Source organism: Helianthus annuus, chromosome 3 (assembly GCF_002127325.2).
Source record: "Helianthus annuus cultivar XRQ/B chromosome 3, HanXRQr2.0-SUNRISE, whole genome shotgun sequence".
In the NCBI taxonomy this organism is placed as follows: Eukaryota; Viridiplantae; Streptophyta; class Magnoliopsida; order Asterales; family Asteraceae; genus Helianthus; species Helianthus annuus.
The window spans coordinates 160,967,959-161,112,137 of NC_035435.2; the positions used below are offsets into that span (position 1 = coordinate 160,967,959).

Consider the following 144,179-nt stretch of genomic DNA (forward strand, 5'->3'; position numbering starts at 1 on the left):
AGTGAAGGTTTCTATCCTCTCACATTTTCAAAAATATCGTTTTAAGGTCAAAGGGGCATAACGGTCAACAATTCGGCATATAACGGAAACTTGCAAATGAATAGGATAACTAAGGATTCAGGTTGTATAACCTCAGAGGGTTACACTAACCCATAACATGATCCTAAAGGAATCCTAAGGCATATCTAAATAAGTCTAATTCGGGTCAGAACTGAAAGTCAAAGCAAAAGTCAACTTTCGTGACTTTCGGCTCCGAACCGGGCCTATACTTAGAATTGTCGGGTTGAATCATGCTTAGACATGTTCAACTAATATTTACCAAGTTATTAATGTGGCAAAACTGATTTTATGACTTCTAATTTAATAGTTATGCATTTTATTTAAAACTAACCCGTTTGACTTTAATTTGACCCGACAATTAAACTAAGTAAACGTGGTAATTAGGAGGCGCCCTTTTGAGGGTTAATCACCTACCTAATTACGGTCACGTTCGTTCCGAACCATGGCTCAACCGATTAAAAGTCAAAGCGTTTATCGAAACGTTTGACCTTTCGGCTATAACCGCTAGAAATTTAAACTAGGCACGAAAGGGTACTTACAAGAGGTCCTATGAACTGAAGGAGGTTCTCAAAAAGAGTTCAAGACCCTCACAAATTAGAGATCATAGCAGATTTGAAGGAAATGGCGCAAATGAGAGCCAAATTCAATGGGTATATATAGGTTTTTGAGGACCGTTAGGATCGTTTCTAGATAAACGTGATCACATCTGGACCGTATACCTTTACCCCTTGTTTTAGCAATCTATGGGCTGCCCAAGGACTGAAGAAAACCATTTGCAATTGATTAAAACAGCTGTAACAGCTGGAAATCAAGTTTCTAAAATGGCAGTTTTGGTCCCTGCATGCTTCTAGCCCCTTTCTGGTGCGTTTGAGGCCCGTTAAACCATTTTTAAGGCTATAAAATGATGCCTAAGCATAGGGAATATGAAACATGCTCAAAAATATGCCGGATGTCGGTTCGTTTGGTCGTACGGTCACGTTGTTCGGCTAATTACGACGGAACACGGACGGACGCGAAAAACGATTCAAACGACGCGACGAATGGAATTTTATCATGGCGATCACTAAAATAAAATATTTTAGTGCTTACATAAATTTTTGGGTGTCCGGGGATATTCAGAATGCGAGATATGCGCAAAAGTGCAAACTTGTGCACTTTTTGACACTTTTAGTCCCTGCATGACATAAAAGTTTATTTTTGCGCACCAAACACCTCTAATCCTATACCTAAGCTATATAAAGGATAAATAGGGTATGTTTAACTTATGAACATATTCCGGAAGGTCTGTTACCATACGATTCGACCTCCTTTTGCAGTTTGACGCAATTAGTCCCTTAATTGCGCAAAGTAGCGCGAAATGCCGTTTAATGACATCTAAGCCTTCCATGGCCCATATTAATCATTCCCAAGCATATACTTAAATATTAATATGCTCTCGTTCGCTTAAATGGTCACCGAATGGCGTAGATTCAAAAGTTGACGCTTTAGGCCCCTCTATTGCGCAACTTGCGCATTTCATCATTTATTAGCATTGAAGCCTCATTTAATCCATATTAGACATCCTTGATAGTATTATTAAACATCACGATGCTTCGGGTTCGCTAAAAGGCCATTCAGAGGTATAATTAAACGTATTGACGCTTTTAGTCCCTCTAACTTGCAAAGTTGCGCGTAACTTTACTTATAGGCATAAAAACCCTTGTTGGCCATTACTTGGCATTCCCGAGAGTATAATTAAATATCATGAAGCTCCCGGTTTGTTAAAAGGTCACTCAGAGGTAAGAATTAACATGTTGACTCTTTTAACCCTTCATTGCGCAAACTTTCAATTAATTACGCAAACGGCCACACTTTATCATCAAGTGGCACATTTGTGAACATCCCCATCGTGAAAGGTTATTTAGAAACTTATTTTAGGTATGCTAACACTTCCAGTCCTTTCAAATCAAAGTTTTCGATTTTTCGAAAAATTAGTCCCTAAATTTCACTATTCGCCTTTATTAGGGTTTATTACACGTGTCAATACATCATTGGACGTGATTTTTACGAGGTGTTACAGCTGCGGCATTTCCGAAGTTCTGTTACAGCGTCTTCGTGCCTCCCATGTGACTACTCGAATTTCCAAGATTTCTATTACGCATTTATTGCACGTTTATTGATTGTTTAATTGTTTGCTTGCACAATTGGTTTGCTATGAAACTGTATACGTTTTGATATTATATAGTGTTTTGTGGTTGTGCATGGTTATGTGTTACTTGTGAAAGATTTGACAAATAATGGAGTGTGGTGTTGAAACTGTAATAAATAATACTTAAGGGTGCTTAGGGATGATAGTGAAACTTTAACAACTCATAACCCTAATCCCCTTCCCTAATCATTCACTAATCATTCACAAAGAATCAAAACACGTACTTTCACCTCCTCTAATCCTCTCTACAACCATCTCCTCATCCTTCTTGGTTTCACAAGTCTTTTGCATCAAGTTTGATTGCCAATCCATCTAGAATCGAATCAAGGTAATTGCTTAATCGTTGTTTATTGATTGTTTGATTGTCATCTATTTTTGATTCTTGTAGTATGTGTAAACCCTAGTTCATCATATGATAGTTCTGTGTTTCCAATAGATGTTGATTATTGTGTAATCACTGTTTGATGATTTATATGATTGTATTGTCAAAAATATTCATGATTGACTTGATTCGATGTTGTGAAAGTATGGATTAGGGTTTAGATCGTATGAACTAGAGTACGTAACCGATGAATGTGTAAAGTGTAACTGATACAATTCTGTCGAACTTGAACATTCGTATGTTGTTTAGTCGTCTGAGTTTTGTGAATGAACTTGTAATTGTCTGAGTTTTAAAGATAGACATCTAGTCTGAGCTTTATACATAAAACATATAATCCGAGCTTTTAATGAACCAAGCATGTCCGACTTATATGCATACGACACTATGTCCGAGTTTCCTTTACATATGGCTGGTCCGAACTCTTTAATAAACACATAGAGTCCGAATTCTTGTTAATAGATGATATATATCCGAGTTTGATTGATAAAGTGCTGCCCGAGTTTCATTCATAAAGCATGGTCCGAGTTTGTTGAAGGACATAATGTCCGAGTTTCAAACAAAGCTAAAAGGGGGTCCGAGTTCTTTACCACAAGGGGATGTCCGACCTTTCAAGCACATGAGGTCCGAGTTTCTTGAAGCTATTATGTCCGAGTTTCATGACACCCTTGCATGATCCGAGTTTTGATCCCCACACCCCTAGTCCGAGTTTTGTTAACCTTGCCACATAGTCCGACCTTTAAACCCCCAATACATTGGTCCGAGTTTCTTATACACAAGCATAAGTCTGAGTTTCTTAGGGGATTGAACTGGTCCGAGTTTTAATGGGCTTGCTTGGTCCGACTTTTATACATAATGTGCATGATCCGACCTTGGTAGATTAAGTGATGTCTGATATGATAAGTCACATGCTTGTTAACCTAAGCCGAGTTTTGTTATCTGTTTGTATGTTAATACTGGCGATGTGATAACACTGTTACTTATGTAAACTCTCTTATGCTTGCTAGTTCTGTAATTCTGAGCAACGATATAACACGATTAAAATTACTAAGACTGTTGATGAATAACTGAGTAAAACGACTGAGAACAACCCTGATTGTAAAGCTTAAGCTGCATAAATGTGATTAGCTGTTTATGTGATACTTGATGACAACTGTCAAACGCCTTGCGACATAGATTACCTGCACATCGTTACGAACATGAACTGATTTAATATACATGCATACTATAGGACTCGATTGATTAATTGCAAGCACATAGTTAAGCATACCGAGCAAACCAAGGTGAGTTCACACAGCCAAGGCATGGGGTTCCTGGGTGGGAATGGGATTTGATGAGCTATTGTATATACTTCGCTGATAGAACTACGACTAGACTAGTAACACTTATTAAACTGATCTTCGCACACCTGCCAAGGGTTGGCCGCGATATTATGACTGACTTCGCACACCTGCCTTTGGAAGGCCGCGAACTGAATTTACTAATCTTCGCACACCTGCCTGGTAGGCCGCGATACAGATAAACCTAGTCTAGAATACTCGGGATGAACATCCCCTAATATCTTCGCATACCTGCCTGGGAGGCCGCGATGGAAACTAATACGATACATGACATAACGAACGAACATACTACTACTCACACTACACTATTAGTGAACTGTTAACTGTGAACTCGCTCAACTAGTTGTTGATCCTCTGTTACATGCCTTGCAGGTCGTTAGATACATGGAGCTTGCACATGGAGGAGCAGGTCGTTGTGGAGCATGGATCGTGGATGCCATGTTAAGACATTTAAACATTTGAACTTATGTTACACCTTGGGCTTTCATACTTATGCTTCCGCTATATTTTGAAACTATGATTATGTTTTGAACACCTATCGTATTGAATGATTGGTTTACATTTATTATACTTGATATTAATTACATGTTCGATATGATTGGTGGCTTGATCCTGGTCAGTCACGCTCCCAAGCGGTGATACTCCGCAGGTGGATTTTGGGGGTGTGACAGATTGGTATCAGAGCCATTGGTTATAGAGAACTTGGTTTTAATATGGGAAAACGTTTTTATTAAAACCAGACTATAACCAGAACAGTGCTCTCAACGATCCACAACGACGTTTCGCTCCACGTGCAAGACTCAACATCCTAGGTAATAAGGTTTATGTTTATTGCCTACATGCTAGAATTGCATAGAACTTTGCTCGTAGTATGCTTACATTACTTTGCTCACTACTTGTTATTGCTTAAGAACACCTATGTGCTTACACTCTTCTGTCATCGCACTATTCGCGAACCTCTCTCACCTATGTTGCTTTTGATGTGAAGATCAATGGCCGGACGAATTAACATGACTCAAGCCCAGCTAGAGGCTCTCGTTCAAGCTCAAGTTGCTGCGGCACTTGCAGCTGCTCAAGCAGGTAGTATACCCTGCAGTTTAGACTCACACTAGGATCTTTAGATCCTACATTAACTCTCGTATTTAACCTTGTCCTATTCGTACACAATAGGTCAACACGCGCAGCAGCCCGTCTGCACTTTCAAGAACTTCATGGACTGTCGTCCAAGTACTTTCAATGGCACCGAGGGGGCAGTGGGACTCCTCCATTGGTTCGAGAATCTAGAATCTGTGTTCGAAATGTGTGAATGCCCTGAGGCTCGCAGGGTCAAGTACGCCACTGGCACTTTGGAAGGAATCACGTTGACTTGGTGGAACGCGCAAGTACAGATCCTAGGGTTGGCAGCTGCTAACGCCACCCCTTGGAATGATTTCAAGGAATTGATCAAAAGGGAATACTGCACTCGTGAAGACATTCACAAGTTGGAAGATGAACTGTATCACTTGAAAATGGTTGGGTCAGAGATCGAAGCCTATACCAAACGGTCGAATGAACTGGCCGTGCTATGCCCAACTATGGTGGACCCTCCAGTGAAACATATTGAGTTATATCTCAAGGGTTTGGTGCCAGAGATCCAGAGCCATGTGACATCGGCTAATCTTGATAATATCCAGGCTATTCAGCGCCTTGCTCATCGTATTACAGATCAGGCAGTGGATCAGAACAGGCTGCCAAAACGTGTCAAGGCTACCACTGCTGCTGTCACTACTTCTGCTACTCCCAGTGACAACAAGAGAAAATGGGAGGGGGATTCCAGCAAGGGATCAGTTTCTGTTCAGTCTCAGCAGCGCAAGACAAATGACTACCAGAATTCGAGTCAGCAATCATCTGGCAGTCAGGGGCAGGGTGGATATCGGGGAATTCACCCACTGTGTAATAAGTGCAACAGACACCACAGCGGAAGATGTCGCAGGGAACGTTGTCAAAGATGCCTTAAGATGGGTCATGAGGCTAAGGATTGTAGAAGCTCTCGGCCAGCAAATCAGAACCAGCAACTCCCACCGCTAGCTCCACAGAACCAGCACCAGCAGCCACAGCGTGGAAACCGGGGATGTTTCCAGTGTGGGGCTGAAGGCCACTACAAACGTGATTGCCCTCAACTGAACCAGAATCAGAATCGCAACAACAACAACCAGGGCAACGGGAACAACAACAACAACAACGGGGGAAACAACAACAATGGCAACGATGCTCGGGGTCGTGTTTTTGTGCTGGGTCGGGGTGACGCCATGAATGATCCCAACGTGGTTATGGGTAAGTTCCTTCTCGACGATATCTATGTTACTGTCTTATTTGATTCGGGTGCTGATACAAGTTATATGTCCTTAAAAATGAGTAAATTGTTAAAACGAACACCAACACCCCTAAACACCAAACATGTCGTAGAACTAGCAAATGGTAAGAGTGTAGAAGCCGCGCACGTAATCAAGGGTTGTAGCATTGTTTAGCTGGTCAGACCTTCTCGATTGATCTTATACCCATAGTTTTGGGTAGTTTCGATGTCGTCATCGGTATGGATTGGTTATCCCAACATCACGCAGAGATTTTGTGCAAGGAAAAGATCATTCGTATTCCTCGCTCTAGTCAGGAACCGCTCGAAGTTCAAGGCGACAAGAGTGGTGCTGTGGTTGGCATCATCTCTTTCTTAAAGGCGCAGAAATGTTTACGAAAGGGGCACACTGCAATTCTGGCACTTGTCACTGACGCATCAGCAAAGGAAAAGAAGCTGGAGGATATTCCAGTTGTACGTGACTTCCCTCAGGTGTTTCCTGAAGATTTACCCGGTTTACCGCCTCACCGCCAAGTCGAATTCCAGATTGAGTTAGCTCCTGGAGCAGCACCTATAGCCCGCGCACCGTATCGTTTAGCTCCAACCGAACTGGAAGAACTGTCTAAGCAGCTACAAGAGCTCTTGGAAAAGGGCTTTATTCGTCCAAGCTCTTCGCCTTGGGGAGCTCCAGTGTTATTTGTGAAGAAGAAAGACGGTACGTTCAGAATGTGCATCGACTACCGTGAACTGAACAAGGTCACAGTGAAGAACCGCTATCCTCTTCCTCGTATTGACGACTTATTCGATCAGTTGCAAGGGTCGAGCTACTACTCCAAGATTGATCTAAGGTCTGGTTATCATCAATTGAGAGTCCGGGATGAGGACGTCTCCAAGACAGCATTCAGAACTCGCTACGGCCATTACGAGTTTCTAGTCATGCCTTTCGGGCTTACGAACGCGCCTGCAGTCTTCATGGATCTTATGAACAGGGTGTGCAAACCCTACCTTGACAAGTTCGTCATTGTCTTCATCGACGACATTCTGATCTACTCCAAGAGTCAGGAGGAGCACGAGCAGCACTTACGTCTTATCTTGGAACTGCTACGAAAGGAACAACTGTACGCAAAGTTTTCTAAATGCGACTTCTGGCTTCGTGAAGTCCACTTTCTAGGCCATGTGGTGAACAGGGATGGGATCCATGTCGATCCATCCAAGGTAGATTCGATCAGGAACTGGCCTGCACCGCGTACACCGACAGAAATACGCCAATTCTTGGGTTTGGCGGGTTACTACAGACGATTCATTAAAGACTTTTCGAAGATCGCGCAACCGCTTACTATGCTGACACAGAAAGGTGTCACCTACCGTTGGGGAGATTCACAAGAGACCGCTTTTCAGTACCTAAAGGATAGGCTTTGCAGTGCACCTATTCTCTCATTGCCGGAGGGCACCGATGACTTCGTGGTTTATTGTGACGCATTGATACAGGGTCTTGGTTGCGTATTAATGCAACGGGATAAGGTTATTGCTTACGCTTCGCGACAACTCAAGATTCATGAACGGAACTACACGACGCACGATTTAGAGCTGGGAGCTGTTGTTTTCGCGCTTAAGATATGGCGGCACTGCCTGTACGGTACCAGGTGCACGATTTACACCGATCACAGGAGTCTCGAGCATATTCTTAAGCAAAAGGATCTGAACATGCGTCAACGGAGATGGGTTGAACTACTGAACGACTACGAATGCGCCATCAAGTATCATCCAGGCAAGGCCAATGTTGTGGCTGACGCCCTCAGTCGGAAAGACACTCTACCTAGGCGCGTACGAGCTTTGCAACTCACTATCCAGTCCAGTCTTCCTGCACAGATACGAACTGCTCAGATAGAAGCATTGAAACCCGAAAACGTCAAGGCTGAAGCCTTACGCGGCTCAAGGCAACGAATGGAACAAAAGGAAGACGGTGCATACTATGTAACGGGGCGTATTTGGGTCCCACTTTATGGCGGCTTACGAGAGCTTGTAATGGACGAAGCTCACAAGTCACGCTACTCGGTACATCCAGGGTCGGATAAAATGTACCACGACCTCAAAACGACATATTGGTGGCCTAGTATGAAGGCCCACATCGCTACTTACGTTGGCAAGTGTTTGACATGTGCAAAAGTCAAAGTGGAGTATCAGAAACCAGCGGGCCTACTTCAGCAACCCAGGATACCGCAGTGGAAATGGGAAGAGATTTCTATGGATTTTGTTACAGGCCTACCCAGATCCCAGCGTGGGAATGATACCATATGGGTGATCGTGGACCGACTCACCAAGTCTGCACACTTTCTGGCTATAAAGGAAACGGATAAGTTCTCCACTCTTGCAGACATCTATCTTAAGGAAGTTGTTTCGAGGCACGGGGTGCCCACCTCCATCATTTCGGATCGGGATGCACGATTCACGTCAGAGCTATGGCAAGCGATGCATAAATCTTTCGGCTCACGGTTAGACATGAGCACAGCGTATCACCCTCAGACGGATGGGCAGTCCGAGCGAACGATTCAAACTCTTGAAGACATGCTTCAGGCATGTGTTATCGATTTCGGCAACGGCTTGGAAAAGCATCTCCCTTTGGTGGAGTTCTCTTACAATAACAGTTATCATACCAGCATACAAGCCGCTCCATTCGAGGCATTGTACGGGCGTAAATGCCGGTCACCTCTCTGTTGGGCAGAGGTGGGGGATAGTCAGATTACGGGTCCAGAGATTGTTGTGGACGCCACAGAAAAGATTGCTCAGATACGACAACGCATGGCGGCAGCACGCGACCGTCAGAAAGCCTACGCGGATAAGCGTAAGAGGCCATTGGAATTTCAGGTCGGGGACCGGGTTTTACTTAAAGTCTCACCCTGGAAGGGTGTGGTCCGATTTGGTAAACGAGGCAAACTCAATCCACGGTATGTTGGACCGTTCGAAATCACTGAAAGAATAGGCCCAGTAGCCTACAGACTGAACCTACCAGCTGAACTCGGTGCAGTTCACAATGTATTTCATGTGTCGAATCTGAAGAAGTGCCTGTCAGATGAGACCCTCATAGTTCCTTTTAAGGAACTCACTATCGATGAGCGGTTGCAGTTCGTCGAGGAACCAGTTGAAATCACGGACCGGGATGTTAAGGTCCTCAAACACAAGAGAATCCCTCTTGTTCGAGTTCGTTGGAACTCCCGACGTGGCCCAGAGTACACCTGGGAACGCGAAGACCAAATGAAAGAAAAGTACCCCCAGTTATTCGGAACCAATGCAACCACTACTGAGGCTGAAGCTACTACTACTGAATTTCGGGACGAAATTCCAAATCAACGGGGGGATAATGTGACACCCCAGGAAAACCAGTGAACGATACAGCTTACCTAGCTTCCTCAGTGAGTGCGTACCAAATTTCGGGACGAAATTTCTTTTAAGTTGGGGATAATGTGACAACTCGAATTTCCAAGATTTCTATTACGCATTTATTGCACGTTTATTGATTGTTTAATTGTTTACTTGCACAATTGGTTTGCTATGAAACTGTATACGTTTTGATATAATATAGTGTTTTGTGGTTGTGCATGGTTATGTGTTACTTGTGAAAGATTTGACAAATAATGGAGTGTGGTGTTGAAACTGTAATAAATAATACTTAAGGGTGCTTAGGGATGATAGTGAAACTTTAACAACTCATAACCCTAATCCCCTTCCCTAATCATTCACTAATCATTCACAAAGAATCAAAACACGTACTTTCACCTCCTCTAATCCTCTCTACAACCATCTCCTCATCCTTCTTGGTTTCACAAGTCTTTTGCATCAAGTTTGATTGCCAATCCATCTAGAATCGAATCAAGGTAATTGCTTAATCATTGTTTATTGATTGTTTGATTGTCATCTATTTTTGATTCTTGTAGTATGTGTAAACCCTAGTTCATCATATGATAGTTCTGTGTTTCCAATAGATGTTGATTATTGTGTAATCACTGTTTGATGATTTATATGATTGTATTGTCAAAAATATTCATGATTGACTTGATTCGATGTTGTGAAAGTATGGATTAGGGTTTAGATCGTATGAACTAGAGTACGTAACCGATGAATGTGTAAAGTGTAACTGATACAATTCTGTCGAACTTGAACATTCGTATGTTGTTTAGTCGTCTGAGTTTTGTGAATGAACTTGTAATTGTCTGAGTTTTAAAGATAGACATCTAGTCCGAGCTTTATACATAAAACATATAATCCGAGCTTTTAATGAACCAAGCATGTCCGACTTATATGCATACAACACTATGTCCGAGTTTCCTTTACATATGGCTGGTCCGAACTCTTTAATAAACACATAGAGTCCGAATTCTTGTTAATAGATGATATATATCCGAGTTTGATTGATAAAGTGCTGCCTGAGTTTCATTCATAAAGCATGGTCCGAGTTTGTTGAAGGACATAATGTCCGAGTTTCAAACAAAGCTAAAAGGGGGTCCGAGTTCTTTACCACAAGGGGATGTCCGACCTTTCAAGCACATGAGGTCCGAGTTTCTTGAAGCTATTATGTCCGAGTTTCATGACACCCTTGCATGATCCGAGTTTTGATCCCCACACCCCTAGTCCGAGTTTTGTTAACCTTGCCACATAGTCCGACCTTTAAACCCCCAATACATTGGTCCGAGTTTCTTATACACAAGCATAAGTCTGAGTTTCTTAGGGGATTGAACTGGTCCGAGTTTTAATGGGCTTGCTTGGTCCGACTTTTATACATAATGTGCATGATCCGACCTTGGTAGATTAAGTGATGTCTGATATGATAAGTCACATGCTTGTTAACCTAAGCCGAGTTTTGTTATCTGTTTGTATGTTAATACTGGCGATGTGATAACACTGTTACTTATGTAAACTCTCTTATGCTTGCTAGTTCTGTAATTCTGAGCAACGATATAACACGATTAAAATTACTAAGACTGTTGATGAATAACTGAGTAAAACGACTGAGAACAACCCTGATTGTAAAGCTTAAGCTGCATAAATGTGATTAGCTGTTTATGTGATACTTGATGACAACTGTCAAACGCCTTGCGACATAGATTACCTGCACATCGTTACGAACATGAACTGACTTAATATACATGCATACTATAGGACTCGATTGATTAATTGCAAGCACATAGTTAAGCATACCGAGCAAACCAAGGTGAGTTCACACAGCCAAGGCATGGGGTTCCCAGGTGGGAATGGGATTTGATGAGCTATTGTATATACTTCGCTGATAGAACTACGACTAGACTAGTAACACTTATTAAACTGATCTTCGCACACCTGCCAAGGGTTGGCCGCGATATTATGACTGACTTCGCACACCTGCCTTTGGAAGGCCGCGAACTGAATTTACTAATCTTCGCACACCTGCCTGGTAGGCCGCGATACAGATAAACCTAGTCTAGAATACTCGGGATGAACATCCCCTAATATCTTCGCATACCTGCCTGGGAGGCCGCGATGGAAACTAATACGATACATGACATAACGAACGAACATACTACTACTCACACTACACTATTAGTGAACTGTTAACTGTGAACTCGCTCAACTAGTTGTTGATCCTCTGTTACATGCCTTGCAGGTCGTTAGATACATAGAGCTTGCACATGGAGGAGCAGGTCGTTGTGGAGCATGGATCGTGGATGCCATGTTAAGACATTTAAACATTTGAACTTATGTTACACCTTGGGCTTTCATACTTATGCTTCCGCTATATTTTGAAACTATGATTATGTTTTGAACACCTATCGTATTGAATGATTGGTTTACATTTATTATACTTGATATTAATTACATGTTCGATATGATTGGTGGCTTGATCCTGGTCAGTCACGCTCCCAAGCGGTGATACTCCGCAGGTGGATTTTGGGGGTGTGACATCCCAGGCCAATAATATCCCGCGCTATGGATTTTGGCTACCACCGCCTGGGGTCCCGCGTGTATGCCGCATAGACCCGCATGGATTTCGCTGATGAGATACTTTGCCTCTGTTGGGGAGACACATCGCAGCAGTGGGCCCAGGTAAGACTTTCTGTATAAGACACCATTATTGATCTCATATTGCAGCGCTTTCGTTTGTATCTTCTGTGCTTCGCCCTTGGCGGGAGGTAGCTCCCCTGTTTCCAGGAAACGTAGAACCGGAGTGTACCAGCAAGGATCTTCCGCTGTAACGGCGGAAACATTCCGCGGTTCGATTGACGGGGTCTGCAGCGTTTCGAATTTGACTTCCTTTTCCATATCTGAGGTGGCGAGTTTGCTGAGAGCATCTGCTATCTGATTCTTGCCTCTATGCACGTGATTGAGCGTGACATTGTCAAAAGAATCCATGAGTTCCTTTGTTTTCGCCAGGTATTTTGCCATTGATTCATCTTTGGCTTCGTACGTTTCGTTTACCTGATTGTTGACTAGCAGCGAATCAACATACGCGTCTACCCTTGCCGCCCCCGTAGATTTCGCCATTCTCAGACCTGCTAGTAGTGTCTCATACTCCGCTTCATTGTTAGAACATTCGAAATCGAAGCGTAAGGCGTACATCAGCCTGATCTCATCTGGGCTTATCAGCATTAGGCCGGCTCCAGATCCCTTTCCACTAGATGACCCATCGGTGTATAGTTTCCAGGTTTGCCGGGCAGTTCTGGATTCCGGGATGTCCTGGACGACTGGGTCCACGATAGCTTCTCCTTCAGGTATTTCGGCTAGAAAATCAGCAATTACTTGCCCCTTAACTGCTGTTCGTTTCTGATATTCGATGTCCAAAGCGCCAAGTTTAATTGCCCACTTGGCCAGTCTGCCAGAAATCTCCGGCTTGTGCAGGACTTGTTGCAGTGGGTAATTGGTTAGGACCTGCAAGCGGTGCGCCTGAAAATATCTTCTCAGTCGCCGCGTGGCGTGTACCAATGCTAAGACCAGCTTTTCTAGCGTGGGATACCGCGTTTCGGGCCCCGCTAATACCCAGCTTATGTAATATATCGGTGTTTGCCTTCCATCTCGTTCAACCATGAGCACAGCGCTTACCGCGGTATGAGCTGCCGCTAAATATATCTTTAATACTTCATTAGGCCTTGGTGCTGTCAGCATGGGTAATCCTTCTATGAAGCGTTTCATGTCTTGCAAAGCTTGTTCCGCTTCGTTGGTCCATTTGAAGTTTTTCTTGTTGAGGCAATCTTTTAACGTGTTTATGAAAGGCAGGGATTTCTCGGCGTGTCTTGCCAAGAACCTGTTGATTGCCACTAACCGCCCATTCAGGGCTTGAGCTTCCTTCAATGTTCGTGGGGAAGGCATCCGCGTTATGGCGGCCACCTTTTCTGGGTTGGCTTTGAAGCCATCTCGGGTGACTACTACCCCCAGGAACTTCCCTTCTTCCACCCCAAAAGAGCATTTCTTTGGGTTTAATTTAATGTTATACTCTCTAAGCCGCTGAAAAGTTTCTTCGATGTCTGCTAACATTTGCTTTTCTTCCCTGCTTTTGATTACAAGGTCATCGACATAGACCTCCAAATTTCGTCCAATTTGTGTCTCGAACACCTTGTCCATGAGTCTCTGATAGGTAGCTCCGGCGTTCCGTAGACCAAAAGGCATTTTTGTGTAACAAGAAATGCCCACATCTGTGTGAAACGCTGTTTTTCTTCATCTTCTTTGGACATCTTGATCTGGTGGTACCCTTTGTACGCGTCCAGGAAACATTTGAATCGGTAGTGTACCAAGGAATCGACCTTTAAATCAATCTCAGGCAGCGGGTATGCGTCTTTGGGGCACGCCTTATTTAGATCTTTGAAATCAATGCACATTCGCCATGTGCCATCTGGCTTTTTTACCATAACCGGGTTGGATACCCATGTATGGTATTGCGTTTCCCTGAGGATTCCAGCTTCCACTAATTTTCGTACTTCTTTGACAACTGTTGCCCGTCGGTCCGGGGCCATGCTACGTTTACCCTGTGCGACCGGCTTAACGACCGGCTTTATCACGGGGGACTCCTGTCATGTCAGAATGCTCAAAAGCGAAGATGTCAACATTTCTTTTTAACAGTTGCTTCAGGTCGTTTCTAACTTCTGGAGACAAGGTGTCCCCGATTGTGACCATCTGGTCCGGATGGCGTGTGCTTAGTACCCATCTTTCTGGGCCCGTGGCTCCGGTGGGCCCTTGGCGGCATCTTTTGGTACTCAGTACTTCTCCAATCTTGTCACGAAACACAGTAGCAATACCTCGCGGTGTAGGAAACTTCATGAATCCTCTTGCCGTGGAGACTATGGCATCTAATTTTCTCAGGGTGAATCTTCCGATTATCACGTTGTGGTATGACTCAGCGCGGACCACAAGGAAGGTCAGGAGTATGGTTCTTTCTTTAGGTGACTGCCCAAAAGTTACCGGGAAAGTGATCTGACCGATAGGGTCGAGCTTTTCCCCTGTGAACCCTTTGATGGGGGCGTGTACTGCTTCAAGCAACTTTCTATCTTCTGGTTGCATTCTGTTGAAGCAATGCTCATAGATAATGTCTTCCGAGCTCCCGGTGTCAAACAGGATTCGCCTCATGCGGTAGTCTCCTACTGCCGCGGATATGATCAGGGCATCTGTAGTAAGGTGCAAGTCCTCCATACGAGGTTCTATGGTCATTGTTGCCAACATCCAGGATTCGAGCGTGGAGAAACTCCGTTTTGCCCCCCTTCCCATATCCGCGTGCACCATGTTCAATTCACGCAGCCTCTTGCCTGCCGCCTTGTCACTTTCTTCCTTGACGACAGGTGGACCTTGCTTGATATCTCTTACTAGGTGTGCCAAGTTGCCCGCCTTTACAAAATATTCGATCTGTTTCTTAAGCTGAAAACAATCGTTAGTGTCATGCCCGCTCCCTTTGTGGTACTCACAGTACTTACTCGTATCTTTGTTAGGGTTATCTTTCAGTGGTTTTGGTGGGTTAAACCTGAGGTTTTCTGAGGCTAAAATTTCAGCCGGTGTCTTGCTTAAGTTGGGGTATTCGGATCGAGGTTTCGACGGCTCATTCCTTGAATAGGAGTTTCGGTGTCTATCGTACCGTGCGTCTTTGTCGTTTCTCTGGTATCGGTCTCCCCTACTTTTGCTTTTAGATCCCCGGTGATCCTTTTCCTCCTGGTTCTTTAGGGCTTCTTTTTTCCTATTGGCTGCATGGCTTGCTGCCACTGCCTTCTCTTGTATGACGTATACTTTGGCTATTCGGAGTATTTCATCGATTGTTGGGGGTACACCATCCCTTCCATGTAGCGTTCTTAGTAACTCGTCATCATTGACCCCGTGAAGGAAACCTCCACATGTCAGATCATTTGTTACGCCCGGGATCGCCAGGCTTTCCTTGTTAAACCTGACGATAAAGTTTTCTACCGTCTCATTATCTCGCCGACGGATGTGGAGGAGCTCGTTTCTATCTTTCGTGTGTCTGCGCTGCTGGCTAAACTGTAGGATAAATTTCGATTCTAAATCTTCAAAGCTGTCTATTTCACCTGTAGGCAGGCTATCCCACCAAACTCGGGCCACGCCCACTAGCGTTTGTACGAACATTTTGCACCACAAGGGCACGGACCAACAGGCTACTTCGCCGGCGCTCTTGAATAAGTTGAGATGATCATCCGGGTCGGCGAGGCCATCATACTTGCCAACCGTTTGGGGCATCTTGGGTTTTTCCTTGATAGGAGCCTCGGCGATTCTTCGAGTGAATTTAGACCGGAACGTCGCGTCTATCGGCTTGTATGGTCTGGTAAGCTCGTCTTCTTCCACATTTATAGACTGTGCTGGTGGGGCGTCCATACCCGGGGCAGTTCCCACTATAGGGTTGGAATTTCCTATTGGAGACACCCGAGGCCTAACCGTTTCCCCTGTCGTACACAGGCTCAGCCGTAGGCGGAGTCTGGGTGTAAACCGGTTGTGGCGTTGGGACACTCCACCAAGGCGGTATGTAAGCCGCGTACGGCGATTGAGTGCTACCTTGCGTCATTCCCTGGAGCGGATACGCCGAACCCCCGTACGAGGGTAAATATCCGTAAGGGGGTGCATAACAATACCCAGGGAAGTATACTTGGTTTCCTGGTGTGACGGGGGCGTTCATAATTCCGGCCGGCATGACAACCGGCTGATGAGGCGGCGTCGATAATGTCGCCGTAAGCGCCGCTGAGTATAGCGGTGGCATCGAGTTGGAAGTCAGAGGTTGATAGTATTGAGGCATGCTAGTTTGTGGTGCGATGGTGCTGGGGCTTGCTGATGTGATAACAGGGACGGAGGAGAGGCGTGAAGCCTGTGCATTAGTAGTTGTCGCTGGGGTGAACATATTACCGTTAGTTCCCCCTAACTCCCTTAATTGAAGTTGTGAGGGCATGTAAAGAAACGGACTCATCACCACAGTCTGGGGAGAAACGGTGGTGATGTTGTCAAAACCTGGCAGTGGTCCTTCTGCCTCGAACTCTGGGTCCAGCGACCTTGTAACGGCTGGGGAGGACTGTGTGGTGGCAGCGAGGCTCGTTCTCAACGTTAGGTTATTGTTTGTCATCGTTTGATTTGCTACGTTCTGATCACTTGCCATGAGGTTCTGTCACTGAATAGGTCCCACGGATGGCGCCAATGAAGAAACACTGACCTATGCGGTGATTATGGGTTAGGACTTCGATGATTAGTGATCCGAACGCTTGGCTGCAAAACAGAAACACCGTTAGGACTCGTTACAGGAATGGGGTTATTCCTGTAACCACCCTCCGGCGTGAGAATAAGTCTCGGTTTGTGGGAGTAAAAGGAAATTGAGAAGAGAAAGTTATATGAGAGCAAGATGATTATACCTTATGCATTTACCTTTATTTATAGGTTTTCCATTAGGGTTTCCTCTAACCTAGGATATATTCCGATAAGTTAGGGATTTGCATGATCTTCCCGAAAAGTTGGAGATTTGGTTGTGTAACTTCCATACGGATATGGAAAGTTCTAAAATAATCATTTATATTTATATTAAAATAATAGGTTGTAACCGGGTCGGGTTGACCGATGCGGGTCATACCTCGTCAGGTTAAATATCAGTTCGGTTTAGCTCTATCATTATGTTTTCTTAATTGTTAAAGAAATCGAAACTTGTCGAATGAAGAATTGGTATATGTGACAGCAATTAGAATTTATGAGGTGTTTGCTTTATATAAATGGGCATCTTCAAGAATACTATTCGTAGTGTTTTGGCACCCACATATACCTTAGCATGATGAGGCGCCACCCATAGGGGGCGTCATGGTGGTAAAGGGCTTTAAGCGGAAAAGAGGGTCAAAACTCTTTTTTAGTCGGTCACATTAAGCCACATTATTCAACTTTTAGTTAAATCATTACACGTTTTTAAGAGAAAGTTAGTTAGAACACCATCCATACATGAGCATCACATTTTCACTTTTTAGTTAAAGCACTATACATAACATACAAGAATACACCAAAATAAGTGCTACCACCACATTTAAAAAACACATCCTTCAAAAACACCAAAAGCTTTTTTTCAATTAGGGATGATAATGGGTCGGGTATGACAAATCTCAGTTTCATACCTGATTGTAAATCTTATCCCATACCCGATGAAGAAGAATAGACCTGTGTGGGCCGGTACTTCTACGGTGATGGATACGAACATGGCCACATCTCGTGTTCTCCGCCTCATCCAAGACCTGCAAACAAGAAGAAGAGAGAAAACGAGGATGTAGAGACGGCCGGTAGAGGAAGAATCCCCTATTTCCAACTACAAAAGTGTTTGCCTCATATCTCATGCCCTAATATGGAGGTGGAGACCTGCGCTAGGCTTCGCGGGTTAGTACACAGTAATAATAATATTAATATACAAGGCGATAAATAATACATAACGGTTTAAGTCGGGTCAAGTACCTTATCTCTACACTGACTCATTATCCGTTAGGTATCGAGTATACCCATTAGTGTTTTTATATATTTTTTATTTTCCTTTATAATTTTATACTTTTAAAATCTATACAATATATTAAATTATAATAAATAACATACACATCATCACCCTAAAATAATTTTAAAAAAATAAAATGTAAATATATTATAGTATTAATCTCAAAAAATAGTTTGTATTTAGTAGAATGTACATATAAATAATTTCATTAAATATATATTCCAAAAGAAAAGTTTATTTTTAAAGTAATTGAGCTACTAAAATGAAAAATTACTAAACGATGGTTAAGAGAATATAAAAACAAAAGTTAAAAGTTTTCGGATACCCGGGTTGGGTATCACCTAATCCATACCCATGAAATATTTTGTTTTTCCAATTCCATACCCGTCGAGTATCGGGTACATCCGTCTCGCATAGTTTGAAATTCGGATAAACCCGTCAGTCTTGGGTTTTTTCTTCCCGTCCCGGTTTTCAATCAAGAGACCCAAACACCAAATATATTGTAACATCATCAACATTTTTTACATTTAATTTTAATCACCAAACTTTTAATAAAAATATATTTAAATATTTTTCACTGATTGGAAAATCTAATATTTGAAAATTTAAATTCAATGTTCAAAGTTTGAATACATAGCCATGGGAATTTTCAAATTTCAAAACTTCCAAAATTTAAAACTTAAAAATTTATAGTAAATAATAGACTGTTAAATTTATAAATAATATTATTACTATATTGTATACAACATATATATTTATTATAATGAAAATAAACTAATACCCAATCCTCCCGGAACCACCCTAACGTTTGATGTTGTTCTTCCACAAAAACGAGAGCCTAATATTCTTTTGGAATATATATTTAATGTTACAGTTGAAGCGGATAATAGATGAGTATTTTGAACAAAATTAAATTGATCAGCTAGGGAAGATGTATATCATAATATCTTCAACAAATCCACTTTTGACATAGGTGGCCTGGGATACATGAAAGGCCTACATGTAATGCTCACAAAATTAGAAAAAAAAAACGGTTTAACTTTGTTTTACTATCAACAAGTATCAATAGAAAGTTAAAAACTACACATGATTATATTTGTTTATTTTTTTTAATGACAAATTTGGATCACTGACGGATGACGGATCACTGGAGTATCATCGTGCCACCAGTGGAACCACCCGATAATATCCATCTCCACTAGGCAATAATGTCTACACACCAATTCAGGAGAAAACCCATTAAATATGAGAAAAACCCCTTGTGAAAATCGAACCCGGATCCTCATGGTCCCTAAGCTTTATCCCACCCCTAATATACCACTAGGCTATAATGTCATAGAAAATTATACGTGTTTAATTAGGAATGAACATATGTAACCAAAACTTGTGGGTTGTTTTCATGTAATTACCCTTCTGTTTGGCATAAATGTTTCTTTCAAATATTTGGAAGATCTTACCATATTGGTCTTTATTTTCAAGGATATCCATGGAAGCACCATATGCACCACACAGGACAATATTGTCATCAATGCGCTATTTATCAAGCTTCATATATTTTCAAGTGATGGACTGGTGATTCAGGAGCTTGATAAAGAACTCAATGATGCCAATATTATCCGTTATGTGTGACCGAAGGTTATGTGCTCACCGTTACAGGCGTTACCCTAAACAAAACAAGAATTAAAAATTATGTATTATGAAGCATGATCGGTAATATCAGGAAAATGTGACAATGAGTATCTCAAACTAAATTTCATGCAATCTAAGGAAATGTATATACAATAAATGCTAAGAAACTGAACACAAATAATGGCCAAACTGGATTTTGCAACTGCATAAAAATATGGTACCCACCTTTAATTACAGAATAACTCAGAGAACTTTTATAGGCAATTAGGCATATCAATAACCTTGAGAGTGAAGGATTTCAAGGTTTATTTTGTATTCAATCACCTAGTTATATATGGATGTGTAACAATATTATTTTATTTCATTAATAAAATTTTAAACTAGCGATAACAAAGGAATAACTAACAAATAACAAATATTATAAAATTTTAATAATTCAAACTCGCGATAACAATGGAATAAAATAACTAACAAATAACAAATCTAAAGATAACAGTGGAATAATTAGAGTTTTCCTATAGGATTGGTAACCGGTTTTTAAAAATCCAATTAAAATTTACGCAATAGATTCGGATGTAAATTTGAGATTAAAAAGTTTTGTTGTTTGAAATAAAACTAAATATACATGTAACATTTTTGGAACGGTTTTACACTGTAGGGATTGTGAAATTATTTTTGTTTTTGTAATTTATTTTTGGTGTTGTGTGTATCTCAACCATTCAACCTTTAGTATTGTCACTTTCTTAGCTATACAAATTTTTTATAACATATCATTTTGACTCCTTCGAGTTTTACCTGCTTAGTTTTATGTATGTTTTCGATTGTTCTACGTTTTGTCATACATTTTGTTTGAAAACGAGTCGAGTCAGATATAATACGTTTTGACTAGTAGGTATAAGTTTGAGTTACTTTACGTTTCAATGTCGCCACAACGCGCAATACCATTCTTCGACTAAAAAACTATTTTCTTACGTGTTTTTTATAAGTACATTTCAGTATAAATCCAAGTTAATTTATGTTTTGACATAAAATTTTCTCGATAGTGAGTGATGTCAAATATAATACGTTTCCATGCTTATATTTATGTTCTTTTTTAGTTGGTCTACATTTTGACGTAAGCTTTATTCGAAAACAAGTTGAGACAAATATTTAACAATACAAATTCGAGTTACTTTAACGCAAGACACGTCAAAATAGTACTTGTTAATATATTTCAAAAGGTGTACCCATCTTGAGATTCCAGCACATAGAGATGCATGCAACAATTGTATGTATCACCATATCTTCAACAAATCCACTTTGATAACTTAAATTAGGAGAATAGTTAACTTTGTTTCAATTTCATCAAGTATTCATCGGAACACATAATTAAATTTGTTTGATTCGAGTGTTATCTGTAAGCCAAAATTTTTGGGTTGTTATATTTAATTAATAATGTTTCAAACTACTAAATGTTTGAGTTACCTTAAATTAGTAAATTATTTAAAGGATTCAAATGAGCAACTATTATAAAACTTGTTAATTTAAAATTTATTCCACACTGATAGGTAGCACCCACTACTGACACCATCACCACCTTCCTCTACGTCTCCATCGCCGTCACCAGTCATCATTAAAAATTTAGCGGGAGGACCTATTTTGGTAAAAAAGAATTAAACGATTCATTTCAACCTAACTCCATTTTGCCCAGAACACTTTTTGACAAGAATCCAACTGATATTTTTTTAAAAACGGTTATTGTTGACACGAACTTATTTTGCTTAGAACTTGTATTTGCCCAAACTTGTTTGACCCGGTACCTGAGCCCGTATGAGCCGACGCTCGAACCCGCTTGACCCGACAAATAATTTGCCAGACTTGCAGAAAACATAGAGTTGTCAATTGGGGTCCGAGCCACCTATGCTTCGACGTGGCTCACGCCATCCTTAGCGACTCCCACAATATGCAGTCTAAACGGGCATCCCATTAAAGCTTGAAGATCGAGGAGATAAATGGATGTGGATTGGCATGGAGGAATTCTTAGTTGGGGCGGTCAGAAGGGCTTTAAAAGGATGTTTGGATCACAGTGGAAACTATGTTATGGAGTGGTGTAAATGGATTCCTATAAAATGCAATGTCCACATTTGGAGAGCAGAGATGGAGAAAATCCCCACTGGCATGACGCTCAGAGGCAGGAATATCGAGATTGAAGACGTGTCTTGTCCATTGTGAGGATCTAGAGATGAGACGTGCAACCATCTGTTTACTTCTTGTATGGTGGCGAGCAGGATATGGCATCAAATTTCGAGATGGTATAAAGTTGCTCCTTTTATGGTATACATCGTTAGGTAGGGATGTTCAAAAACGGATATCCGAATTTCGGATATCCGAAATTTTCGGATGCCAAATTTCACTATCCGAATCCGTATCCGAAATGAATTTCGGATACGGATTCGGATAGTGAATTTCGGATACGGATTCGGATAGTGAATCAGATATCCAAAAATCAAACTTTTTATTTAATTTTTATTTTTTTATTATTTTTTTCATATTTGGAAACAGATATTTTGGATAGTTTCGGAAATCCGAATATAAGTTTTCGGATATTTTTCGGATACTTCGGATATTTTCGGATATTCGGATATCCGAAAAAATGAAAATTAAATTTTCGGATATTTCGGATATCCGAAATATCAGAAAATTTTGAAAATCACTATCCGAATCCGAAAAATTCGGATATCCGAATTTCGGATATCCGATTTTTCAGATATTTCGGATTCGGATATCGGATATTTCGGATACGGATAGTTTTGAACACCCCTACGGTTAGGGAGCTTTTGGATCTTCATAATCACATAGGTTTAAAGGGGATGGCTAAAGAGTTTTTTTATGGGATCGTTATGATTTGCTGCTGGAGTATTTGGCGTGCCAGGAATGTAGTGAAGTTCAACCGTTTGTAAATACGTTGTAAATTGTAAACGAAAAAGCTTAAACAAGTGTCGACCACTCGTTGTAAATACCGTCAACCAGGTAGTATCCGTACCTGAAATGTTCCCCGTTTGCATAAAACGATTGTGTTGGCTCAACCCCGTCGATAATGTCATCGAATATTGGGGATTGATCGATAACATTTAGGTCTTTGTTTGACCCAGCAACTCCAAAAAACGTACGCCAAATCCAAAGATCATGCGAGGCCACCGCTTCAAGTATAATTGTCGGGCCGTTGTGATCACCTCAGTGGAACTGACTTCACCAAGCCGTAGGACACATAGCCCATCCAACATGCATACAGTCGAGTCTACCGAGCATTCCGGGCAAACCATGTTTTTCACCGTGAACCTCGTATATGTGTTCGATATCAAACAATGTTGGTTTTCGCAAATATCGTCGTGCGTAAATTGTCACACCCCAACCAATGGTGGAAACATCGGAGTGAGACGAAAACGAGATTGTAAGAGACATCGCACCCACTAATTGTGACAAGTATTTAAAAAGTAAAATTTCATTTCATTGCTAACGGTTCAAGTACATGATTTGGAAACAAAAGTACAACAAGGTAATATAACGACTAAACTGCTAAACATGAATTAAAGTTTGGTGCATTTCTAGTCCTTCCTACTAGATTCTTTTCAACGCTTTGTGATCACAATCCTGCAATATATATTAAAGTAACATGTCAACTAAGGCATAACATATACTAAGGCATAACATGAATTAAAGTTTGGTGAGCATACAAGTTTGGCTACTAGCATAGGTATAAAATTTTTTGACGAAATCCACATGGCAATAACATATACTAAGGCATAACATAACATAGCTAGCATGCACCGCATACAAGTCAAACCAAAGTTTCCACTAGTATAGTCTTGTCGCCGCAACGACAAGATCATTTGTATTGTATGTATAAACTTAACATGACCACAAGAATATGGGCGGTGTGCTACTCCTATAGCTTTATATATGTTAAGGGAGGCTTGTACGAATTTAATGATAAGTATCGTGCAAGAAAGACTTCTAGCATGTATGTATTTCTAAGCATAAATGTATAAAGCATGTATATTGGATTCGTTTGATTGAATATTGTATTTGTATGTGTGCGTTTGTATAAGTATATATATTGCACCAAAAAAGACTGAAAAAGGGTCATGTATACTCACGGTTTTCGCAAGCTTTCAATAACGCGAGTAAGAGTCTTGAGAGTGGATATGACAAGTTACATTCCAAGAGGATAAATGAGGGCATATGAGTTTTGTGGATTATGGGTTCGGAAATATGTATACGGAATGATAAAGAGTATAAAAATAAGCATTTTGTAGGAAAAGTGTATCTTATCTAAGCACTCGTATGGACACTATTTTGATTAGTTTTTTTCATGGACACCAATTCGTCTATTAGAATCCATACTTGCAGAACTTAGACTAAGATAGATCATTACCATAATACATCACTTTTAACCATGGATGTGGTTAAGGTGATGATTTGGTTTGGGTATGTAGTTACGTTAGCAATATTCTGGAGCCATAAAAATGGTATGGATACTCGTATGGACACTATTTTGATTAGGTTTTTTCATGGACACCAATTCGCCTATTAGAATCCGTACTTACGGAACTTAGACTAAGATAGACCATTACCATAATACATCACTTTTAACCATGATGTGGTTAAGGTGATGATTTGGTTTGGGTATGTAGTTACGTTAGCAATATTATGGAGCCATAAAAATGGTAATGGAAGGAGGTAGGATGATGAACATCCATTGAACCTCATTGTATGATTCACCAAAGCACAAGTTCCTCAACATAGTTGATGAACATGAGCTAGGGTGCCTAAGTGTGGTGGTAGAACTAGTTTGGATGGCCAAGGCCTCCATTGTTCATACCTAGCTTAAAATAAGTCTTTCAACATTGAAAGTTGAAAGCTTGTTTGAGCATCAACACTTTGGAAGTCTCTTGGGACTTTAGGGCAGTAGGTTTATAGAGGTTTTAGGCCTCTAATCTTGTAGAAACAGTCAATGCACAAGCTGCACAACTATGGGTTTAGTTGCAAGAAGGGAGGGTGTAAGTTTTCATCAAGAGTGAACAAGAATCGTAAAGTTTGTAAAATTTTTTATCAAAATAGAAAGTTTGGGCTTCAAAATGGTGATGTACAACTTGGTTACACCTTGGTGAACCTTGAGTAACATCCCTAGAGGTTGTCCAAAGAGTTTAGAAGCAAGAACAAGAAGAAAACATTGAGAAAATATGAAGGAAGTGTGTGTATAACACACTTATACACTTGAAAGTAATCTGTTATTAACTTGATATTCCACTGAGTTTGGAGAGTTTAAAGGTTTTTGGAAAGTGAAAACAAGTGAATGGAGGCTTGGTTATATAGTAGAGGTTTAGGGTTAGTGTTTAATGGAGTTTGGATGTTGATTGGTGAGGAAAAGAGGTGAGAAAATGGACCAACCCGTATAAAGAAAACAAGTTTCTGCGGATTAGGGCTCCTCGCGTCCCACGGGGAGGATACCCTGAGCTCCCCGCGGGGCATTGGGTGCTCATTTTCCACGAAAGTTTGTTTTCTTTCATTTTGCCCCTAAACTTTGGTTTGTTTGATATCTGAGTTATAAACTTGTGCTTTTTTCTACTTTTCAAGCTTCATAAGGGTATCAAAGTATGATGCAAGTGTGATGTTCGTATAATTGGCGTTCCAAAAGTATAATAAGTGTCGGTTTCGCTTATAAACGTGTAATGGATGATTGTTTGGATAACGAACAAGTGTGGATATTAACATGATAGGTATAAAACATGAATTCCATTAAGATTAACGCCTCAGATTGTGAGATTGAAATTGAAATACGAATGTAAGGTTTCTAAAAATAGAATGCGAATACGAGCCCTCTGAAAATAGGAATGCAGAAATACGAGGCGTTACATAAATAAATATGATCCCTACGTAAAGATATATATAATTTAAACATGAGTTGTCGAATTTAAACTTAAAGTTTTAAAAACTATAATTCAAGTAAAGATGTATATACCTTGACAAAAAAATCAAGTGAATCGTTTCGGACATTTATAGAAATTCGTACGTTGCGTCTGATGAAATCCCATATGCTAGTTGCCATAGAGTGGCACCGATAAATCATTCGCTAAACGCATAAATAATTTTATACTCATTCGAAAACGTCGCCTAAAATGTTCTCCATCGTAAACGAGATTGGGGCTAAAATAGTGACGTATCAATGTTTGGTTAGCTCCCTCTCGATCACGATTTAGTGGTGGTTGTCTCGTTAGCTTTCGTCGTCTTTGAGACCGCTCAACCAAGTAGTTAACCGTTATCCTACCCGCTTCAATAATAAGATCGTCTTCCTTGGAAGAATTGGATGAAGAAAATGCATTCCATTCCATTATTTTGTGAGAGTAAGAGAGTTTTTTTTTTTTTTTTTTTAATGAGAGAAATGTGGAAGTAAGAGAGGTTTACTTAAAAGACTTATGGTGAAACGTGGGTGTTATGGGGTTATTTACAGAATTTTTGAATTTTTTTATTTTTTTAAGTTATAAAATGTGGCTCGGAATTCCAACCCCCCAACGGTTAAAAAAGAGTTGCTACCATGCTCACCCGTCGCTCCCAAGCCACCTAGGCTCCGACGTGCCTCACGTCATTCCTAGCGACTCCCACAACATGCAGTCTAAACGGACATCCCATTAAAGCTTAAAAGATGATCTAAGGTGTCTCACTTTAATACATCCAACATAACTTTTAAAAGACACTTGACAAGTGCAATGCACATAAAGCATTCATGAATTCTTTTTATTAAATCCAAAGGGTACCATAAAAAGGCACAAAATTAAAAAAAGCAAGAAGCTCCAAAGGGCCGTTGATACACATCATTCATTGTTGATGTTCAGGGTCAAGACAAAAGCCACACTCAACGGCTACATTTCCGCTCTCTCACTCATCCAACTTAACATACAATCCCAACAATGATTTGAGCCCTAAACACAAATCACATGCATTTCCCCTTTTGCTGTTCGTTTCATCAACAAATGCCCTCTTAATCCATTCAAAATCGATCAATATAACCTCATTAATCTCATCCAATCAGGTAAGAATCTACCCATTTCAAAAAGTTAAGATTTTTCCCACTTTCTGTACCAAATCTTGTTGCTTATTAACAATCAAGATTGTTAATTGTGCTTAAAGATCCAAGATTTAGAGATGGATTGTGTTTTGGAGCTAATTGACGAAAATGCCCTTTGATTTGAGTCTATTGGGCATTAGGGTTTTGTTCATTTTAGTGTGTTTTGTAAGTAATTTGAAGATTTGTTGATTGTAACTTGTAAGTAATATGTTCAATTTGATTGAGATGTGTGAGATATTGTTGTAAGTAAAGAAGACAGTGAAGAGGAAGGATAGAGTACTGGTGTTTGAAAGTTTGACTTTTTGTGGGTCAATTTGAAACAAATCAACAATGTCAGCTGTTGATGTTGGTTTGAGTCCGATTCACATAGAGTCCGCTTTCGTTCGTAATGTGAACGAATCGATTGTTATATATCTCACCGGTGCCGGTTCAGTGATTCCCATGTGTATTTTGGAGTCCGAATCGGTTGCATCGGTGAAGCTAAGGATTCAAACATGTAAAGGGTTTTTAGTGAAGAAACAAAAGCTGGTTTTCGAAGGAAAAGAGTTGTCAAGAAATAACAGTCTTGTTAAAGACTATGGTGTTTTGAGTGGAGATATTCTTCATTTGATTCTTAGGGTTTCGAACCTGCTTATGATCACGGTTGAAACCGCGTTTAAGGAAGAGTTTAAGTTCCAAGTTGACCGGTTTAGAAACGTGCGGTATTTGAAGCAAAAGATAGCACAGGAAGCGAAAGCGGATGCTTTCGTCAATGTTGAGGATCAAGAAATCTTGTGTAATGGTGAGAAGCTTGATGATCAAAGACTCATTGATGATATATGTAAGAACGGTGATGTCATTGTTCATTTAACTGTTCGAAAACCGGCACGAATCGAGAACGAAAAGAATCGTAAGAAGTTACCGAATCTCGGTTACTCATTGCAACCGGTTATCATCAACCCTAATTTGAAAATTCCTTTAACCATATGGGGTATGCTAAATTCGGCTTCCGAAGGATTGAAAACGGGAAAAAAACCGTTTAGAGCGTCTGAAGGCACTGGGGGAGCGTACTTTATGCAACACGCGTTAGGTAACAAGATTGTTGCGGTTTTCAAACCCGTAGATGAAGAACCGTTGGCGGTTAATAATCCTCAAGGGCTACCACCGTCAACAAACGGTGAAGGACTCAAGAGAGGAACTAAAGTAGGTGAAGGTGCGTTGCGGGAGGTTGCGGCCTACATCTTAGACCACCCGTTAACTGGACCGCGGTCATCAAAGAGTGAAACCGAGAAAGGTTTTGCGGGTGTACCACCGACCATCATGGTCAAGTGTTTGAGCCCGGAGTTTAATCACCCACTCGGGTATGCTGGTGGGCCCGAGAATGTTAAAGTCGGATCGTTACAAATGTTTGTGAATAACAGTGGAAGTTGCGAAGATATGGGTCCGAGAGACTTTCCGGTTGAAGAGGTTCATAAGATCACGGTTTTCGATATACGAACCGCCAATGCTGATAGGCATGCGGGGAATATCTTGATGAACCGTGAAGGCGGTCGTATTGTGCTAACCCCTATTGATCATGGATACTGCTTGCCCGAGAATGTAAGAACTCGCAACTCTTCTATTTTCGTTATTTAGCTACGATAACAATATAACCGACATTTCTTGATTTCTTTATAGTTTAAAGATTGTACATTCGACTGGTTGTATTGGCCACAAGCGCGCGAACCATACTCGAAACAAGTTCACGACTACATAAACTCATTGGACGCAGAGCAAGACATAGCGCTCTTGAGCTCGTACGGGTGGGACCTTTCAGTAGAGTGTGCACGCACGTTGCGCATTTCCACGATGCTTTTGAAAAAAGGCGCGGCAAAAGGGCTCTCACCGTTCTCCATAGGTCAAATCATGTGCAGAGTGAAGGTGAACCAAGAATCCATGATCGAGACCATGGTTCAGAAAGCCCGTGATTCCATGCTCACAGGAATGAGCGAGGGTGCGTTTCTTGAAATTGTGTCGGAAATCATGGATTTTGAACTCGACAATATACGTGTTTAAGGCTCGTTCGTATAGGTATACGCGTATCGTGTATGTATGTAATTGATCCGGTTTGGATAAAAAAAAGTTTGTTAATTTGTGGCTTCTAGTTTTAATAAAACTATGATCAGCAATGGTGTTATTAATTGTAAACATATAATATCCAATAAATGTATTATGCAAACACAATATAAGAAACATTAAACTGCTTGTTAATTGACTTCAAATTACATAATCACAAACATGTTTCAAAACCATCAATGATCATATATCATAGGGTTGTTTTCCGGTGAACTTAACTTCGATCGGACTAACATTCTTTCCGATCGACCTCATGTTCTGACCGACCCCTTGTCGGCCAGCGTTAACCTTTTCGGGGTACACCCCGTCTTTCGGGTGCAAATACTGCACTTCCCCATTCGGAAACACGCGGTAAAACTGGTACTTAATCTTGTATTTCGACCTCAACCGTGTCCCCAAAGCCAAACACTGCTCTTTTCTAGCTAACTTCAACAAATTCGGGCCTTCTCGCATAATCGCAGCACCGCCGGTGGGCATTTCAAAGATTTGTTCTTTGGGTGATTCCCATGTGATGACATAGAATTCCTCCACTTGGGCTTTTCTTAGCAGGCCACCGGTGCTTCCGGCGAAGATAGGGGAGGGGGTGTTGGGGTCTAGTTCGGGTGGGGTGAAGCCGACTGGAGCGGCGGGGGCTTCTTTGGTGGGGGCTTCTTCGGCGGCTGCGGCTTTGATGGCGGTGAAGCGTGGGGGGGATACGGGTTTGAGGGGTTTGATGGTGGTGAAGGAGGAGGATGAGGATTGTTTCCATTGGTTGGTGATTGTTGGTGGTGTGAAGAGGGAAGGTTGTGTAGCCATTGCCATTGAAGATTCAAGAGGGTGAAGAAAATTGTGTGGGGTGTGGTGGTTATTAGATGGAGGGTTTGAAGTTTGTTGGGATAAGGTGGGGTTAGTTAGTCTTGTTAGATAAGAAGATTTTGTTGTAGCCAATAAGAATGTGGTATTTGATCCACCCTCATCTAGTGCCAGGTGGTGTATGGAATATAGAGAATAGGTTTGAGGGTAACCTACAGATCTAGTTGTTTTAACATGGTGTTATAGTAAGGTCGTGGGGTATGGTGGGGTGGGGGTTGGGCTTGGGTTAGGGCATTAGTTGACACGTGGCTTAGAGGGGCAGACATGGGCTAACCTACATTTAACACGGTATGGTGGGGCGGAGGTTTGGGGCGTGGGTTTGGCGGGCTTCGCTGGGCTGACCCGCTGGGCTATTTGAATATTATTTAAAACAAAATTTTAATTTTTTAATATTTTTAAATAAAGAAAATTACAAAAAAAAAATTTCTAACTTTTATATTTGTTTTTTATCTCTTCTCTCATCGCCAATATTAGTTGTAACTCTTCACCCTCTAGGTGATCAATGGGCTGGGGTAGAAATTTCAAATCATTCCGTTTTTTTTTTTTTTCTGGGTATCTCTAGCGGCATCTCTAGCTTCTTTGCTCCTTCGTATTTCGGCCCTTTGTTGTTGGATTGAATGTATCCAACTTGCATGAAATGTCATCCAACTGCTCGCTGTATATTCACCTACGCGAGCCCGAACTCCCAGCTGAAGGCGATGCCGTACATCTTGATTTTTGAGCACGCCTTCTTGAGGCATTTCTTCCATACTCAGGCCGGTTTGGGCTTGGCGAATCATCCAAAAGGTCCTCAAACTCTTGATCTCGTGCATCAGATTGGGCTTGGGACGAGGCCCTTGACCTTTTGGAAGACGAGTTAGTTTCGCTACCAATGGGGATATTCGCCCACTTTGGATGGAACTTACAAATCTCCCAACAATGCATGAAACGGAAGTTGGTCCCCACATTTGATTTGAATGTGACCACTGCATTTGTCAAAATGTCGGCTTCGGTTTCACCACTTTTTGAGTTTTGCTTTGCTTTATTTAAAAAACCACTATATTTTGTAAGTTGGGTGCTTATCTCGCTCCACTTTGAGGATAAGCTATCGTTTTCACGATAAGTCTCCCTTCCCATTTCTTCATGGAATACTCTACTAACCGCTTCCCACAGGGCGGTTCGATGTTGCGAATTTCCTATTTTAATAAAAACAAAATTTAATATATTACAAAGTTATATAAAAAATAACCATTAATAAAAACAAAGGTTAAGAATACCTAAAGTTGAATGTTGAGATTGTTGACACCAAGCCCCCGCCAATGCAACTTCTTCAGCAACGACCCATTTTTGTGGTTTTCGTTTGACAGTTTCAACTACTTTATCCGCCTCGGTTTTTTTTCTTATGACTTCTCTTTTTAATGGGTTTCGATGCGGAAGGACCATCATTTGGTGGTTGAGTTTCGGGAACGGTTTCGTTTTGTGAAAGGTCGATGGAGGTTGGTGAAAGGTTGATGGGCGATTGTGTAAACGGGGTAGGTATCGAATCATCGGAGTGTGGGAAGTTAGTAAACAAACGATTCCCAAGAAGCGATGCGTAACTCGCTTCATGGGGCATAGAAGAGTGTATGAAAAATGGACGAGGCATTGGAGGATTGGATGGTGGGCTAGGATTATTTTCTTGGAATGCATACGGGTTGTTCGGGTCAAAAGGACGGTTATAAGGATGCATTTTTTTTGTTTTGTAGAAGGAGAATTGAAGATGATTATAGAAGATGTGGTTGAATGTGGTAAAAAATGGAAGAAAAATGTGAGTTTTATAGTGAAAAATTAATTTTTTTTTTTAACATAGCCGTTGGCCAACGGCTAGCCCAACGGCTATTTTGTTTTGGCCATACACAGCCCGCCATGTCAGCTCGCTTCTCCCGCCCCACGCCCGGCTTGAAACCCAAGCCCCAAGGGTCACGCCCCAACCAAAGCCCACCCTGGGTGGTGCCCCCAACCTACGCCCCAACCCAAGCCCCATACCCCATAGCCTAATAGATGTAAAAAATTAATAAAATAACCATTAAACTTTTACTATTTACTTTTTTCCTCAGTTGAGATTCTTGAATATACAATAATACAAATAAAAGTTTACCCATTTTTAAGAGCGATTTGAATGTTATTTTGCCTTGACCAACAATGCAATTGCGAAAAAATGCAGGTTGGAAAAAAAAAGAGATTAAACTTGTAACAAGATAGTATATATACTCATGTAATATAGTATTTAAAAACGGTAGATTTATGATTTTATTAAAGTTAAATACTTGGTTAAAAAGATTTTAAAGGGTTCTAAATGCTTTAGATAAAACTTTCTGAAATTTTAGTATAAAACAAAAAATTATATATTTTTGGCTTTTCGCAATTCTCTTGGTTGATCTTCTCGCTCAACGACCAAACCTAATCCAGATAAAACATGGATCTCACAAAAGAAAACCAAAACCGACACGTAAAATGTCAATGAAACATTAACATTTTTATGTACCACAGACTTAACATTTCAGAAAACATAACCAGTAAGACAAGGGCAAAAAGGTAAAAAGTCTCAAATACAGAATCTTGTAAATAATAAATAATGTAACATGCCTCTTCAATAGCTACAAAACACCAGATGTCAAATGTCATATACAAGAAGAATAAATTGCACTATATGTAAAAAGTAAAAGGGTGGTACCCCTGGACACTTAAATAAATATTGAAAAAGAATATGACTATCTATCAAATGTTTATTGTTTAACTTATGATAATTACCCTATCTAACCTTCTCTTCACTACTTAAATAATTTGACTTTGACTTTGACTTTGTAAAATTCCACAACAGCCCTTTGGTGCACCGGTTTATTTGCTGAGATAACCGTATGGGTTCTTGCTCGCCCAATTCCACTGGTCTCTGCACATCTCCTCTATCCCGTTCTCCGCCCTGCACCCATTATCATATCGCATATAAGCTAATGAAACAAGTAAACTTTATTATATTTTGGAAATAAATAACTCTGGTAAATACTTATAAAGAAAACTTACTTCCAGTTTAACTCACGCTCTGCTTTGGCGGTTGAAGCATATACGACCTCAGCATCGCCGGGACGTCTTCCAGCTATTACAAGAGGAATTTCCTAAAACAAAATTCAATGTGTGTAAAAGTTGTATAACCCAGAAATTATGGTCAATAAAAAAAGTGGTTAATTTAGGAAAAAGAGTAAAATGCCATTTTCGTCATGAGGTTTGGCCAGTTTTGCGACTTTCGTCCAAAGGTTTGTTTTTTATAGCATCTGAATCCAAAAGGTTCGAAAATCATGTTATTTTCATCCGGCCTGTTAACTCCATCCATTTTTCTCCGTTAAGTCAGAAGTATTTCCATCTTTTTTGCTAGCTTAAAAGGCAATTCGGTCTTTTTCCATTTTATGTAAAAAGACCGAATACCCCTGAAAAAAACCGAATTGACCTTTAACTTAACAAAAAAGACGGAAATGCCCCTCATTTAACGGAGAAAAATAGATGGAGGTAACGAGTTGGATGAAAATAGCAAGATTTCAAACCTTTTGGATCCAGATGCAGAAAAACAAACCTTTGGACGAAAGTCACAAAACAGGCCAAACCTCAGGGACGACAATGGCATTTTACTCTAGGAACATGGTTGTAAAACAAGGTTTCCAAGGCCGACTGGCCGAGTACTCCCCGAGTAGTCGCTACAAGGTAGGCTGCCGATGCAACTTTCTTTGACTCCGCCTAATTACTCGGAGTCGGTCAAACGCAGTCAACCTTGGCCAGAATTGGATCTAGTAGGTCAACTCGGGCCTAGTTTGACTTAAATAATAATAAAACATAATTTCTATGTCTATCATATTAAGGAATTAAGGAATGAATATTATTTTCACATATTTTGTTATAAATATTAGTAAATTTATGTTATTTGTCGGATATTTAATCCCCAAAAAGTAATTTCTTTATAATTTAACATGTCCGAGTACTCCCCGAGTACTCTCCGCCTAGACCGAGTACTCTCAACTCCCCGGTCGACCGACTAGGGAGCGCCTAGCGACTTTTGCAACCATGTCTAGGAAAAATTAATAGTCTTTTAACTGAAAAATGGCAATACCTTTCCGGAGATCTTTTCAAACGCTGCCACCATTTCCAAAACCGATGTTCCTTTACCAGTTCCCAAGTTGTAAGCCTCACAACCTAAAAATATCACATTTGCGTTATAAAATACAAACCAGCAAAATAAAACATAATTGTGTTCAACTAGTAAGTGCATAAATAAGAAATATAGAGTAATTAAACATGAAAAAGAAGACGCAAACCTATTTCAGGATCCGAGAGTTTTCTCAAAGCAGCAAGATGCCCAGTAGCTAAATCCGAAACATGGATGTAATCACGCACCTGAAAATTACAAAACAAACCCTATTTAACAACAATAAAAATGGGCATATTAACTTATTACATTTATTTCCACATTGAGTGATAATTAAAATAAGAGTTAATTGCCCGGATGGTCCCTGTGGTTTCACGTTTTTTCACGTTTAGTCCCCACCTTTTGGAAATAGCAGGTATGCTCCCTATGGTTTGTCATTTTGTTAGTCGGATAGTCCCCTGACATTTACTCAGGGGACTATCCGAGTAACAAAATGACAAACCATAGGGAGCATACCTGCTATATCCAAACTAACTGACATCTACTCAGGGGACTATCCGAGTAACAAAATAACAAACCATAGGGAGCATACCTGCTATTTTCAAAAGGTGGGGACTAAACGTGAAAAAACGTGAAACCACAGGGACCATCCGGGCAATTAACTCTTAAAATAAAGTACTGAAAGTAAAACATACCCCGGTTCCATCTTTGGTCGAGTAATCGGTTCCAAACACTTTCAGCGCAGGCAGCCTGCCAACCGCTACTTGCTGAATATACGGCATAAGATTGTTCGGGCACCCCAAAGGATCTTCACCGATACATCCACTTGGATGGGCCCCCACGGGGTTGAAATACCGTAACATTATCATTTTCCATCCGGAATCCGAAGCGTAAATATCACGGAAAATGTCCTCAGCCATGAGCTGGATATTTAAAATGATTAGGTACGTACTTATTAAAATTATGCAAGTGATTATATAGATACATGTAGGGCTGCAAACGGACCAAATGTCCGGCGAACAGTTCGTGAACTGTTCGGCGGGAAGTTCGTTTGTGATTCGTGAACTATTCGGCGGTAAGTTCGTTTGTGATCGTTCGTTTATTAAACAAACAAAGATGAACAAGAAATTTCGTTCGTTTAGTTAAATGAACGAACATGAACAAAGTCTGCGTTCGTTCATTTATGTTCGTGAAACGCTCGGTAACGTGTTCGTTTATTTTCATTAGTGTTCATGAACATTAGTTTGTGTTCATCAACATTCGTTGCCTAAAATTAACAAACAAACACACACGAACACGTTCATTCCATAACAAACGAAGAACTTCCATAAAATCTCGTTCGGCTAGTGTTCATGAACCGTTCGTGAACACATATATTTTTTAAATTTTAACAAACAAACACGAACAAGGTCTTGTTCGTGTTCGTTCGGTTCGTTTGCAGACCTAGTAGATACATGTACAGAATAATAGAAAATTTGAAATGTTTGGTACCTTGGTTCGTCCATATGGGCTGGCTGCAGATAAGGGGAAATCTTCCGTGCATGGTAACACCTTTGGCCAACCGTAAACAGTAGCTGACGACGAAAACACGATCTGAAGCGTTTGCAAACCCAAGAAAAAACACGTCACGTACTCACGTTAACAAGTCATATGTTAATAATATGTAGAAAATCAAACAAATGTTATGCCTTTTTGCATCCATGAGCTTCCATGACTTCCAACAAAGTTAGAGTGCCAACAACATTGTTGTCGTAATACTTCAATGGCTTCTGCACACTTTCGCCAACAGCCTTCAATCCAGCAAAATGTATAACAGCATCAAACCTGCGTACCAATAATCAAAATTAATACGGATTCCCACTTGTTTATAAGCGTTTTAATTACCCTATTGCCAAAAGATACACCAAGAATATTAGCAATGAGTAAGTTTACTTTGTGGAGGCGAAAAGCTTCTTTAATTCAGGCTTGTCCCTGATGTCGATCTGCAGTGAATCAAAACAAAATATAAACACAAGTGTTAACTCGTAAAATTATAGATTAATTCAATATATTAACTCGCTAAATAACAATTAAACGTTGTTCTTGTGGGAATGCAGAAAAGAACACTAGCAATTCCACATTTCATTTTGCATTTGTATCTAAATTTCCACAATTTATCAAAAATCATTCATTTTTGCACTTTTGATAAACAGATCAATGATAATACTAGAAACTATATATATATATATATATATATATATATATATAAAGCATTTTAATTTTTTCATATTTTTGTATAAACATGCCTCCAACAAAACTGGAACTCCTACCAACCAAAAAGCATAACACCAATCAACTTTCCAAATTCAAGCAACAGGTCCACATCAATTTACATGATAATTAAGGCATAATTCAGCTAAATTTCTAGAAACCCAATTTACAAAACCCCCAATTTCCCAAATCAAACAAATTATAAGTGAAGAAGACTAACCTTATGGAAAATTAGGTTAAGAGCATGATGACCAGCGAGTTGTTTAACTCGATTGATAGCAACTTGAGAAGAATTATCAAGATTATCGATGACCACCGTCTTGTAACCGCTTAAGAGCAGTTGCAAGACGGTGTGACTGCCAATATAACCGGCACCACCGGTGACCAAAACGCAATGCGGTGGCGCCATTGGAATAATCAACAAATGGGTATATCAAATCGGAATCCGATTGAAGCAAATGAATGAATTGGGGGATTGGGTTTTGGGAATGTACAGAGAGAGTTTATATGAGGGATCTGTGAAAGGAATAATGATATTTGTGACAGATGGGATGGGAGAATTGAATGGGACAATGTTGTTTGTTCCATATATACCTACATGTGGTGACAGATTGGAAGAACGGAGGTGGTGAAAAAAGTAGGTTTTTTTTAGTGTAGTTTTGGCAACCCCAAATTGGGGGAAAAGTATTGGGTGGGGGGTTTCAACTCCAAGGAATATGTGTGTTGGGTTGGTTGGTTGGTTATTCAAAGTTGAATTTTTTTTAGCGGTATTGGTGATAGGGAAAAGTAAAGTGGAAAATATGGGTTTGTTTGTGGAAATAAATGATTTTTTTTTTGTTTAGGATTAAAATTAAAATGATACTATTTGTTTTAACGGCCAACAGAATTAATCCTGAGCATTCTTAAGGTATTCACTGGACTAAACAGAGTACTCTGAGAGTAACCCGATTCCACCATCAATTTCGGGGAAAACCCGGTAACCCGCCCGTAGACACGACATTGAAATTACCGGTAAAACTCGTTTGGCTCAAGGATCGAAGCCAAGTTTCCCTGGATCTCCTATCATTACCCACCAATGCCCCACTCTGCACCAAGTGAAAGTTGAACCTGCATCTCCCAAAAGAAATGCAAGCCTTCCACCACTTGATCTAGAGATCATTGGCAAAATGATCATGTTTTGATTAAATGTTTTGGCATATAATAAGTTTTTAAATATAAAAGTTAAAATGTGGGACTAACTCATTTAATAAAGGCAAATTACTCTTAGAGGATAGGTATAGGTTCAAATCAATACAAAATAAGTATTTGTATTATTTGGTGTGGAGTAACATTTGTTATTCAAAAAAATATAAAAGTTAAAGGAAGTAATTTGGTAAGATAATAATATGATTCTAGTTTTTAAGCTTCGGTAAATTATGGGGCTGATTGTTTACCTCTTAATGAGGCTCTTAATGGTTCAGACCTCTTAGTGGTTGAACACTTAATGATTCAGACTGTTTGTTTCGCAAGCAGATGTCTGAATGGTTCAGACATTTACCTCTGAATGGTTAAGCATTATACAAAGTCTGAATGATTAAGACCTCTAATCTGAAGTGGTCAAACATTTGCCTCTGAATGGTTAAGCATTATACCGGCTTTTAATGGTTCAGACCTCTTACTGGTTCAGCACTTAATGGTTCAGACATCTTATTGGTTCAACACTTAACCATTCAGAAGTTGTCAAACAACCCCTATATCACGGATTTTAATGTTTACTCAATTGTAATACTTTATGGTATTTGTATTAACTAATGTTAAAATTTTTGATAAGTTTTAATGAAATCTCTCTTTTCTTTTTCTACTATTACTACAAAAGAATTTTTAAATAAAATAAAACACCCCCTCCTCGCTTGCACCCCACTTAACGTCACGCTTCTTTGTCGGTAACATGTTGTGACAATGCCACTGAATAGCCACTTCTTTATTTCTTCCCCGTCACATAATACCACCCGCTTATTTGCTTGTCCGATTGCGAAAATATTCTAACTTATATAATTTTAAACATCGGCACCTATTCTTCATAAAATACGAGAGTAGGAAAAACTTCTATTACATCGGCCCCTTATAGACGAAAGCCACCTCCTTCACAAATTACAAATTACGGAGCTAACATAACTTCTATTAATGTTAAGTACTAGAAACACCATTTTCCTGACTTGGCTGGATGATTACTATGTAAGAGTTGGTGAACATTGTTCTGACTCATAATTCTAAGATGACAATGACTCCCAGTCGCTGGTCAATCTATGCATCCTATCCTCTACCAAAGCATAATTCTTTTGTGGGGTGTGGCAATCTAAGGTGCTATTTGTTTTTGCAGACATAAACTGTCTGCAAGCTGATTTCATATGTTCATGTCTGCAACTGAAGATGTGGTCTAAAGCTCTGCAAGTTGAAAATATAAGACTGTTTTTATAAGTTGATACTGTCTGTATAAACTGAAAATATGTAACTGTCAAACTTATCTCACTATGAGGAGCAATAACTTTTGATTATAATCCATGATAAACCTGTCGAAAACAAGCAAAATATCTGTCGAAAAACTACACAAAAACAGCTTCTATTTGTGTCAAAAATTGCAGCAAAACTGCTTCTATTTGTGTCAAAAAATTGCACAAAAACAACTTCAATTTGCTGTCAAAAAACTGCCAAAATTTGTGTTAAAAAACTGCCAAAAATTGTAGCAAAACAGCTTCAATTTGCTGTCAAAAAACTGCCAAAACTGCCAAAAATTGCAGCAAAAAAGTACGTGGTCGGAGGAGAAGAGGGAGGTCATCGGACGGCGAGGAGAAGAGGGAGGTCGTCGAAAAACTGGTCGGAGGAGGGGCGATGTGGGAGGGGCTGATGTTTTAAGCGTATATGAGGGAGGAGTATATTAGAGTTTTTGTGAAGATGTTTTAAGAAAGGGGTCCATAACTTATTTTTTAAGATGAAAAAAAATGAGTTCAGATCCGTTTAAAAAAACAGTCTTTAAGGGTAACGTCTGCGCGCCTGCAGGCATCAGCTCTCTTGAAGATGTTTGAAGAAAAAGCAAATAACTGGTGGGGGTTAGGTATGACGGTCGGAGCTTTATGGTGGAGTTAGTTGTTTATACAAATAGAAGCATAATGATAATTTAAAAAAATGTCAAGTGTTTATGTATTAGTAAAGTATCTATATCTATATAACATATATATAAAAATTGGCCTTTACATTTTCAATCCTTAGACTTGCCATAACCGATGCATTCGTGTCCGCAGGACGGGCACACACGAGTGCAACCAAATTCTAGTTCCAAAACTCAATTTTTGCAACCCCCCATGCGCATGCAGGTAGGACTTGTGATAAAACCTGTCATAAATTACAATGGTTTGGTAAAAATGTTACCTTATAAATAACCATTTACTTTGTTCCCTCACCAATGTGGAACAAATTGTTTTACCACTTTAAGACTTTCATTCACACACACCCCAAAACTTCCAAAAGTTTATTTGTTGGTTTACCTAGTATTTTTTTTTTTTTTTTTAATTTCATACGTTTCTTACTACCTATTTATTTTACAATATAAAGTTAAATATAAGATTGTGTGTTAATGAGTTTAGGCTTTATTTGCTTCACCCTTTAAGTATTAACACATTACTTAAACACTAAAACCTGCCTATGGTATTTAAATATCAAGTAAATCAGACATTTTTTAACAAAAGTTGGAAATTAAAGTTGCAAGTGAGCTTTTTGATTCATTATGTGTGGGGCAAGTTTGCATACCGCCATGTGAAGTCCAGCTGATCATACATATATACTTATTTGTGTGTGTATATATATACACACACATAAGTTACATTTAAACAAAAAACATGAATTATAAAATATAGTAGTAATAGTAATGATTGTGTACCTAACAAAAAAAAAAAACATGTATGTGTGGTGGACCGGGTAACGGTTGTCGGTTAACATGGTTCAGTTTGGTTTAGTTACACATAAAAGTTGAAATAATAAAGGAATTTTTTTTTTTTTTTTAAATTGGCTGTCTTATGATTTGGTGTTGATCGATTATTGGACAAAAAATTAGGCTTGGGTCCAATAAACAACAATTCTTCACTTTGTGTCCATACATTTTAGTCTGGAAAACAACCATGATTTTGTTTTGTTTATCTATCTGTAAAACAGTTGGTTGAAACACCGACAATCGTTATTTACCAAATAAATGATGAATATAACAACACATACTCTTCTTAAATCATATATACCAATCATAAATTTTATACATGTCATATACATTTGTTTGACTGTTTGAGTCGTTGATTACTTGAATTATTCATACTGAAAACTTTGCACTCTTGTTGATGATCATTTAATGTATTATTGATCATCACACTCTTATTCTTCTTCAATCTTATAAAAGACTTAGGTGGTGTTTGTTTTTCTAAAAAAAAATATGCACATGCTCTTCTGTCTGCACTGCGCAGACGCTGCAGACTGTTTGTTTTTCCAAATACGTTTCATTAAAAAAAGTCTGCGCGAGCTCTTCCTGGTGCAGACTTGACTCAACCACTTCTAAGATCTGCAGATGGTTAAACGCCACCACCCACCAGCACCGTCCACCACCATCATCCATCACCACCACCACTTGTGTCACAAGAAACACCAAGTATTTCCCCAACCACACCACCACTACCTCATTGGCGCTTCTTACTCCTATTAAATACCACCATCATCCATCACCACCACCACCTGTGTCACAAGGAACACCAAGTCTTTCCTCAACCACACTACCACTACCTAATTGGCGCTTCTTTCTCCTATTAAATAATCATATTAAATCATTATTTTTCTGTTTCTCTTTTATTTATTTAGTACTTCTTTCTCTGCTATTTTCTTTATTTTAAAATTTAATAATAAGCATTTCATATTTCGTTGATCCAAACCGAATAATACACGGGTTTCTAACCTAGCGCGGTTATATAAATAGTTATCACGATAAATAGTTAGTTTATTTTTCCATCAAACGAAAAATTATATAATGAAAACAATACCTTTAACGTGTGGGTTGTGGCCTAATTTCGTGATATTTAACAAACTTGAGATATATGCTTTATACGACGTGTGATTCAAGTATTTGACTAATTGTAAGTCAATTCTATACAACAATACAAAGTCTTTGGTGATGTATAATGGTTTCTTGGTTTAAACGTTGTATATTTGGTGGTAGCTCCTTGCTACAATGAATAAAAAACTTTTGTCGGCCGTTCAAAAAAAAAACAACAATACAAAGTCAACGCATTGTTTACCTTTTTCCCTTTTCAAAGAAATTGACCATCCAATCCAACTTATAATAAAGAGTAAACTGCAAAAATAGTTCATAAGGTTTGGTCACCTTTGCCACTTTAATCCAAACTCAAACCTTTTGAATTTGGGTCCATATGGTTTCAATTTTGTTGACATTTTCATCCAAAAGCAAAATATGGTCAGATTTTTCAGTTAACATCCAGTTTTTTTTTTTTTTTTTTTTTTTTTTTTTTATATATACATTTTCCTCCCTTTTAATGAAGGGCAAAATGGTCAGATCTTTTTAATTTGTTATAATAAAACATTAAAAGACCATTTTGCTCTCCATTAAAAGGGATGAAAAGACAGAAAAGCTAGATGTTAACTGAAAAATCTGACCAGATTTTGATTTTGGATGAAAATGGCAACAAAATTGAAACCACAGGGACCCAGATTCAAAAGGTTTGAGTTTTAGACTAAAGTGACAAAAGTGACCAAACATCAACGACCATTTTGGCAGTTTACACTATAATAAAAGAAACCTGAAGGTTTGTTCGAACTGAAAAGTGAAAACTAATGAACCGTACCGCTTTTCTTCGACACTGAGAGAAATTTTGGTTTTCTTTTATTCGGTTATAGTTACCAGTTTGATATAGTTAGGGGTGTTCATGGGTTCTAAACCTGACCGACCCGTAAGTGATTAACCAAACGAAACCACAAATGTGAAAAATTAGACCCGGACCGGACTGGATACACCTCGTTGCGTTTTGGTTGGTCCCGGTTCTGGTTGGTCGGTTAGATCGAAATCAAAAGCAGTTCTGGTTGGTGGGTCGGAGCGAAATCAAAATCATGGGCTGCAAGTCATGGGCTTTTGGATTACTAGTAGTCATGGGCTTTGGGACTGCTAGCAGTCATGGGCTGATGAGCTGCAAATCTGCTATAATATTAAAATCTTATATAACTCTAATTATAACGTCATCCGGTTTTTAAGTTCGTTGGTCCAACCAATATAGTAGTAGTGTGACCGATTCGATAACCTGTCCGTTTCTCAAAACATGCATTATCGACGGCTAAACATCTTACCAGTAGTCGTTACAGGAACACACACCATGTTTAAAACAATGAAACCGATTTCTATCTCTCACGATTATTTCCCGATCAAAAAACTTCGAAATAAGTTTACTCGCCTCATGACAATCTTTACACACTCTCAAGTTTTTCGTAATCCTCAAAGTTTCCCCTGCTTTCGTTTTCAACAAACCGAACGCAATCGCTAGTTTCTCACTATGGTAAAACAATGCTTTCTCTATCTCCTCTTCTTCAGTTATATCATGCACAACACTCTCGGCTTTAGGCACGTATCCAATAGATCGAATGCACGCCAACATTTCTTTTACTTTCGCATATATCTCTTCAGAATCCAGATGACTTCTCCCCCCTGCGATAAACTCACTAACCGTACCGTCAGTTTCAATTAGCGAAAACCCCCGCGATTTCTTCACTCCTCTGTTGTTCATTAACTTCCTGATGTTCGCAACGTCTTCCCATTTATTGGCAGTCGCGTATATGTTAGCTAATAATACATATCGCCCGCTATTATGAGGGTCCAATTCTATAACCTTTTTTCCGATTTTCTCTCCCAACTCGATGTTTCCATGTATCTTACACGCTCCGGCAAGTGCACCCATTACACCGACGTCCGGATCCATCGGCATCTCGTTTACGAGCTTCATTGCTTCGTTTAACAGTCCGGCCCGCCCAAATAGGTCCACCATGCATCCGTAATGCTCCATTCCCGGTGAAATGTTATGAACTTCGACCATGTGTCGGAAATAGCGACGACCTTCTTGAACCAACCCTGAATGAGCACACGCGGTAAGTAAGTTCACAAACGTAACGTAATCTGGAGGTATCATCGACTCGTTTTCCATCTTCTCAAAAAGCTTAACGGCCTCCTCGCCCTTACCGTGCATTGCGAATCCACCGATCATGCAATTCCACGTGGAGATCCCTTTAGTCGGTAACTCGTTAAACGTTTTAACCGCCATTTCAAGGGACCCGCATTTGCAGTACATATCAATGATGGTTGTCGCGAGTTTTGAATCCACTTCTATCCCGCTTTTCTTGACGTTATCGTGTATCCACTCCCCTTGTTTTAACGCTCCGAGCCTCGTACAAGCCGACAACATGCTAGCCGCTACAAATTTGTCCAACTTAAACCGACTGGATCGCCGCATTTTATCGAACAGTAGAAACGCTTCATGGAAACTGTCGCTTTGGACATACGCTGCAATCATTGCATTCCAAGAAGCAGGGTTCTTCTCAGGCATTAAATCGAACAGTTTACATGCATCATCAACGAACCCCGACTGACAATAACCGCTAATTAAAATTGTCCAAGATACATCGTCTCGTTGCGGCATCATGTCAAAAACCCTCCTTGCTTCCTCTAAACGCTTAAAACTTACATACATATGAATCAAACTGTTTTGAGAAAAACCGTCCGAACGGTACCCGAATTTCAAAATCTGAGCATGAACTTGCTGGCCTAGTTCAACGGCATTGTCGAAAGCGCAAGCTTTGATGACCGGAGGAAATGTAAACTTATTAGGTGCGACGGAAGCGTGTAGCATCTGTAAGTACAACGATATGCACTCTTTGGGGAGCTGAAGTTGCAAGTAACCCCTAAAAACGGTGTTGTAAATGAATGTGTCCGGTTGTGGCAAGCGGCTAAACGCCTTGAGAGCATAACCCAAATCACCGTTTGTTGAGATGGCACAGAATTTGATGACTCTACCCATCGCATCGTTATCGCATGAAAGACCAAGTTTGATGATCTGTGAATGATATTGCTTCAGCTTCTCTATAGTCGAGCATGACTCTAGGCCTTGATGGAGCTGGATTGAGTTAACAAAAGACAAGATTCATTCACCACAGTGCATAAAATTTAAGGGCTCGTTGTTTAATAGTAAAGCGCTGGAAATGTCAGCTAGAAACTTGTGGGTGGTACAAATGAACGGTATACAGTGTCCTCCTGGCCTCCACGACACGCGTTTATCCTATAGAATATAGAGTATATTAGTTAGCGTTTATTGAAATATATTTACCATAATTAGGATATATGCATTGACTAGTTTTCCTTTGTAATTATCGGCGGAGAGGGATAAAAGGGGAGAGTAAAAAAGAAGGAAAGAACCTTAAGATTTTGATACTGTATAGAATGAAAACCCGTAAGAACTATATATAAGGATACTTACAAAGGAAACCTAAGCAAATCGTATCGCCTAATTATGGTGAATATATCACGATAAACACTAACTAATATATTCTATCTAATATAAAGCTCGGAGGCGGGTGATGCCCTTCCAAAGTGCCTGTGTCGTTTTGTTTCAGCTGGGCGGTCCCAGAGTCCTACTGTGGTGCCAGATACTTGTTAAAGTTTCAGGTGTTATTGGTCTTAAATGGTTGGGCTGCTTATAATTGGCTATTGACGGGCCGCTAAATGAGGCGTATGTATGTATGCATTCAATTGTAATCGTTGAAAATAGGTGATGAAGACTAGATGACAAATATTATATTTGATGATAGTAGAGTAAGAAGTTGAAGCACCTTAAGCAGATGAAAAATTTCTTTAGACTCTAGGGCATCTTGTCTCGAGTTCGGGACTTGAAACCTACATATGATACGCCAATGTTGTTAAATCCCCAGTTTAGACGACTGCTTAAATGAAACTGCATCAAAATTTGAACATGTATATGTTATAAGTTTAATTATGTATTTGACCTTTGAGGATGAAGTAGTTAGAATGATAACTAACTAGACAGATTTGGATGGTGTAAGTGACTTGCCTTTGAGATAGTGTAAGGGTGCACTTGTGGGGAGTGTTAAATGGCATGGATTGCACATCCAGAAATCTACGAGAGATGACGCCATTTTTAGTGGCGCCATATAGGAGGACTAATGGTAAAGTTGTTGTTTCCCATGAGACACCACCACTTATTAGCATGATTTCAAGCACTGCAAAGATGAATGAACACTTGATAAAATATGACAATTCAAACACGCAAGTTTTTATCAAATGCAACAACTTGTGTTCAAAATTAGATATAATAGTGTTGGTTTGCTAAAAATTGGGAAATTACTAACACAGTGTCGGATCCAGGAATTTTCGTTCACTGTTATCTTTGACTTGTATTGTTGACTTTAGAAGATGGAGTGGAGATGAATCCACAAACCACAATCAACCTTCCATACTTTAAGTTAGTTAACCAATTCAATGATTTCCAAATTATACAACAGATAAGTTTCATGTTACAACCAGTTTTAGGGTTTGCATATTCAGAATTTAAAACCAAGCAACAAAAGATACAAGTAGAACGTTGTTGGACCGATACCTGCTTAGTGCTGCAGTGGACAGTGGTGACGGAGTTTCTGGCGGTGCAGCGGCGACGGGCGAAGTGGCGCAGTGGTGGCAAACTGGCGGTGCAGTGGCAGGAGGAGTACTCTGGTTTTCGAGTGAGCAAGACAGGGGGTTTCGGGGCTTACGGTTGGTTGAACACAAGTGGAGAGAAACAATCTTCATCGTATCATCCTCATCATAATAGTTACTAAATCCCACCAATAGCAAAGTTGTAGAGTTGACGAGGGACATAAGATAACACTCAACAATTAGGATAAAAAGCTTGTCTTTTGGCTATCAACACCACCACATGATGCATAATTAACCGTCCATCGCTTTTTAACGTTATTTTCACGAATTTAGTAAAATAACGTTAAAATTAGTGCACTTTCGCTTTTGCCCTACGAAGGCCACACATATATACATTATATGCGTATACCGTAAGCGAGACGTAAGTTAGAAGTAACCCCTTGTCTATCCACATCTAATGTGTTCATTAATTATCATTAGAGTAAATTAGAAGTCTTGTCCTTTATGTTTACACCAAGTTGCAGGCGTTGTCCTTAAGCGCAAAAGTCGACAAGTTCTATACTTAATGTTCCAAAATCTTGCACATTATGTGTCACAACCCCCAACCCCACCCTGGGAGCGGGAGCCGTGAACCAGTCAAGTGGTACCGGTGTTTATTAATTACGCAGCAAATTTTTTTTTTCATCAAGATCGTAGTTAGAAAATAATTCCAGAGTTTGTAAAACACCAACTTTTAATATTAAATAAATGGGCTAAAACCCATATTCTCTTCAAATGTTTTTATAGGGATAAACATAAAATAATAAAATATAAAATTCTTTCTTTATTCAGGTATTTATAGCCACTTTATTTAAGCTTTCAGTGCTTCATAGCTGGCTTCTATTATCTTTAAAACAAATTACCTAAAACGCGTTTTAAAAATATTTTATCAATAAGAAATACTGGCGAGTTTATTCCATTTTATAAAAAGACACATTGTTATAACTTCACAATATTAAGAGCGATTACAATGTTTATATTTAATCAAAAACTCAAAGTACTTGTCACTCAACGGATCTGTGACTATGGTCATATCACACATTGGCTACCCGTTTCCAATTGTGAAGATTATCAAGTAGTGTATACAAAACCACATAATACCGGTAGTATTTTGTAGAATACAAAGACTTAAATCACTGTAAGTATAACTGAAAACAGTTAGGGTTTTGTAAAATGGTTTGATAAAAAAAGAGAATGGCTCACTTTGTAACTTTAGGGTTCAACTACAGGCCTTTTGGTATAATCTTGGGCATAACTTCTGAGCTTTTTAATAAAATATATAATGTACTCGTGTTAAGTATAATAATAACCCAATTCAACTTTATCAATGCATCCCGAGACAGAACCCCAACTTAGTTTACAAAGCATAGCCTTTATCAGGCAGCGCTTTGGCATCAGTTGTTGGGTTCAAGATCAATCGGGCAGAGTATCGAATCAGTGATAGGAGGTTAAAACACTTATAACGAGGCAGGGCTTTGGATTATAATAGGTGAAAAAGGAAAAAAATAGAATTATATGAAAGAGATAGAGAGGGCGAGACAGGAGAGAGAGAGCATAAGGGGTGAGCGGAAAATTTTGAAAAGCTTTCTTTCCTATTTAGGCCATGTGTAGTCATAAAGCCCTTTTGGAGGCGTTATGCGACATGTGGTGTGACACGTCAGCAAGGGGCTTTATGGGGCGTTATGCAATTTGAGGCCGTAGTCATAAAGCCCCTTTGTCATCATTACTCAATTAATTTAATTTTAATTTTTTTAATTAATTTCTAAGTTTTATAAAATTAAAAAACATTCCATTAAATAAATATTGGGGAATTGGCCTGTAATAATCCCACCTAGACCTTATTGGCCATTAATAATCCCACCTCAGAATATTCCCTCCACCAGTCCCACCTTTCACATATTTTTCCTACAATGGTCCCCTGTTAAAAAAACTTAACGGAGTTAAGCTTTTTTCTAAATTTCAAACATATTTTTTAGGGCTTTTGATCAGAACGATGATACGAGTCCATTGGTGTAAAACTTACTTCGAAATGGTGCTCCAAGTGACTTGATTTTGGTTAATTGGAAATTTAAACACCCGAATTGAAGTGCCATTTTCATCGCTTGGAGCACCGTTTCGAGGCACGTTTTACATCAATGGACTCGTATCGCCGTTCTAATCAAAAGCCCTAAAAAATCTGTTTGTGATTTGGAAAAAAGCTTAACTCCGTTAAGTTTTTTTAACGGGGGACCATTGTAGGAAAAATAAGTGAAAGGTGGGACTGGTGGGGGGAATATTCTGAGGTGGGATTATTAATGGCCAATAAGATCTAGGTGGAATTATTACAGGCCAATTTCCCAATAAAAAACAATACATTAAAATAAAAAAAAGTTAAAGAAAAAAAAAATTACACCTAAAAAAGGGGAATTGGCCTGTAATAATCTCACCTAGACCTTATTGGCCATTAATAATCCCACCTCAGAATATTCCCCCCACCAGTCCCACCTTTCACCTATTTTTCCTACAATGGTCCCCCGTTAAAAAAACTTAACGGAGTTAAGCTTTTTTCCAAATTACAAATAGATTTTTTAGGGCTTTTGATCAGAACGATGATACGAGTCCATTGATGTAAAACTTACTTCGAAATGCTGCTCCAAGTGACTTGATTTTGGTTAATTGGAAATTTAAACACCCGAATTGAAGCGCCGTTTTCATCGTTTGGAGCACCGTTTCGAGACAAGTTTTACATCAATGGACTCGTATCTCCGTTCCAATCAAAAGCCCTAAAAATCTGTTTGTAATTTGGAAAAAAGCTTAACTCCGTTAATTTTTTTTAACGGGGGACCATTGTAGGAAAAATAGGTGAAAGGTGGGACTGGTGAGGGGAATATTCTGAGGTGGGATTATTAATGGCCAATAAGGTCTAGGTGAGATTATTACAGGCCAATTTCCCCCTAAAAAATAAATTTATTCTTCGGTTTCATTTTCGTTCTCTCCTTCTTCCTCTTCGTTTTCTCCAGCATCCAAACCTACGTCTTCAAAGTTCCCGTCTTCGAATTCCTCAACCTCTTCTTCCTCGGAATCTTCGTCGTGATCACTGTTGAATTGAATTGGGCGAATCGCCCAAGCATGCTCAACCAAATCCGCCTTCAACGTGTTATGTATTTCTCTAGATCGCAATAGCTGAGCATTTGCGAGTCTCTCTTCCATTGTTGCTTGGGTTCCTACGACTAAATCTTCTGGAATATAGTTTTGGCATATCGCTCTTCCATCATCCTCAATGATCATATTATGCAAAATGATGCAAGCATACATGGTCATTCGTATTATATCCTTATGCCACATGCGACAAGGATTTCTGAGAAAATGCCATCGTTGCTGTAGAACCCCAAAACACCTCTCGATATCCTTTCTCGAAGACTCTTGTAATTTTTTAAAATACTTTCTTTTTTCATCGAACGTTTCAGAAAACGTTTTAACAATAATCGAATACTCCGGGTAGATACCATCGGCCAAGTAGTAGCCATGCTCGTAGTCGTTCCCGTTTGCATGAAAACCGGCCTTTGGTATAGTTCCAGAAATGTAGCCCTCTATTAATGGTGAAGCCTCTAACGTATTAATATCGTTAAAACACCCGGCTACACCAAAGAAGGCCGACCAAACCCAAAGGTCGTATGACGCAACAACTTGTAATACCAAAGTTGGCTCTTTTTGATCACCCCGTGTATGTTGACCTCGCCATGCGGTTGGACAATTATACCAACGCCATTGACGACAATCCAAGCTACCAATCATGTCGGGTATTCCATGCTTTTCTAGATGCACCTCATATATTTGTTGAAGGTCGTTCCAAGTGGGGTGTCTCAAATAACGTTTTCCATATAACTGGCATATACCTAAAATATAATTTAATATATAAAAGTTTTACTAGTAAGCTACTAAAAAATAAGTATATAAAAGTAAATAAATAAAAGACAATAAAAATTACCATAGCAAAAATGTTTCCAACAATCTCGGGTTGTTTTCTCCGCCATCTTCAAGTACTCATCGTTGATGTCGTACGTGTTTCCGTATGATAATACGCGTAAGGCGGATGTGACCTTTTGAATTGAGGTGAAGCCTAGATATCCTCGCGCGTCCATTCTTTGCTCATTCGTTGATGTCCTATTTTCCAAATCATTATTAATGCGCAAAAATAACCTTTGGCTCATCCGAAAACGCCGTCTAAAAACATTCGGTCCGTGAACCGGTGTCGCATCAAAATAGTCTTTCATCAAACGCTCGTTCGCGGCTTCACGATCTCGCAAAATATAGGTGCGTCGCAAGATGGGTCGTGGAGGGGGAGTAGGCCGAATGTGCTCAAATGCTTGTATCACAAAAGTACATGCACTCGTAACCGCTTCTTCCTCGGCCGCGTCTTCTTCGGGCGAAAAAAATTTTCGGTGAATTTCGGTGAAAGAGTCTTCCGACGGGGAACCCATTTTTTTGAATAGGGTGAGAGTAGCTTCAACACTTTTCAAAAAATATATAGAGAATGAGAGAATATTTGAGTTTGATTTGTAAAAAAAATGGACGAGTTGGAATGTATTTATAGTGTGAAAATAAAAAAAAATTAATTTTTTTTTAAATATGACCGTTCAAATATTAAAACATTCACCCCCAAAACACCGCTATCATCATCGCGCTCTCAATTTTTTTCTGGGCATAGCGCCCTTCGTTCTGGTGGTGGCGGCGCCATCTCGGCGCTATAGGGAGTCTTCGCGCCCCACTACATATGAGCCATCTCCAAGTTTCTTGGAGGCAAAATTTGTTTTCCTATGCATCCACGTACCCATATATGCGTTTAATGATAATCGAGATTCCTTCTTTTCTTTTGAATGTGAAAGGCACGTACACATCTAATTTAATTTGTAAGTGTTAGTTATATTATTATTTTATATATTATAATTAATTCAGCTGCTTTACTCATTTAGTGCTTATAACTTCTAAAATATGACGTTTTATAAAACAATAAAAATGTCATTAGAACGAGGATTTTTTTTATCTACATTTTAACCTAAATTTCATTAAAAATAGAGTAAGGTTAATTATAAGGTATTTTTATTATTATAATTTTTAAACGGTCCTATGTTCGTCTAAATACCTCATATTTCTAACAGTCAACTTACCCGTGATTTACCCGTTTAATAATATAAGTTTCCATATACTTTATTTTAAATTTTTATAAATAAATTTTTAGAAATGTTACATTATGACCTTTAGATCAAACCCAATTAATTTTTTTGGTTAAATCTGCTCACCAAAGGGTATTTTGTCTTTTTACCTATATATTTAATGTTATTATTTAAAAAAAAATACTATTATTATTACTATTATATATATATATATAGGGTAATGCTAGACAAAAAACCCTCAAATTCTTAGAAAACTCTGGAAACCCAAATCTCCCCCCATTTTTACCCAACCTCCCGACATTTTTTTTTTGAAAAAAAATTACACATGTAATATACATGTTTTAGAGTGTTTGGGCAAAAAAAAAACAAAAAAAACAAAAAAGCGCCGAAGGGATTTTTTTAAAAAAAATAAACAAAATTCAGTGCCTAACATGTGTTAGACAAAAATGCTGAAAGTTGCTGAATTTTTTTTTTTTAAATTATCCCTTCGGCGCTTTTTTGATTTTTTTGCCCCAAAACTCTTAAAAACATGTATATTACATGTGTTATTTTTTTCAAAAAAAGAAAAAAATGTCGGGAGGTTGGGTTTTTTATATAGATAAGGTTTTCTATCTAGCCCTACCCTATATATATATAATTATGTATTAGATTCTCTATCTATAACTCTCTCTATCTACAACACTCTCTCTCTAATTCTCTACCACTCCCTCTCCCACTACCATCACCAACCACAACCTCAACCACCATCCACCACCGTAACCACCATCTCCCTCTATACACAACCACCATCGCCACCACCGCCATTGTCAACACCACCATCTGCCACCTCCACTCTCTCTGTTCTCTCTAACATCGTTATTCGGCGCCTAGTTGTGTTGCCGCTGCTTCGGCGAAATTAGTGTTTGTCGTCTCCAGCTTCTTCTTGTTGTTGTTCTTCTTCCATAAAAGACAGAGAGAGAAGGTTCGATTCCAGTGACGAGAAGCTTCCAAAATCACTATCAGGTTAGATTATATGTCGACAATTGATAGGGTAAGCAATACAGTGATGGTTGTATTTGGAATTTACAGTCGTGATGATTGTGTTTGGGTCTTGACTCTTAGCCCTTCAGATTGTGTTAGGGAGAAAGAAGAGAAAGAGAGGGGGGGGGGGAGTTTCAGTTGAGAGAGAGAGAGACAAAGACAGAGAGATTATATTTCTTTGATTTTTCAATTTACTACAAACTAGTCCTTAAACATAAGTTATTTTATACAATAGTCCCTGAAGAGATGAAATGATAAAAATGCCCTCATGTGCAAGGCACATGACCAGATTTAACCAAAAAATCTAACTAGGTTTTGGCCTAAAGGACATAACATACAAGATTTTGGAACATTAAGTACAGAAGTTGTCAACTTTTACGCTAAAGGACAACGCTTGTAATCTGGTGTAAACATAAAGGACAAAAACTTGTAATTTACTCTTATTATATATATATATATATATATATATATATAGGCTAATTATAAGGAGAAAACCCACTCCAGTTGACTAAACCTAGGAAACCCAATTGTGTGGACTAGAAGCATCCACGCCACTTATGTAAAATATGAGATCAAGGGTAATTTGAGAATTTTGCACTAGACATGAAAAGCTTTTTTTGTGCAGACATTTAACTTTACCACATCTCATTCTTCTCTTATCATAACCACAAAATCACACACTTCTCTTTCTCTCTCTCTGGATAACCAAGATCATTCATAATCAACCATCAAAATTCTTTTTCTTATCAAATTCATTCATAATCAACCACCAAAAACTCTAGATCTACAAGCGTAACAACCTGGTGACGGTGTAGTTCAAGATCCGGTTTCTTGGCGAATGAAATGTCCATCGATCCACCACAAATCGTCACCAAAACCACTGGTTTTCTTAGCGGATGTTGAAGATGATGTTTCAAGATCCGATGGTGGTTTCAAGATCCAGCGGTGGTCAACAGATCCGATGTTGAAGATGATGTTTCAGATGACGGTTCGATATTGAAAATGATCCAAAAGATGTTTGATGTTGAACGTGATGTTCCAGATCTAAAAGATCCTCCAGATCCATAAGTATGTTTGTGTTTTTGTAGATCTTCATTTTTTGTGTTTTGTAGATATCCAATTTTTTTTTGTAATTTTCATATTTGCAATTTTTTTGTGTTCTAGATCTAAAAGGTCCTCCAGATTTTCAATTTTTTATGTTTCGTAGATCTTCATTTTTTTGTGTTTTGTAGATCTTCATTTTTTTGTGTTTTGTAGATCTACAACTTTTTTATTTTTTTTTTGTTTAAGAAGATGAATGTTATTAAGTTCTTGTTTCTGGATATGTTGTTACACTTTTTTAGATTGTTGGAAAAATAATGCCAGATACATTTTTTTGTGTCATATAAATAATGCCAGATAAATTTTGTTGTGTTACATAAATAATGCCCGTTACATTTTTTGTAACAATCAAAGCAAAAATGTCTGTTACATTTTTTTGTGTTACATAAAAAATGTAGCAATCAAAACAAAAATGACTGTTACATTTTTTGTGTTACATAAATAATGCTGGTGTAGTGATGTAAGTGATTATGAAGATGCGTATCAAGATTCTTTGCAAACATTGGATAAAAATAACTTTATTGCTTGTAATTATTTACATATATAGTTCAAGTTTTTATTATGTATATACAATAAATGAATTAGGTTTTAAATTTTGAATTAAGTGTTATATTTCTAGATGATTTAAATTTTGTAAGTACCCGACGACTGAATTGGTGATCAAATATGAGATTCATAAATGAAAAAATATCGTAACATACATGTTGTAACATTTTGACAAGAACTATAAGTCATAACATAAATAGGTTCGTGTACATTTATATTTACATTCCTATTTATGAAAAAAATGAAAAAAAAACACTTACTAGTTTTCTTTTAAAAAAATGTTGAAAATTTGTATGTTACATTTTTTTTGGACATATATATTATGTAACCTAAAATTTGTAACATTAAAAAAAACTACTCGGTGTTTTTTTGTGTTTTTTTTAAAAAAATGTTCAAATATTTGTATATTACACTTCCTATTTTTTTAGAAAGGTTTTTATGTAACACAACGTAAGTGGGTTTTAGCAATGTAACAAATCCTATATTCATATATGTTTTGCTAGTTACATATTTAACAATTCTAAAAAAACAAATTGTTTGATGTACGTAACATTTATTTTTGAAGTTCTAGATAAAATCATCTAAATTAAAGGTTGCATACATTTAATAACTAAAATTTATATATGTAACATATGTCTTACGTTTTGTAATATATAATAAAAAAATTTTAAGGGTTAATATATGAATGAAAGATAGAGAAATAAAATGTGGATGTGAGAGGAATATAAGAGAGACTTTTGTGTGTTTCAAGATATCACTGGAAGAGAGAGAAAGTTTGAGATTGTTTGTTTCAAGATATTAATGGAAGATAGAGAAAGGAGGGATTTGTCATGATGACATGTTGGAAAATGAATTCAACAAAGGACGTCAGATGAAAAAGTAGACACTATTTTTTTTTTTTTAATATGTAATTTGAGTTATATGTTACATCAAAGGATGTCAGAGATGCAGTTGCATTCTCCCAACATATTTGTAACACTCTATCCCTATTTTGCCCTTATATGTACTATTTAGTGATTAATATAACAAAAAGTAAGAGAGATAATATCTAAACACATCACAACCATCCATCTATTCTAATCAATGGTTATTAATGGGTTTTCAGGGTTTAGTCAACTGGAGTAGGTTTTCGATTTATCCTTGCCCTATATATATATATATATATATATATATAATTTGCAATCATCTTAGCGACAGTAGCTTATGCGTTTTTTTTTTGTTTTTTCTTTGTCTTTTTGTATATAGTAAATTACAGTTTCAGTCCCTGAGGTCTACACCCGCTCTCAGGTTCAGTCCCTATTTTGAAAAAAATCAACACCCCGGTCCCTAACGTATTCAATTGCTCACAATTAAGGGCTTGGCACTAACTGACCGTTTGTATTTATGTGAAAAGACCAAAATACCCCCAATGTTTACTAACACTTTCAGTCTCTGCTGGTTGATTTCTTAATTTCCCTCCATTTTCAAATGTTTTTCCTAATCTAGTAACAAACCACATGTAACCAGAAAATTAAACAACAAAATATCGAGGTACTAACACAACAACAACACCAAGTGATCAACACATATAACCAGAATTGGAATGCAGCTTATAAGTTGAACTGGGTTTGACTTTTTGGAGTTGGGTTGGGTTTGACTTTCACTTGGTCAAACAATATATAATAACAATATCATTTTTTAACATCATTCTTTTATACATAAGTATGTGTTATGGGGATTGAGGGCTTTAAGAATTCTCTCCCAGTCTTTATCCCCGCCAACCAGCGTCGCTAACTCCTCACCCCACGCTTGCTAGCCCAGCCATAGGGACGCCTCGCGCCAACTTCTGCCCTGTGGTGGTGTTTGGCGCCCACACCACTTCGACATGATAGGGCTACAACTCCCACAACACAGTCTAATACCAGATAACCTTTCACTTATAAACATTTGAGTAAATTGCCATTTTAGTCCCCGAGTTTTGTCCAAATTTGCCATTTTAGTAAAAATAGTTCTTTTTTGCCTCTGGGTCCCTGACTTTTCCCTTTTGTTGCCATTTTGGTCACATACCCTAACTCCATCTTTAACCAGGAGTATTTTGGGGATTTTCATTTTAAATGTTTTCAATTGCCATTTTGGTCCAATTCAAAAAAATCAAAAAAGTTCCAAAAAATAATAAAAAATAATAAAAATTCTAAAAAATCATAAAAATTCTAAAAAATTCTAAAAAATCCAAAAAATCCGTTTCGGCGCGAACCGTTTCGAACCCGAACCGTTTCGAGCCGAACCGTTTCGAGCCGAACCGTTTCGATGCGAACCGTTTTGACCCGAAACGTTTCGACCCGAACCGTTTCGACACGAACCGTTTCGAGCTGAACCGTTTCGACGCGAACCGTTTCGACCCGTACCGTTTCGACCCGAACCGTTTCGAGTCGTACCGTTTCGACCCGTACCGTTTCGACCCGATCCGTTTCGAGCTGAACCGTTTCGACGCGAACTGTTTCGACCCGTACCGTTTCGACCCGAACCGTTTCGAGCTGAATCGTTTCGAAGCGAACCGTGCCTCGAAACGGTACGGGTCGAAACGGTTCGCGTCGAAACGGTTCGGCTCGAAACGGTTCGGCTCGAAACGGTTCGGCTCGAAACGGTTCGCGTCGAAACGGTTCAGCTCGAAACGGTACGGGTCGAAACGGTTCGCGTCGAAACGGTTCAGCTCGAAACGGTACGGGTCGAAACGGTTCGCGTTGAAACGGTTCAGCTTGAAACGGTTCGGGTCGAAACGGTACGGGTCGAAACGGTTCGCGTCGAAACGGTACGGGTCGAAACGGTACGGCTCGAAACGGTACGGCTCGAAACGGTACGGGTCGAAACGGTACGGGTCGAAACGGTTCAGCTTGAAACGCTTCTGTTCGAAACGGTACGGTTCGAAACGGTACGGGTCGAAACGGTTCGGCTCGAAACGGTTCGGCTCGAAACGGTTCGGCTCGAAACGGTTCGGCTCGAAACGGTTCGGCTCGAAACGGTTCACGTCGAAACGGTTCAGCTCGAAACGGTACGGGTCGAAACAGTTCGCGTCGAAACGGTTCGGGTCGGAACGGTACGGGTCGAAACGGTTCGGGTCGAAACGGTACGGGTCGAAACGGTTCGCGTCGAAACGGTTTGGGTTCGAAACGGTTCGCGCCGAAACGGATTTTTTGTATTTTTTTAGAATTTTTTAGATTTTTTAGAATTTCTATTATTTTTTAGAATTTTTTTGATTTTTTGGAATTTTTTTGATTTTTTGGAATTGAATTAAAATGGCAATTGAAAACATTTAAAATGAAAATCCTCAAAATACCCCTGGTTAAAGATGGAGTTTGTGTATGTGATCAAAATGACAACAAAAGGGAAAACTCAGGGATCCAAAGGCAAAAAAAAAACTATTTGGACTAAAATGGCAAATTTGGACAAAACTTAGGGACTAAAATGACAATTTACTCTAAACATTTGAACTCTCTACACCTTTTATGATGGAGCAACACAATATCACTAGGTTATAGGTATAATAATAATAGCGCTTGAAAGTATAAGCATATAGAATGTTAATCAGATTTTGAAATTTTATGTGTACATAGTTAATTCGACCAATCTTGGTAATATCTAACTAAAATAAATCAACTCATTTCGAGAGCCAAATTAGATAGATTAATTTATCAACAAACCCTAACAATTAAATTAAGTTGACTTAACCAAATAAATATTACTCAAATAACCCCCATGACCTATCAAAATGTCCACCGAAACAAGGAACTACGAGCTATGAATATGAACGCAAAAACTTCAAAAAAATATAATAATAACTAAAGAAATATACATTTAAAAGCTGAGATAGTAGGATATTCTAGATGCGAGTCATAAGTGAATACCTGTGAGTGAAACAAGCTTTCGAGCTTGGAGAGCCAAAACGGAGAACATGAGATATAAAGAGGTATTGTATTGGATAGTCAGTCACGTATTGATAATAGTTACATACCGCTAAAGTATCGTCTTTGTATTAGAGATAATGATATGATTAATTTCATGCTAAGCAAGAACTAACAATGGACATGCAAGTATGTAACATGTTTTTAATCATAATCATATAGTATTTTTGATAACCCTACTTGAAAAGCTTGTTAACATGAAAACATGACTAATCTTCATGGTAATAAAAAAAAATAACCCTCCTCGTTTATTACTTCTTATGGTCAACATAAAAACATATATCAGTTAAGATTTGGTTGAATAAAAAACGTGTCAATTATATTTAACTCTAGTGTACCATGTGAATCCATGGTATGTTGCAAAGAAAAAATGGAGATGCGGGGAATCGAACCCCGTGCCTCTCGCATGCGAAGCGAGCGCTCTACCATATGAGCTACATCCCCTGTTGTTCTTTTGGTAAACACGTTGATATATAATTCATTGGTTCCTTTACTTCCTCCTGTTTGTTATTTTTTGTTGAGTCTCTATTTCTGTTAAACATATGTTTATGTTTTGACCGGTTGCACTAAAGGGATTGACATTGGATAACTAATAAAAGTAATATCAAGTCAAACTGTATAGCCAATTTTGTAATACAATAAAAGCTGTACTTAGTTTAATAAACAACAGGGGATGTAGCTCATATGGTAGAGCGCTCGCTTCGCATGCGAGAGGCACGGGGTTCGATTCCCCGCATCTCCATTTTTTCTTTTGCAACTTTGCTTTGAATTCACGTGATTTACATCTTTTCATATAGATTTTATATTCCAAGTTAGATCTAAAAAAAATTGCTTGGTCCTATCATAAATCTCAAGTTGGTCATCAATTAAATATGGCAAATCATTCGAAGATCAAAGTTACAATGTTTAACGGATACACACAACGGGAACAGTGTTTTGAGCATGTCAAATTGAATAGACCCAATTTATCGCCTTTTTTGTGTTCTCCTATAACCTCAACGAATGTGACCTGTTAAACGAACAAAACCACCCACATATGATGCTTTGATGGTTATCAAGCAGCAAAAAGAACAAAAGAAACACCAGATGTTTTAAAGTAACCCATGCTTCCACTCTGATTTTTATAGAAGTTAAAAAACACCACAAGAATTACAAGGATCCTAGCATCTATTAAACACACCACTCTATGATTATAGGAAGAAAATAACACAAATCAACCAACGTAGCAAAGGAAAACAATGTTTAGAGCGTTGAACCGATTCAGACTACATTTGTGCCTTTACCCAGATAGAACATAGAAGAAGTAACTAAAATGGCAAATTTGCAGGACGCCTACTGGTGGATAATCAGTTGTGATATCTGGCCCATGGGGGTCTGGGCCTTTGTTGTCCAGGCCCATTTCTTCTCCCTACATTGCTGTTGTTGTTGTGGTGCTGCTGAGATAACACCACCTTCATCCGTTGCTCCTTCATGTTTGCAAATAATGAATCCAAAGTCTGACCCTTCTGTTTTGGCACCACTTTCCCTTGTTGTTTCTGCATATATTCACCAGTCAACATAAATTCTTCTCTTACCAACACGTAACATTTGAGTAAATGAATAGATACAGTACCATGACAGCAAAACCTCCTCCGTTTGAAGCCCTATTTTGAACGGGTCGAGCCACAGCCCTGCACAACACATTAACAATTATCTGAGAAAGAAGACGGATGATATTTCTTGGAGTAGTATTGCAGCTACTATTAGCCCATATCATGAACCAGTAGTTGCACAGACCATGAAAAGAGCCAACACAGTACTTACCATTAATCAATTTAATTAAATTGTTAATTCAAAACAAACCAAAAACACAGGAGAGGGTGGACAATCAGAGCAAATTTTCAGGCATGCAGAGTCTTGATTGTAAATCAAGGGTTACTAGGGGAAGTCTAGATTCCATAACAAAGGAAGAAGTGACACACCTCAACGGTTATGTTCTATTCAGCACAAACTGTATGCGTCACACTATTTCATACGACATGGATGCATGCTCATCCAAAAACATGATTCCAGAGAACTCTTCCAATGATATAACAACCAACAACCGAACCTAGTAAATCCCACCCATAGCAAAGCTATCGGTAAGGTCTGGGAAATCTTCCAATAATATGAAAAGCAGAAAACTACTAAGTCAAGAAAAATTTCAAGATCAGAATTCAGATTTTGGCCCAAGGATTACATATAAGGGATAAACTTGGAGAGCCAGTGATCATAGACCTGCTGCTGATTTCTCAAAAACACAGATTTCCCCCTCAACCGCGTTTCAAGTATGCTATGTTAACCAAACAGAGACAAAGTGCAGTGTGCAAACTAAATCCCCAACCAAACATCAAAACTTTCAAACTTAGCATACAAGAAATCTTTCCAAGTGCCAGGACTCAAGGGTTTTAATCAATCAAAGAACTTCCTTTAAGCTCAAATCCGACAAGACAAGCTTTTTTTTTAAAGATAATGGTTTCATGCATAAGACTGATAAGCATGTATCCTTGACTAGGTAGAACAACCACACTTTGCCTATTTCAATTCACAAGCATAAGCAATATTTTATCAGAAATTTATACACGCGTGCAAATGAACACATAGAAAATCACAATACAATACTTGCCTTGGTCTATATGAAGTAACCGTCTGGTTCCGATTGAAGTTATTATTGCGAAGAGGAGCAACTGCAGCCTTTCTAGCAGCCCCAGCCGCCAAAGGAAATTGGTTACCTTGAAAGTTGGTTCTCCTTTGACCAAGAGCACCCTAATATCATAAAAATAAGTGTCAAAACTTAATATACAAATCAAAACAACATGTATCTTTACACCACTACAGTTTCATGTCTAAAACTATGCCGTTTGTGTTGTGACATGCATCACACCTGTCTAAGAGATGATCTTGTATCCATATAGCGGCGCAACTTCATTGACCTATCTTGAACAACATTGTTTGCAAATTTCTGATTCTTGTTCTGTATGAAATAAAAAAAAACAATAAAATAAGATCACGAAACAAAAAATATACGACAAATAGAAGATCTCTTACAGGAACTCGTTGCTTCTTGTCTTTATTAACACCGGTTCCATTCTTCGACATCTTGATAATATCATCTACAGCAAACAGAGTTATACATCTTTAGGTCAAACAACAATCTAACAGAGAGAAAATATAATATCAACTGAAACAAACTGCATGTTTTTGTACCTAATGACATGTCCATTTTCTTCTCTGTCATTGCGATTGCGGCAGTTGTAAGCGGTTTTGCTGCCATCTATACAAGTTCTACAATACATGTAAGCATGATTTAATGAACAAAAATCCACTCACTATATGTACATTATACACAATAAACAATTAAGATTCATTAATAGATTTTTGTAATGTAACCCTAACATACAATTAAGAACAATAATATGATTAACCTTCAGAGCTAGCTAATATAATCAAGTTAAAACACACTAAAAACCCTAATTTTATCAAACAAATAACTTAAATTCAATAAATTTCAGCATAAAAGAAAACATTCTTCCGTAAACTCGTTAAAAAGTGTTAACCTAATTGAATAAATTCATCCTAACGAATAGGATATGATTGATACAGGCACATTAAAAAGGATTTGTATAAGAAACAGAAAGATTAACCACTGATTACCTGAGATGCTTGACGGAGATGCGTGTGATTTGATATTAATATTCCGATTAACGACGGAGCGAATATCTTCTTTAGGGTTTTGAGATTTTGTAATGAAAGCGAAAGCCGCGTATAATAACTAGTTGACTGACTAACGGACGTCAAATAGATATATTTATACCGTACGGATTGAGCTCAGAAACGGTTTAATCGGATATATCGGACGGTTCAACCGGATGTATCGGTCAGTTTAATTATTTTTATCGGACGATTCAATTGGTACTGACGGCCGGTTTGAACCAGTTTTTAAAACACTGTGATCAACAATTGAATTTATACGATTAAAAATAAAAGTTATTCGTGCGAGGTAACGAGTGAGCTAGACTCATCTCGAGCTCAGTTCAATCACAAACCAAGCCAACCTCAAGTCGATCTTGACTTGTTTATAAACCACGCTACAGCCTTGTGATCAACAATCGAATTTCTTTGTAATTTTAGGTTTAGAAGTAAAATTAACCTTTTCGTAACATGTTTGGTTATATAAATAAACAATGATCGTTAAATCTTTTAATATTTCCATTGCCATTTTATTTAAGAAACAAAAAAGAAATTATAAATTTCATAAACCTTATGCTCAACAATTGAATTTCATGGTTAACTTAGTAGTGTTAAGGATGACACACGAACCAGAGCCCGAAACATTAACCAAAAACCCAATGCATTTAGAATGAGTAACAAGTATTATGGTACAAAATTAATTTTTTTTTTTAAAACAGGGATACTCTACTTGATTATCCGAAACATTCATACTCATTTTCCCGTAAACATATTCTTTTTCTTTTTTTATTAACCTATATGTTTGGGCAACAGAGTAATCTACTAGGCCAATGAAATCTACACGAGAATCTCAACGAGTATCTTTTAAGAAACTAACATTTATACTAGATATTTGACGGGTAATGATTAATTTTGTATCGGGCATGTGACAATATATGAGAGAGTTTTACAATTAAGTAGAGTATCCCTAAATTGTGAATATAATTTTGAGTTTATCAATAACTTTTAAAAAAGGTATTTACCAAAAGATTATATATACTTTGAAACCGGAAGATTGAGATGGAAAAAAAAAGAGATAATATACTATGTTGCAACTACTATAAACACCAAAAGATTATACTTTGAAACCGAAAAAGAGACCAACCAGACTTTTATTAATTTTGACAACAATAATAAGAAAAATATTCATCTTATTGTACAAAATGTGGTTTATTTTTCAAAAGACCCGCTATCTAGATTGGATGGCAACTGAAAATATAAAAAAAAGTTGGTTTAGCTTAGTTCACTCCATAGGTCCACTTTTCTTGATTGCTGGTGTAATTAGTCAACTCATCCGGTTTGAACCAGAGGTTGATTTCGTTCTTGGCGGTCTCTGGACCATCGCTTCCATGGATGATGTTCCTACACAGCAACAGAGAAACTTAACGTCTAGTATCATGTGAAATAAAACACCTCGAAACGAAAAATCATTCTTATGTCTTAAAACTCACGTGTAAAAATATGTCGAAAAAGGAAAATGAGACAAATATAAGGAAAGAGAAAATTTGTAAGTCATATGTCAAATACCACATAGATTAGACATATTTTTATACATACTTGTTAAACATATTTTTATACATATTAATACAAAATGTGACATTTCCCGAGTCTCATTTAAGAGGGGAAGGGGAGGGAAAAGAGATGAAAATATTAAAAACTATGTTCCCGAGTTTCATTTAACAGGGGGAGGGGAGGGAAAAGGAGGGAAAATGGAAGAAAATATGACCATATATTCATCCTCCTAAATTGGAGAGATTAGGAGAGAAAATTTTCCTTCCCCTACCCCAGTTAAATGAGACTCGGAAAACATTCATGAGTTCAAAATGCATGATTTAATCTTTAAAGTAATATATGGAAACAATATTTTGTGTACCTTCCGACGACAATCGCCAAATCACCTCTAATGGTCCCAGGCTCTGACTTCTGTGGATCAGTAGCTCCAATAAGTTTACGGCCATAAGTAATCACACCTTCTCCTTCCCAAACCTGAATGAGTGAACGAAAACGTTACAATAAGTTTTCTTGTTTGTTTCATGTCTATTGTTCATAATGTGCAATTATAAATGGTTTATTTTTACCATTGCAAGAACAGGACCAGAGCTGAGGAAGTTGCATAAGCCATTAAAGAATGGTCTATCCTTGAGATCATAATAATGCTTCTGGGCAAAGGCTTTTGAAGGTACCACAAGTTTAATGGCTACAAGTTTGAACCCTTTACGTTCAAACCGCTCTATAATCTCTGAAATCTAGATAACAAAAAGATTAAAATCTATGATAGTGAAATATGTTTTATCTGAGGGTTGAATTACCTACCAGTCCTCTTTGCACGCCGTCAGGCTTGATAGCAATGAATGTGCGCTCCATCTGCACAGGCAAGACAATTTAACTAAAACCTATAATGCAAACCAATATTTTCAAGACCAAATCGCTTGCCTTACCGGTCGAACCGGATAATCATCATCATCATCATCATCATACTCAGTAAATCCCACCAATAGCACAGCTAAGGTAGGGTCTGAGGAGGGTAAGATGTAGACAGCCTTACCTCTACCCCGTTGGAATAGAGAGGCTGCTTCCAATGAGAACCCCGGCTCGATAGTAGTTTTGCATCAAGCCTTGGACATAAGGCACATAACACTCAGCAATTAAGACAAAGGCCGATTAGTTCAAGTACTCCCTTGTCTTTCAGCTATCAACGCCACCACATGATACATAATTAACCACCCCCCTCTTTTAACGTTATTTTCACGAAATTAGTAAAATAACATTAAAATTAGTGCACTTTCAAAACCATATATGAAAATATTTTATATTTTGGTGTAAATTTGCATTTTTAATGAAATAATAAGAGTTAGATAAATAAATATGGAGTCTCTAGTAACAAATGAGATGAAAAATGAGTTTTTGAAGGAAGAAAAAAAATGGAAATCCGTTCGGACTGGTATCTGGCCAGTTCTCAAATAGGGAAAAGCCAAATAGACTTAACCGAACCAGTACCAAGCCCGGTTCCCAATCCGACTAGCCGGTCCGGTCCATTTGTGAGAACAATGACGCTAAGAATTAAAACAAGTGGAATTGGCAATTAAACGACCACCTGTAATGCATGTGCCTCTTGATCCTGAAGCATGTAAGCTGCATTGATTTATACAATGTGTTGTAATTAAAGAAACAATTATAATCTACAAATAAATCAGAATCACAGAAATTGTTAGTTTGAAGTACCTGCAGCAGGAAGCGCAAGAGCTCCTGCGATCCATCTGTTGGAGGCGTTTGTGGACGAAGCTAGAGCTGGCAGCGTTCCTTTGAATGAAACCGCCGCTGCTGCAGCAGCTGTTCGTCCTTCTACACGAACAAATTAATTTTCACACTTAACACATCCAGATTTTAAAAACTACGAATCCCTACGTTACGCGTCTGGATTTATCTAACAGATTTGCACACTAATGATTATACTGTCTAAAAACAAAGATTTCACATGAATCTCTACGTTCTAACGAAATCATCGTTAACAAATGCCATTAACCAGATCTACACTCAATAATATACAATATATATATCACACGTTGTTTGAATTCACAAAATGGAAAATAAAAAAAAAAAAAAACTCACTAGATGGAACAAGATGCTTGTGTTTGGAAGCATAGGAAAGAAGAGATCTAGCGGCTCGTGAGGCGGATCTGTAGATTTCGGAACTCATCGTCGTTCTCAATCGATCAAACAGTGAAAAGAAAACGGAATTGAAAGCTATGTTATCGTTTATTTATAGATCAAAATGGAGGTAAAACAAAGAAAGGTACCATGAGTGTATTTGGTTTAGTTCAAGTATGGAGAAAAGGATCTTAAACTCGTGATTTGCATGTTGGAAACATGAAATGGCCCATGAGGTTTGCATTTATTTACAATTACACCCATTGGCTTTTAAAATAGTTAAAGTTAGAAGGTGGTGACCCTTTTGGTTAAGTCCTAGCTTAAAGTTGGCTCTATATTTTTTTAAACAAATCTAGAAATATATACTACCTAGGGCGTTGATATTTTTAGTTACTCATACTTATTAGTTATTCTACAATTTTTTACGACTTGAACACGTTCAGTGGTGGACCTACTGCCATAGTTGGGGGCAACCGCTACTTAAGCAAAAATCTCGATCGCACCCTCAGAAAATAAATCCTGGGTCCGCAACTGAACACGTTGAACTATGAAGTTTATGCATTGGTAATATTCGAGACCAGACATTTATCATGACCACACATCTCATGTCCCCGACCGATGGAATTTAAAAAAGTTGTCATAAATATATTAGAATACAATATATGTTAAAAAGTTATTATTGCATCTTAAAATTAATTTCCATTTTTGGAGTTGTGTTGGTGTTTTATGACAGAGACTGGCTTTTTAATGATTATGAGAAAACTTCTACTGCAAGAAAGCATGTGATAGTCTGGAAAGTGATAGCGTATAAATCAGTGAATGTTTGTGTGATTGTGTTTCAAAAGCAAGGGTTTCATTTGTCATGCTGTAAACTGCATGGGTTTTTGTGTAAATTACAACTTTTGGAGGGTAAAACACTAAAAATACTCCCTTTTGACTGTTGTTATTTTTTGTTTGGTTCAGAACAACTTAGATCCGAATTAGTGGGTCAGACCCGAATAAAGCTGGGATGTAATTTCCACCATCAGATCAGATTTGTGTACTTCAAAAACAAACAAAAAATAATAATATTATTTAGTAAAAACTAAAAATATCTAGCCTGCATGTTACATACATTCAGTCATCCATCTTGATTTAACTTATTTGTGCAAGTTATTAACTAAAAAATGTTATAACTTACAAGAGAGTGCATTGTGTATGTACAAACAAAAAACCATGATCTAGTGATCAACTGCTGTCGGTTGCTTATCAGTTGATCCAACAACTAACAATTATACTAAAAAAACCTTAAATGTGCGCAACGTCATAGATCATGTAAATGATCAAGACTCGAGAGTAATTGAATCCGATCCCAGTTTGCACTCATCTTGCAACGTCGTCACCCAAGCATCCACCTGAAAAAATGTAAAAACGTTCAAGACGCAAAACACTTTTCGTCCGTCTTTTATGTTCATTTTATTCACAATATACACTTGTCAAAATATATGATCAAAACAATTATCTAAATCTTTAAATAAAGCGATTTACAAGAGCGTAATTGATGAAATATTTCACGGGAATGAGATGACACCTGAAATTTCGAAGCACTTGAGCATTCATATCTCAATCCACGGCGAGTTACTATGTAAAAGTAATATCGAATTTCCCCGTCTTCTTGAGTGTGACATGGCATGCATCCTACTTCCACCACATCAGACAAAAGGGTGGAGTCTTGTGGACTTATATCTAAAGATATTTCAGATTAGTCAACCTATATGATAAATAGTTAAAATGAAAAAAAGGCCACGTCATCATGAGTTGAGATAGATAGTTAGTTACCCGTGGATGTAGAGTATAAGAAAATGATCGGTCCTTGGAGAACAACAAAGAATGGACGCCAGTCATCAACGTCTGAGTCATCAAGAGCAGGCGGTTCTCCTGGTAGTGGTTCCCATCTCTGTAAAGAGAGATTAGTGAATTATTAATACCTAGCCGACTGCAGATATCAGTTATATAAAAGAGATATAATGAGTTTATGGAAGTACCGTTCGCATTTGTAGATAGCCTGAAAGACGGGCACAACGCAGAGTCTCATCAATGTGTTCCAATCTGCAGAATCACATATAAATAAATTACATATAACCGAATCGCCCCATTACCCATAAATGAATTGAACTTGACAAAGTATGACTTATGCTTACCGAGCTTTCAGATGAGCTTCTCGTTCCTCTAGATCAGCAAGTTCCGACCGAAGTGATTCTACTTCTGTAGCAGATAATACAACCTGTTCAACACAATAACAGTGATCAAATAAAGCATGGATTAAAATACTGAATTAGGTTGAAAAATGTTGTATTATACCAACCTTTTGTTGTCCATTTGTGTCTTTCCAAGATAGCCTCTTTAGATTAAACAAGTTTAACATGGATGCAACAATTCTTAATCTTCTTCTAGCCCACAACCGGTTGTTGTAGTTATGCTAATGCAGATCAAAGCAACCAAAATACAATCAATTCTAAGTACCTTCAACTCTATTTATGAAATACTAATAAGGATTTCAAGATAAATATAAGTTTTCCTAAACACAATTCTAAAAGATAAGTAGCGCCAACCAGAAAATAACATTTCTTACCGTAAGTGAAGTAAAATTTATCAGATTAAATCCATGTTGTCAAAAGCACACAAGGTGTGTGCCTAGGCGCAGAAGTGCAGCCCAGCGCAGCTTTTGCGTTGCGCCTTGAAAGGCGAGCCAGGTGCCGATTCAGGCCAATTTCAAACATATTCCGGCCAAAAATCGTTTGAAACCCCTAAATAAGCCTTGATAAACTCAAATACACATGAAATCAACCTAAACTACCCTAAACAAACCTAAAACAAATAAAAATGGTATTTTATACTCTGCGCCTAGCTTAAAAAAGTGAACATCTCAAGTAGACAATACAAAAGAGAGAAAATTGATTTAAATTTGTAGAAAACTAAGCATTGAATTATAGTGAAGTGGCCAACATCATATTAATGCTGAGGGTATAAGGAGTTGTTAGACACTTGAGAGTGGCAAACTAAAAAATCAACCAATCAGAGTGCGTCAAATCAATCAGTGAAAAGTGTTTAAACTATGCTGAAAAGTGTTGTCAATGGTTAGACACTTGGTGAAGGTGAAGTGGTAAACATAAAAAAAAAGGAAAAGAGCGTGATTGGTTGAGAGATGGCATGGACCCCACCACACACACCCCTCTCTCTCTCTCTCTTTCCTCCCTTCACCACAGCGGCATCCCTTCACCACTGTTTAACGAAACCGATCAGCAAAGGGGGTCGGCGGCGGTGTTGCCGCGCGGCAAACCCCCTTGCCGAACTCCTTTCCCGCACCACACCGTATACCCTGATTGTAAAAAAGTAAGAAGCATGGAAATGATGATCTATCTATGTGACAGTTAGAAGAATCCCCAATTCCTCCTAAAAGTCAAAAGTCAACACCTAACCTAACCTAACCTAACAAAACAAAACAAGGGTGTTCTTCTTCCCCTAAACAAACATTATGCTTGCTTACTTACTTATATAAAACATAAACAATTAATTGTTCATCATCATCATGAGCTAATTAACTGAAGCAAGCAGCAGTGTAAAAAGGGGAAATGAATTTCATAATTAATGTAACACATACTCGAATTTGAAAGGAGATGTTAAAATTGGAGAGAGAAACAAAGAGCAGCAACATCACATGATAATGGTTAGTTAACTTACGACTTCTGAATCTGTCTGCAGATTGAAGAAGCTTATTCTAGAGCGAGAGTAGAGAGAGAAGAAGATGATGAGGATAGTGACGGGGTTTATCAAAACAACGAACGAGCTTACATCAAACCCTACGTATGTATGTATGTATGCTGTCGATTTCCGCAGTTTACCTATTGTCCCACTAGATAATAGAGACTGGAGAGGTGTCGTTTTCACCTGAATACCCAACCAAATTAACCCTAATCCAAGTTTAGTAGTAGTAGGGGGTTTACTTTACTCTAAAATCAAAATTTCTTTTAACATAAGAGTAAACTCTAGTCTTATGTGGTTTGGGGCAATCAATCGAACTCTTTAGCGCATGTTTTTCTAAGCTTTTTCTTTTTGGAAAATTTAACATGGACTAACTTATTGGCTTTTTCCTTTCATATACACCTTTATTGTCAAACATCATTTTGAAGCTTATGACTTTTTAAAAAGTCAATAAGTTAATAAGTTGTTTCAAAAAGCTTAGCCAAACATGCCCTTATCTTCTATTTTCAAAATCTTGTTGCCTTACACCTAGACGTTTCCTAATTGTATCAATCTTGGACCCTGGAGTTAACTTTGTTAAAATCAACCGTTATCCACCAACAGTCGAAGACTAAATGGTCATTTCGTCCTTTTTAGTCTATCATTTTTACACCATCTTCAACCTCTTCCTTAACCTTCCACCATCACCGGGCAAGAACTCCAGTCACCACTGTCTCCCACCACTTCCCAAATTCACCTTTGTTTTCACGCTCTCCATTGAGAAGATGTATAACAATCAAATGCAGATTTCAAGAGCCTTATTGAAAGATGATTAAAACACTTGAGTAGAAAATAATAATAATAATCTATACTATTTATTAAAGGAGCTTAGAGGCTGACCTCACTTTGCATATGTGTCATCTTATTAGATATGCCACATTGGCTTCGCTGACATCATAATTCCGATTTATTAATCTGTTTTTTTATTTGTTATGAAAATTTAAAAGTATTCAACTTTTTAAGAGGTAAAATTTGAAAATGCATAGGGGGTTGTTTGCCATTTAATGCACATCAGAAAAGTAATCATATCACTCTTTCTTTCTTCTCTCTTCTCGATTCAAACTTCCAGCCACATTTCTCTCTTCCTTCTCTCTTTCTTCTCTAATCTTCATACAGGCGATTTCTAGGGTTTTGTTTTACAAAGCTTCCACACGAACAATTTCAGCCGAGAAGAAATCCGCATCATCATCAGATCCGCATCATCATCAGTTCGGTTTCACAAATGGTGACTCCCTTGAAAAGTTTTGAATGAAAGGGTACTTCCTACTTCTTTTGGATATGGCGATAATGTTAGTTTCTATATGGATTGTTTTTCGAACATCATAATCGGTCTAAGGGTTAGATCTGGCTCGTATATTAGCGGGGCAACCCGGATGGTGTGTGAGATGCAACCAGTGTTGCAGCCATGACGATGTCCGAGCCCTTTGTCTGATCTTCAAGTTATAGATCTTAGCCTTAATTCTCTTCAATTTGAATCATCAAATGCTTTGTGAGTTCATGTCTCTCCTTATTTTTTGAATCATCAAATGCTTAGATAAAAGGTACATAGTTATTGACCTGAAATGTGAGATCTAATTTGGAACTTTTTCTGCAGTTTTTACAATATTTTTTTTGGCTTTATTACTTAGATCTATGTGAAGCAACCATTGCTGTAGTTATGTTTTAGGGTGTAAGGCGTGTTGTGAGAGTGAAGGTATGATTTTAAATAGTCAGTTATGTTGGACGTTTGAGGTTATCAACCTTTGTAGTCAATATTTTCATAATTATTTTTCTAACTGGTTGATAAAAAACATAAAATGAGCTGAATTTCCTTATTTTGTTTGTTGTGTGCCTGTGTTAATGACAAATAATTGTTTATTTGCAGCGAAGCATGTCGAGCGTGATTTTGAAAATATCAGTTTGTTCTTATAATCAAAGCTCAGGTTTGGGGAATTGTCGGTCAAAAGAGGTTTGTTTTGTTCTGGATGGTGTAATTGGTTGTTAGTTACTTGAATGTTGTGATTGAATATGATGTTGTTTTTTTTATGTCTCATATTGTTTAGGGTTTTTGTATCTTGTGTATATCTTTTGATTTGTGTGTTTGATTTTGGGTATGGTTGAGTGTTTGTTATGGTTTAGGGTGATGAAGACATTCAGCCATTTAATACCCTAATTGTTGCAGAAAGAGATAGATAGATTTGTGTATCTTATTAATTGTTTTTTAATATTGTAGCGATGGTTGGGCAGGTGACATGGAATTTTATGAAACCTGAAAAACAAATGTATACGGATAAGATTGATGTCAACACTGTAAGTCCCTCTGCACACTCAGTATGCAACTTTTTATGGATTATTCTTAATCTTTTGGATCATTACTAAATTATTTTACTTTCATGTTTTTAGGGATTGCATCTCAAGCCAACAGTTAATGGATTTTATCCATGAGCAATTGATATCGGTAAGTTTGAGATAACTCATGTTGTCCTTTAAATTACATCAGGTTAGAGTTGACGTTGTTTGAAATGTTTTTGCTAATAAGTTGAAGTCACTTGCTATAACAACTCTCATTAAAATTTATAATTAAAATGATAATTAGTCAATAAGGAAACCCTAATTGAGACACCCAAGTAATTCCGCACTAACCCTAAAATTTTCGGAATAATCGGAATCAGGATCAGGGTCCCTAAAACTCAGGGGGGGTAAACCCTAGTTGATAATTATCTTTAAATTTCGTTGTCTAAGCTGAGAATTTTCGAAATAGTTGATTCATCAAGCCTATGCCACTGACTAGGCTATTCTACAAATTAGACCGAACCCTTACGGACCGTAAGGGTTATGGCTTACGGTCCGTAAGCGAGGCTATTTTCTGGCTATAAATAGCCGACCTTGGGACTTGAATTTGGAAGTTAAAACGATGGCTAAACGCTTTCTGTACGTCGAGTTATCACACTTATATTACAATTAAACACACACACTGCACTCGAATCGCTGCCGCAAAAACAAGGTAATTACTCGATCGCTATTACGATTCATTTCCGAGATCAATATATCCAAAGAATGTTTAAGTGCCGCCCACATGGGGTTATACTTTGTCGTTCGTCGTTAAATCGATGAATGTTTAAGTATTGCACTTTGTCGTTCATTGTGAGAATTTGATTTCGTGAGTTATCGTGACTGCTGTATTGATCACTAACCCAGTTTTGTGTGTATTATTATTGAAATTAGGTTAACCAGGCTAAATCATATTCTGTCCGTGTTAAATCTGCAATGCGAGTCATTCTCTTTTTATCAAATGTTTTACAATACTCCAAATTATTTTCAGAATTATAATTACAGTGATTAAGTTTATGTAATCACCAAATTACAGCCAGTATGTGGGGTATTGTGCACATTACTACTGTTTTAATCACATTAGGTGGGCGAACCTAAAATTAAGTGATATACGTCATTCATTGGGGCAGCCAATGGTGATATGACCACAGTCACAGATCCGGTCGAGTGACAAATACTGTGGGTAGTTGGTTGATAATAAACATATGTAAAAACTCTTAATACTGTGAATTATAACAAATGTGTCGTTTTCAGTAAACTGAATGATTCACTCAGTATTTCCCCGCTGACAAAACCTTTTTCAAACATGTTTCAGGTGATCTACTGTAATTCAGGAAAAGTGCCGGGGAGCATTTCAAGCTTAAAATAGTGGCTCAGTATAAAATAAAGAAATATGTTTTGAAATAAAGATTTGTCAGAAAAATCTTATTATTGTAAATTATCAGGGGTTTTGCCCGAATTGTGAAATAAAATAATCGGGAAAAGTTTTTAGCTTTATAACGATCATGATGTTAAAATTTCCGCTGCTAAAATCACATAAATAAATATCACGGGATTTCTGTCCCGCGGCTCCTGAAACGGGTCAAACCGGGTCGGGGGCCGTGACACTTGCATAGGTGACGTTGTTTGAAATGTTGTTGCTAATAAGCTATTCCTGTTCAATATGGTTGACTTTTACTATACAAAAAATTGTGCATTTCAACCGCAGCCTGTTTTCACTGCATAAAAATGGTTGCTTTTAACAACAGTTGAAAGTTTAAATCATTTACTAAATAATGCATCAGTTTTCGTTTTTCTTTATCTCAAATCAATTAAATTGATCAAATTCAGTTTATCAAACCTCTTTTGATTAGTAACGGTTTTAATTCAGGATTCTATTAAGGGAGATTAGAGGATGACCTCGATTTGCCTACGTGTCATGTTCTTAGCTATTAAGGGAGATTAGAGGATGACCTCTGTTGAAGAAGCAACCAGTGAGAGTGTTTTGGTTGAAAACTTGGAGGGGTCGGTGATGTTGTCGAGGTTGTCAGGAAATGCAAAGTGATAGCATTTCCTGACAACCCTCGACAATGTCACCGACCCCTCCTAAAAATTCCATCAAAACACTCTCACTGGTTGCTTCTACACCAGAGGGTTTCTTTTTACTACCTGAACCTGTATCATCTCAATTGTGTTGACTGACCATGTATGTGTTGTTACATTAAGATTCAATTAGGATTTTTTTGATGGTGAAAATTGATCGGTTCAGTGAAGCCAATGTGGCATATCTAATAAGATGACACATATGCAAAGTGAGGTCAGCCTTTAAGCTCCTTTAATAGATAGTATAGATTAGGATTTTTTTGATGGTGAAAATTGATCGGTTCAGTTTTGATCACCTGCTTTTGTCATCTCAAGCTATGATGCCGAGATCTGGCGTGTTGTTGCAACATGCCCTAATCGTTACCGGCTGTCATTCGCGGCTGTTCTAGGTAGCCTTGGGTGTAATTGATGTTTGGTTGATGATAATTAGATCGATGTCACCTAAGGCATATTCAGTCAATGATGTTGATGAGATGCTTCTCACCTGAGACTAAAACTATGATGAAGCAAACGTCTGCCCGAATATAAGCGAGGTCTGACATTTTCAAATCGTTTGTATTACTTTAGCAAATCATTTAGTGTTGACTGTGTTAATGAATAAAAATGAACTCAAAGTGCACTTTTCTTGTGCTTTCAACATGAGGCTATGATGATTTTGCAAACTTTGTGAAAATTGAATGAAGATATCATTATGGTATGGTAAGGTTGTAGGATGGCAGTTGTTCATGCAACCTCTCTTGCAGCTATGGAGTTGTCATCTTTATGCACAATCTGAGCCTAACAGTTTGACAATATAAATGTTTTGCAACTGATTCCATGAATAGAGAAGAAAGAGAGAGTTGGAAGGAGATATGATTAGTTCTGAGTGCATTAAATGGCCAAAACAACTCCCTATGCATTTCAAATTTTGCCTCCTAAAAAAACTGATTATTACCTAAAGTTGTATCATCTGAATTTTGAACTGTTTTGATTGGACTTGTATGTGTTGTTACATTAAGATTCAATTTTGAACTGTTTTGAAAATTGATCGGTTCAGTTTTGTTCACCTTAGATGCTTTTGTCATTTGAGACTATGATGGCGAGATCTGGCATGTTGTTGCAACATGCCCAAATCGTTGCCGGCTGCCGTTCGCGGCTGTTCTAGGTAGCGTTTGGTGTAATCGATGTTTGGTTGATGATAATTAGATCGATGTTACCTAAGGTATATTCAGTCAATTATGTTGATGAGATGCTTCTCAGCTGAGTCTAAAACTATGATGAAGGAAACTTCTGCCCGAATATACGCGAGGTCTGACATTTTCAAATCATTTGTATTACTGTAGCAAATCATTTAGTGTTGTCTGTGATGATGAATAAAATGAATGCAAAGTGTATTTTTATTGTCCTTTCAACACGAGGCTATGATGATTTTGTAGATCTGAGTAAAAATTGAATGAAGATGGCATTATGGTATGGCAAGGTTGTAGGATGGCAGTTGTTCATGCAACCTCTCTTGCAGCCATAGTGTTGTCATCTTTATGCACAATCTGAGCCTGGTATTTTGACAAAATATTATTGTATATAATTATTTTGTATATTAAAGTGTCCTTTCAAGATGAGTCTATGATGATTTTGTAGATTAAAATGTCAAGAAGAAAGAGAGAGATGGATATTTGATTACTTCTCACCGGTACATTTAATGCGTAAAACAACTTGAACGTATCTATTCAGACCGATGAAGATGATTTTGTCATCTGAGGTTACGATTGTGAGATCTGGCGTACTGTTGCAACATATAAAGCATTGTTGCCGGCTGCCGTTCGCAGCTGTGCTAGGTAGCGTTCGCTGTAATCCATGTTCGGCCGATGATTTTGCCATTGATGTCATATAAGACAACGTTTTTTAATAGCACGCGATATTCAGTCAATGATGTTGATGAGATGGTTCTCACCTGAGACTAAAACTATGGTGTTTTCCAAGAATTCTATGTTTGACGGTGCTCCCAGAGTGGTGATATATCTATCTATCTATTGCTATCTATTAAAGGAGTTTAGATGATGATCTCACTTTGCTTACGTGTCATTATATTAGGTATGCCACATTGACTCCGCTGATGTCATAATTCCAAATTTTTTATAATATGTTTTCTATTTGTTATTAAATTGAAGAACTTTTTTTAGGAGGCAAAATATGAAAATGCATGGTGAGTTATTTGGCTATTTAATCCAGATCAGAAGTAATCATTTCAACTCTTTCTTTCTTCTCGATTCAAACTTATAGCGCACATTTCTCTCTTTCTTCTCTATTCCTCTCTATTCTTCATCACAGGCGATTTCGATTCAAACTCTAGGGTTTCCTTTACAAAGCTTCCACACAGGGTTTTGGTAGTAAGCCAGGGTTCCAGCCACTTTATGGTAACTTAGATGCGTTTCCGTTGAAGGAAATGTCGGCCTGAATATACACGAGGTCTGACATTTTGCAATCATTTGTATGGTTTAGTAAATCATTTCGTGTTGACTGTGATGGTGAATAAAAATGAATGCAAAATGCATTTAACAAAGGTCCTTTCAAAATGAGGCTATGATGATTTTGTAGATCTGAGTAAAAATTGGATGAATATAGCATTATGGTATGACAAGGTTGTAGGATGGCAGTTGTTCATGCAACCTCTCTTGCAGCTATGGTGTTATCATCTTTATTCACTATCTGAGCCTTGCATTCTGAAATTGCAAATGTTTTGCAACTTCACTATCAATTACCTTTGCTGACGTTATGTTGTTGATTAAGGTTTTGAAAAGTGATCGTGTATAATTCTTGTTACATCTATACAAGAAAATGGAGTTTGGTTGGTCTGAGATGCCTATTTAGCTGTATGTGATGATGCCGGTAAGTTTTCCAATTTTTTGTTTGTAGATCGGTCATATAAATTGACGTTTGTAACCGATTCCTGTGTTTTCTTTTACAGGTGTTCGTGTTGCCAGTTTACTGTGAATTTGGTTCAATCATCGTTGCCATTGATACAGAGTGACTGTGAAGATATTAAGGTTGAAGCAACTGTCTCCTACAGATCAGGTGGTAATAGCAATTTGCTGATTACGATGACGGTTAGTTTCATAAGCAATTTGCTGATTATGATGATGGTTAGTTTCATTCAGTTTACTTTTCTCTTAAACGTGTTTTGATGATAACAACAATTTGCTGATTACGATGACGGTTAGTTTCATAAGCAACAACCTGGTGTACACATGTGGAGGCTGCCGTGCAACACTTCAAGGTTGGTAGCATATAACTAACTATTTGTGTTTTGTTTTTTTTTTGGAACATTTTGTTTGCTTTTATGTTTTAAGATTTTAATGTGTTAATACAGCGAAGAAGCAGAATAACAATACAATTGACACCACATTAAACATACTGGACAACAATTCTTCAGGAAAAACTGGTTAGTGCATTCAGAAGTTAATAATCTGAATTATGGATTGTTATTAAGATGGTTGTAAATTGGTTCTTTGTTATTAGGTGATGTTGAGATTCTTGGATCAGTGAGAATCCGGTGCCATATAATTAAGTACAGGTTATACTTCAAGGTTTTTCAATCTCTTTGCAGGCGGATAGGTGGCTTTGCGAGGTATGAAAAACAGAATTGATAAATTTAAGGAAAATGTGATTGAAAGGTTATAACGCAATAGTGGAGGATCTAATTCTACAGCTTCGATAAATTCAGGTGTGTTTTCAAATAATGCTTCCTAGATGTTTGAAGACCGACAAATGTCCAACGAAGCAGTACTGTGGACATTTGTTGTTCTTTTTCAGTTTTCAAACATCTATGAACCATTATTTGAGAACACCCCTGCATTTATTGGAGTTGTAGAATTAGATCCTCTATTGTTGGGTTATCATCTTTCAAACCCATTTTCCCTAAATTTATCGATTTTGTTTTTCATGCAGGGATATAATTTGTTTTTTAGTATTTGACCGTGGATAATGACCCATGTTCAAGGATGCTTTATGTTCCAGAATATACCAAGATTGCCTCTTGGTTATCATAAGGTTAAATTTTAAATTAATATGGTCTCATTTGTTAATAAGCTTATAATTATTCTTAAGCCATCACATTTTTTTGTGAGGTCTCATTGCATCTAATCACAGCAACAACCGTTGAGCCATCACATTCTTTCCATTTACATCTCAGGCAACGGTTTTCCTTAATACATCTCGAAACTTAGGTTGTTTTATATGATTTTTCAATCACATTGCATTGAAACTTACTGGATAGTAATTGTCAATTTCAGGTAGGTTGGGGGTTCAAATCAAGAAATTCAACGCCACTTGCAGATATGGTTTCAAGGTCAATATTTGCTTGAAACAGAGACAAAGGACTTTTGTTTCTGAATGTTTTGTAGCTTCACTTATGACTTATAAAATTTGAAATTCTCAATTCATAACTATAATGTGAATGTGATGTTCTTGCAATTATTTACTCACATCAGATTTTACATATAGATGTAGGAAAAAACTTTGTACATTAACTACTAAGTTTATTTCTATATCAAACATGTACACTAAACACAAAGAATTTAAATAATATATTATAATATGTTTTTTAGTATTTGATTCCGATCGTTATTAGAACAAACCCGTGTATTCATACGGGTGTACACCTAGTAATAATAATAATACATCATAGCTCAATAATATTTGGTTCTAGCAATGACATAAAAATTAGATTTAAATAATCCGAACCGGTTGTTTTTGGCCAATAATAATCTTAAATGAGTTTATTCCCGACAGCGGTCCCAGCTTTTTCATTTTGTTTGTATAATGGTCCGTCGTTAAAAATAACTTAACAAAGTTAAGTTTTATTTACCAAATTACAAACCAATGTTTTCGGGCTTTTGATCAAAACACGGTTACGAGTCGATTGATGTAAAACTTACCTCGAAACGGTGCTTCAATTTGGGTGTTTAAACTTCCAATTAACAAAAATCACGCCGTTTGAAGCACCGTTTTGATGTTTCGAGGTAAGTTTTACATCAGTCGACTCGTATCTTTGTTCTGATCAAAAGCTCTAAAATATCGGTTTGTAATTCGAAAAAAAAAAAACTTAACTTCATTAAGTTATTTTTAACGACGGACCATTATACAAACAAAATGAAAAAAGTTGAGATCATTATCGGGAATAAACTCCGTTGAGATTATTATTGGCCAAAAACAATCAGTTCAAATTATTTAAATTCAATTTGTCAATTTTGTTTAGTGGCATTGATCCTCATAGTTTCCAACTCAAAGTTTAATGCAGGGTTTTCTAAGTAAAAATAATGATGGATTATGTCAAAAACTTTGATTCAATGACAATAGTGTATCAAACATGAAAGGTGAGGTCATGTTGAATGGAAAAGTTAACACTCAGAATGGCTTTCATACTTGATCTTTCAAATTAAATGGTTTTAAATTCTGCCAAAACACTACTCTCTATAGAACACAGACAAACTTAAGTCTTCAAGCCATCAAACATGGTTTTCAAAACTTACTAGTATAAGTTCGATTCGGAAAAAAAGAGTTCAAGATCAATAAAAACAACAAGATTTCCCAACCCATCATTCGCAATATACATTCATAGCTCTGATATTCTTATAGCCTATGCATCACAAAGTTCGTATGTTGCTTCACACCGAATGAAGTAATTATTAGTGTCCGGATTGCGAACAACCCATAATACATGAAATGGAGAATTAGAGCTCAACCATATCTTATGGACAAAAGTTTCAAAATGGTTTTCAGTTCTGATAACATACAACAATTGTTCACCTGAATACCGAACCAAATTAACCCTAATCCAAGTTTAGTAGGGGGTTTACTTTACTCTAATCAAAACTTCGGTAAATGGTTTTAACAAAAGGTTAAGAGTAAACTGTAGTCTTATCCGGTTTGGGGCACTCACACTCTTATCTTCTATTTCCAAAATCTTGTTGCCTTACACCCAGACGTTTCTTAATTGCATCAATCTTGGACTGTTAAAATCAACTGTTAGCCACCAACGGTCGAAGACTAAAATGGTCGTCTTTTTTAGTCTATCATTTTTACACCCTCTTCAACTTCCACCATCTTCAACCTCTTCCTCCACCTTCCACCATCACCAGGTAAGAACTCCAGTCACCACCGTCTCCCACCACTTCCCAAATTCAGCTTTGTTTTCACACTTTCCATTGAAAAGATGTATAACAATCAAATGCAGATTTCAAGAGCCTTATTGGAAGAGGATTAAAACTAATAAAAACTAAGTTTAAAAAAACTAATAAAAATAATGATAATACATCATAGCTCAATAATATCTAGTTCTAGCAATGTGCATTGTGCATAAACAGTAGCATCAGATTATCAACATAAAAATAAGAGTAAATTTCTGGTTTCGTCCTTGAGGTTTGTCAATTTTAACTACTTTAATCCAAAAATCTAATTTATAACAAATCCAGCCCTGAAGTTTGCATTTCTTAACGCTTTTCATCCCTAAGGGTGCTTTTTCATTAATTCTCAGGGATGAAAAGCGTTAAGAAATGCAAACTTTAGGGATGGTTTTGTTATAAATTAGATTTTTGGACTAAACTAGTTAAAATGGACAAACCTCATGGACGAAAACAGAAATTTACTCTAAAAACAAAGATGAAATAGACTAAAGTCCAACTAGATGATTAAATATACAAGAGTAAACTGCAATTTGCGTCCCTATGCTTACAGGCCGGTGTAAACTTAAGTCCCCCAAATGAAAATTCCATTGCCTGAGTCGTTGTTTGAAATTCGCTACAGTCTACGTCCCTCCAGCTAACTCTGTTAGTTTAAATTAAAGAAACAACTATATTACTCTTTTTCCACATTAATCTGCGTCCTATAATTTATTACCATTTATTATTTGAGTCCCTTAACAGTTTTTATTCCTAAATAGTTTCAATTCCAGATTTGGATTTAAATTCAAAAGTCATCATCTTAAGTTCTTCATAAAAGTCTTATAGCCCCTAGAACTTCAAGACACGATATGCAGGGCCGGCTCTTGGGTCGGCTAATCCGTGTCGTCGCACAAGGCCCAAGTTTTCAAAGGCCAGAAAGGTTTTATAAGCTTTATATATATATATATATATATATATATATATATATATATATATATATATATATATATATATATATATATATATATATATATATACAGGGGCGGTTCTTAGAAGGTCTATGGCAGGGCCACGGCCCGGGCAAGTTTTTCGGCCGTAGTGCTAATTTTCCGTATTTCGATCGAAATTTTTTATATATACTATATTTAACCCGGGCTTGCCCGGGCTTTTTTTAGTGCCCGTGTCTTTCGGCCCTGGCACGTTCAACGGGCAAGATCCGCCACTGTGTATATATATATAGGGGAAGGTTCATTAGGGAACACTAAAAAAGTGGGGAACAACGGGGAACCGACTCAAACGAACTCCGATTGTATATATATTAAATTATATATTTAGTATCTGTATCCATTTGTTATGCAAAAAATGCTGGTGGTGCAGTGGAAAAAATCATCTTAAGGTAATGTAAAGGCTTCAAGTTCAAGTATTGGCTCCACTACCAAGGTTTTATTTTTTTAATTCATTTCCCCTTACCCACAATTTTGGGCCCAATTCTTTTTATCGCCCAAGGCCCAAATTTTTTTGTAAGTTCTCGGAGACACTCTGACTATATGTCCTTTAATTCTTAACGAAATCAAGCGGTCCTTGGGTGCATATTGTGTAACTTTTTGAGATGAACAAAACCCGCCGAATAGAATTTCGAAATTCATCACGGCTTGGGAGATTGATGGACATCTTTCGTCTGAAATTTGAAGATTTTTGGTGGGTTTTTGCAAAATCATCATCAGTTAATGTTCATCTCTACTAGCATATCTTCAGTTCATCTGCATCAGTACATATTCTTCTTAAGACATGTAGGGTTGAATTTGTTTAGGTTCTTGTTAAGAACATGTAGGATTGAATTCTTGTCATCATCATACAACAACATTGATTCTTTTTAAGAATATGTAGGATGTTCAGATACTTGTCAGATGACAGAATCTATTCAACTTAAATTCGAGATGAGAAACACAGAATCAAAGAGCAACAACATCACATGATAAGGGTGTAAGGGGCACTTCTCTCTTAGGGGAGTCCCATCTCTTACACACACCCAATCAGCACGCGCCATGTCAACTCCCCTCTTAACTCCCCTCACACCCTCAATTTGATGGCGGCACTCCTCTCTTGGGGACTTGTTTTTTTTATTTTTTTAATTAAGAAAATATTTTTATAAAAAGTAAAACATAATTGCATAAAATAAAAAACTACATTTCATTTAATAAAATAAAAATTACATCGCAATACTACATAAAAATTTTAGAAATTGCACGGCCACCCGTACTTGTTAGCGATGTCGCGCTTTCGGGCGAGGATGAACGGCAACATTTCCGACGGAGCATCGTCGTGTGGCTTGAGGAATGTTTTCATATCTCGATCGTACGTAGTTTCTCATCGTCTCGCGTTGTTCCGTTATGAGCTCGCGAGCCTCCGACTCTCTTTTCTTCCTCAATTCAATCGCCTCCAATTACATCGCGTGCTTCGCTTCTTTTATGGCGGTGTACTCTTTGAATTGTGCCGCCAACTCGGCCGAGCCCTCGGACGATATCGCTTGACGCTTGTCTCGCCGTTGTGTTCTTTGTGGCGAGGGGTCTTCGTTCATATCGGGTATGGAAGGGTCCACGTCAACGGACTTTCTTTTTTGTGCCGAACCTTCCCCACCTTCCCCTTCCTCACCCAACAATGGGACTTGGGCCCATTTGTAGTGTTTTCGAAGGACCTCCCATGCCTCGACATGTTGAAAACCGCTCGGATATTTATCTTTAAATTCCTTTAAAGCGACTTTCATCACGTTGAGATCGCTACACCCGCTTCCTCGTATGCGATCCTACATATTATAAAATAACAAGTGTTAAAAAATATACAACGTTAAAAAATATAATTTTTACCGCTTGTTGGTATAGGCCGTTGAAAAAGTTTATTTTCGTCATCATCGGGCCCCATTGAGACCGTACTTGATGCACGGTCCGGTTACTTCCACCAACGGTGGCGTTATAATGATCTAAAATCCTCCGCCAAAAACCATCGCGGGTTTGTTGATTGCCCTTCTTTTTGTTGGTAGAGCAATGTACCCACGCCTTCGCCAACGCCTCTTCTTGGACTTTTGTCCAATTTTGGCGCTCCATTTTTCCCTTTTTTCCCGAGCATCATCTTCTTCGTTGCCGGCGTCTTCATCCACATTATATTCATCATCGCCGGTGTCATCTTCATAGTCGCCCAAATTTTGAGTTTCGGGCACTACTTCCTCGTCCTCGTCCTCGTGAATAGGTAGAGGACGTTCAACATTTTCTCGTGGAGATGAAACTTGTGGGGAACGAAAACCATACGGGTCGAAGGCGGGGGGTTTGAGGATCCATTGATAACAAATTTTGAAAATAGCCGAAAGTGGGTTGTGGTTGGGTGATGTAAAAGGAGGGGTGTGAAGGTTGTTGGTAAAAAAAACGGGGGTTGTGAAGTATATCCGAAAGGGGGTTGTGGTTGTGCACTTGCACCGCTCGAACCACCACGAGACGGTTGCGAGCCGCGTCCCTTAGATTTTTTCTTGGTCTTGGCTTCGCGGGGTTGGTTCTCCATTGCTCGGTTTGGCTTTGGGTTGTATTTGATAGATTTTTAGAGTATGTTTGAGAATGGGTGTGGTAAAAAATTAGATTGAAGTTGGTTATTTATATTGGTTAAAATTGATTTTTTTTTTAACATTTGACCGTTGCCCAACGTTAAAATCTCGATCCTTGTGCAATTTCTTGTGCGGTGAACATACACCGATCTTGGTCCCCGATTTGCCTCACCGCAGGGATGGCGGCGGTGTTCCCGCTCAGGGACTTGGGTCACCGCTTGCCTCCCCGCATAGTTCCCCGTGCACCCTAATAGTTAACTTACGAGTTCTGAATATGTGGACTTTGGAATGCTACAAACTAAAGAATCTTTTTTCAGAGTGAGAGTAGAGAGAGAAGAAGCCGATGAGGATATTGACGGGGTTTATGCACAGAGTATTGGCACACCCAAGTCAACCATATGCACGCTTCAGGGTTTTTTGTACGCCACATAAAATTTAGTGCCAGACACCAGTCAAGCACATAATTTTAAAGGTTGTATACGCCACCACGTACAAGGTTTAGATTGGTGAATTTGGTGTTATAAACTCTCGTCCGATTCAAACATTAGATTGTTTAAAAATACTATACCGTTAATTATTTTGAAGAACTCCGGTACGGTTCGAATATATTATACCATATTTTTTAACTCTGCCCCGGTTCGAACATTTTGCCGCTTCAACATTATATCGTTTAAAATATTATACTATTAATTTGTTTGATAAACTCCGATGCAGTTCGAATACTATACCGTTTCAATACTTTATCGTTTAAAATATTATACCGTTTTTTTTACTCTTGTCTGGTTTGAACACTTATGTCGTTTCAATATTATATCATTCAAAAAATTATACCGTTTTAATATTATCGTCTCAACATTATGCCGTTCTCAATCTTATACAGTTTCAATATTTTCGTTTTAAATATTATATCGTTTGAAAATTACACCGTTTCAATTTTATTGTTTCAAAAATATTACATCGAAGCAATTTTACTGTTTAAAAAATATAAAATTATTATGAGATATTATGTAATACAAATACGCATCACATAAACCAACAACATAAAAACGACAACATAAGCTTATACATACATAACAAAAGATAAAATATAACCGAATACTGAATACAAAAACAAGAGCAACAGGCTCGTCTATGGCTATGGATCCTGCTGCTGATGGCATCCTGGAGGCGGATGGTACGGTCGTGGAGGTAACCCCTCACGCTGTCGTCGCTCTTGCGCCTCCTCAACCAACCACTGCAGCGCATAAGCATGCCAGCCAACATCAGCCCTTAACTGTTGATACACTGCTGCTCCTGGGTCAGGACCTGGAACGTGATGTGGAAACTGAGGCGCCCCGGGCGGTGGTGGCGGCTGTGGCAGCTCTGGAATGTCCACATCAGAAGCATGCTTCTGTACGACCCTTGGATGGTATGGTTGGGGAGGTAACCCCTCACGTTGTCGTCGCTCCTGCTCCTCCTCAACCAACCACTGCAGCACATAAGCATGCCAGCCAACATCAGCCCGTAACTGTTGATACACTGCTGCTCCTGGGTCAGGACCTGGAACGTGATGTGGAAACTGAGGCGCCCCGGGCGGTGGTGGCGGCTGTGGCAGCTCTGGAATGTCCACATCGGAAGCATGCTTCTGTACGGCCCTTGGATGGTACGGTCGGGGAGGTAACCCCTCACGCTGTCGTCGCTCCTGCGCCTCCTCAACTAACCACTGCAACGCATAAGCAAGCCAGTCGACATCAGCCTGTAACTGTTGATACACTGTTGCTCCTGGGTCAGGACCTGGAACAACGTGATGTGAAAACTGAGGCGCCCCGGATGGTGGTGGCGGCTGTGGCAACTCTGGAATGTCCACATCGGAAGCATGCTTCTGTACGGCCCCTGGCATGGGTGGCGGATAGACCAGGTCGAATTAAGAAACTAGTCAGTCTTGTGACTTGGGGTCCTAAAGACAGTTAAGAGTGAACATCTCAAGTAGTCAATACAAAAGAGAGGAAATTGATGTAAATTTGTACAAAACTAAGAATTTGGGAGTGCTCCAACATCATGTATCTGCTGATAGCAAATAGAAATCTGTTTGTGAGTTAAGAGAGGAATGCAAATGATAACCTATGTAACAGTTAGTCTGCTGGGTGTGGGGCTTGGGTTTGGGCATGGGAAACCCACCCAAGACTTGCACATCATCCCCTATGGGCTTGGCTTTGGGCGTTGCCCCTCTAGCGTTGGTATTGTGCGAACCCAAGCCCCCCCACCCCCACAGTCTTAGAAACTTAGAATCCCCAATTCCTCATAAAAGTCAAAACTACCTAGCCACAAGGGTGTTCTTCCCCTAAACAAACATTATGCTTACTTACATAAAACATAAACAATTGTTCATCATCTGGCATCTGCTAATTAACCCAACCAGCAAGCAGTGTAAAAAGGAGAAATCAATTTCATAATTAATGTAACACATACTCGAATTTGAAAGGAGATGTTAAAATTGGAGAGAGAAACAAAGAGCAGCAACATCACATGATAATTAATGGTTGTTAACTTACGACTTCTGAATCTGTGGGCCTTGTAATGCTGCAGATTGGAAAAACCTTTTTTAGAGTGAGAGTAGAGAGAGAAGAAGACGATGAGGATAGTGACAGGGTTTATAATTTATTAGTGAGAGTCAGGGGTGTTCAAAAGTATCCGTATCCGAAAATCCGATCCGAAATATCCGATACCCGAATCCGAAATATCCGAAAAATCGGATATCCGAAATTTCGGATATCCGAAATTCGGATATCCGAAATTTCGGATATCCGAATTTTTTGGATTCGGATTCGGATAGTGATTTTCAAAATTTTCGGATATTTCGGATATCCGAAATATCCGAAAATTTAATTTTCATTGTTTTTCGGATATCCGAATATCCGAAGTATCCGAAAATATCCGAAATATCCAAAAAATATCCGAAAATATCCGAAATATCCGAAAAATATCCGAAAACTTATATTTGGATATCCGAAACTATCCAAAATATCCGTTTCCAAATATGAAAAAAATAATAAAAAAAAATTAAATAAAAAGTTGAATTTTCGGATATCCGATTCACTATCCGAATCCGTATCCGAAATTTCGGATACGGATTCGGATAGTGAAATCTGGTATCCGAAAATTTCGGATATCCGAAATTCGGATATCCGAATTTTCGGGATATCCGAAATTCGGATATCTGAATTTTCGGATATCCAGTTTTGAACACCCCTAGTGAGAGTAGAGATAGGCTTTCTTAAAAGAACTTTTTTGTTAGTGAAATTACATTTAACTCAAAAATTATTTTTGGCAAAGGTACTTTTTAACGTGTGACTTATCAAAAGAAGTTTTTAAAAAGAGTTTGAATGAGTTTATAAGATGGGAAAAGTCCAATAAGTTGTTTTAAAAAAGTGTTTGGATAAGTTTATAAGGTGTGAAAAGGTAATATTTCATTAAAAGGAGTTTCAAAAGTCAAGATTTCCTAACTTTTCAAAATGACTTTTTCACCTTATACAAAGGTTGTTTCTAAAGGTCCTTTTCACTTATCTAAACATTATTTCCCTTGAATAATCCGAACTAGTTGTTATTGGTCAACAATAATCTCAACTGAGTTTATGCCCAACAGCGGTCCCAACTTTTTCATTTTTTTTGTATAATGGTCTGTCATTAAAAATAACTTAACAGAGTTAAGTTTTTTTTACCAAATTACAAACCGATGTTTTCGGGCTTTTGATTAAAACGAGGATACGAGTCGAAGGATGTAAAACTTACCTCGAACGAGTGCTCCAAACAACGAAAACGGTGCTTCAATTTGGGTGTTTAAACTTCCAATTAACAAAAATCAAGCCGTTTGGAGCACCATCTTGATGTTTCGAGGTAAGTTTAACATCAGTCGATTCGTATCCTTGTTCTGATCAAAAGCTCTAAAACATCGGTTTGTAATTCGAAAAAAAACTTAACTCCATTAAGTCATTTTTAACGAATTACCATTATACAAACAAAATGAAAAAAGTTGAGATCACTGTCGGGAATAAACTCCGTTGGAATCATTATTGGCCAAAAACAATAGAGTTAATAGCCAAAATGGTCCCTGAGGTTTGCTCACTTTTGCCACTTTAGTCCAAAATCCAAAATTTTTAAATCTGGGTCCCTGAGGTTTGCATTTTTTTGCCATTTTAGTCCAAAAATAAAATCTGATCAGATTTCTCAAAAAAAACCCTTAAGTTTTGTCCTTTTGCACAGGGGTAAAATGGTCATTTTCATTTTATTATAACTAATTATTAATTAAAAATAATAAACCTTCTCTCTCTGCAGATATAAACACACACATCCTCTCTCTCTCTCTCTTCACAAGCACCACCACCACCTCTCTCTCTTCACAAGCACCACCACCTCTCTCTCTCTCTCTCCCTCTACTCCTCTCTGCCGCCACCACCGCCACCTCCTCACGCCGGTGACACTAACCTCTGTGTAAATCCTTTATTAGCTGCTACTCATCAAGCTAACGGCAGTAGCAGCGTTTACAGGTGTAAATCGACGAACAACAACAACAAAACCGCCACTGTCTCTCTCTCTCTTCTCCCTATCTCTCTTCCGGATGGATCTAGGTTGTTTGCAGGTGGTTGGTGATTAGGGTTGTTTGCAGGTTGTTTGGGATTAGGGTTTCGGTGAGGGTGGTGATGGTGGATGGGGTGGTGGGTTTAATAGTGGTGGTTTGCAGGTTCTTGGGATTAGGGTTTTCAGTAGGGGTGGTGGGTTGAATCGTGTTGGTTGCTGATTTGGGTTGTTGCAGGTTTGGGGTTAGGGTTCCGGTGGAGACGGTGGCGGTGGGAGGGTTAGTCAAAGACGGTTTGCAGATGGTTGGTGATTAGGGTTGTTGCAGGTTTGAAGGTGGTTATGGTGGTGTGTTGTTGGAGGTGGTGGGTGAAGGAGGGAGACAGAGAGATGGTGGTGGTGGATTAATGGTGGTGGTGATGAAATTGGGTGCAGGTCTGATCAACCTGGGTTTCTTGTTGCAGGTTTGAAGGTGGTTGTAACAAACAGGATGATCAAAACTTGAACCCAGTCCTTTTATTCACCACGAGGCTGTGATGATTTCACCTAATCCGAGTCAAAATTGGGTCAACATTTGAGATTTTCTGCAGCTTGGCGTGGCAGAATCGGAGGAGGGCAAGTGCGCTTGCAACCTCTGTTTGCAGCCATGGCGGTTATTCCTCCTTGTTCCCAATGTAAAACAGATCTGAGCCTCGTTTCTTTTTACAAATCGGTTTTTGTTTTGATTTGTTGTTGGAGCCTCGTTTCTTTTTACAAATCGGTTTTTGTTTTGATTTGTTGTTGGAGCCTCGTTTCTTTTTACAAATCGGTTTTTGTTTTGATTTGTTGTTGTCTGTATTTTGATTTTTGTGATGGTTTCTGGTTTTGTGTTTTAGAGAGAGAGAGAGAAAGAGAGGGGGATACGAAGGAATGTTGATGGTGGTGAGGGGTTTTATTATTTTTAATTAATAATTAGTTATAATAAAATGAAAATGACCATTTTACCCCTGTGCAAAAGGACAAAACTTGAGGTTTTTTTTGAGAAATCTGACCAGATTTCATTTTTGGACTAAAATGGCAAAAAAATGCAAACCTCAGGGACCCAGAGTTAAAAAATTTAGATTTTGGACTAAAGTGGCAAAAGTGAGCAAACCTCAGGGACCATTTTGGCTATTAACTCAAAACAATAAGTTCAAATTACTTAAATCCAATTTGCCAATTTTATTTAGTGGCATTGATCCTCATAGCTTCCAGCTCAAAGTTTAATGCAGGGTTTTCTAAGTAAAAATAATGATAGATTATGTCAAAAACTTTGATTCAATGACAATACAGTATGAAACATGAAAGGTGAGGTCATGTTGAATGAAAAGTGTCAACTCAGAATGGCTTTCAATCTATCATACTTGATCCTTCAAATTAAATGGTTTTAAATTCTGCCAAAACACTACTCTCTATAGAACACAGAAACTTAAGTCTTCAAGCCATCAAACATGGTTTTCAAAACTTACAAGTATAAGTTCGATTCGGAAAAAAAGAGTTCAAGATCAATAAAAACAACAAGATTTCCCAATCCATCATTCGCAATATACATTCATAGCTCAGATATTCTTACTTAGCCTATGCAACACAAAGTTCGTATGTTGCTTCACACCGAATGAAGTAATTATCAGTGTCCGGATTGCGAACAACCCATAATACATGAAATGGAGAATTAGAGCTCAACCATATCTTATGGACAAAAGTTTCAAAATGGTTTTCAGTTCTGATAACATACAGCGATTGTTCATAGGAAAAAAATATGAAACCAAAAGATGATTTGTAAAAGCCTCATCAGCTTCATATACATCCACCCAACTGCCAAACAAAACAAGAAAAAAAAAAACAAGTATCAAGATCACAGGGTGCTTAGTGACTCAAGATTCCCGGCATAAAGTATAAAGAAGCAAAATATGATATTGCTTACCATAATAGCATCAATCTCCTCTTGAGTCATTGGAGTTCTTTTGGGTTGTAGAGAGGCTTTCCCACCTAGAGTTTTATCAGATGGAGCAGACCTTGAGAAAAAGGTGGAAGGAACATCACTGGCGGCAGGTGTTGCTTGGGTCTGAGTCGCTGAACCTGCAAGACGAGTGGACGACGCAATTAGCTACAACTTAAATGTCCCAAAATTGATAATATATGAGCAATTAATTTGTGTGAAGTATTTTTGTAACATAGTTCTTGAATTATCTAATATTATATACATTAGCATACCATTTGGCTGCAATAGCTAATGGTATAAGTGAGTTTTGCCGTGTTTGATATCTTACAGGTTGTTCAAAGCTCACTTTTACCATGTACATCCACATCTTGGATTGCCGGGATTTGTTACTATCATCCATCCATCACCCAAATACGGAATGACTTGTGAGTTCAAGATGATAGTAGAGCACGCACAATAGTGGGTCACTAAAAACACCCCTCTCTCACACACACCCACCCACATCATGTCCTCTCTTCAGTCTTCACCACATCAACACCTCCCTCCTAAAAGCTTGGTTTTAAAAAGCACAAGGCAATACCGCTTTTCGTATGTGAGGCGCAAGATGTTTATATAAGGTTTCTAGCATCACACTTACCCAAAACCTGGATATAAATAAGCTCTAAATATGTTATAATGTAAATGACCTATATGTACAATCTAAAAAGCTACATCAACAACACCCTGATGAGGTGCGCCTCAAGGCCATTTTACGTGCACCTCACCTGTGCCTTTTGTACAGCCTGCAGCTCACCTAGTCGGAAGCTAAGCAGCTAACAAGCCTACGCAGTTGCGCCTAAGGTCGTCTCGCGCCTAGGTATACTTTTTAAAACCCAGCCTAAAGAAACGCCCTATTGTCTATACTCTCACACAATTAACACCAATACTAACACATTTTCATTTGTATGCTTTCTGTATAGTAAAATCCAGTAAAGCAAAATCTCTTGAAATTTCATATAATCAATTCATCGAAACCAAATCGAAACTCAAAAATCAAAGTCATCTCTTTCTTTGCAACACCACTCTATGTTCTACTGATTTTATGACAACCATATTACAAAAAAAGTAAAAATTCATTCTGATACAAACATCTATCAGTTTCACTATTCAATATCAGTTCATAATCCTATACTTCACATCAATTCTCATCAAATCAGAACAAATCCAATCCTCTTATTCCAACCCTAACCCTAACCCTAGCTTAACCAATAACACATCTTCTTACATTCAATCAAGCAATTCAATCTAACAAATATCATGATCCAAACCTAAATTAACAATAAACAACAATCCACACATTTACACAAACAAATTAAAGGAATAAAAAAAACCTAGAGATTAAAACGAAAACAAACCAGAAGGCTTGGGATGACGCTGAGGAAACTTGATCCGTGGAATTCTCTTCATCGCTTGTGCTGCTCCCATATCTCGGTCGATCGGCGGTGACGGTGGTGACGGTGGTGGCGGCGGCGACGACGAACGCGACCAAGGTATAGTTTGCGGTTGCGACTTCCGAGGGGGGTTTCGTTGGTTATAAAATAATGAAAAAAAGTTGCGACATTTCGTATCTATTGCCATTTTCTAATTTTTAATCCAAAGGAATAAAAAATTTTAAAAAGTTTTAAGAGTTTTGTTTTTTTTTTTCTATTTATTTGAGGAAATTTTACACCAACGGTTTAAAATTATTAGATCACGAAAAATCCTGATATAAAAACTACTAGGTTATGATACGGAAACTTCCTGGGTAGGAAAAATCACTTTATATTAATCGAATTATATCGTTAAATAAAGAACATATATTTTCAAACATTATTTTGTTTTATAATTGTTTTGAATTAACGATTGTAGCTGAGATAAATTTTAACATAATTGACAAATCTATACAAAACATATATTAAACAAATTTATTGGGTTTACTCCTGAATTGGTGTATAGACATTATGTCTAGTGGAGATGGATATGATCGGGTGATTTCGCTGATGGCAGGATGATACTCCAATGATCTGTCAGTGATCCAAATCTGCCGTTAAAAATGTATCTTTATTGGGTTTATGCAATTAAAAACAAAGTAGAGTAAGTTGGCCATCCATTCTCGATCCATCTAATTTTATTGATTTTCTGTAGATATTTGAATACTGTAATGTAATTTGGATTTTCATCATTTGATATTTATAAGTTTCTAAACTTGTTTTTATACCTAAAAGAAGTTCTTGTTTCAAAAGAAGTTCTCGTTTGGTTGAAGCCATTTTATTCTCTACTATCTGGAACAGGGGTGCAGTTTTCTTGGGGCGGGAAGCCCCCCCCCCCCCCCCCTCCCGAACTTTTCGACGCGTAGTGTTATGAACAGTACCTTCGTATAGAAATTTTTAGGTATATACGTTTTCGCCCCCTGGAATTGGGAAAAATCGACCCCCAAGCTTCGCCAATGATCTGGAAGATTTGGAAGTATAGAAATAATAAGATATTGGAAGACAAATGGGAGACCGTTCCTAAAATGCTGGAAGATATCAAAGAGGAATCTTTTGTTTGAATTAAAAATAGGTATAAGTTTGGAGATTTAAATTGGGGCCGTTGGTATGATGTTGCTCAGAAAGCCTTTGATGAAGAGAAGGAGAGCCTGAAGGCTTCGGTTTCTCGTGCAACTAGTGATAACCAATGGTTGATTGAGCAGGGCTTTCAACAGGTTGTCACCTACCTGCTTCATTCTGTCGAGTTTAACTCCGCTCTTGGTGATGTTTATACAAAGTTGCTTAATTTGGGAAAACACCAAGGTCTTATTGCTGGTTACAAGTTGCATGAAGCTGGGCATTCTCTGGAAAAGTCCCTCTTATTTCGTCCCGATGCTTCTGATGTTTTCAAAAGCTCAGTTGAACAGATGGAGAGGCTAACCTATCCTTATGTTCATCAGGTTTCCTCTTGCTTTGGTAAGCCTTTGTCTGTTTTACAGGATTTAAAACCGGAGGGTCTAAATGAAAAGGTTTGCACTGAGGTCTTGGGCTCACTTTCGAATTAAAGATCTTATTCCGGAGATAGTGATGATACCCACTCGAGTGTGCCGGATGTTTCGAAGGATGTTGGTTTGGAGACCTCAGCGGTTGGTGGTGATGGTGGTGCTAAGGCTAAGAAGTCCAAGAAAGCCAAGAAGGCCAAAGCTGAAGGTTCTGGTGTCTCCAAGCCTTCTGCCGTCTGATGATTATTCGTAGCTTTCTTAGCAAAACAATTTATGGTTTGTAATATTATTTTGAACAATATTAGGTTTCCAGGAATCCTTAAGGTTCCTGTTAGTGGTGTGTTGGGCCTGTATGGCCATTTGAACAGTAGTTTAACTTGCAAGTTTCTAGAACTTGCTTTAACTTTTATTTGAAAGTCTTTCATGACTTTCTTTGCTATGGTATGATGGTTAATTATATTACTTGTGTTGTGTTTTTGTGTTTATGTCTGTTTTGCTGAGTTTGTTTGGTTGGCTTTAACCCTTCAAGCCTTTTGGCTAATCGTAGGTGGGTTGAAGCCTTCAATGTTTTAAGCTGTTGTGCGGGCAGCTTGAAGCCTTGACAACTTCTGGTTTGGTTTGTATGTTTTGTTGAGGGATTTTATTTTTTCTTATTTTTCCTTGGGCAATTGTCATTCTTTTTTAACTTTGTCTTTGTTGAGTTTACTTTGTCTTTATGTTTTTTACACCTTAAAGGGTTCAGTGCTGCAGACACTTAGCCTTGGTGTTTTTTAACAAGAAGACGCAGTATCTATCCTCTTTATTATTTCTTTGTGATTTACTCGACTTCGTAAGCCTATTTGTTGGTTATATTTCTAAGGCTTAAGGAACGATTGGTGTAGGCTGTTCAGACCTGTCTATGAAACATTGTTGTTTTGGCTTAATAAGTCTCATGGAGTTGTATTGATTTAGGAACTCACCCCTTATATATGTTCATTCAACCCTTGAACCTATTGAGCGATGTGGCCTGGGAGCTCATCCCCTTACATGGCCCTTGCCATGGAGTTTTTTGCTAGGTTCTCATCCTGATCTTAGGATAGAAAGACAAGTTTGATAAGACAACTTCATTCATTCAAGCAATACTTTGCTTTTTACAAAAGGTTTTCATAGTGCTGTTCGAGGTACATTTTGATACAAACCAAACTTTTCTGTCTAAACATGGAATCTTCTCAGGGTTTTGCCGTTCCAATGCCTTGGAAGCCTTTTGCCTTCTGAATCTGCTAGCTTGTAGGATCCACCCTTGTGTGCTTCGAGGATGGTGTATGGACCTTCCCATTTTGGGCCCAGCTTTCCTTGATTTTCCTTTTTGCTAGCTTCATTGTTTCTGAGGACTAGGTCCCCTGGCTTGAATCGTTCATTCTTAACCTTCTTGTTGTAGTAGGCTTCCATTTTCTGCTTGTATTTGGCTTCTTGGATTGCGGCTTGATCTCGGGCTTCCTCTAGGAGTTGTAAATTCAACATGGTCTCTTGTTGGTTCGTTTCGGGATCCATGTTGACGATTCGTTGGGTTACAACTCCTATTTCAGCAGGGATTACAGCCTCGGATCCAAATACCAAGCTATAAGGTGTTTTCTTGTGGCTTGTTTTTTCGGTTGTTCTAATTACCCATAGGACACTAGGCAATTCTTCGAGCCAATTGCTTTCATATCTTCCTAATCTTGTCTTGATGCCTTCCACTATGCTTCGGTTAGCCCTTTCAACCTGGCCATTTGATTGCGGATAAGCCACTGAGCTGAAGATCTGGTTGATTCTGTACTCTTTACACCAAAGGCTGAAAGGCTTTTCAGCAAATTGCTTTCCATTGTCGGTGACAATCTGTCACACCCCGATTTCCACGTGTCTCACCGGTGGGCCCGGTGGGGGATTACCGTGACGATGTTGGCAACAATATAGTCAAACCACACAAATATATAATGCACAGCGGAAGCATAATTTAAATATATAATTTCAACCTCTGATTGTAATATCAAAATGTATTACAGAAGTTGAATATCCACAGTGGATCGTAAATACAGATAAAGTATTGTTCCATTAGATACTGCAATCAAGCTTGCGAGGCTTATCCCGACGCTAGGGAGCTAATACCAGCCAATTACGTTTAGGTACCTGCACTTAATCTTTTTGGGGAAAATACGTCAGTTTACACTGGTAAATACATTCAACTGACACATTTGAAAATGTTTATTAAAATTGATTTGAATGCACAAGGCACAAACTCTTTTATAACTTGGGAAAATTCATAATGATCTTGTGAACGTTTTACATGTTCTTTTATGCGTTCAGTAGCCCGGGTCGTGCCGGGTTAAAGATTTATAGACACACCACGTTTGCGTAAAACCGTAGTATGAAAACCAACGGCTACGTCTTTTAGTTTTTAATGTCGACACTTTATACCGGGTGTACGCCTACACCGGGATGTCGATGGTCGTGGCCATTTCGTAAAATGATGCCGAGGATATCCGGGACAACGGTCATTAAACCCCCCAAAGGCTTATAAGCAACAAAACTGTTTAAATGAGCCGATCATATTTAATCAATTAACCACCTCAGCGATGGAATTATATAATGCTCAATCAAGCGGTATTAATATACCGTAACCCAAGCCCATATAGGGGAAATAAGTCAACAGTATTTACCTTTGCAAGTATTAATCCTTAATTTAGATCAAGTCACCGATAGCTTTTACTGGGGCTCCTAATCTGGAACGAAGGTTTTAATTAACCTCTTAGAATCCTAACGGTCCTTGTATTAGCCGTAGCTTAAACCGGTTGATTCCGATATTTAGATATGGTTAATTCGCACGAAAAGGCGAAAACCGAGAATGGAGTATGATTTGGACCCAACAAGTTCAGAGACTTGTCCTATATGGGTTTATAGTTCATATTCTGGATTTTGGGGTTCAAATAGTATACTTTGACCCATATCGGCTATTGCACGAAAACTAGTTCCGTGGGCCGTACCGTGTGCGCAAATAGGCGAAACGGTTAACCATAAGAGTCGTACGCTTATTTCCTAAGTCAATATGCCTTAAAAGTATTTTGGTATCAGTAGGATACCTTCCGTAATGCCCGTAACGAGTTTAAGTTTATATTATGCCCCGTAGGGGCTTTTCGGTCATTTTAAAGACTTAAAAAGGGTTTGTCGGGTTCTACAGGGAATCTGAGTTTCCCGAACAGCTTATAAAGCTTAAAATACTTTATTTATTATTTAAAACCAGTGGCAATTGGAATCGGGTCAAAAGACCTTGTAGAACTCCCGTTTTGGCCAAAAAGGGCATATTCGGTATTTACCGAACCGTAGCCATAACCGCAGGTTATGAGCAAGGTAAAAAATTATTAAAAATCTTAAAATTCCCAAAATATTATTTTACCACAGTGGGTAAAAGTTTTGATGACGAAAACTTGGGTTAGATGGGCGTTATGCTAATTGCGCCGTTAAATACTAAACTTTCTTAAAAGTGCGCCTTTTAGCATAACTCTCATTCTAGACCTCGGATTGACGTGAAACTTTAGGGACATGCTTATAATTTAACAAGCAAGGTTTTGGTCCGTTCACGTGTCCGAAATACTCGTTTTAATTTTAAAAGGCCGTTACGGTCAACTTTTAGGCTAATGACGGAAATACGTAAATGACTCGGGTAACTCATGAACCGACCACAGAGGCTTATACCAACATGTGACCTGGTCCTAAGAGAGTCCTAAGGTATATTTATACCTTACTAAAACGGGTCAGAACTGAAGTCAAAGCAAAAGTCAAACTTTTGCGACTTTCGGCTCCGAACCGGTTCTATATAGTAAATGATCGATTCAAACGAGCGCAAACAAGTTTATATGCTTATTATCATATTTTATGATTGTCAAAACAGGTTCCATAACGTATACATTACAGATTATGCTTGAATCGCTAAAATAGCTTTCTGTTGACTTTTTAACCGCACGTTTGACTCGATAATTGACATAGTTAGAGTGGTGATCAGGGGGAACCATTTTAGAGGTTTAATACCCACATAAATACCAACTCATAACCATTTTTGATTCGTCATAAGACTGAACCATTTGCAAGATATTGCAATGACAACCGTTAGTTACGACGGTTGCGTTTATGAGCTATAACCATGGAAATGTGAAACCAAAATGGTTATGAACGACTTACAGAAGTTAACTCTTGATGAGAGAACAGAAGGGAAAGCTAGAGAGCTCTTGAATGATCAGTTGCAAGTGTTTTGTGTTGTGTGATTGGTAATGCACAAGATGTGGCTATTTATAGCCAAAGAAGGCAACTTTTGATCATTACAAGCACTACCATCAGTCCAGAGCTGATAGGTAGTTGTCCCCTAAATGTATGGGTCATTTGTAGGGTGCCCATGCCCCATAATTATGTGTATGATCGTTCAAAGGTGCCAAAAGCCAAGTAGTTACAAGGTTTCTGCATCTGGGCGTCGTACGCGACCCGCATGGACAATCCATGCAACTTGTACGCGGGTCGCCTGGGATCAACAAATCAGACGCGTAATAGGGGACGCTCGCGGCCCGCCTCGACTTATGTCGAAACTTCATGCGGGTCGCCTAAGGTTATATTTTCAGGATTTTTCAAATCTTTTACAATCATTACAGAATCGGGCCATTAATAACGAAATCTTGCGTAATGATTCACCTGGCCTTTCGGTTTTGAAGGGGTAACTTTGCGGTTTGGCCCTCGGTTATTTACCGATAGGGGCCTCGTGTTAATTACCCGCATTATTAAGTCCCCGGTTTATTTATTAATTATTTTGGAAAGCCTTAACTTTCACTGTGGACGCTTTTGACCCTTCTTCTACGAATTCGATCGTATTTTTCTCGTTTCATATCGAAACTTCGCGAAATTTATATATATTAATTTAGTGAGGGTATAATACCGTTACAAAGTCTTGGGAACGTTAAAGGGTCACTCAGAGGTATTATTAAACATGTTGACACAGTTAACCCCTGTAGTTTGTAATCTCTCACTTTCTTCCGCGTTTTATATTTGTACGATCTATAATTTATTCGTTTGAAGGTTTAAGTATTATTTAGGGATACTATACAGTATATTTACCCTTGTTGACATTTATAACTGTGACACCCCAGGAAAACCAGTGAACGATACTTAGCTTCCTCAGTAAGTGCGTACTAAATTTCGGGACGAAATTTCTTTTAAGTTGGGGATAATGTGACAACTCGAGTGTTTGACTTTCACTTTCGCATTTATTGCGCGTTGACTTTGACTTTGACTGTTTAGTTGTTGGATTGTGGACTTGAATTATACGAGTTGTGTGTTAATGAAAATATATATATATACGTTTTGATTGTTTGATCGTGCTTAGTTGTTTGTTACATTGTGAAACTTGTAAACTAGTTAGCATGAAACACATTACATTACACAAACAACCTTCGAAGGATGTCCACGAAACATGGTGCATGAATCGAAGGATGACGAAACACATCCTTCGATCCGGAAGATCATCCTTCGGATTGATAAGTCTCGAAACATATCATTCGGGCCATGAAGGAATCCTTCGACATCCTTCGGCCCAGTCATTCAGATGGGCTTGGCCCATTTCTGTAATACGTATATATACGTATAAGCACATAACCGGCTGTCATTTCTGTCATTTTTCAACCCTAAGAGCCATTTCACTGTGACGGCAGACTAGAAACCACCGGAACCCTTTTTGCGTGACCAAACCCTCATCTCGGTTAGTAAATCTATTTGATTTGATTTGATCGTTCGCTCCTCTGCGTATGTGCTCATGTGTCGTGTGTTTTGGTTGTTGAAGTAATCTGAAATTGATGCATGATTAAATATTAGGATTCTTGTTACGATATTGATGATATAGTTTTCATATAGGATTGTTGTTGACGGATATGTATATGATTCTATGTGAAACTCGTTACGATTAAATACTGATTTCTGGGTGGCGTTAATCTGGATTTAGTCATTATTTCTGATAGGGTTTGATAATGTATTACTGTGTGTTAACCGGTTTCGGGATACGCATAAACTAGGGATCACGATGGGTATTAGAATTATGATGATTGCATGATGATTAGATGATGATCCTATGATTACTGCATGATTGTTGTTTGATCGATAATGTTGATTGACGGCTGTTAGCATGCTTAGGGTTTCTGAAATTGTAACTGTTGTTAACGTAACTGATTGTATCGAACGATACTTGTCTACTCGAAACATAGTTATTGTCGAAAGATAATGTATATGCCGAAAGATAATAGTAGTGACCGAAAGATAGTTTGACCGAACCATAATTTGACCGAAGGATAGATTTGATCGAAGGATAGCATGCTTCGAAACATGACAAAACTGTTGGTCGAAAGATGAATTATGAATCGAAAGATATTAGGGTTTTGATAATGCTTTGAACAGTAGAACATATGTTGAATTAATTGTTATGCCATGCTTGGTGATGAACATATTCGTGTAATACTACGTGTTGTGCCGATATGCAAACTGACTGTTATGTGAACATTAAATTGCATGCGTATCGTTGTGAACATGAACTGATTTGTTATACGTGCATACGATAGGACGTGAATGAATTACTTGTGAGTGCATAACCTAGCATACCGAGCAAACCAAGGTGAGTTCACACAGCCAAGGCATGGGTTCCCAGGGTGGGAATGGGTTGGATGATTACTTGTGCATACTTTGATACTGTAACGAACGATTAAACTGTTGATGCTTACGAACTACTCAACTGCCTTCGCACCCACCCTGGTCGGTAAAGACTATGGTCGCGAACGAACTGATAAATTGCCTTCGCACACACCCTGGTCGGTAAAGACTACGGTCGCGAACTAACGAACCTAATCTTCGCACACATGCCTGGGAGGCCGCGATGGAACTGATACGATATGAAACTTAACTGAACGAACGCGCTATTACCCAAACTAAACTATTAACTGTGAACTCGCTCAACTAGTTTGTTGATTATCTGCTGCATGCCTTGCAGGACCTTAGGTACATTATGGAGCTTGCACTGGAGGAGCGGGACGTTGTGGGCAGTGGATTATGAACGCTATGTTTAAACATTTCGAATAATTGAACTTATGGTTTACTTGGGTTATTTACTTATGCTTCCGCTACTGATACTATGTTTGTTTTGAAACATCAATTGTATTGAATGAGGTTTTACGAACTACTTTATTTATGTTATGCTATGTTCAATATGATTGGTGGCTTGATCCTGGTCAGTCACGCTCCCAAGCGGTGATACCCCGCAGGTGGATTTTGGGGGTGTGACAGATTGGTATCAGAGCCATTGGTTATAGAGAACTTGGTTTTAATATGGAAAAACGTTTTTATTAAAACCAGACTATAACCAGAACAGTGCTCTCAACGATCCACAACGACGCTTCGCTCCACGTGCAAGACTCGACATCCTAGGTAATAAGGTTTATGTTTATTACCTGCTTGCTAGAACTGCATAGAACTTTGCTCGTAGTATGCTTACATTACTTTGCTCACAACTTGTTATTGCTTGAGAACACATACGTGCTTACACTCTTCTGTCATCGCACTATTCGTGAACCATTCTTACTTATGCTACCTTTACTGTTCGATCATGTCTGGACGTGTTGACATGACTCAAGCCCAGTTGACGGCTCTCATTAACGAACAAGTTGCTGCGGCACTTGCAGCCGCACAAGCAGGAGGTATAACCTGCTATCCCAGACCTATTCTAGGATGTTAGATCCTACTCTCGTGACCCAACTTTCGCGCTTAACCTTGATCTATCTTTCTCGCGCAACGGGTCAGAACGCACACATTCCAGAACATCATGGACTGTCGCTCAAGCACATTCAGTGGCACATTCAAGAACTTCATGTGTGAACGCCCTGAGGCTCGCAGGGGTCAAGTACGCCACTGGTACTTTGGTAGGAATCGCGCTAACCAGGTGGAACGCGCAAGTACAGATACTAGGGTTGGCAGCTGCTAACGCCACCCCCTGGAACGAATTCAAAGAACACATTAAAAGGGAATACTACACGCGTGATGACATCCACAAGTTGGAAGTGGAGCCTTACCATTTGAAAATGACGGGGTCAGAAATCGAAGCTCATACGAAACGATAGAACGAACTGGCCATCTTGTGTCCAACCATGGTGGACCCTCCAAACAAGCGTATCGAATTGTACCTCAAGGGTCTAGCCTCAGAGATTCAGAGCCAAGCTACATCGGCTAACCTCGACAAAATCCAAGACATTCAGTGTCTTGCTCATCGCCTCACGGATCAGGCAGTGGAACAGAACAGGCTGCCTAGTTGTATCAGCGCTATTACTACCGCTACCACTTCTGCTACTCCCGCTACTCCTAGTGACAACAAGCGGAAATGGGATGGGTATTCCAGCAAGGGTTCAGCTACCGTTCGGTCTCAAGCACAACAGCAGCGCAAGAATAGTGATCACCAGAGCACAGCAGAAGCTAAGGATTCAGGAGTCCACGACCTGCAAATCGGAATCGCCGGCAGCAACAGCCAGCAGAAATCCTATGCAAAGAAAAGATTGTTCGCATTCCTCATTCGGGTCAAGAACCTCTCGAAGTACAAGGTGACAAAAGTGGTGCTGTGGTTGGCATCATCTCTTACTTGAAGGCGCAGAAATGTTTACGAAAGGGGCATACTGCCATTCTGGCTCTCGTTACAGATGCATCAGCAAAGGAAAAGAAGCTGGAGGATATCCCAGTTGTACGTGACTTCCCTCAGGTGTTTCCTGAAGATTTACCAGGCTTACCGCCTCATCGCCAAGTCGAGTTTCAGATCGAATTGGCACCTGGAGCAGCGCCAATAGCCCGCGCACCATATCGTTTAGCTCCAACCGAACTGGAAGAACTGTCGAAACAGCTGCAAGAGCTCTTGGAAAAGGGCTTTATTCGTCCAAGCTCTTCGCCTTGGGGAGCTCCAGTGTTATTTGTGAAGAAGAAAGACGGTACGTTCAGGATGTGTATCGACTACCGTGAACTCAACAAGGTGACGGTGAAGAACCGTTATCCTCTTCCACGCATAGATGACTTATTCGACCAGTTGCAAGGGTCGTGTTACTATTCCAAGATCGATTTGAGGTCAGGGTATCATCAGCTGAGAGTCCGGGATGAGGACGTCTCCAAAACTGCTTTCAGAACTCGTTATGGTCACTACGAGTTTCTGGTCATGCCATTCGGGCTTACAAACGCACCTGCAGTCTTCATGGATCTCATGAACAGGGTGTGCAAACCGTATCTTGATAAGTTTGTTATCGTTTTCATCGACGACATTTTGATTTACTCCAAGAGTCAGGAGGAACACGAGCAGCACTTACGCCTGATCTTGGAACTTCTTCGAAAAGAGCAACTGTACGCAAAGTTTTCAAAATGCGACTTCTGGCTTCGTGAAGTCCACTTCTTAGGCCATGTGGTAAACAAGGATGGGATTCATGTCGATCCATCCAAGGTAGATTCGATCCGAAACTGGCCTGCACCGCGTACACCGACAGAAATACGTCAATTCTTGGGTCTGGCAGGTTACTACAGACGGTTTATTAGAGACTTTTCAAAGATCGCGCAACCACTTACGCTACTGACACAGAAGGGTGTTACCTATCGCTGGGGAGAGCCCCAGGAGACTGCTTTTCAGCACCTAAAGGATAGACTTTGCAATGCACCTATCCTCTCATTGCCGGAGGGCACAGACGACTTCGTGGTTTATTGTGATGCATCCATTCGGGGACTGGGATGTGTGTTAATGCAGCGCGACAAGGTTATCGCTTACGCCTCTCGTCAACTCAAGGTTCACGAGCGCAACTACACGACGCACGATTTAGAGCTGGGAGCTGTTGTTTTCGCGCTTAAGATATGGCGACACTACCTGTACGGTACCAGGTGCACGATTTACACCGATCACAGGAGTCTCGAGCATATCCTTAAGCAGAAGGATTTGAATATGCGTCAACGACGATGGGTCGAGTTACTTAACGATTACGAATGCGCTATCAAGTATCATCCAGGCAAAGCCAATGTTGTGGCGGATGCCCTTAGTCGAAAGGACACTTTACCACGGCGCGTGCGAGCGCTACAGCTTACGATTCAGTCTAGCCTTCCTGCTCCGATACGAGCTGCTCAGACAGAAGCCCTGAAGCCCGAAAACGTCAAGGCTGAAGCCTTACGCGGCTCACGACAACAAATGGAACAAAAGGCGGACGGCGCCTACTATGTCACGGGCCGGATTTGGGTCCCTCTCTATGGCGGTTTACGCGAACTCGTAATGGACGAAGCACACAAGTCTCGCTACTCGGTACATCCAGGGTCGGATAAAATGTACCACGACATCAGCACTACATATTGGTGGCCTAGTATGAAGGCCCACATTGCTACGTACGTTGGAAAATGCTTGACCTGTGCGAGAGTCAAGGTCGAATATCAGAAACCAGCTGGCCTACTTCAACAGCCTACGATACCACAGTGGAAATGGGAAGAAATTTCCATGGACTTTGTTACAGGCCTACCGAGATCTCAGCGTGGGAACGACACAATATGGGTGATCGTGGATCGACTCACCAAGTCTGCACACTTCCTGGCTATTAAGGAAACGGATAAGTTCTCCACTCTCGCAGATATCTACCTCAAGGAAGTTGTTTCGAGGCACGGGGTGCCCATTTCTATTATTTCGGATCGGGATGCACGATTCACGTCAGAACTACGGCATGCGATGCACAAAGCGTTTGGCTCACGTTTAGACATGAGCACAGCATATCACCCTCAGACGGATGGGCAGTCTGAGCGAACTATTCAAGACATGCTTCGAGCGTGTGTTATTGATTTCGGCAACGGCTGGGAAAAACACCTCCCTTTAGTGGAGTTTTCGTACAATAACAGTTATCACACCAGCATTCAAGCCGCTCCATTCGAGGCATTCTACGGACGTAAATGCCGGTCACCTCTCTGTTGGGCAGAGGTGGGGGATAGTCGAATTACGGGTCCAGAGATTGTAGTGGACGCTATAGAAAAGATTGCACAGATACGACAACGCATGACGGCAGCACGCGACCGTCAGAAGGCCTACGCGGGCAAGCGTAGCAAGCCTTGGAATTTCAGGTCGGGGACCGGGTTTTATTGAAAGTCTCACCCTAGAAGGGTGTGGTTCGAATTAGTAAACGAGGCAAACTCAATCCACGGTATGTTGGACCATTTGAAATCACTGAAGGAATAGGCCCAGTAGCCTACAGACTGAACCTACCAACTGAACTCGGTGCAGTTCACTATGTATTTCACGTGTCGAATCTGAAGAAGTGTCTGTCAGATAAGACCCTCATAGTTCCTTTAAGGAACTGACTATCGACGAGCGGTTGTAGTTCGTCGAGGAACCAGTTGAAATCACGGACCGGGATGCTAAGGTCCTCAAACACAAGAGAATCCCTCTTGTTCGAGTTCGTTGGAACTCCCAGCGTGGCCCGGAGTATACATGGGAACGCGAAGACCAGATGAAAGAAAAGTACCCCCAGCTATTCGAAACCAATGCATCCACTTCTGAGGCTGAAGCTACTACTACTGAATTTCGGGACGAAATTCCAAATCAACGGGGGGATGATGTGACACCCCAGGAAAACCAGTGAACGATACTTAGCTTCCTCAGTAAGTGCGTACTAAATTTCGGGACGAAATTTCTTTTAAGTTGGGGATAATGTGACAACTCGAGTGTTTGACTTTCACTTTCGCATTTATTGCGCGTTGACTTTGACTTTGACTGTTTAGTTGTTGGATTGTGGACTTGAATTATACGAGTTGTGTGTTAATGAAAATATATATATATACGTTTTGATTGTTTGATCGTGCTTAGTTGTTTGTTACATTGTGAAACTTGTAAACTAGTTAGCATGAAACACATTACATTACACAAACAACCTTCGAAGGATGTCCACGAAACATGGTGCATGAATCGAAGGATGACGAAACACATCCTTCGATCCGGAAGATCATCCTTCGGATTGATAAGTCTCGAAACATATCATTCGGGCCATGAAGGAATCCTTCGACATCCTTCGGCCCAGTCATTCAGATGGGCTTGGCCCATTTCTGTAATACGTATATATACGTATAAGCACATAACCGGCTGTCATTTCTGTCATTTTTCAACCCTAAGAGCCATTTCACTGTGACGGCAGACTAGAAACCACCGGAACCCTTTTTGCGTGACCAAACCCTCATCTCGGTTAGTAAATCTATTTGATTTGATTTGATCGTTCGCTCCTCTGCGTATGTGCTCATGTGTCGTGTGTTTTGGTTGTTGAAGTAATCTGAAATTGATGCATGATTAAATATTAGGATTCTTGTTACGATATTGATGATATAGTTTTCATATAGGATTGTTGTTGACGGATATGTATATGATTCTATGTGAAACTCGTTACGATTAAATACTGATTTCTGGGTGGCGTTAATCTGGATTTAGTCATTATTTCTGATAGGGTTTGATAATGTATTACTGTGTGTTAACCGGTTTCGGGATACGCATAAACTAGGGATCACGATGGGTATTAGAATTATGATGATTGCATGATGATTAGATGATGATCCTATGATTACTGCATGATTGTTGTTTGATCGATAATGTTGATTGACGGCTGTTAGCATGCTTAGGGTTTCTGAAATTGTAACTGTTGTTAACGTAACTGATTGTATCGAACGATACTTGTCTACTCGAAACATAGTTATTGTCGAAAGATAATGTATATGCCGAAAGATAATAGTAGTGACCGAAAGATAGTTTGACCGAACCATAATTTGACCGAAGGATAGATTTGATCGAAGGATAGCATGCTTCGAAACATGACAAAACTGTTGGTCGAAAGATGAATTATGAATCGAAAGATATTAGGGTTTTGATAATGCTTTGAACAGTAGAACATATGTTGAATTAATTGTTATGCCATGCTTGGTGATGAACATATTCGTGTAATACTACGTGTTGTGCCGATATGCAAACTGACTGTTATGTGAACATTAAATTGCATGCGTATCGTTGTGAACATGAACTGATTTGTTATACGTGCATACGATAGGACGTGAATGAATTACTTGTGAGTGCATAACCTAGCATACCGAGCAAACCAAGGTGAGTTCACACAGCCAAGGCATGGGTTCCCAGGGTGGGAATGGGTTGGATGATTACTTGTGCATACTTTGATACTGTAACGAACGATTAAACTGTTGATGCTTACGAACTACTCAACTGCCTTCGCACCCACCCTGGTCGGTAAAGACTATGGTCGCGAACGAACTGATAAATTGCCTTCGCACACACCCTGGTCGGTAAAGACTACGGTCGCGAACTAACGAACCTAATCTTCGCACACATGCCTGGGAGGCCGCGATGGAACTGATACGATATGAAACTTAACTGAACGAACGCGCTATTACCCAAACTAAACTATTAACTGTGAACTCGCTCAACTAGTTTGTTGATTATCTGCTGCATGCCTTGCAGGACCTTAGGTACATTATGGAGCTTGCACTGGAGGAGCGGGACGTTGTGGGCAGTGGATTATGAACGCTATGTTTAAACATTTCGAATAATTGAACTTATGGTTTACTTGGGTTATTTACTTATGCTTCCGCTACTGATACTATGTTTGTTTTGAAACATCAATTGTATTGAATGAGGTTTTACGAACTACTTTATTTATGTTATGCTATGTTCAATATGATTGGTGGCTTGATCCTGGTCAGTCACGCTCCCAAGCGGTGATACCCCGCAGGTGGATTTTGGGGGTGTGACAATAACCCTCGAATTTACATACTTTCAAGGTTTGTCAAAATTAGTCCTTTATTTATTATAGATGCCACGTGTAAACAAATGACACGTGTTAACACATCATTGGACACAAAATTTCGAGGTGTTACATCCTCACCCCCTTAAAATAAATCTCGACCCGAGATTTACCCAAATAAATAAGGGTATTTTTCTTTCATTGTAGCTTCGACTTCCCACGTATATTCAGGACCTCTACGAGCATCCCATTTGACTTTAACAATCGGTACGTGCTTTCTGCGAAGCTTCTTTACCTGTCGATCCTCAATCGACAAAGGTTTTTCTATGAACTTTAAGCTCTCATCTATATGCACATCTGTGTGTGGAATCACCAACGATTCGTCGGCGAAGCACTTTTTGAGATTGCAGATGTGGAACACATTGTGAATTCCATTGAGCTCTCCAGGCAAGTTCAGTTTATAGGCAACTGATCCGACTCGTTCAATGACCTCAAAAGGCCCTATGTATCTCGGACTCAGCTTGCCCTTCTTGCCGAAGCGCATCACCCCCTTCCAGGGTGACACCTTAAGTAATACCTTTTCACCCACTTCGAAGTGAAAATCCTTACGCTTTGGATCAGCGTAGCTCTTCTGCCTATCGCGGGCAGCCTTGAGACGTTCCCGGATCTGGACAATCTTGTCCGTCGTCTGGAAAACAATCTCTGGTCCCGATAATTGGACCTCTCCTACTTCCGCCCAACAAACAGGCGATCTGCATTTCCTACCATATAATGCCTCAAAAGGCGCAGCCTTTATGCTGGTGTGGTAGCTATTATTGTAGGAGAATTCGATCAGTGGTAGGTTTTTATCCCAGTTACCACCTAAATCGATCGCACACGCACGAAGCATGTCCTCTAGCGTTTGGATAGTACGCTCACTTTGACCGTCCGTCTGTGGATGGTAAGCCGTACTAAAGTTCAAACGCGTGCCCAAAGATTGCTGGAAACTCTTCCAGAAGTGTGACGTGTATCTAGTATCCCTGTCGGAGATAATAGACACAGGTATGCCGTGTAAGGCTACAATCTTATCAACATATAGTTGGGCTAGCATATCGGAGCTATACGTCTCCTTGATGGGTAGAAAATGAGCTGATTTAGTCAGCCTATCGACTATGACCCATATTGTATCATTTCCTTTCCCGGTCTTGGGTAACTTGGTTATGAAGTCCATAGTTACGCATTCCCACTTCCACTCGGGAAGTTCAGGCTGCTGTAGCAAGCCAGACGGCTTTTGGTGCTCGGCTTTGACTTGGGCACAAGTCAAGCACTTTGCTACATGGGCGGCTACAGACTTTTTCAAGCCTATCCACCAATAATTTGCCTTTAAGTCTTGGTACATTTTATCAGCACCAGGATGGACTGAGTATTTGGAACTATGGGCTTCCTGGAGAACAACATCTCGTAGTCCCCCATAAATCGGAACCCATATACGTCCATTCAGCCTAAGAATTCCATCCTTGCTAAGAGTCAACTGCTCCGCAGTTACTCCCAGCTTTTCATTAGGATAATTAGCTTCCAACACAGCCTCTCGCTGTGCAGCCAAAATCCTTTCAATCAAATTATTTTTAACTTCAATGCTCTTGGCATTGATTCGAATGGGTTTTACCCTTTCTTTTCTGCTCAATGCATCGGCGACTACATTCGCCTTGCCGGGATGGTACCTGATTTCGCAGTCATAATCATTCAGGGTTTCCATTCAACGGCGTTGTCTCATGTTCAACTCCTTCTGGTTGAACAGGTGTTGAAGGCTTTTGTGATCTGAATAAATCACAAATTTAATACCGTAAAGGTAGTGCCTCCATAACTTCAGTGCAAATACAACGGCACCCAACTCTAAGTCATGGGTGGTGTAATTCTTTTCATGCACCTTTAATTGCCTTGAAGCATAGGCAATCACCTTGCCCTTCTGCATAAGCACACACCCCATGCCTGTATGTGATGCATCGCAGTAAACTACGAATTCATCTGTACCTTCCGGTAATGTCAACACAGGTGCGTTGCTTAGCTTCTGCTTCAGTATTTCAAAGGACTCTTGCTGCTTCGGGCCCCAAATGTACTTTTCTTTCTTCTTGGTCAAGGAAGTCAAGGGCGCAGCAATCCTTGAAAAATTCTCAATAAATCTCCGGTAATATCCTGCTAATCCCAGGAAACTACGGATTTCGGTAGGCGTCTTTGGCTCTTGCCAGTTCATGACTGCCTCCACCTTAGCGGGATCCACTTGGATACCACGCTCACTCACAACGTGTCCTAAAAACTGAACTTCTCGTAGCCAGAATTCACACTTCGAGAATTTGGCGTAGAGTTTCTCACGCTGTAGTAATTCGAGAATGCAACGGAGATGCTTCTCGTGGTCATCTTGGCTTTTAGAATAGATCAGGATATCGTCTATGAAGACTATGACGAATTTATCTAAATACGGCTTGCAAACGCGATTCATGAGATCCATGAACGCAGCCGGTGCATTTGTGAGCCCAAAAGGCATCACCAGGAACTCGTAATGACCATAGCGAGTCCTAAATGCTGTCTTATGTACATCTTCATCTCTGACCCTTAGTTGATGATAACCCGACCTCAAGTCGATCTTTGAGAAGTAGCTTGCTCCTTGCAGCTGATCGAATAGATCATCGATCCTTGGTAAAGGATATCTATTCTTTATGGTAACTTTATTCAGCTCTCTATAGTCGATGCATAACCGCATTGATCCGTCCTTCTTCTTTACAAACAGGACAGGAGCTCCCCAGGGAGATGAACTAGGTCTGATAAAACCTTTCGCCAGTAGTTCATCCAACTGGGTCCTCAGTTCTTTCATTTCCGTTGGCGCTAGTCTGTAAGGTGCTCGTGCTATCGGAGCTGCTCCAGGTATGATGTCAATTCTGAACTCCACTTGTCTATCTGGTGGCAAACCAGGTAGTTCTTCAGGAAAAACCTCGGGGTATTCAGAAATGACAGGAAGATCCTCGATCTTCGGCTTTGGTTCTTCAATTATCACCTGAGCCATGTAAATTACACAGCCTCTGTTCAAACACCTTGAAGCTTTCAGCATAGATACGTCTTCGGGCAATCCGTAATGCGTATCCCCTCGAATGGTAAGAGATTCACCACTCGGAGTCTTTAAGACTATTTGCCTCTTGCCGCATATGATTTGGGCCTGGTTATGGGATAACCAGTCCATGCCTAGCACAATGTCAAAACCCGCAAGTTTGAAAGGAAGTAGAGATAAAGGAAAAGAATGGTTCCTAATGGATATTTCACATCCTTCTAGAATGGTAGAGACGGTTTCTATCGTGCCGTCTGCCAACTCTACTTCGTATTTCACGTCAAGGGTTTTGATTGGCATATTTAGTAGTTGGCAAAATTTCTGGTCTACAAAGGACTTGTCAGCGCCAGAATCGAACAATACCCTTGCAAATATATTATTTACGAGAAAAGTACCTGTAAGCACGGTGTCGTCCTTGACCGCTTCCTTTGCATCCAAGCGAAAAACTCTCGCATTTGTCTTCTTAGTCTCTTCTGCCTTCTTGGCATACTTCGGGCAATTACTCTTTATATGCCCCTTTTCATTACAATTATAGCAGGTTGCGTCCTTTATCTTTTTGCACTCCACTGTCTTATGATCCTTGGACTTGCATAGCCCACAGGGTGGAGTCCTTTGTTGCGACTGCGAACCAGACGCAAACCTACACTTCCCGGAGTGAGGTTTCTTGCAGACCTTGCAGTAAGGTCTTCCATCAGATTGCCCCTCCTTCCTTGCCTCCGACCCTTTCTTGCCCTCACCGTTTCCACGGTGCTTTTTACCGGACTTTCGTGAGGTATCATCCTCACGTTTTCGCTTTTCAGCCTCCTTGCTCCTTTGTGCCCTCAGACGGACAGCATCAAGCGTAAGAGACAAGGAGAGGTCAGTAACTGACCTGAAGGTCGTTGGCCTAGAGGCCTTTACGCTGGCCTTGATCGCCGGCTCTAAGCCCCCAATGAATCGGGCAATCCTTCTTGGTTCTGGTGTCACAAGATATGGCACCAGGCGTGACATAGTGTTAAAGCTTGTCAGATAAGCTTGACAATCCAGGTTTGTCATCACCAGTGAGACAAAATCAGCCTCAATCTTCTCAACCTCGTGCTGAGGGCAGTAGTTTTCTTTTATGAGGGTAATAAACTCCCCCCATGACATTTTGTACAAGGCAGACTTACCTGAAGCCTGCACCAGAGCTCTCCACCATGCCAGGGCCTCGCCCTTGAATGACTGAGACACAAACTTAACCACGTCCCTCTCAGCGCACCCGCTGATGTCCACAATCGTGTCCATCTCGTCCAGCCAGGTGATGCAGTCAACTGCACCTTTCTCCCCTGTAAATTCACGGGGCTTGCATGATACAAAGTATTTATAGGTGCAACCCTTAGCACTGGACGCATCAGTATATTCTCTATCGCGGTGAACGCTGTGCTCAGTAGACGAATGCTTGTCGTCATCTTTCTTGGGTTCAGAGGGTGGTTTGGAGTGTGTCTTTGGTTTAGAGGGTGGTTTTGACACAGATCTGCCTTGAGACTCAGTATTTTGACGATCAATAGCTGCCTGGACAGCATTGTTGATCAGAGCCTTTAGCTGTGCGCCTGTCAAATGTACTGACGCATTGTCATAGTCATCTTCATTCGTGTGGCTGTTCTCACCATTGGGATCCGCCATTTGTAACTTGAATCTGTTACAGAAGATAACAAAATTTTAATTTAGGAGATTATTATATGATTGTCTTTTATGACAATTTGTCAACCATGGTGTAGAGACCATATTCGGTTAACTTTTTATTTCATTTATATTAGGATTTGAATATATCCTATTTCAACTATATAAATAGTATTGGCGGCATAAAGCCTAATCGTGATGATGTTTTATAATATTAGCCGAGATTCCAGAGAATCAAAGGCATAGAGAGTTGAACCGTAGTTCTTTTATCTCTTTCTGACAGAGAGTCATAGACTACTACTGCCTTTTGTCTTATAAGACAATTATTATGGCCCATAGGCACTACACCACTAATGGATGTTTTAATGTGGTCGGCCCGTAGGCACTACATCTCAAATGGATGTTTTTTATAACATTGGCCCGTAGGCAACGCATCACTAATGGATGTCTTTATAACACTGGCCCGTAGGCATTGCATCGCTAAATGGATGTCTTTATAATACTGGCCCGTAGGCATTGCATCGCTAAATGGATGTCTTTGTAATACTGGCCCGTAGGCATTGCATCGCTAAATGGATGTCTTTATAATACTGGCCCGTAGGCATTGCATCGCTAAATGGATGTCTTTATAATACTGATCACCTTTGTTGGTGATGTTACCCACGATTTATATATCATTTAGTTGGGTTTTGAAATCCTTAAAAGGATTATTGTATAGGAATGACGTGCGTGATTATAACGAATCACATCTGCCATGAATGTTAACATGCGTACAGCGGTTAACAGGGAAATCAGAATCTTTTCAGCTAGGTCGTACCATCTTGACTGATCTTAAAAGACCCCAAGCTAGGTTTCACCCCCTTAAGATTCTTTATTAGGCAGATCAATATAAAAGGAATGGTTTTGATTTATTTTTATATATTAAAACAAAACTCATAACATACATTCCAAATTCTCAAATACAATTACATATTGCCCTAAACGGGTCTTTCAAATAATACATTCCTCCATAGAGGTTTTAAAATAAGTGACAAGTCCACGCAGGGACCAATATAAGATAGGTGTCCATGCAAGGACTAAAGATAAGTCCACGTAGGGACTGAAATACGATAAGTTGTCCACACAGGGACTTATTTCAAAATAGAAATTACATTCGTATTACTATTAAGGGCTAGTGGTCACGTTTCTTCTTTTTGCCCTTTAGTAGGTTCGCCAAGCCCTTGAGAAATCCTCGGTGGCTTTTCTTTTCTTCCTCGAACTCTCTCTCCACACGATCTAGTCGATGGAGTATTTCTTCCTGTTCAGGAGGAGAAAATCGTGGTTGTGGCGCTTGATGCGGAACTGGAGGTCTGGGAGGTATTGGATACCCATGAGCTGAGTAGTCCGGTGGTCCCATGTTTCCATGTGCTCCGTCAGGGTAGCGCGCATTATATCTAGCCGACACCACATATGGGTCGCGCTCATAGCCGTAGTTGTATTGGGCTTGTGATGGTTCAAACGGGTTGTAAGCCGTTGGACCTGTGTAAGCTGGTATGGGTTGGTCATACCCAAATGGTGGCGAATTTCGTGCAGTAGGTGCGGAGTTCGCTTCCTGTATAGGACTTGAAGGTCCTTCTTCTTGTAGCGGCGGATAGTGGCTGCTACTAGAATGTCGAGGAGTGCTGAAGTGGTTACCCCCTCCTCCTCGTGTAGACATACGAGCATTGGTCCTCCTACGCCTCGGCGGATCAGGTATTACTGGTTGTGCCGGTGGCAGAGGTGGTGGCGTAACTGCCTCAAAGCGTGAATCCTCAGAGGGATCCTGTGGATGTCTCGGTTGCGATGTCTGATGAGATGGTGTGTTGTACCACTCATGTCGGTCAAACAAGGCCATAAAGCTGTCTGGGCCTTGATACTGCGGACCATGATATGAAGATCCATCAGATACTTCTATCGGATGCGTGGGCGTACCACGAGCTGGTTCAGTTGGATCCTCATCTTCCTCCATGGGATCTTCAGAAAAATGGTCTTGTGGACCTAGCGGAACAAATCCTGAAGGTTCCTGTATGTAGTCAGCCGGATTGAACTGAGCTACGTAGTATGGACTAGGGTCGTCGTAGTTTCGGTGCGATACCGAACGTTGCAGAGGTATGAAGGAAGGTTGTGGGTTGTTGGGATTATTTTCTGAATCTGGCCCAAAGGAGTGCCGGTAGGATGGCGTCGAGCTGTGCGAAGTGGAATGCCTCGCTGGTTCGTAAAGATCTCTTCGTCGTTGTGGCTCTTCGCTTCGTGTCATCGAAGGATGTCTTGTACCAGATGGTCCAGCTTCTTGATCGTGATGTGTCACGATTTCTCCTCGGCCTCTTCGTCCCCTTCCTCTTCCTCGGAATATAACAGGTGGCATTTTCCTGCTCCAAAACTTATTAAAAATCAAATCGAAAATAAAGACAAAAAGGAGTATTAATCCGAATTTGTCCTAAGTTATTGTCTAGACTCAAGTATGTGCAATTGTGTTATTGAGACTAAACACATTAGGATAGTGTTTAATTCACTCAATGTTGGCTCTGATACCAACCTGTCACACCCCGATTTCCACGTGTCTCACCGGTGGGCCCGGTGGGGGATTACCGTGACGATGTTGGCAACAATATAGTCAAACCACACAAATATATAATGCACAGCGGAAGCATAATTTAATTATATAATTTCAACCTCTGATTGTAATATCAAAATGTATTACAGAAGTTGAATATCCACAGTGGATCGTAAATACAGATAAAGTATTGTTCCATTAGATACTGCAATCAAGCTTGCGAGGCTTATCCCGACGCTAGGGAGCTAATACCAGCCAATTACGTTTAGGTACCTGCACTTAATCTTTTTGAGGAAAATACGTCAGTTTACACTGGTAAATACATTCAACTGACACATTTGAAAATGTTTATTAAAATTGATTTGAATGCACAAGGCACAAACTCTTTTATAACTTGGGAAAATTCATAATGATCTTGTGAACGTTTTACATGTTCTTTTATGCGTTCAGTAGCCCGGGTCGTGCCGGGTTAAAGATTTATAGACACACCACGTTTGCGTAAAACCGTAGTATGAAAACCAACGGCTACGTCTTTTAGTTTTTAATGTCGACACTTTATACCGGGTGTACGCCTACACCGGGATGTCGATGGTCGTGGCCATTTCGTAAAATGATGCCGAGGATATCCGGGACAACGGTCATTAAACCCCCCAAAGGCTTATAAGCAACAAAACTGTTTAAATGAGCCGATCATATTTAATCAATTAACCACCTCAGCGATGGAATTATATAATGCTCAATCAAGCGGTATTAATATACCGTAACCCAAGCCCATATAGGGGAAATAAGTCAACAGTATTTACCTTTGCAAGTATTAATCCTTAATTTAGATCAAGTCACCGATAGCTTTTACTGGGGCTCCTAATCTGGAACGAAGGTTTTAATTAACCTCTTAGAATCCTAACGGTCCTTGTATTAGCCGTAGCTTAAACCGGTTGATTCCGATATTTAGATATGGTTAATTCGCACGAAAAGGCGAAAACCGAGAATGGAGTATGATTTGGACCCAACAAGTTCAGAGACTTGTCCTATATGGGTTTATAGTTCATATTCTGGATTTTGGGGTTCAAATAGTATACTTTGACCCATATCGGCTATTGCACGAAAACTAGTTCCGTGGGCCGTACCGTGTGCGCAAATAGGCGAAACGGTTAACCATAAGAGTCGTACGCTTATTTCCTAAGTCAATATGCCTTAAAAGTATTTTGGTATCAGTAGGATACCTTCCGTAATGCCCGTAACGAGTTTAAGTTTATATTATGCCCCGTAGGGGCTTTTCGGTCATTTTAAAGACTTAAAAAGGGTTTGTCGGGTTCTACAGGGAATCTGAGTTTCCCGAACAGCTTATAAAGCTTAAAATACTTTATTTATTATTTAAAACCAGTGGCAATTGGAATCGGGTCAAAAGACCTTGTAGAACTCCCGTTTTGGCCAAAAAGGGCATATTCGGTATTTACCGAACCGTAGCCATAACCGCAGGTTATGAGCAAGGTAAAAAATTATTAAAAATCTTAAAATTCCCAAAATATTATTTTACCACAGTGGGTAAAAGTTTTGATGACGAAAACTTGGGTTAGATGGGCGTTATGCTAATTGCGCCGTTAAATACTAAACTTTCTTAAAAGTGCGTCTTTTAGCATAACTCTCATTCTAGACCTCGGATTGACGTGAAACTTTAGGGACATGCTTATAATTTAACAAGCAAGGTTTTGGTCCGTTCACGTGTCCGAAATACTCGTTTTAATTTTAAAAGGCCGTTACGGTCAACTTTTAGGCTAATGACGGAAATACGTAAATGACTCGGGTAACTCATGAACCGACCACAGAGGCTTATACCAACATGTGACCTGGTCCTAAGAGAGTCCTAAGGTATATTTATACCTTACTAAAACGGGTCAGAACTGAAGTCAAAGCAAAAGTCAAACTTTTGCGACTTTCGGCTCCGAACCGGTTCTATATAGTAAATGATCGATTCAAACGAGCGCAAACAAGTTTATATGCTTATTATCATATTTTATGATTGTCAAAACAGGTTCCATAACGTATACATTACAGATTATGCTTGAATCGCTAAAATAGCTTTCTGTTGACTTTTTAACCGCACGTTTGACTCGATAATTGACATAGTTAGAGTGGTGACCAGGGGGAACCATTTTAGAGGTTTAATACCCACATAAATACCAACTCATAACCATTTTTGATTCGTCATAAGACTGAACCATTTGCAAGATATTGCAATGACAACCGTTAGTTACGACGGTTGCGTTTATGAGCTATAACCATGGAAATGTGAAACCAAAATGGTTATGAACGACTTACAGAAGTTAACTCTTGATGAGAGAACAGAAGGGAAAGCTAGAGAGCTCTTGAATGATCAGTTGCAAGTGTTTTGTGTTGTGTGATTGGTAATGCACAAGATGTGGCTATTTATAGCCAAAGAAGGCAACTTTTGATCATTACAAGCACTACCATCAGTCCAGAGCTGATAGGTAGTTGTCCCCTAAATGTATGGGTCATTTGTAGGGTGCCCATGCCCCATAATTATGTGTATGATCGTTCAAAGGTGCCAAAAGCCAAGTAGTTACAAGGTTTCTGCATCTGGGCGTCGTACGCGACCCGCATGGACAATCCATGCAGCTTGTACGCGGGTCGCCTGGGATCAACAAATCAGACGCGTAATAGGGGACGCTCGCGGCCCGCCTCGACTTATGTCGAAACTTCATGCGGGTCGCCTAAGGTTATATTTTCAGGATTTTTCAAATCTTTTACAATCATTACAGAATCGGGCCATTAATAACGAAATCTTGCGTAATGATTCACCTGGCCTTTCGGTTTTGAAGGGGTAACTTTGCGGTTTGGCCCTCGGTTATTTACCGATAGGGGCCTCGTGTTAATTACCCGCATTATTAAGTCCCCGGTTTATTTATTAATTATTTTGGAAAGCCTTAACTTTCACTGTGGACGCTTTTGACCCTTCTTCTACGAATTCGATCGTATTTTTCTCGTTTCATATCGAAACTTCGCGAAATTTATATATATTAATTTAGTGAGGGTATAATACCGTTACAAAGTCTTGGGAACGTTAAAGGGTCACTCAGAGGTATTATTAAACATGTTGACACAGTTAACCCCTGTAGTTTGTAATCTCTCACTTTCTTCCGCGTTTTATATTTGTACGATCTATAATTTATTCGTTTGAAGGTTTAAGTATTATTTAGGGATACTATACAGTATATTTACCCTTGTTGACATTTATAACCCTCGAATTTACATACTTTCAAGGTTTGTCAAAATTAGTCCTTTATTTATTATAGATGCCACGTGTAAACAAATGACACGTGTTAACACATCATTGGACACAAAATTTCGAGGTGTTACACAATCACTCCCGGCAGCCCATAGCGGCAGATGATGTTTTCCCAAACGAAGTCGATGACCTGTTTCCCTGTGATCTTTGCGAGGGGTTTAACCTCGGGCCATTTGGTGAAATAGTCTATTGCTACTAGCAAGAATTTTTTTCCTCCTTTGCTTGGAGAGAATGGCCCAACAATGTCCATTCCCCACTTATGGAATGGCCATGCCGAGGTTATTGGGACAAGATCATGTTTGGGACTTTTTAGGATTGGAGCATGAATCTGACAAGCATCACATTTCTTCAATTGCTCGGTGGTGTCACGATGCATCGAGGGCCAGAAATATCCAAGGTTCATGAGTTTTGCAACCACCGACCTAGCTCCAAAATGGGCTCCACGTACACCTTCGTGAATTTCTTTGATCAAATACTTACTTTGCTCGGGACCAACACATCTTAGCAAGGGGGCAAGGTAACCCTTTTTGTAGAGGGTTTCTCCTTGCAACACATATTGTCTTGCTTTGATTTTAACCCTTTCAGCTTCTACTTGATCATCGGGTAGTTCACCATTTTGAAGGAATTTTTTGATGGAAGTCATCCAGTTTGGATCTTCCTCGGTGACTACATCTTGGACCTCCAATTCATCAATCGATGGAGCCTTCAACACTTCAACCAACACCTTCTTGGTGAGGTGGGCAAAGGTGAGGGATGCTAGCTTACTTAAGGCATCAGCCTTTTTGTTTTGGGACCTTGGAATTTGTTTGATGCTGCATGCTTGGAAGGTGTTCATCAATTCCTTGGATTTTTCTTTATATCTTCACATATTGGGTTCTTTAGCAACGTAGCTATCGTTGACTTGGCTTGAGACTAGTAATGAATCTATGAATACTTCAAGCTTTTGGACTTTCATTTCTTTGGCCAGTCTTAAGCCGGCGATCAGTGCCTCGTATTCAGCCTCATTATTGGTGGTCTGAAAATCAAAACGAAGAGCATATGTGAATTCTAACCCTTCAGGGTTGATTAGAACTAACCCAGCCCCTGACCCTTCAACGCTTGAAGCCCCGTCGGTGAATAGCTTCCAGGCTTCAGGGTTGAAGGGTTTAGTGATGGTAGTGTTCACTTCGTCAATTGTTTGGTTTGGGACCTCTACAAGGAAGTCAGCCAAGACTTGGGCTTTAATAGCTTTTCGTGGGACATAGGTGATGTTGTGCTCACCTAGTTCCACTGCCCATTTTGCCAATCTTCCTGAATTTTCGGGTTTTTCAAGCACATTTTTGACAGGTTGGTCAGTGACCACTCGTATGGGATGTGCTTGGAAATACCTCCTAAGCCTTCTAGCTGTTTGAACTAAGGCTAGGGCGAGTTTTTCAAGGGGAGGATATTTGGTTTCAGCCAATTTTAAAGTTTTGCTGAAGAAGTAAACAGGTACCTGAGCCGTGTTTCGTTCGATTGTGAGGACTGCACTTATAGCCTCTTCAGCGACTGATAAATAGACTGAAATCAGCTCCCCCGTTTCTGGAGCTGCAATATCTGGCAAGGAAGCCAGGTGTTGCTTCATCTGGTTGAAGGCTTCTTCAGCCTCATCGGTCCATTTGAAATCCTTTTTATCAGAACAATTTTTAAGTGTTCTGTAGAAGGGTAGGGACCTTTCAGCCAGCTTGGAAGTGAAACGCTTCAGGGCAGCAAGTTTCCCGTTTAAGCTTTCAACCTCTTTTTTGGTTTTTGGTGGCTTGGCTTCGATGACAGCTTTTACTTTATTTGGGTTGGCCTTGATGCTTTGTTTTCCGACAATGTGACCCAGGAATTTTCCTTCTTCGAATCCAAACGAGCACTTTTCGGGGTTAAGTTTCATGTTAACCTTTCTGAGATTTTTGAAAGTTTCTTGGATGTCGTCAAGCATTTGATACTCCGTCTTGCTTTTGATTACCAAGTCATCGACATAGGCTTCCATGTTTTTGCCAATTTGGCTTGCAAAAGCTTTATCCACCAGACGTTGGTAGGTTGCTCCGGCGTTCTTTAGCCCAAAAGGCATCTTCTTGTAATAGGAGATTCCTTTATCAGTGTGGAACGCCGTCTTTTCTTCGTCTTCCTCTTTCATGAGTATTTGGTGATACCCTTTGTAAGCATCAAGAAAGCATTTAAAAGGGTAACCGGTGAGCGAGTCAACCTTAAGGTCAATTTCTGGTAGTGGATAGCAGTCCTTAGGACAAGCTTTGTTGAGATCTTTGAAGTCTATGCACATTCTCCAGGAGTTATCTGGTTTCTTGACCATAACCGGGTTTGCAACCCATGATTGGTACTTGACTTCTCGGAGAATACCAGCTGATACGAGCTTCTCAACCTCCTGACAAGCAGCCGGCTTCTTTCTGGTGCTAAGCTTCTTTTCTTTTGGACAACAGGTTTGACATCAGGAGGTATCCTCAACTCATGTTCAGCAATGCTTCGGGGGATTCCTGTCATATCTTCCGGACACCAAGCGAAATCGCTGTAATGCGTCAACAATTTTTCCAAATAGGAGAGAGTTTCTTGTGAAAGGTTTGGGTTGACCCTTATTCTTTGTTCAGGGTACTTAGGATTTATGATAAGCCTTTGCTTGTCTTCTTCACTTCTGGGACTTTCACCTTCGATCATGTAGGCCTCTTGGGAGGGTTGAAGTGTTGCTACCCCCCTTTCGGTTGGGAATTTTGTCGTGCCATGCCCAACGGACACTGCCATAAAGAAGACACATTGCCCTGGCCTTCCTATGATTACATCATAGTTTGAAGGTATGTTGAGGACTACGAAGGTAAGTGGCTGAATTCTTTTCTTCTGACCTTCACTGAAGCAAACATCTAGTGTCAGTTGTCCTAAAGGCTTGAGGGGTATATCGGCAATACCTTTTATGGAGGTTCCAGAGGGTTGAAGTCTTGAACGTTCTTCATTGCTTAAGCGGTTGAAAAATTTCTCGAACATGATTTCAGTGGTTGCCCCAGTGTCTATGTATGCCCTATGTGTTTCCAACGTTCCAATGGTAGCTTCCACGACGAGAGGGCTTGAAAGAGGGCCTTTTTCTGTTGGGGGAAAGCAAACACATTGAAGCTCCCAAGCTTCCAACCGCTGCCTCTTATGAGGACCCTTTTCATCAGAGTTTACCATATTGACTTCCTTTCCCTTGCCTTCAGCCATCTTGTCTCGAACCCCTTTCACCAAATGGGCGAGTTCACCTGACTTAACAGCCTCTTCAATTCTTTTCTTTAGTTGGAAGCAAACGTTGGTGTGGTGACCCTTTTCTTCATGAAACTCACAGAACTGTGTGGAGTTCTCATTTTTTCTACTTTTGGGGAGAGGCCTGGGAGGTCTAAAGTTCTGTTTGACTTCTTCTGTTGCCAGGATTTCTTGAGGGGTCTTAGTGAGGGGTGTGAAACTCATGCCTTTTTCCCTGGTTGGAGGGTTCCGGCCTTCAGACCTTCGATGGTCTGAACCCTTTTATCATCTGTCATAGGAGTTGTAATTCCCTCTTTTTCTGACGGGGCTACTACTTCGCCAGCTAGACCCTCTTTTCCTCTGTTCCTTGATGTCAACTGCTTCCTCTCCCCGAATGTGGGCTTCTGCTCTTTCGAGGGCTTCCTCCAAGGTCTTAGGCAGGGACTTGTTGAAATCTCTTGTGAGGTATTTCGAGGTGATAGCGTTCATGAAACCGGCTACCCTTATTTTTTCGTCTGCCCCTACATAGGTTAGACCTTCCTTTTTGTATCGTTCAATAAACTCGCGAAGACTTTCATTGTCTCGCTGTTTTATTTGAAAAATGACGGTTGCATCTTTGATATATCATCTCTGCTGGGAGAAGTTGGCCAAAAAACCCTTGCTAAGGTCGTCAAAGCTTCGAATGCTTCGAGCAGGTAAATCGTTGAACCAGATCCTGGCAGATCCGATAAGGGTTTGCATGAACATTAAACAACATTCAGCGTTTGACCATTTTTCTATCCTTGCTGCACCGGTAAAGATCTGAAGATGGTCCTCTGGGTCTTCAGACCCATCGTACGTTCTGATGTGGGACGACATCTTGATCTTTGTTTGAAAATCGTAATCGGCTATTTGCTGTGAGAAGCATGAAAGGTTACTCGGCTTGTAGGGTTTAGCCAAGTCTTCTTCGACCCTTGTACCCATATTATTATTGCCATCGTTATTCCCTTGAGTGGCTAGCACTTGATTGATGAAGTGTTGCCATGGGAAACTGGCCATCATCTGGGTCATCATCTGGGACATAGGGTTGAAACCTTGGAGGCTTCCGGATGTGATTGGACAGCTAATTCCAAGGGGGTGCTCATTACCGCACTCCGTGCCAATGGAAGCACTGACAGGGCTTGTTCCCACGAAGTGGAGGTAGAGGCTGGAAAGCTTGATACTGGGGAATGTAGGAGCTGATCCAAAGTCAGCTCATGGCCCAGAGGAGCACTACTTGTAACTGGTTGGGATGAAAAAAGGGGATATGCTGTAGGATTTGTCATGGTGGACAAATATGGAACGGGATTTGAAGGATTACTGGGGCCAGCCTCATTCCTGGTTGTAAAAGGTGGAATGGGAGGTCCGGGAGACAGCGTTGGTTCAGGTTCATCGTAGTCCAGACGAATCCTTGCTCCCTTGTCTTTTTCTTTGTTCACATACTGGTTGAGGAGGGTCCTCAACTCAAGAAAATTATTAGCAACTCCCTCGGGGGTGAGTTCAATACGTGTGGGGGTGTCCGTGACACCGACATTAGGGGAAGGAACTCCAGATCTAGACGGAGTTGGAGTGTTAAAGGTGAGAAACTCGGGTGTGCTCCCCGGAGTTGAAAAAGAAGTTGGAATAGCCACATGAGCTTGGCTACTACCCGGAGTTGAAGTGTTTGGTACCTGGTTCACTTCACCCGGGGATCCACTTTCAGACATGGCGATTCTAAGAGATGAGAGCTACACTACTAGGTCTTTTTGAGGAGAAATAACGGCGTAGCCCCACGGTGGGCGCCAACTTGTTGAGACAACAAAATATAGACCGAGGATAGTAGCAAGGGTGGTTAGGCAGAAATGTTAAAGGGTTTAACCTTGCCTAACGCAGGTCGTGGGGTCCCCCCACGTTTGCAAGACGTGGAAGGAGGTTCACTAGTTTATGTTTCTTGTTTGAAGATCCAATTCTGAAGTGTTATTCAGAAAAGGATTGAGGAACAGAAGGAATAAGCGTAATGTGAATGTGAGTGAGGGACACTTTGAGTGAAGTGAGTGTACGATGTGAAGGACCAGAGTTTGAGAGAACAAATCTGATCTGAGATGTCTTTGTTTAATGAATGAAGTGTCATTATATAGGAGAAGACATGTCCCAAAGAAGTATTCATTTGACTAGTGAACCAGCTTGCAGTGAGGGGCTTACCCTTTCGGGGGTTGTAGCCTTTTGACCCCTGGATAATAGCATGTATTCTGTGGACCTGCATTGCTTTTACGGCTGTGGTTGGTGAGACTGTTTAGGGATGTGACTTGTTCACTATTCCCGTGTTACTTTACTCCATCTCCTCAGCTTTTTCAACCATTGAACCTTTTAACCTTTTAGGTATTTACATACTTGGTCATTTTATTTGGTCTCGGGCTACCCCCGTCATCAGTTTCTTTCTTTGTATTTTGGGACTTCGAGCGTGTAATTGGTCCCTCTTATTGGCAATAAATTGTTTTCATTGGTTGTTAAAAAAAACATGTTCTGAAAATACAAAACCAAGATGTTATCTTAAGTCTTGCTATATTCTTGTTATTACCACAAACGAAACCTTCTAACCAATCTGTCCGAATGTAAATCTAATTCAAATACAACTTCCAAATTCCAAGTTCATAATACCAATTGATTCTTTTTTTTAAACGACGAACACACACTTTCCTAAAATTCATTTATTGTTCACTTTGTGAGACTTAAACAACTCACACAATTTTAATATAAACCAATATGCCATTGACTAATACCTGTTAGGTTAACTCAAGAAACCCAATGATTCAATTAAGACGCCTAAACCAAATTTCCAAACGAAGGGCCGGTGTTATCTCAATGCGGCCGACACGATTTTCGTTGGTGAATTTTCGGTCTTCAAATGCTAAGAATGTTGCTCATTTACTTAGGTGTTTTCACGTGTGCTTGGGTCTTAAAATTAATATGTTCAAGTCGAATCTTTTTGGGATTGGAGTGGATGACGGGGAGATTAAAATTAAGTTGGTTTTAGAGAGCCTACACTTATTTCTTCTCCTTGTATAAAGCTATTCATGGGAGTAACAAAGATTATCCTATGCTTCCATGAAAAAAACAGTATAGTATTCTGTAGTATCGAATAAGATGGTGCAAGTAGAAAGAAAAATGGAAATTGACGGATACAAAATGTAGAAGTACATGAAAGGAAACAGCACTACGGGGTGGAAATGGAGATAGAGGTCGGTTCCATCAAGCCACGAGAGAGATTGAGGAATGGTCTAGGCCGACGGGTATATATGCTATCTTTGATCAGAATACGAGTTCTCGATCAAAGCAGTTAAAAAGGCTATGTAATTGCCCCTTGTTATATCTTTGCTTGGAGGGCGAAGAAGATGGATCGCCTTACTACGGTGGAGGCTCTTAAAAGAAGTAACATCACGGTTAGTACGGCTGGCTGGATATGGCAATGGGTTTGCGGCTGTGATTCTGAATCTTCGAACCATATTTTCACAGGCTGTGCTTTTGCCGCTGTGATATGGCAATGGGTTAGCCTTTGGTGCAAGATTCCTAACATCTTTGCCTTCTCCGTTAGAGACCTATTTGAATTCCACAACTATATCTGGTCGAGTTTGCAAAAAAAAAAAAAAAAAAAAAAAAAAAAAGATAGTGCAAGGGATTATTGTTATCTCTTGTTAGTGTATTTGTAGAGCAAGGAACGAGAATGTGTTTTCTATTAAAGCGTATGGCTCAAGAATCGGTCTAAATTTAAGTCCATCTCATTGGTGTAATTTTGAGATTTTGTAATTCTTGATATAGTTCTGCTGTTTTGCCGTCTAGCCTTTCGGTCTAGGCGGCTTTGTGAATGAAATATACATTTCGAAAAAAAAACCCAACTCATTATTAACAGGACAATCAGTATTACTAAATCTCTTTAATAAGTTTTCCATCTTCAGAATATGTAACTCTTAACACATTATCCCTCAACCATTTGCACGCGTAGAAAAACTTTAGCTTTTAAAACTTTCTTGCAACATTGGATTTCAACATCTATTTCTCCATCAATAGAAGAATGTCATAAGCTTCTAGAAACACAATATCTTCTTGTAAGGTTTTATTTTTCGTGGAATCTATTAATATTGGAGTTATATGAAAATGTTGCATCCATATTTAGAAAGATATAAAAACGCATAGCAAATCGTTAAATTCACTCATAGTCATAAATTGATACCTATTGCTTGACTGATTTCATGCTTAACAAGAGATTATGTTGTTTTATTATTCTATATTTGTATTAATTTACTATTTATTAAACTTTTATAATTTAACTTTTGAAAGAATAATACCTTTTAACAAGTCAAAGTTTTCAAATGAAGAACACAAGCTTGATTGGGATGGAAGTGCAAACAATATATATTTAATTAGTTTATTTTCTTTCTCATTGACTGATCTATGTCACGCAACTTTTTCTAATCACGTGTTTGAGCTTGAGGAGTTATTTGAAGACCAAACTCATTGACTGTCAATATTTTTACAAGTGAGACAAGTGAGGTTACAAATCCCATGGTATTTGTCTTAATGCATCCGTAATTGGCTATTGATTTTTATGTTCGGATAGGATGTTCTCATTTGTATGTGAAACATATTATTTCATATATTTATGATGAAGCAAGAACGGAATCGATCTAAAACGGATCGGCTTATGGATCAAATACCAACTTGAACTATATTGGAAATTTATATACAATCATAGAAATGGACTCATTTTATTTATATAAGGGATGAAAGGTAGAATGAATCAACTTATCATGTCCATATGACATATATACGTTTTAAGTGCTTATCTACATGAGAAATGTTGTTAAAATGACTAGCCAACATTTATCTTTACGTGTCTTATAGCCACCTAATATGATGATAAAAGAGTAGTATGAAAGTAATAGTTCGCTTTCAAACAAAATAATTAAAAATATATATACTGATCTAAAGCTTTAAAGCGTTTTTAGAAGACTTCAACTCATTTCATATGTGTTTGAATCCTAATAGGTTTAGGATTATATCTTTATAATAAGGGTTATGTAATTCATTTATTCGTGTGGTAATTTTAGATTTGGTTTATAATATAAGTGTCAATATCTTGTCTTCGGTATTGTGTTTGATTAAATGTAGGCCATCACCTTCCAACCCAATTTGTGGAACACCTAAAATTTCCTTTTTTGTATGCACTTGATTTCACTAAGAATGAAGGTGTGGGTAGGGGTGTTTAAAACCATATATCCGAAGGATATCCAAATTTTTTGAATATCAGATTTTACTATCTGAATCTGTATCCGAAATTTCGGATATCCGATGGGATAGTGAATCGGATATCCGAATATCCAATTTTTTATTTAATTTTAAATTTTTATTATTTTTAATTCGGAACAGGATATTTCGTATAGTTTTTGATATCCGAATATAAGTTTTCGGATATTTTCCGTATCTTTCGTATATTTTCGGATAGTTCGAATATCGGATATTTCGGATCGGATTTTCGGATATGGATAATTTTGAACGCCACTAGGTGTGGGGAGCATGGGTTGGGTCATCAATCGACATGTAGGACTATTAATGCCATTAATGGATTGCTACACCACCCATTTGCCTCATCCAACATGGTTCCCATGGATTAAACTATGTCAACCATGAGCCTCCTTTCCTTTTTTAATATTTCATTTTCCTTTTCATAAAAATAAATTAAAATAAGAGAATAGTGGTTTGGGTCTTGACTACACCCTTAGGGTAGTGGATTTGGATGATGGATTAGAAGTGGGTGACATGACGCTAATGTGGAGGGTCATGGTGACCATGAGGGTCATGACCACACCCTATAGCCTAATTAGGAACCCACTTGTTTCCTTTGTGCACATTTCCATCATTCAGGGTGTCGACAAGAGCCTCTAGTTGGGCTCCTCGTCTGGGCTCCCAAGAGGCAATTCGGGTTAGAAGCCCATTTCACACCCTCAATAAAAAACCATGCAATATATTCCCTAGGACACTTGATTAATCATGAACGAATCAATTCGGGTTAGAAGCCCCTTTCTTCCAACATCATTCCTTATATCCCTTTTTGTTCGTTTTGAATAAGTTTTGGGATCTTAACAAGAATTCTAGATTTTTTTCTTGTTTTTGAACAAACTTATTTTCAGTCCCTTAAATCATGGGAAATCAATTAAGATGTAGAAGAAGATTATCATCAATCATTACAAAAGTTGAACAAAACTAAACCAAGTTCATTTTTTCTTTAGTTTTGACATGTAGTTCTTCATATTACTTTTTGCCCCTCGTGTAAAGATCAACGAAGATAACTCCAATACTACCATTGTTTAGTTCACAACATGAAAGATATGTGTTACATGAGAGGGAACAAGAAAAAATAATTACATAGGAATGGGTTAATTAATTTCTCTTCCTCCATAATATTAATATCGACATTGTTCTAAATTGATTATTGATTAATATGATAACATCACATTGAATAGTTTCGTGGTCAATATGTGTCGGTCAAAATATGAGAACATCACGAAAGAAAACAAACTATGTTTATGTCTTTCTTTGAGATTAATTGAGACCGCCTACATTTTTTTCTACATATAGTGTTACATCTAAGAAACCTAACTTATTTATGGTGAAGATTCTTCAGATTTCTATTTTTTTATTAATGTTGACTAGTTTATAGTGTAAAATTCTTAATAAAGTTCAAATTTCAGCCTAAGACTGAATATGATCATCGACTGAGATATGATATTTGTAACAAATAAAATTTTCAAAAGTGTTAATGACGTTTTTTATTCTCGAGATTTGTTGAAAATAACTATTACAGTCCATTAATTTAAAAATTGAGAAATCAATACAAACTAGTTACATATGCAAACCAAGCGTTTGAACTTTGAAACCACTTGTAAACTTTAATAAAATACAAATTAGTTGTAAACTTTAATAAAATACAAATTAGTTATATGTAAACGAAGAATAAAATACAGATTAGTTATATGTAAACGAAGATACGCCAAGTTATGTTCATATGCACTCCATGTATTGATTTGTATAGTATATTTATACGTAATAACATGTGCTTGAGTAACCTTTATTTTATTTTAATTTTAAATTCCAGCTAAATTGTTTCTCTAAAAGGCATGTGATTAATTGAAAAATCAGACCCAAATTAGATTTTAAATAAAAATGGCAACAAAATTAAAACCATAAAAACTAGAATAAAAAAGTTTCAATTTTATATTAAAATGACAAAAATATCAAACCTCCGGGATCATTTTGGCATTTAACTCTTATTATCGTTATTATCTCAAAGTATTATACGTGACTAATGACTTTTATTAGACGTCACCAATTGTACCTTTTGAATTAATTTATTATTATTCTGACCACATGTGTTTGGTTATTGTATGGAAATTTATATCATATTGTTTTTAGAACAAGTGTAGTCCAATTCATACGCAAAATTTAAACCCAAATTCCACTCTATAGAAATAGTGAGTATTTCACATCTTTATATATATCTCCATCATCATCAACAACATCATCTTTAACCATTCAATCTATATCTAATTATCTATCACCTTCACTATCACGATGTTTTGCTGCTTGAGCTCTAGCTTTGCAAGAATATGCAAGTTTAGAAAGAAAGCTTCAAGATACGTAACTAGAGACGATTTAGACGCGAAACATAAAAGGGGTGTTGCTAAAGGCACAACCGAATCCGTATATAAACGAGACATGAAACATGCAACCACACATATTGATAAGTATGACAACCAAAATAAGGGTATAGTGAGGGTCAAAGTGGTGATGACCAAGGCAGAAGCAATGAAGTTGTTCTCAAAATGTGATGGATCAGGAACTCTCAGTTTCGAGAACGTGACTACCGAGCTCACGAAAGTACCAGCGAATCGTGTTTCGTTAGTTCATCATCCGTGGAGTCCTAGCGAGGAAGTTATGATGCTTGAGAGCATACCCGAAGAACCATAGAGTTGAATCATATCTTCAGGATTTAGTATAAATTTGCTGATATGTATTTTTTTTTTTTCATTTTACACGCACATAACTGATGATCAAAGCTTGCGAGAGATTTGAAGTTTTTTTGGCTGTAATAGTGGTATTTTTCTTATAGAATGGAGTGCAACTCCAATATTTTTTTACTTCATATAGTCACACGTAAATCATCAAACTCGATATGTTGATATAAGAGCATTCACATCCTATATATTCATTATTTTCTACTTTATAATTACACTAAAAATAACTATACTTTCTCTCTCATTTCAATTAAATAATAATATTTTATATCTTTATCATAATTTTTTCTCTATCTTCTACTCACAACCACTTTCAAAATATATTAAAAAACTATAGAGGATGAACAATATCCCTTCAAATATAAAGATGAACAATATCATTTTTTCTCTCTTCCACTCACAACTACTTTTTATAATTTAAAAACTTTTCTCACATAATTTAGTGGATAGGATGTGAATGTTCCAACAAGATAACAAAATATATATGAAAAATCTAAATTGAGCTGGCAAACAAGCACCACTGGCTTAGACAGCTAGAAATTAGTCTGACACGGAAATTTTCATAAGGTACATCAAGGACCACAAGCAATCCAATCAAAGGACAACACATGTAAAAGTGGGGGCTAAGTCTTAGCCGACAGATAACAACGAGAGCTAAGTGTTAGCCGGCGGCTCAATGGCTCTGGAAGGGTGATGACTCGGGCAACTTTTCGGTGGCTTCGGTCAAGAAACTTTGGTATGATATGGCTTCGGTCAAGAAACTTTGGTATGATGCTAGTCATGCTTCTCCTATAAACATACTGAGTTGGAACATTTGGGTGCTTTTAAAAATAAACGTATTCGCTTGGTGGGCTTTGCAATATCGCCTGCCTATGTATGACGAGTTGATCACACGGAGAATTGTTTTGGGTCCGGACGTTTGCTAGCTTGTGTTGAAATCTGTGACGAAAATTTGTCACAAAATCTTGAAAAAAAATTGTAGGAAATTCGTCATAAAAGTGTTAGAATCTGTAACGAAAAAAATTGTGTAGGAAATTTCTGTAGAAAATTGTCCCCTTTTCTAGTAGTGTTTACTATTATGTTAGTTTTCTTTGCCTTTAAAGGAAGAGATTCAATATGGTTTTTGATGTTGCTTTCAATTTGTTTCCTTTACATTCCCGTCAAATTAAGTGACCTTCTAAATTTACTAATTTCTGAAACATTCCTACCTTTTAAATCATTTGATTTCGATTTATAGCAAAATTATTATTTTTATTTAGATGGATTTTATAAATTTTGATCCGGTGCAAGAGTCTCCACATACGCGGGGTTCAGGGAGGTGTCAGACCAATATGGGTCTCGGGGGGGAGGGGCACTCCAGGGTCAGGGATCAAGGATTTGAACTAGTGCCATAACACCGCCGCCACCCCCTAGGGTAAGCAAGGAGGGTTAGTTAAGCTAGTAGCTTTACTAGTGCAAGTTTATTTGAGGATGTTGTTGACCTTGGGATTAGTGGGTGGGTTTTGATTGGTTTGGGCATTTAACTTTTTTTAAAATTAAAAAAAAAATAGTTTATGGCATGGGTAGGTGCCGCCAGTGTGTTACTACTAACGGATATTTTGAGCAAAATTTGACATAATAAGTGTTGGTTGATCAGGGCTAGAGGTTCATACCCTTAAGTGCCCGTTCCTCCCTCATAAGCGCATTCTTACCATTGTTTCAAGGTTCCATCTTTAACTTTTAACAAGTTTCATAAACATGCCATCCATTGAAACTATTATTTTACAAGAAGTAGATAAAAACTAAAAGTTACTTATTAGATAATTGATACTTCGGCTAAAAAAGGGTAGCCTTTCCTGTTGGACATCTCTCGATCCTCACTAGCTTCAACCAAAAACACATAAATATTATTAAAAAAATATTAAAAACTAAAAGTTGGGGTCGTTTTCTTTAAAAACCATGTCATTAAAAACCAAAACATATGCCAAAATTAAAGAAAAACAACCCTAAAACCCTCCCACAATATTCAAAAAACTATTGTGAAGGTATAAATAAGACTCTCAAAATATAATATTTCATGAAGTAACTTAACAAACTTATAAAGATGATGACTCCTACCCTTGCATTCTCATCTCTTCATAAGTCCTTTTGATAAACCTTTCAGCCCTTTCATCTATTGAATCTTCTTCTCCTTCTTGTTCTTCTTCTTCATGGAGGTCACCGCCGCTGCCAGTTTTGCATAATTGCCGTAGCTCCTCCACCGCCGCATCAATCTCCTCCTCTCCTTTCACCCTCAATGCAACACTCATCTTCTTAGTTTTTTCCCTCACAGCTTCCCCTAACTTACTCACCATCACATTTTGCACAACCGCGGCCACATTCTCCCGCATGAGCCGCCCGTTACCATCCCTCATTGCCTCCACGCCCACCCCAACCTCCACCACCAACCGAGCGTTGACCGGCTGGTCAAACTGCATGGGCATGGCTATTATTGGAACACCAAACTTCATAGCTTCCATTACCGAACTCCAACCACAATGACTCACAAATCCACCAATGTTTTTGTGCCCTAATATTCTTGTTTGTGGAGCCCACCCTTCAACCAATAAACCCCTATTTTTTACCCTTTCAAGAAACCCTAATGGCAATGCATCCCAAACCTTTATTTCTTTTTGCCCCTTTGGAAACCTTAAAACCCAAATGAAATTCATATTGCTCATTTCTAACCCATATGCTATTTCTTCCAAATCAGCACTAGACAGAAAATACTCACTCCCAAAAGAAACAAAAACAGTGGATCTAGCGGTTTTTTTGTCAAGCCACTCGATCACACTATTTTGTTTCATGTCCACTGGTGGGACCACCACCAGTGGACCCACTGGCACGACTCTTTTACCACTCAAAATAGAAAAATAATCGGCATACTTACCTTCGATCTCCTTAAACGATTTGACAAGAATGATGCTTGACGAATTGTGATAACATTCAAGCACACGCTCTATATCTTTTCGGTTATCTTCCGTGCACTCAACATGATAGGTATTATTGGCAGCCGCGACACTAGTGGTGATGAAGACCACGGCAGGGATTCCAAGGGCTGCAGCCGCCTGCGGAGCCCATGGTTGTAGAATGTCGTAAATGAGCAAATCGGGCATTAGGGTTTTCAAGATTTGTGAAAACCCGGGGCTTGCCATGTCAAAAGCTTGTTTGAGAGTAGGCATAAGATGGATAGGGAGGCCATTAGTGGTGTGAAGGTGTGGTGGAAGCTCGGGTAATGTGGGAAGGTGAAGTTCTATGAGTTGAACCAAGGATAAACCGCACTCGTTCGTTAATGTTTTCTTAACGGAATCGAGGTTAGCAGGAGTTGAACAAAGGTAGATGTTGAAAAGGTTTGTGTTATTTAGTTTCTTGGCTAGTTCTAGGAAAGGAGAAATGTGACCATGGCCTAACCATGGGAACATCAAAACAGTACGTTTTCTTCCTTGGTTGTTCATCATCATTTGCAAAAATCAAAAGGTATGAAACTAAATTTCAATGTGGTTGTATTCGAGTTTGGGATGTGACACTATATATAGAGAGATTTTGCTTGTATGGAAAGTTGTTTACTTTCTTTACTTGCTACATATATGGAAGATATTGCATGAAAATATGAAATTTTCTTTCTACATGTAGGATCCTGGGATATTTTAGTTTAAAAAAAACGGTAGATTCTTTTTCATAATGACTCGGACGTTATTGCGGTTATTATTTTTTTTTTATTAAGAATGGAACTCAAGAAAGATATCTTGAAGTGTTTAATTTCTAGTTGAATATTTTATCAAATTAATTTAATTTTACACACAAAAAAAAAAAAAAAGATAAAATTCGATTTTTGTAAAGTAGTCAAATTATTCTTTTATATTACAATTTATTTATTTGGAACGGCTATATTTTAATTTGAATAATAACTTTAAAATATTGAATTCACAAAAATGTATGCTGTTCAAAAAAAGAATTCATAAAAATGTATATGCACACGTAAAGTTTTATTATCTAATCTTCATCACCATATATCTTATATTTCACAAATATTTTATTAATAAGAAAACACTTATTTTGATTTGAAAATTAAAATAAAAAAAGGGGTGACGATGCAGCTTGTTGCCCGTTACCTTCTGTTTTGATTTAACTTGTCAGTTATAAATAAAATGTTATTCATAATAAAAAAAAATTAAAGAAAAAAAAAGTTATTTTAGCTTAAGATATTAACTGTTATAATGGTCTACTTAATATTAATACAGAAGATATTTTAACGGTTTCTGGTTATATTGGGATTTGGTTAGATCTTTTAATAAATTAAAATGATATATAGTATTTGTGTATTAAATTTATAAGTTCAAAGCCGTTAAAAAATAAATATATATTTATACGTTCCAAAATGATATATTGTTAGTTACAAAATTTGGTTGAGAGATCTTTTATTTAGTTATGATATGTCAATGAGAGAAAAGAAAAGGTGTCGTGTTTCTAATAAAAAAATCAAATACAAATATTTTTAATGTTGAGCTGAAGGTTTTACTGCAAAAATGTGATGACATTTTCGTAATTATTTACTCGTAGAGTAATTATCAAAATTACCCTACAAATGATCTTGTAGGGTAATTTTATTGTAGAATAATTTTGTAAAATGATCTTGTAGGGTAATTTTGATCTTTGTAGGGTAATTTTGTAGAATATCATAAATTCATAATTACTCGACAAATAATCTTATAAGATAGTTTTAATCTTGTAGGGTAATTTTGTAGAGTGTCATAATTACTCTACAAATGATCTTGTATGATAATTTTGAGTTGTATGTTGTTTGATAAACTAATAGAATAATTTTGATACACTTGTAGAGTAATTTTGATAATTACCCTACAAGCACATTTTACAAAATTACCCTACAAGATCAAAATTACCCTACAAGATCATTTGTAGGGTAATTTTGATAATTACTCTACGAGTAAATAATTAAAAAAATGTCACCGTTTTTTTACTTTGTCATGCCTTTCGTATATTTTGTACGATAAGATTGTTTGTACGAGAACTTTTCCCGTGTTTCTAATGGGGAGTAGTGCTGACAAATCGTATCTTAGCAGGTTTAACAGGTTTCTGACGACGCGAACAACACGTGAATACAACTCGTTTAACTACTTTATATCTCACATGTCTATAGCACAGTTTTATGTTTTATGTATTAAGAAGGAGCAATGATGGATCCTAGCCTTCTAATTTAAATTATTTTAAAAAAAAAGTAAAAATCACATGCTATATTTTCAGTAAACAGGTCTAATCATGTCTTATACAGGTAACCAATTGTCAGCCCTAACGGGGAGGGAGTCATGCCTTATCTAGTTGCTTCAACATGGCTTGATGAATCACTACAAGAATTTAGAGTAATAGCGGCGACATTAATAGCGGCGACAGCCAACATGTCGCCGCTATTGGTCCAATCCGCAATCCGGTGTCCCTTGTTGAACGATAGCCATACGATTGTCACCATGATCCAACGGCTGCGGATCTATTACATCAACATCGGCGACATCATCAATCAATAGCGGGGACAAAGTGTCGCCCCTATTGGTCGATCGAATAAGATCATATTTCAGCGCCTTTTTTGTTTCCCTCCACCTACTTTCCCCCAAATCTTCAGCGGACTCACGGTTTCCTCTCCAAAATCCGGCGAATCTTTTCATTCCTACTTCAAATCGGTTAGTTTTATGTTGATTTTTTTGTTTATTTTTGTTATATAGGTTGTTAATTTATTGGTTCTTGGTGAGTATAGGTTATCCACCGGCTAAATTGTAACGCCCTGTGTTTTGTACTTTCTATTTATAGCTTGTCTTACTCGTGTTGCTAATTTTGGAAGCTTTGTATCATTGTACTCGTTCCTTCTAGTACTCGTTGTATACTCGAGATTTTGATCATGAATGAAAACTTGCATTTCCTTGTTACATACTATACATACACCATAATACGATTAATCATGAGATCATTTGATACTTCTTTGTGATACTTACAAACATATGTTGAACTTGTAAATATGTGACATATACTTGTTACTTACAAACATGTTACATACTTGTACATTACACTTTTTGCCTAGTTAAATCATGTTTTATTTCATATTTCACCTTGTTACAAGTTAGGGGAAACATTGTTGCATATTATTACACAACTTAACTAATAAAATTACTCATTATAATGTTTTAAAAAAATAAAAAACTAAAGAAACATGGCAGCCCAAATTCAGCAAAATTCAGCCCCATATAGTTGGGTTTTGTGGGCTAGTTTCAAGGTGTAACCCCTTCTAAACACTTCCAAAGCCCAACCCATTGAAACCCTAATCCTTCCCCCTATAAATACCACTTATAACCAGCCTCCCTACCACTTTTGCAACACTAAAAACTCTCAAAACATCCTCCAAACCGTAGCTGAAAGCAAAGGTTCGAGTAGATTGACACCCCTTCACGAAAATGAGCATAACTCACTCAATTCTTATCCGATTCACTCGATTCTTTTTCCTACTTGCTTGTATAATCATGGGGTTCGATTCCTAGACTTCTCCTTGGAGAAATCAGACCTGGAAATGCCCCGAAATAGTCCATAAACTTTCTGTTTGTTTTTATGTTCATCAAAAACTTGTTTAAATCTATGCAACTTGTGTCCAACACATCTCATACCTATGTCCTAATGCTTACAACTTATCCCATGGTTGGTTAAGCTTAAAAACAAGGTTGAGACATCTAAATCAGAGGTTAAAACCTCATAAACTTTCTGTTTTTAATTAGGGTTTTACCCACAAGTAATGTTCAAGTGTGAAACTTGTTGAATGTGTGATGGTTGGATTAGCTTGGGCTATCCTTCATAAGAATCCACTCATTACTTGATGTTTTGCTATAGATTAGTTGTTGTTAATACCTTGATACTTGTATGTTCATGACCCTCCTTGTTGTTTATAACAAGTATAGTGGTGAACAATAGAGGTGCCTAAATGGAAGCTTGTTCTTCCTACCTCATGTATGTATTCTATGACACAAAGAGGTACCTAAATGGAGACATTAATCTCCTACCTCATGCTTGAATCATAAGACTTGTAAACTATATAATATCTAAGTTATTCTATATGTATACATCTAAGTAACTAAGACTTGATGATGACTTAATAGTTATTTGTTAAGTGGACGTTACATCATCTATGACCATGCCCTTGTTATGACTCTAATGGATCTTAGAATCCATGAAATCATACCAACTTTTTTGAGTTTCAATAGTGTCAAGAACAAGAGTTATGCGTACAAGATGATTATTTTCACCTATGTTACTTTCTATATATTAAAAACTCCGAATCTGTAATCTTCCGTTATACGCCAAACTCACACACCTACGTTTCCTTGTGTAGAAGGACAAGGTGCTCCGAACTAATTCATCTACAAACTTGCTCTCGGAATTTCAAGTCACCACTTGTAAACCGTGAGTATACTCGTATTTCCCCCTTTTTACTTTTACCACTTTTGGGGTGTAACATGTTTACCTATTAACTTACACATGAACACTTTGTTAAACACATGAACGTTCCTATAACATGCTTGTATACGTGATGACTTGATACTTTAAACTTGGGTTATTCTTATGTGTTGAACTTATCATTAACTTCGTACGAGCCAAACCTTGACATATGTAGCGCTATAGGATTAACGACCCGCCCGTAAACTTGAGGTTATGTCTTGAGCATATTGCGTTTTCTTGGTTTGATATGTTAGACACATGCCATATTTAAGGTTTATCTTGAATCATATGCTTGCCATGAGGAATTGTTCACACTTTTTATCTTATGCTATGTACGTACCAAACTTGTATACTCGCCTTTGCTTTTGCATTGAATTGTATTTTTAAACATGTTACAGGTTGATGATGATGAAATGAAAACGGATAGCAAAGATGCCTAGATACTCACTTAGACGTTTAGGTTTAAAGTGTTGTATCAATTTTGTTTATGTTATGTTGAACAATGTTGTTATTTGCTTTTCTTGTAATGTTTTGACATTTATTTTGGAAATGAAATTTGGATTATTAAATTATTGTCACAAATAGCGTTATGATGTCTCGAGCAATCTTCACACTTCGTCTCATCCCGATGTTTCCGCCATTGGTTGGGGTGTGACAGATTGGTATCAGAGCCATAACTATAGGGAATTAGGAAAATTGCCATGCTTTTGCCCTAGTCTATAGTTTTAGGAACTTTGTCTCTTATTTGTTGTTTAAAACATTTGTGCTCTATCTTACATGCTTCCTAGCTACACTTCTTGTTAATAAATTTATGTGCCTTTCCTAAGGCAAACACAAATACACTTATGCTATATTTTTATATATTCTTGATACATTATCGAGACGAATTTACCAAAATAGGCGTGAAACCCACAATTTGGTAAACGACTCTCACTCTACCTTTAATCTATTTTTGCACGAAATTTCACCATTAAGCTAGGAGTGACATCCACAACTTAATGGTAATTTCCATTTCAACTCTAGTGGACCCTTGTCAAAGTGTCAAAATTTTATTTTGGCCGACAAGTACCAACCACATTTAGGGTACGAAATCGTCAAGTTAGGGGTGAAACCCGCATCTTGTCGATTAAGTCCCATTCCTTGATTTTTATTCTCGCCAAAGTCCCGAATGTTCCAATCATTTAGAGATGTGTAGTAACCGGAAGGGTAAGATACCGTTAATCGCTTCTCGACGAGAGTATCTTACTTATAGGCCAAAGCACAATATCTCTAAATCGAAAGGACTTTCGACCCACTTTGGAATTGTCGACGTTTCTCTACCCGAAACATTCCTATGTTTTATTGAGCCTCTCTTTTATGTATCTCAATTTATATGTGATTTTATACTTGAACGTTCATTCATTTCGAAATGTCGTTTTAATCATGTCGCACATTATCGCAATCACAAACAATAATAATTCTCATGAACCAACTAAATTTATATTTTCCTATTCGCAACTTATGTGCTATACATGTTGAATGTGTGTTGGAAACTTATGCTTTATGTGAACTTTACTTGGTACTTGAACATCTACTTGCTTTGCATACACAAACCTTGTTTTCAATTAATGATCAAAGTCTCATCCTTTCCCTTCTCTTTCAAATCTTTTAGATGTCTTCTAGTTCATCCAAGAAACTCAAGTCAAAGAAGGGTTCGACCTCCTCCGCCATGTCCCAAAAGGATTGTATGAAGTTTATGGCTAAACAATTTGCAAAGGTCCTACCCGACATTGTTAGCAAGATCCAAACCGATTCACCCCATGGTTCGGTCGACTCAAAGGCCGACAAACCCAAATCGACCTTCCAATTTAAGCACTTCATGGCTTGTAAACCCTTAGAATTTACCGGCAAGAATGGCGCTACCGCCATGATGAACTGGTTTGATGCCATCGAGCTTACCTTCTTGCAAAGTGGTTGCCCTGACGAACTAAGAACCTTGAATGCAACCGGTGTGTTTCGTGAAAAGGCACTTGAGTGGTGGACAACTGAGCGTAACAAGAGAGGAAACGAGGTCACACACGCTATGCCGTGGGACGATCTCAAACAACTTATGAAGGATCACTTTTGTCCCCCTCACGAACTCCAAAAGTTGGAAAATGAATTCTGGAACCTCACGCAAAAAGGGAGTGACATGGATGGTTTGATTACACGCTTCAAGCAGCTTAGTGTTCTATGCCCTGGTCAAGTAGAAACCGCCCCCAAAACCGTGGCCAAATTCATTCGTTGTGTTGCACCTTCTTTAACAAACCATCTTGCATCTGCCAACCCTCAAACCATTGAAGACGCGTACCGCATAGCTACCGAACTTAACAACAATTGTGTTCTTCATGGAACCTTTGACAAGGTTTCAACAAAGAATGCGCACCAAGCCACCATTGACTCCCCTAATGAGTCTAAACCCTCCCAGCAATCTAAGAGAAACCAAGGCAAGAAGCGGAAGGCTTCAAGCCAAAACTGCGCGGTCGTCACTCCGCCAAACCCACAACCCCTTCAAACTGTGCCTGCTTTCGATGGTGAACGCAAGGTTTATACTGGAACGCACCCAAAGTGCGACAAATGCCGATATCATCACCCCCCAAACGCTCATTGTCGAAAGTGTGACAAGTGTGGCCGGTATGGGCATCTCTCGCCATACTGTCGTATCCCCCCACAGGCCTACCAAAACCAAGCTCTTTTGGCTCCAAATCAAGTCGCCCCTGTGCGAGCATGCTTCACGTGTGGTGATACCAACCACATGGCCAATGTGTGTCCTCAACGATATCAACCACAACAACCTCGACAGCAACAACCACAGCCACAACCCCAACAACAACAACAGGTTCAAGAACCCGCTAGGGGTCGAGCTTTCCTTCTCACCACAGCTCAGGCTCAAAATGCAAACGACGTCATCACTGGTACGTTTCTCATTAACCATGTCTATGCTTCATGCCTATTTGATACTGGTGCCGATAAAAGTTTTGTGTCGTTAGAATTCGAGTCTTTGCTCAAGTGTAAACGCTCTAAGTTGCCAAAATCTTTCGCTGTCGAAGTTGCTAATGGTAAAACCGTCAAAGTCAATTCTGTTCTCTCCAATTGTTCACTAATCCTTAACGATCATACGTTCTCAATCGATCTCATACCTATGCAAATGGGTAGTTTCGACGTCATAGTAGGTATGGACTGGCTTAGGCGAGTTCGTGCTGAAGTTGTCTGTTCTGAGAAGTTTATTCGCTTGCCTCTTCCAAATGGTGATTCTCTACACGTCTATGGTGAAAAGCCTTCTCAAGGCCTTAAGCTTATGTCATGCATCAAGGCAAACAAGTGCTTACGCAAGGGTACCTTCGCCTTTCTCGCCCACATCGTGGAAAAGAAGGATAAAGGCCCAAGCATAAGTGACGTTCCTGTTGTACGTGACTTTCCGGATGTATTTCCCGAAGACCTTCCTGGTCCTCCTCCTGCTCGTTCTGTCGATTTTCGCATCGATTTAGTGCCTGGCGCTACGCCTGTCGCTAAGTCCCCCTATCGTTTAGCACCCTCTGAGATGCAAGAGCTCTCGAGTCAACTTCAAGAGCTTCTTAACAAAGGCTTCATACGCCCTAGTACTTCTCCTTGGGGCGCTCCCGTTTTATTCGTCAAGAAGAAAGATGGGTCCTTTCGTATGTGTATTGACTATCGTGAGCTCAACAAGCTTACTATCAAGAATCGATACCCTCTTCCTCGCATTGATGACCTCTTCGATCAATTGCAAGGCGCAACCTGCTTTTCAAAGATCGATCTTCGTTCTGGGTATCATCAACTTCGAGTACTCGAAGAAGATGTGCCTAAAACCGCCTTTCGTACGCGTTATGGTCATTATGAGTTCGTGGTCATGCCCTTTGGTTTGACCAACGCACCTGCTGTCTTTATGGACTTAATGAACCGCGTGTGCAAAGCATACTTGGACCTTTTTGTGATCGTCTTCATCGACGATATCCTCATCTATTCCAAGACGCAAGCAGAGCATGAGCAACACTTGCGCCTTATTCTTGAACTCCTTCGTACTGAACACCTATATGCCAAATTCTCCAAGTGTGAATTTTGGTTACAAGAAGTTCAATTCCTTGGTCACACTGTCAACAAACTTGGTATTCACGTTGATCCCGCAAAAATCGAAGCTGTGAAAAATTGGGTCGCACCTAAATCTCCGTCCGAAATCCGTTCGTTTCTTGGTCTTGCTGGTTACTACCGTCGTTTTATCTCCAACTTTTCGAAAATCGCTGTTCCTTTGACCTCCTTGACTCAAAAAGAGAGACCTTTTGTTTGGGGTCCCGAACAAGAAGAGTCTTTTCAAACGCTCAAGGACATGCTTTGCAATGCTCCTATCCTAACGCTTCCTGATGGTAACGATGATTTTGTCGTGTATTGCGACGCTTCAAACCTTGGTCTTGGTTGTGTCCTTATGCAACGTGACAAAGTTATCGCTTACGCATCGAGGCAACTCAAAATTCATGAGAAAAACTATACTACTCACGACCTTGAACTTGGTGCGGTCGTTTTTGCATTGAAGATTTGGCGACACTACCTTTATGGTACTAAATGTGTAGTCTTCACCGACCATAAGAGCCTTCAACACATCTTCAATCAAAAAGAACTAAACATGTGTCAACGTCGTTGGGTGGAATTGTTAAACGACTATGACTGCGAAATCAAATACCACCCGGGTAAGGCGAATGTAGTAGCCGACGCCCTGAGTCGTAAAACTCACGTCCAAAGTATCCGTTGTTTCCAACTCGTCCACGATCTTCAAAATCGCATACGTAACGCCCAGTATACATCCGTTAATGAGGGTAACCTCTACAACGAAATGCAATGTGGTGCTGAGAATAGTCTTGTGTCCAAACCCGATGGTATTCTATACTATCTCAATCGCATCTGGATTCCCAATCGTGACGATCTTCGCAATTTCCTGATGAAGGAGGCCCATAACACGAAATATTCTATTCAACCTGGTGCCGATAAGATGTACCATGATATGCGTACTTCCTATTGGTGGCCTGGAATGAAGAAGGATATAGCCACCTTCGTTTCTAAATGTCTTACGTGTTCCAAAGTAAAAGCCGAACATCAACGTCCCTCTGGCTTGCTCGAACAACCAATAATTCCCGTTTGGAAGTGGGAGAGCATTGCCATGGATTTCATCACTAAGCTTCCTCGCACTACAGCTGGTCATGACAGCATATGGGTCGTCGTTGACCGATTGACCAAATCAGCTCACTTCCTCCCCATTCGTGAAGACTTCAAAGTCGAGAAATTGGCTAAGGTCTACATGAAGGAAATCATCTGTCGTCATGGGACACCCATTGATATCATTTCTGATCGTGATGCTCGTTTTACGTCTCGTCTTTGGGAAACTTTTCAATCTGCTATGGGTACTAAGCTTAACCTTAGCACCGCCTTCCATCCTCAGACTGACGGTCAAACCGAGCGTACTATCCAAACCTTAGAGGATATGCTTCGTTCATGCGTAATAGATTTTGGTGGCAACTGGGATTCATACTTGCCCTTGGCTGAATTCTCGTACAATAACAGCTATCACACGAGTATCCAAATGGCTCCTTTCGAAGCATTGTATGGTCGCAAGTGCCGTTCGCCTATTTCTTGGCACGAGATTGGTCAAGCCCAAATCACCGGTCCCGAGCTTATACAAGAGGCTACGGACAAGATTTTACAGGTTCGAGACAACTTATTGAAAGCCAGGAACCGACAGAAGAGTTACGCTGACAAAGGACGCAAACCTATGGAATTTGAGACAGGTGACAACGTGCTTCTCAAGGTATCCCCTTGGAAAGGCGTGGTTCGATTTGGCAAGAAAGGGAAACTCGCACCTCGCTACGTTGGTCCTTTCAAGATTCTCGAAAGGATTGGCAAGGTTGCGTATAGACTGGACCTGCCTGAAGGACTCAGCAATGTACACCCTGTCTTCCATGTGTCCAACTTAAAGAAATGCCTAGCTGACGAAGGACTCCACGTTCCTCTCGAAGACTTGCAAGTCAACGAAACACTTCACTTTGTAGAAAAACCGGTCGAAATCATGGACCAAGGAACCAAGCAATTGAGGCGCAGTCGAATTCCTATTGTCAAAGTTCGATGGGAAGGAAAACGTGGCGCTGAATTTACTTGGGAGCTCGAAAGCGAAATGAAATCGAAATATCCTCATCTTTTCCCTGAGTCTTCCTAAATTTCGGGACGAAATTTCCTAAAGGAGGGGAGACTGTAACGCCCTGTGTTTTGTACTTTCTATTTATAGCTTGTCTTACTCGTGTTGCTAATTTTGGAAGCTTTGTATCATTGTACTCGTTCCTTCTAGTACTCGTTGTAAACTCGAGATTTTGATCATGAATGAAAACTTGCATTTCCTTGTTACATACTATACATACACCATAATACGATTAATCATGAGATCATTTGATACTTCTTTGTGATACTTACAAACATATGTTGAACTTGTAAATATGTGACATATACTTGTTACTTACAAACATGTTACATACTTGTACATTACACTTTTTGCCTAGTTAAATCATGTTTTATTTCATATTTCACCTTGTTACAAGTTAGGGGAAACATTGTTGCATATTATTACACAACTTAACTAATAAAATTACTCATTATAATGTTTTAAAAAAATAAAAAACTAAAGAAACATGGCAGCCCAAATTCAGCAAAATTCAGCCCCATATAGTTGGGTTTTGTGGGCTAGTTTCAAGGTGTAACCCCTTCTAAACACTTCCAAAGCCCAACCCATTGAAACCCTAATCCTTCCCCCTATAAATACCACTTATAACCAGCCTCCCTACCACTTTTGCAACACTAAAAACTCTCAAAACATCCTCCAAACCGTAGCTGAAAGCAAAGGTTCGAGTAGATTGACACCCCTTCACGAAAATGAGCATAACTCACTCAATTCTTATCCGATTCACTCGATTCTTTTTCCTACTTGCTTGTATAATCATGGGGTTCGATTCCTAGACTTCTCCTTGGAGAAATCAGACCTGGAAATGCCCCGAAATAGTCCATAAACTTTCTGTTTGTTTTTATGTTCATCAAAAACTTGTTTAAATCTATGCAACTTGTGTCCAACACATCTCATACCTATGTCCTAATGCTTACAACTTATCCCATGGTTGGTTAAGCTTAAAAATAAGGTTGAGACATCTAAATCAGAGGTTAAAACCTCATAAACTTTCTGTTTTTAATTAGGGTTTTACCCACAAGTAATGTTCAAGTGTGAAACTTGTTGAATGTGTGATGGTTGGATTAGCTTGGGCTATCCTTCATAAGAATCCACTCATTACTTGATGTTTTGCTATAGATTAGTTGTTGTTAATACCTTGATACTTGTATGTTCATGACCCTCCTTGTTGTTTATAACAAGTGTAGTGGTGAACAATAGAGGTGCCTAAATGGAAGCTTGTTCTTCCTACCTCATGTATGTATTCTATGACACAAAGAGGTACCTAAATGGAGACATTAATCTCCTACCTCATGCTTGAATCATAAGACTTGTAAACTATATAATATCTAAGTTATTCTATATGTATACATCTAAGTAACTAAGACTTGATGATGACTTAATAGTTATTTGTTAAGTGGACGTTACATCATCTATGACCATGCCCTTGTTATGACTCTAATGGATCTTAGAATCCATGAAATCATACCAACTTTTTTGAGTTTCAATAGTGTCAAGAACAAGAGTTATGCGTACAAGATGATTATTTTCACCTATGTTACTTTCTATATATTAAAAACTCCGAATCTGTAATCTTCCGTTATACGCCAAACTCACACACCTACGTTTCCTTGTGTAGAAGGACAAGGTGCTCCGAACTAATTCATCTACAAACTTGCTCTCGGAATTTCAAGTCACCACTTGTAAACCGTGAGTATACTCGTATTTCCCCCTTTTTACTTTTACCACTTTTGGGGTGTAACATGTTTACCTATTAACTTACACATGAACACTTTGTTAAACACATGAACGTTCCTATAACATGCTTGTATACGTGATGACTTGATACTTTAAACTTGGGTTATTCTTATGTGTTGAACTTATCATTAACTTCGTACGAGCCAAACCTTGACATATGTAGCGCTATAGGATTAACGACCCGCCCGTAAACTTGAGGTTATGTCTTGAGCATATTGCGTTTTCTTGGTTTGATATGTTAGACACATGCCATATTTAAGGTTTATCTTGAATCATATGCTTGCCATGAGGAATTGTTCACACTTTTTATCTTATGCTATGTACGTACCAAACTTGTATACTCGCCTT

At 39.0% G+C, this 144,179-nt stretch overlaps 10 protein-coding genes and 2 non-coding genes across 19 annotated transcripts; 2 read left to right on the forward strand and 10 right to left on the reverse strand.

Moving 5' to 3' along the window:
• Positions 1-14,297: 14,297 nt before the first annotated feature.
• Positions 14,298-16,127, reverse strand: LOC110932313. The gene has a single exon (XM_022175657.1). The coding sequence runs from the start codon at positions 16,125-16,127 to the stop codon at positions 14,298-14,300; it is 1,830 nt and encodes a 609-aa protein (XP_022031349.1).
• A 10,564-nt stretch (positions 16,128-26,691) lies between these two features.
• On the forward strand, positions 26,692-29,133 carry LOC110930234 (phosphatidylinositol 4-kinase gamma 4). Its single transcript, XM_022173503.2, has 2 exons — positions 26,692-28,564; positions 28,643-29,133. The coding sequence occupies exons 1-2, from the start codon at positions 27,317-27,319 to the stop codon at positions 29,018-29,020; spliced, it is 1,626 nt and encodes a 541-aa protein (XP_022029195.1). The 5' UTR covers positions 26,692-27,316; the 3' UTR covers positions 29,021-29,133.
• A 57-nt stretch (positions 29,134-29,190) lies between these two features.
• On the reverse strand, positions 29,191-29,954 carry LOC110930236 (photosystem I reaction center subunit II, chloroplastic). The gene has a single exon (XM_022173505.2). The coding sequence runs from the start codon at positions 29,879-29,881 to the stop codon at positions 29,264-29,266; it is 618 nt and encodes a 205-aa protein (XP_022029197.1). The 5' UTR covers positions 29,882-29,954; the 3' UTR covers positions 29,191-29,263.
• A 2,536-nt stretch (positions 29,955-32,490) lies between these two features.
• On the reverse strand, positions 32,491-37,045 carry LOC110930237 (UDP-glucose 4-epimerase GEPI48). Its single transcript, XM_022173506.2, has 9 exons — positions 36,553-37,045; positions 36,015-36,064; positions 35,771-35,906; positions 35,574-35,675; positions 34,778-35,005; positions 34,252-34,330; positions 34,047-34,129; positions 32,972-33,063; positions 32,491-32,870 (listed from the first exon to the last, which is right to left on the reverse strand). The coding sequence occupies exons 1-9, from the start codon at positions 36,739-36,741 to the stop codon at positions 32,789-32,791; spliced, it is 1,041 nt and encodes a 346-aa protein (XP_022029198.1). The 5' UTR covers positions 36,742-37,045; the 3' UTR covers positions 32,491-32,788.
• A 5,598-nt stretch (positions 37,046-42,643) lies between these two features.
• On the reverse strand, positions 42,644-46,185 carry LOC110932314 (pentatricopeptide repeat-containing protein At5g66520). Of its 3 annotated transcripts, none has more exons than XM_035987660.1 (4): positions 46,010-46,185; positions 45,464-45,632; positions 45,225-45,288; positions 42,644-44,512 (listed from the first exon to the last, which is right to left on the reverse strand). In XM_035987660.1, exons 2-4 carry the CDS (start codon positions 45,619-45,621, stop codon positions 42,695-42,697), a joined length of 2,040 nt encoding a protein of 679 aa, XP_035843553.1. In that variant the 5' UTR covers positions 45,622-45,632; positions 46,010-46,185; the 3' UTR covers positions 42,644-42,694. The 3 variants fall into 3 exon arrangements, with proteins under 3 accessions (XP_035843553.1, XP_035843554.1, XP_035843555.1); XM_035987661.1 differs by having other exon boundaries at positions 45,225-45,346; positions 46,010-46,184; XM_035987662.1 differs by lacking the exons at positions 45,464-45,632; positions 46,010-46,185 and having other exon boundaries at positions 42,644-44,674; positions 45,225-45,348.
• A 12,027-nt stretch (positions 46,186-58,212) lies between these two features.
• TRNAA-CGC lies at positions 58,213-58,285 on the reverse strand. Its single transcript has one exon. It is a non-coding gene; the product is annotated as a tRNA-Ala (tRNA).
• Positions 58,286-58,510: 225 nt separating this feature from the next.
• TRNAA-CGC lies at positions 58,511-58,583 on the forward strand. Its single transcript has one exon. It is a non-coding gene; the product is annotated as a tRNA-Ala (tRNA).
• Positions 58,584-58,928: 345 nt separating this feature from the next.
• LOC110930238 lies at positions 58,929-61,658 on the reverse strand. 2 transcript variants are annotated; one of them, XM_022173509.2, is made up of 7 exons: positions 61,514-61,641; positions 61,067-61,133; positions 60,908-60,972; positions 60,744-60,833; positions 60,486-60,625; positions 59,454-59,511; positions 58,929-59,376 (listed from the first exon to the last, which is right to left on the reverse strand). In XM_022173509.2, the coding sequence occupies exons 2-7, from the start codon at positions 61,131-61,133 to the stop codon at positions 59,188-59,190; spliced, it is 609 nt and encodes a 202-aa protein (XP_022029201.1). In that variant the 5' UTR covers positions 61,514-61,641; the 3' UTR covers positions 58,929-59,187. The 2 variants fall into 2 exon arrangements, with proteins under 2 accessions (XP_022029201.1, XP_022029199.1); XM_022173507.2 differs by having other exon boundaries at positions 58,931-59,376; positions 61,067-61,144; positions 61,514-61,658.
• Positions 61,659-62,669: 1,011 nt separating this feature from the next.
• Positions 62,670-69,067, reverse strand: LOC110932315. Its single transcript, XM_035988246.1, has 14 exons — positions 68,877-69,067; positions 67,581-67,694; positions 67,417-67,499; positions 67,261-67,324; positions 67,055-67,172; positions 66,807-66,961; positions 66,566-66,630; positions 65,198-65,346; positions 64,811-64,930; positions 64,683-64,720; positions 63,902-63,952; positions 63,667-63,834; positions 63,462-63,574; positions 62,670-62,950 (listed from the first exon to the last, which is right to left on the reverse strand). Exons 1-14 carry the CDS (start codon positions 68,928-68,930, stop codon positions 62,827-62,829), a joined length of 1,416 nt encoding a protein of 471 aa, XP_035844139.1. The 5' UTR covers positions 68,931-69,067; the 3' UTR covers positions 62,670-62,826.
• A 15,075-nt stretch (positions 69,068-84,142) lies between these two features.
• On the reverse strand, positions 84,143-85,768 carry LOC110930239 (basic salivary proline-rich protein 1-like). Of its 5 annotated transcripts, none has more exons than XM_022173511.2 (2): positions 85,666-85,768; positions 84,143-85,070 (listed from the first exon to the last, which is right to left on the reverse strand). In XM_022173511.2, the coding sequence occupies exon 2, from the start codon at positions 85,011-85,013 to the stop codon at positions 84,270-84,272; it is 744 nt and encodes a 247-aa protein (XP_022029203.1). In that variant the 5' UTR covers positions 85,014-85,070; positions 85,666-85,768; the 3' UTR covers positions 84,143-84,269. The 5 variants fall into 5 exon arrangements, with proteins under 5 accessions (XP_022029203.1, XP_022029204.1, XP_022029205.1 ...); XM_022173512.2 differs by having other exon boundaries at positions 85,583-85,736; XM_022173513.2 differs by lacking the exon at positions 85,666-85,768 and adding an exon at positions 85,480-85,600.
• A 3,418-nt stretch (positions 85,769-89,186) lies between these two features.
• LOC110930240 (amyloid beta A4 precursor protein-binding family B member 1-interacting protein) lies at positions 89,187-91,288 on the reverse strand. Its single transcript, XM_022173514.2, has 3 exons — positions 91,040-91,288; positions 89,628-89,782; positions 89,187-89,518 (listed from the first exon to the last, which is right to left on the reverse strand). The coding sequence occupies exons 1-3, from the start codon at positions 91,260-91,262 to the stop codon at positions 89,501-89,503; spliced, it is 396 nt and encodes a 131-aa protein (XP_022029206.1). The 5' UTR covers positions 91,263-91,288; the 3' UTR covers positions 89,187-89,500.
• A 39,140-nt stretch (positions 91,289-130,428) lies between these two features.
• LOC110932316 (UDP-glucosyltransferase 29) lies at positions 130,429-131,808 on the reverse strand. Its single transcript, XM_022175660.1, has one exon. It carries the CDS (start codon positions 131,806-131,808, stop codon positions 130,429-130,431), a length of 1,380 nt encoding a protein of 459 aa, XP_022031352.1.
• Between the last annotated feature and the right edge of the window lie 12,371 nt (positions 131,809-144,179).

Excerpts from the sequence above, each read along its gene's own strand:
- LOC110932313 (XM_022175657.1), bottom strand. The coding sequence starts at position 16,127 with ATGGACGCCCCACCAGCACAGTCTATAAATGTGGAAGAAGACGAGCTT.
- LOC110930234 (XM_022173503.2), top strand. The coding sequence starts at position 27,317 with ATGTCAGCTGTTGATGTTGGTTTGAGTCCGATTCACATAGAGTCCGCT. Across the intron at positions 28,565-28,642 it reads GATACTGCTTGCCCGAGAAT|TTTAAAGATTGTACATTCGA; the intron begins GTAAGAACTCGC and ends ATTTCTTTATAG.
- LOC110930236 (XM_022173505.2), bottom strand. The coding sequence starts at position 29,881 with ATGGCAATGGCTACACAACCTTCCCTCTTCACACCACCAACAATCACC.
- LOC110930237 (XM_022173506.2), bottom strand. The coding sequence starts at position 36,741 with ATGGCGCCACCGCATTGCGTTTTGGTCACCGGTGGTGCCGGTTATATT. Across the intron at positions 34,331-34,777 it reads CGACCAAAGATGGAACCGGG|GTGCGTGATTACATCCATGT; the intron begins GTATGTTTTACT and ends TGTAATTTTCAG. Across the intron at positions 34,130-34,251 it reads ACTCTCGGATCCTGAAATAG|GTTGTGAGGCTTACAACTTG; the intron begins GTTTGCGTCTTC and ends TGATATTTTTAG.
- LOC110932314 (XM_035987660.1), bottom strand. The coding sequence starts at position 45,621 with ATGCTAATAAGTGGTGGTGTCTCATGGGAAACAACAACTTTACCATTA. Across the intron at positions 45,289-45,463 it reads ACCCTTACACTATCTCAAAG|GTTTCAAGTCCCGAACTCGA; the intron begins GCAAGTCACTTA and ends TATCATATGTAG. Across the intron at positions 44,513-45,224 it reads AAATTTTTCATCTGCTTAAG|CTCCATCAAGGCCTAGAGTC; the intron begins GTGCTTCAACTT and ends AACTCAATCCAG.
- LOC110930238 (XM_022173509.2), bottom strand. The coding sequence starts at position 61,133 with ATGGCAGCAAAACCGCTTACAACTGCCGCAATCGCAATGACAGAGAAG. Across the intron at positions 60,973-61,066 it reads GAAAATGGACATGTCATTAG|ATGATATTATCAAGATGTCG; the intron begins GTACAAAAACAT and ends TGTTTGCTGTAG. Across the intron at positions 60,626-60,743 it reads CAAGATCATCTCTTAGACAG|GGTGCTCTTGGTCAAAGGAG; the intron begins GTGTGATGCATG and ends TTATGATATTAG.
- LOC110932315 (XM_035988246.1), bottom strand. The coding sequence starts at position 68,930 with ATGTTGCTGCTCTTTGTTTCTCTCTCCAATTTTAACATCTCCTTTCAA. Across the intron at positions 67,500-67,580 it reads ACACAAATGGACAACAAAAG|GTTGTATTATCTGCTACAGA; the intron begins GTTGGTATAATA and ends TGTGTTGAACAG. Across the intron at positions 63,953-64,682 it reads AAGAGGCACATGCATTACAG|ATGGAGCGCACATTCATTGC; the intron begins GTGGTCGTTTAA and ends TTGCCTGTGCAG.
- LOC110930239 (XM_022173511.2), bottom strand. The coding sequence starts at position 85,013 with ATGCCAGGGGCCGTACAGAAGCATGCTTCCGATGTGGACATTCCAGAG.
- LOC110930240 (XM_022173514.2), bottom strand. The coding sequence starts at position 91,262 with ATGGCAATAGATACGAAATGTCGCAACTTTTTTTCATTATTTTATAAC. Across the intron at positions 89,783-91,039 it reads GCGTCATCCCAAGCCTTCTG|GTTCAGCGACTCAGACCCAA; the intron begins GTTTGTTTTCGT and ends CTCGTCTTGCAG.
- LOC110932316 (XM_022175660.1), bottom strand. The coding sequence starts at position 131,808 with ATGAACAACCAAGGAAGAAAACGTACTGTTTTGATGTTCCCATGGTTA.